The sequence below is a fragment of the Hyla sarda genome, chromosome 13 (genome assembly GCF_029499605.1).
Source record: "Hyla sarda isolate aHylSar1 chromosome 13, aHylSar1.hap1, whole genome shotgun sequence".
Classification (NCBI taxonomy): domain Eukaryota; kingdom Metazoa; phylum Chordata; class Amphibia; order Anura; family Hylidae; genus Hyla; species Hyla sarda.
Window position 1 is genome coordinate 33276665 of NC_079201.1, and position 144179 is coordinate 33420843.

Consider the following 144179-nt stretch of genomic DNA (forward strand, 5'->3'; position numbering starts at 1 on the left):
ATACAGAAGAAGGGTCTGAAAGGTCAGAAAATAATCAATAACCTGAAGACAGAAAATGCTATAAGAATGCTGGTTACTAGAAAAGTCTTTCACTGGCAAACACTGAAGGAACACTGCTAGTTTAAATACCCAGCTACACAGGTGTGATCCCAGCAAGGTCAGCTGACCAGCCCATACAGCTAGGCGTAGCCACAGCAACCAAACTAAACAAAAGCTCAAGGAAGTTTAACGAGTCATTACAGTATTATATTCAGATATCACAGTGTGGGGTAGTATTATATTTAGAGGGTACAGTGTATGGCAGTATTATATTTATGGGCACAGTGTGTGGCAATATTATATTCAGAGGGTAAAGTGTGTGAAAATATTATATTCATAGGCACAGTGTGTGGCAGGGTTATATTTCTTATAGTTTTCATATAAATGATCAGAATCTGCTGTCAAAGGGAGGAGACAATGCCATCTGGGCATCAGATTCAGTAGAGAGAAAAATTAGCTGGAACAAGTCATGGCGGTATGTATCATCAGAATTAGATAAGGAAAGATTATAGAGAATACATCACCTGTAGTCTTTGATATAATTGTCTATTCTCCTCCCTATGTCCCATCAGAGGTGTTTTTACTTGTAAGTTCTGCAGTATTGATGGGTGAAACAACAACTTACCACTGCTTGGATCAAACTGGGAGTTGTAGTTTTACATAATAAAAAAAATATTTAATGCTTTCTTCTTACTATTTAATTGGTATATTTAATTATTACAGTGAAAATGGTATTCTGCAATGCGCTAACACTACTGGCGTTCGTCCCAACAGGCTAAAAAAAATATTTGGGTGGGCAGGTATGGTGTGAAACCATATTCTACCGCACCGAGTGACACCAACCCTAGAAACGCCACTGCAGGGCCCTCCACCTACTGTGAGCCATTTATAAAATGGTGCCTGTTTATATAGCAAAACAAAAAAAGAAGAATCCCCTATGACACCATGTAAATTGTAGAGACATCATATCTGTTTGGTGTCTCCCATGATCCTACACAGAAAATGGTCACTCCCACACGATAAGTATAGCCAAGAAAGAAGAAAAACTGGAGTGTATATACCATGTAAAAATTTTTATTGAATGATAATTAAAACAATATTACAAAAAGGAAGAGATGTATAATAACAATACCTGGACTACCGCCAAGGTACAATAATGCTGGAATATTTAGCAGCCTAATGCACACTTGTCATAAGAGATGTAAAGGTAATAGCACTCAACTGACTCCTCTGCATAGGAGACAATAATATATCTATAACACAACACGGACTAACCACATAATATAAGCAGAGATCCTAAGGTGCAGCCTGCATACCTAACCACAATAACGGGTCCTGCCGCGATAGCCAGTTGTACGTGCAAAAAATCGGCAGTGTAAACTATATATATCAAAGTGACTAGTGCATAAATATATTAAGGCAAAGTTGCATAGTGCTTACCCATGTATCACAAGTTGTACCTCGGCACCCCAACGCTGTTTCGTACCACACTTTCTCAAGGGGCCGCCGTCTACTCTATACTGTTTGGATCCCGTTTTTATATCCGGATATCCGGAAATAATCATCACGTGATCGCGTCATTCTTGGCGCAGACTCAGAGTCCAGCTCCGCTCCACTCTGCCCCACATCCGAACAGCGCAGGCCCGGGGTGATAACCGAGCATGCACCATCCAGGCGGCTGGCGGCCGAGGCAGGACCGCTGGAAAGCCGGGCTACGAGCATGCGCACAAGACACGATCACGGACTTAGATTAAGACAATAAAGAATGAATAGAATAAAGTTAAGGCTCGCAGCAGAACCCCTATCCAAAAGATATTAATAGTCAGCACCTTATATCTGCAAGGTAAGTATAACAATAAATACCATATAAATCTAATCTATGTCCACATATCATATTAATCAGTTATTGCAATAAAAAACAATATTAACAATAGTGCCTCAATATACCATAGGTAATTATAAAACTATATATAATGTAATGCTACTTAAATTATGACCCTAGTGTGTAAGTGTTCCAATTGTAAATCGATAAAGTGGATGGTGATGAAAAGAAATAATAAAACCTGTGTTGATGCAAAAAGAAAATAATCTGTGTCTGTCTCTATTAGTGCCTAGTGAGCGTAAGTGCATATACCACAATATGTATAGAGATAAATAGTGAATATATTGGGGTTTGGATGCACGTAGTCAGGTGCCAACACGCTGACGGGAGACCCCGTCAGCAGGAGGACACCCCCCACACACATTCAAACCCTGTGATCAAGTATAAAAAATGAAAACACCCTCATTAATACAAATAAGTGAACACTCCAATAAGCAATACCAAATCCACACTAATAATACACACACAAAAAAATAAATAAATAAAAGGGGAAAAACAGGTCAATGGTTTTTCTTTCTTGTGTTGAAATAGATGCTTTTCATGGCTTGCTGCGAGTGTCTTCAATATGATGAATGTCCATATGTCATAGAATACGAAAAACTCGAGATCATCTCCTAATAGTAACTATTAAAATCAGTACATAAAAACAGAACAAAAAGAGTATTAAAATCAAGGATGAACATGCACTTATAAGAACGCACTAAATGACAGTTGTTCATTTAGACCCTTTGGAGCCATTGTACCCAGTTGGACAATCCAGCGACACTCCTTTTGAGCTAACACTTGTTTGTAATTGCCCCCTCTAGCTCCTAAACTTATTTTTTCGATACCCCTAACGTGCAGACTTGAAGGATTGCAATTATGGGCAGCCTTAAAGTGTCTGGGTAACGTTTTTAATATTGTAGTGTCGTCGGAGTCCCTAGCCGCCAGTATATCTCGAATGTGCTCTCTCACTCGAATTTTCATTTGTCTGGTAGTGAGGCGGATGTATATTTTTCCACAACCACAAGTGGCATAGTAGATCACATTTTGTGAGCTGCATGAGATATACTGGCGGATAGAATATTCCCTGGTCCCATCTGCTGATTTGAAGGTCTTGGTTCGAACTACATTTTTGCACGCCACGCAGTCACCACAGGGGTAACAGCCCACTCGGGGACCGACCCCCGTGATGAACTGTGGGGGCTGTACTGCATAATGACTTCTAACCAGTTTGTCTTTAAGGTTTGACCCCCTTCTAGCAGTGAATGACGCCTGATCTGGGACTATTGATGCCAGAATTGGGTAAGTTTTTAATACCACCCAATGTTTGTCAATTGCTTCTCTCATGGCATTCCATTGACAATTGTATGTGGATATAAATCTCATTATATTGTCCTTTTGTGTTCCCTTATTATTTTGTTGTTGTTTATTAAGCAGGTTGCTTCTAGGTTCATGCTTGGCTCTCAAATATCCCTTTTTGTTTGCTCTATTACTATAACCTCTCGCTTTGAATCTATTTTTGCCTGTTTATATAGCAGAGGGTCCTTTAGGACTCCTGGGGCATAAGGGTCTGGATGTGGCTGTTACCTCTGTACCTCCTGTAGCAATTGACATATATACATATATAACAACACACTATTCCTGTGTGGCTGGTGTCTTGTCTGTCAGTATTTGTGTACTGTATTATGTATTATAGTGCTTACTGTCACGATGCCGGCTGGCAGGAGGTGGATCCTCTGTGCCAGAGAGGGATTGGCGTGGACCGTGCTAGTGGACCGGTTCTAAGTCACTACTGGTGTTCACCAGAGCCCGCCGCAAAGCGGGATGGTCTTGCTGCGGCGGTAGTGACCAGGTCGTATCCACTAGCAACGGCTCAACCTCTCTGACTGCTGAAGATAGGCGCGGTACAAGGGAGTAGACAGAAGCAAGGTCGGACGTAGCAGAAGGTCGGGGCAGGCAGCAAGGATCGTAATCAGGGGCAACGGCAGGAGGTCTGGAACACAGGCTAGGAACACACAAGGAAACGCTTTCACTGGCACAATGGCAACAAGATCCGGCGAGGGAGTGCAGGGGAAGTGAGGTATACATAGGGAGTGCACAGGTGAACACACTAATTAGAACCACTGCGCCAATCAGCGGCGCAGTGGCCCTTTAAATCGCAGAGACCCGGCGCGCGCGCGCCCTAGGGAGCGGGGCCGCGCGCGCCGGGACAGGACCGACGGAGAGCGAGTCAGGTACGGGAGCCGGGGTGCGCATCGCGAGCGGGCGCCACCCGCATCGCGAATCGCATCCCGGCTGGAGGCAGGATCGCAGCGCACCGGGTCAGTGGATCTGACCGGAGCGCTGCAATAGCGAGAGTGTAGCGAGCGCTCCGGGGAGGAGCGGGGACCCGGAGCGCTCGGCGTAACAGTACCCCCCCCCTTGGGTCTCCCCCTCTTCTTGGAGCCTGAGAACCTGAGGACCAGACTTTTGTCTAGGATATTGTCCTCAGGTTCCCAGGATCTCTCTTCAGGACCACAGCCCTCCCAATCGACCAAAAAAAAGGTTTTCCCTCTGACCTTCTTGGAGGCCAGTATCTCCTTTACGGAGAAGATGTCCGAGGAGCCAGAAACAGGAGTGGGAGAAACAAGTTTGGGAGAGAAACGGTTGATGATGAGTGGTTTAAGAAGAGAAACGTGAAAGGCATTAGGAATACGAAGAGAAGGAGGAAGAAGAAGTTTGTAAGAGACAGGATTAATCTGGCACAAAATTTTGAAAGGACCAAGATAGCGTGGTCCCAATTTGTAGCTGGGAACACGGAAGCGGACATATTTAGCGGAGAGCCATACCTTGTCTCCGGGAGAAAAAATGGGGGGAGCTCTTCTTTTCTTATCAGCAAACTTCTTCATGCGTGATGAAGCCTGTAAGAGAGAATTTTGGGTCTCTTTCCATATGGTGGAAAGATCACGAGTTATTTCATCCACAGCGGGCAAACCAGAGGGCAAGGGAGTAGGGAGGGGGGGAAGAGGGTGACGGCCGTACACCACGAAAAATGGGGATTTGGAAGAAGACTCAGAGACTCTGAAGTTATACGAGAATTCGGCCCATGGTAGAAGATCTGCCCAGTCATCCTGGCGGGAGGAAACAAAATGCCGTAAATAATCACCCAGGACCTGGTTAACTCTTTCTACTTGCCCATTGGACTGAGGATGATAAGCAGAAGAAAAGTTTAATTTAATCTTGAGTTGTTTACAGAGAGCCCTCCAGAATTTTGACACGAATTGGACGCCTCTATCCGAGACGATCTGCGTGTGCAACCCGTGAAGACGAAAAATGTGTACAAAAAATTGTTTTGCCAACTGAGGCGCTGAAGGAAGACCAGGAAGAGGAATAAAATGTGCCATCTTGGAAAATCGATCAACGACCACCCAAACAACAGTGTTGCCACGGGATGGGGGTAAGTCCATACCAAAGTCCATACCAATCAGAGACCAAGGCTGTTCGGGGACAGGCAGAGGATGAAGAAGACCAGCGGGCTTCTGGCGAGGAGTCTTATCCCGGGCACAGAGAGTGCAGGCTCGCACAAAATCAACAACATCCGTCTCCAGAGTCGGCCACCAATAGAAACGAGAGATGAGTTGCACGGATTTCTTGATGCCCGCATGGCCTGCGAGATGGGAGGAGTGACCCCATTTGAGGATTCCGAGGCGTTGGCGTGGAGAGACGAAGGTCTTCCCTGGAGGAGTTTGCCTGATGGAGGCTGGAGAAGTGGAGATCAGGCAGTCAGGAGGAATGATGTGTTGCGGAGAGAGCTCTACTTCCGAGGCATCCGAGGAACGAGAGAGAGCATCGGCCCTAATGTTCTTATCGGCAGGGCGAAAGTGAATTTCAAAATTAAACCGGGCAAAGAACAGAGACCACCTGGCCTGGCGAGGATTCAGCCGTTGGGCAGACTGGAGATAGGAGAGATTCTTGTGATCGGTGTAAATAATAACTGGAAATTTTGATCCCTCCAGCAGATGCCTCCATTCCTCAAGTGCTAATTTAATGGCCAGTAGCTCTCGATCCCCGATGAAGTAGTTCCTCTCCGCCGGAGAAAAGGTCCTAGGAAAAAAACCACAAGTAACAGCATGCCCGGAAGAATTTTTTTGTAGAAGAACCGCTCCAGCTCCTACTGAGGAGGCATCAACCTCCAATAGGAAGGGTTTAGAAGGGTCAGGTCTGGAGAGCACGGGAGCAGAAGAAAAGGCAGCCTTGAGCCGTTTAAAGGCGTCTTCCGCTTGAGGAGGCCATGACTTAGGATTGGCATTCTTTTTGGTTAAAGCCACGATAGGAGCCACAATGGTGGGAAAATGAGGAATAAATTGTCTGTAATAATTGGCGAACCCCAAAAAACGTTGGATAGCACGGAGTCCGGAGGGGCGTGGCCAATCTAAGACGGCAGAGAGTTTGTCTGGATCCATTTGTAGTCCCCGGCCAGAGACCAAGTATCCTAGGAAAGGAAGAGATTGACATTCAAACAGACATTTCTCCATTTTGGCATAAAGTTGATTGTCACGAAGTCTCTGAAGAACCATGCGGACATGTTGGTGGTGTTCTTCTAGGTTAGCAGAAAAAATCAGAATATCGTCCAGATACACAACAACACAGGAATATAAGAGATCACGAAAAATTTCATTAACAAAGTCTTGGAAGACGGCAGGGGCGTTGCACAGGCCAAAGGGCATGACCAGATACTCAAAGTGTCCATCTCTAGTGTTAAATGCCGTTTTCCATTCATCCCCCTCCCTGATGCGGATGAGATTATAAGCACCTCTTAAGTCCAGTTTGGTAAAGATGTGGGCACCTTGGAGGCGATCAAAGAGTTCAGAGATAAGAGGTAGAGGATAGCGGTTCTTTACCGTGATTTTATTAAGACCGCGGTAGTCAATGCAAGGACGTAGGGAGCCATCTTTTTTGGACACAAAGAAAAATCCAGCTCCGGCAGGAGAGGAGGATTTGCGGATAAAGCCCTTTTTTAAATTTTCCTGGATGTACTCAGACATAGCAAGAGTCTCTGGGGCGGACAGAGGATAAATTCTGCCCCGGGGTGGAGTAGTGCCCGGGAGGAGGTCAATAGGACAGTCATAAGGCCTGTGAGGAGGTAGAGTCTCAGCTTGTTTTTTGCAAAATACATCAGCAAAGTCCATATAGGCCTTAGGGAGACCGGTTACCGGGGGAACCACAGGGTCACGGCAGGGAGTACTGGGAACCGGTTTAAGGCAGTCCTTGAAACAAGAGGTACCCCAACTCTTGATCTCCCCTGTGGACCAATCCAGGGTTGGGGAATGGTGTTGAAGCCAGGGTAGTCCCAGGAGAATTTCAGAAGTGCAATTGGGGAGGACCAAAAGCTCAATTTTTTCGTGATGAGGTCCGATGCACATTAGGAGGGGCTCCGTGCGGAAACGTATGGTACAGTCCAATTTTTCATTGTTATTACAATTGATGTAGAGGGGTCTGGCGAGACTGGTCACCGGGATGTTGAACCTGTTGATGAGAGAGGCCAAGATAAAATTTCCTGCAGATCCGGAATCCAAGAAGGCCATAGTAGAGAAGGAGAAGGTAGAGGCAGATATCCGCACAGGCACAGTAAGACGTGGAGAAGCAGAGTTGACATCAAGGACTGTCTCACCTTTGTGCGGAGTCAGCGTACGTCTTTCCAGGCGGGGAGGACGGATAGGACAATCCTTCAGGAAGTGTTCGGTACCGGCACAGTACAGGCAGAGATTCTCCATGCGGGTCGTGTCCTCTCTTGAGGTGTCAGGCGAGACCAGTCAACTTGCATAGCCTCCACGGCGGGAGGCACAGGAACGGATTGCAGGGGACCAGAGGAAAGAGGAGCCGGGGAGAAAAAACGCCTCGTGCGAACAAAGTCCATATCCTGGCGGAGCTCCTGACGCCTTTCGGAAAAACGCATGTCAATGCGAGTGGCTAGATGAATGAGTTCATGTAGGTTAGCAGGGATTTCTCGTGCGGCCAGAACATCTTTAATGTTGCTGGATAGGCCTTTTTTAAAGGTCGCGCAGAGGGCCTCATTATTCCAGGATAGTTCTGAAGCAAGAGTACGGAATTGTACGGTGTACTCGCCAACGGAAGAATTACCCTGGACCAGGTTCAACAGGGCAGTCTCAGCAGAAGAGGCTCGGGCAGGTTCCTCAAAAACACTTCGAATTTCCGAGAAGAAGGAGTGTACAGAGGCAGTGACGGGGTCATTGCGGTCCCAGAGCGGTGTGGCCCATGACAGAGCTTTTCCAGACAGAAGGCTGACTACGAAAGCCACCTTAGACCTTTCAGTAGGAAACTGGTCCGACATCATCTCCAAGTGCAGGGAACATTGCGAAAGAAAGCCACGGCAAAATTTAGAGTCCCCATCAAATTTATCCGGCAAGGATAGTCGTAGGCCTGAAGCGGCCACTCGCTGCGGAGGAGGTGCAGGAGCTGGCGGAGGAGATGATTGCTGAAGCTGAGGTAGTAGCTGCTGTAGCATCACGGTCAGTTGAGACAGCTGGTGGCCTTGTTGCGCTATCTGTTGTGACTGCTGGGCGACCACCGAGGTGAGGTCGGCGACAACTGGCAGAGGAACTTCAGCGGGATCCATGGCCGGATCTACTGTCACGATGCCGGCTGGCAGGAGGTGGATCCTCTGTGCCAGAGAGGGATTGGCGTGGACCGTGCTAGTGGACCGGTTCTAAGTCACTACTGGTGTTCACCAGAGCCCGCCGCAAAGCGGGATGGTCTTGCTGCGGCGGTAGTGACCAGGTCGTATCCACTAGCAACGGCTCAACCTCTCTGACTGCTGAAGATAGGCGCGGTACAAGGGAGTAGACAGAAGCAAGGTCGGACGTAGCAGAAGGTCGGGGCAGGCAGCAAGGATCGTAATCAGGGGCAACGGCAGGAGGTCTGGAACACAGGCTAGGAACACACAAGGAAACGCTTTCACTGGCACAATGGCAACAAGATCCGGCGAGGGAGTGCAGGGGAAGTGAGGTATACATAGGGAGTGCACAGGTGAACACACTAATTAGAACCACTGCGCCAATCAGCGGCGCAGTGGCCCTTTAAATCGCAGAGACCCGGCGCGCGCGCGCCCTAGGGAGCGGGGCCGCGCGCGCCGGGACAGGACCGACGGAGAGCGAGTCAGGTACGGGAGCCGGGGTGCGCATCGCGAGCGGGCGCCACCCGCATCGCGAATCACATCCCGGCTGGAGGCAGGATCGCAGCGCACCGGGTCAGTGGATCTGACTGGAGCGCTGCAATAGCGAGAGTGTAGCGAGCGCTCCGGGGAGGAGCGGGGACCCGGAGCGCTCGGCGTAACACTTACCAAATTGCAAACTGCTTATGAGTAAATGTGGTCATACGCTTACGATTTTATGTGTCTATAATGACAGTCTTCAATAATTTTTCCTGTCAATTAGTATTATTCTGGCAACAAAAAAGACTGACACCAAATGTAAAACTTGCCTCTTTAGGGGAACTATCAAGGCCCTGATAGGGGGAATGGCCCAATGGCTAAGTAGCCCCAATACTGCCTGACCTAGCCCCTGGCTCTGGGCCATGCTGTGGCTGCGGCTGTGGGGTGTGGTGGCCCAGAGCCAGGAGCTATGTCGAGCAGTATTAAAGCGGTACTCCGGCGCTTAGACATCTTATCCCCTATCCAAAGGATAGGGGATAAGATGCCTGATCGCCGGGGTCCCGCCGCTGGGGACCCCCGTATTCTTGCACACAGCACCCCAGTTAAAATCAGTACCCGGAGCATGTTCGCTCCGAGTCTGATTAACTGCGACCACAGGGCCGGCGGTATGTGACGTCCCCGTGTGACGTCACGCTCCGCCCCTCAATGCAAGCCTATGGGAGGGGGCGTGACAGCTGTTGTTCCCACTATGGACATTGGTGTTGCAGTGGTTGGATCGCCGCCCAGCGCTATTCAATTTTCATTTTGGAAACCGCTCTACCCAGGTTGCCGTGACATGACGAGCAGGCTTGCACATTTTAAACAAAGCATAAAATAACCTTCTATTAGTTTTATAATTATGTTAAAAAGCAAATGATCTTTGTACAAGACGTGGATGTGCGGCCTTGTCTGTTTTCCTAGATTTATGCCACATAGTAATAATCCTCCTGTCTCATTCTTTTTACCACAACCTCAGCAGGACTACAGTGATTGGGCAGCCAATCACCATAAGAATTGCACATTTTACAAAACCCTATTTAAAATACAAAGAAGTCTTGTCTGATTTATCAAGATGGTACATACCTAAGGCTTATCATTGCTAGTAATAATGATTGCCTGATGAAAGATTTGGGGAGCTGCCCGCCCATCAATTATAAGTGCCCAGACTCAACACTCACCATTGTTCTACATCATAATTGCCCTATCTGAACTGTATTGTCTTAATTTATACTAAAGGTTACATACCTAATGCTTATTTGGGTGTCTTGAAGTTCAGCATGACAGCAGATGTTGAGGGAAAGGAGGGTCTGGTATGTTGCATTCTAACATACAGTATATATTACTGCATGCAGTAATTTTTCTGCCACGATGTCCCATCACTGTATAACATCCGTAATGAATTACAAATGCAAATGGGCAGTTACAAAATCCCATAGGCTGCAATGCGATTTAGTCTCGGCCGTCAGGGGTTTTGTAACGGCAGGTTTTTGCCGAAAATCGTGACGGAACATGTGACGGAACTTCAATAACGGAGAAATCACTAGTGTGAAAGGAGCCTTACACCTCTGATAGGTACCGTTCTAAGAAATTTCTGGAAATTTTTTTTATAACATCCTCAGGTTACTAACAGATGTAGCATGAATACCAGGATGCTGAATGCCACCTCTATGTATAAAACCATGAGATAACCAGCAGATTAATATTGAAGTATGTTATTCTCTGCAGGAACATGGAAGAGGTGAGGTGACTTTGGGCCTTCCAGATGAGAAGGGATTAGTGAGTTAATATGTAGTTGGCTGTACAAGTGATTGAAATGAGGATAAGACCGGCCAGGAGGACACTGATCTTGTTACACAAATTACCTGCCTTATGAATAAAACATTCTTTTTTTTGTCTAAAGAACTTGGGGATGTGACCTGGTATTGCCTCAAATCATGTTACTGTGATATACTAGATATGTGTCTTGTTTCTGCCAGTAGCCATTATAAATAACTTCAGGTAAAAGATGATGATAAACAGGGCCAACAATCATCCCATATTAAATGAATGTTTTACATACATTTTCAACTCCAGCACATAAATACATCATAAAACAGGGCAGACAGGCTTGAAAAAAAAGAAGAAAAACGCAAACTCAGCTCACCACCCAATGTATATAGGATCCATAGAAGGACTGTTTATGATAATTATTCAGGAGCAAGAACAGAGTGTGTGTGTTAGGCTTGATTTTTTTTTTTAATCAACTGGTGCAAGAAAGTTAAACAGATTTGTAAATCAGCCAATAGAACGAGGTAGAAAAAAGTCGCACTCACCAACCTGGAGCAGTGTTCAGAGTCTGTTCTTTATTCCCACCGGCAGTGGAACAATTAAAAATGGTCACACACGCGGGGAGCGAGAGCAGCCGCTCTCACGATGCAGGGGCACACCACCAGAGGTGACTAGTTTTGCGTCACAGATTGACGCTTCTTCCGGCCAACAAGGTGTAAGCCTACCTATTCAGGTGGGTAAGTATTTATACAGGCTAAAATGGGAGGGAGGGGGCAGGGAAAAAGGGAGGGGAGGGAAGGGAAAAGGAGTGAAGCGTGGTGACCGTAACAAACAATAAAGTGCATTACAGAGAAACCACATACCATTTTAAAACCTAAAAGTATATAAACAATATTTATGGTAAAACCACCCTAAAAAGGTAGCTGATTCACAGAAAAGCTGACAGATCTTGTTTGTCATTCATGCCCGTCGGTCCCATAGCTTTTAGTCTGATGATCCAAAAAGCCTCTCGGCGTAAGAGGAAGGCATCTTTTTCTATGCCGACTGGGACATAGCCCCCAGAGATTATTGAGCAAGCCTACAATAAAGTCGAAAGGAGAGACAGGGAAGAACTATTGGCCCCCAAAAATCTAAGGAAAAACAACAACCATTTAAAGAACAATAAACGCATTGTTTTTTCTTTTGCAAACTCACCAATCAATCGGCTTATCAGGAAGAGCATCTTTGATAATTGGTTCCATTTTGAACACGATGTGGAATTGGATGAGGAAGCAAAAGAAAAACCTATGATTACATTTAGAAAATCTTCCACCATAAGAGACATAATCAAAAAACCCAAGAAAAAATCCAAGATGTAGGAGATCATTGGCTGAATAAAATGACGCCTAAGGGGAATTATCCTTGCAGGAATTGCAAATTTTGCAAATATAACCTGTCAAAAAGGAATTTCTCCATTGGAGGCGTAAATATATTCGCCAACCAACTGATCACCTGTCAATCCACTCACATAGTGTATTGCTTAATTTGCCCGTGCAAAAGATATTACATGGGCAAAACCAAGCGAAAACTAAATGCATGTGTGAGAGAACATCTCTACTCTCTCCGGTTGGGCAAAGGGTCCCCATGTTTCATCGCTCATATGAATGACTATCATGGCGATGTAAGCGAGGGGCTAAAATTTGCAGGACTCGAGAGAATAGAGCATGTCCCAGTCGACATAGAAAAAGATGCCTTCCTCTTACGCCGAGAGGCTTTTTGGATCATCAGACTAAAAGCTATGGGACCGACGGGCATGAATGACAAACAAGATCTGTCAGCTTTTCTGTGAATCAGCTACCTTTTTAGGGTGGTTTTACCATAAGTATTGTTTATATACTTTTAGGTTTTAAAATGGTATGTGGTTTCTCTGTAATGCTCTTTATTGTTTGTTACGGTCACCACGCTTCACTCCTTTTCCCTCCCCCTCCCCTCCCTTCTTCCCTGCCCCCTCCCTCCCATTTTAACCTGTATAAATACTTACCCACCTGAATAGGTAGGCTTACACCTTGTTGGCCGGAAGAAGCGTCAATCTGTGACGCGAAACTAGTCGCCTCTGGTGGTGTGCTCCCCCATCGTGAGAGCGGCTGCTCTCGCTCCCCGCGTGTGTGACCGTCTTTTATTGTTCCACTGCCGGTGTGAATAAAGAACAGACTCTGAACACTGCTCCAGGTTGGTGAGTGCGACTTTTTTCTACCTCGTTCTATTGGCTGATATTAGTTACCTCTATCTACCGGTCTGCATCTCCACGCAGCAAGATAGTTCATCACACGGTCACAGCAGCGTTATCTATCCCGAAAATCCTTACTGGCTGATTGGATACAGCAGTGCCGGGTGCCACACCTGTTTTTGCAAATATTTGTTCAGATTTGTAAATCACTTCTATAAAAAAAAAATCTTAATCCTTCCAGTACTTTTTAGGGGCTGTATACTAAAGAGAAATCCAAAAAAGAAATGCATTTCCTCTGATGTCATGACAACAGTGCTCTCTGCTGACCTCTGCTGTCCATTTCAGGAACTGTCCAGAGCAGGAGAAAATCCCCGTAGCAAACATATGCTGCTCTGGACAGTTCCAAAATGGACAGCAGAGGTAAGCAGAGAGCACTGTGGTCATCAGAAGAAATGAATTTCTTTTTGGGATTTCTCTTTAGTATACAGCCCCTAAAAAGTACTGGAAGGATTAAAAAAAATTTAATAGAAGTGATTTACAAATCTGTTTAACTTTCTGGCATCAGTTGATTTAAAAAAAAAAAAGTTTTCCACGGGAGTACCCCTTTAATGGGTGGTCTTGGTCTTTCTCACCAAGTGCATTTTCCATAATGTATGACAGAAGTTATACACGTAAAATGCCAGGCATTGGTCAGTACTTTTGTTGTCTGCATCAAATTATCTCAGATAATAAAGTATTCCATAATTTAGCACAATAGGCATTGATATTTAAGATGGCCTACTAAGAAAAGATCTCCAACCTGTTGTAATGTAACTGTTCTAAGATGCTAATGAACTTTTGTAGTTTCACAGAGCCTAATATATCCTTTGCAAATAACATTATTAAAATACATCATCCTTACAGTCAGCAATAGAAGTGGATGAAATATACTTATCATGCAACCGGGTTATTTAACCCCTTAAAGGACCCAGCTAATTTTCACCTTAAAGGGGTACTCCGGTGGAAAAAATTTTTTTTTTTCAAATGAACTGGTGCCAGAAAGTTAAACAGATTTGTAAATTACTTGTAAAATTATATGAACCACACCTCAAGGATCTCACCATCGCTGATGGTACACAATAATAATTGGAGACGTTTTCATAAAAAGTACAACATTTATTAGGCAATTATTAGACCATGAGTTTTAAATTTGCAGGGAAAAAGCAAATAAAATTAAAAGAATATGACACTAATCAGGTAAACATTTAACCATTGGGCCCTAATGGAAAAATGGAACATTGCTTGTAATTATAAAAGCACTTGGTGTTATTGCTGTCTGTTAATACAGAATTCCGGCAAATAAAGATGTTTCAACATATGTATGATGCACAATAAAATGTATGGTGCACAGTCACTGGAATGGTTGTTTGCACAATCTATGGAATGGTTGAGTTCACCACCTGTAATATTGTGTGATATTAGAATTATGTATCTCACCCCATCTCCGGCCGCTGGTCTCGTACTGCGACAGACCAAAAATGGGGTCCTGTGGCTGTTTGTGGTTAGACAAGTATTGGAGTCCTCCAGATAGCTGAAATTGCAGGCTCTGTGTGTGCTGTGTGGGGTTAGATGCTTGCAACATGACACTGGGATCAGACTCTCCGGCAAGAGACCCCAGGTGAGCGAGACTCGTGACGCCGCGATGTGATGCTTTTGATTCAGCATTCTTAGACACAGGCAGAAGATCTCTCTTGGATCAGACAAGCTGCGTACCCGACAAGCTGCGTACCCAACGTGTGGAGTGGAGAAACAGGTGAGGTAGGTGAATCTGTTTGGTGGAATGCGGCTTGAATAATGGTATTAGCGGTTAGCAGTGCATCTTTCTTAGTGCTTAATTCAGATTAAGAAGGCTCTAGACGCGTTTCAGTGTGCTTGATTTGACCCCTTCTTCAGTAGACAAGTTGTAGATTTGTAAATTACTTCTATTAAAAAATCTTAATCTTTTCAGTACTTTTTAGCAGCTGTATGCTACAGAGGAAAATCTTTATATTTTGAATTTCTTTTTTGTGTTGTCCACAGTGCTCTCTGCTGACATCTGATGCCCGTATCAGGAACTGTCCTGAGCAGGAGAAAATCCCCATAGCAAACCTATGCTGCTCTGGACAGTTCCTGACACGGACAGAGGTGTCAACAGAGAGCACTGTGGACAACACAATAAAGAAATTCAAAAAGTAAAGAATTTCTTCGGTAGCATACAGCTGCTAAAAAGTCCTAAAAGGATTAAGATTTTTTAAGAGAAGTAATTTACAAATCTGTTTAACTTTCTGGCACCAGTTCGTTTAACCCCTTAAGGACCCAGCCAATTTTCACTGTAGGACACGGCCATTTTTTGCACATCTGACCACTGTCACTTTAAACATTAATAACTCTAGGATGCTTTTACCTTTCATTCTGATTCCGAGACTGTTTTTTCGTGACATATTCTACTTAATGTCAGTGGTAAAATTGTGTCGATACTTGCATCATTTCTTGGTGAAAAATTCCAAAATTTGATGAAAAAATTGAAAAACTAGCATTTTTTTTTTTTTTAGAAGCTCTCTGCTTATAAGGAAAATGAATATTCCAAACAAATGATATATTGATTCACATATACAATATGTCTACTTTATGTTTCCATCATAAAGTTGACATGTTTTTACTTTTGGAAGACATCAGAGGGCTTCAAAGTATAGCAGCAATTTTCTAATTTTTCACAAAATTTTCAAAATCGACATTTTTCAGGGACCAGTTTCCGTTTTGAAGTGGATTTGAAGGGCCTTCTTATTAGAAATACCCCACAAATGACCCATTATAAAAAACTGCACCCCTCAAAGTATTTAAAATGACATTCAAAAGGTTTGTTAACCCTTTAGGTGTTTCACAGGAATAGCAGCAAATTGAGGGAGAAAATTCAAAATCTTCATCTTGTAGACCCAGTTATTGAATTTTTAAAAGGGGTAAAAGAAGAGAAATCTTCCTAAAATGTGTAACCCAATTTCTCTCGAGTAAGAAAATACCTCATATGTGTATGTCAAGTGTTCGGCGGGCGCAGTAGAGGGCTCAGAAGGGAAGGAGCGACAATGGGATTTTGGAGAATGAGTCTTTCTGAAATGGTTTTTGGGGGGTATGTCACATTTCGGAAGCCCCTATGGTGCCAGAACAGCAAAAAAAAACACATGGCATACTATTTTGGAAACTACACCCCTCAACGCATATAACATGGGGTCCAGTGAGCCTTAACACCCCACAGGTGTTTGACGACTTTTGGATGTGAAAATGATTTTTTTTCCCCAAAAATGCTAGTTTTCCCTCAAATTTAAAGTTTTTACAAGGGATAATAGGACAAAATGACCCCCAAAATTTGTAACCCCATCTCTTCTGAGTATGGAAATACCCCATGTTAGGACGTAAAATGCTTTGCGGGCAAACTACAATGCTCAGAAGAGAAGGAGTCACATTTGGCTTTTGAAAAGCAAAATTTGCTGAAATGGTTTTTGGGGGGCATGTCCCATTTAAGAAGCCACTATGGTTCCAGGACAGCAAAAAAAAAATAAACATGGAAACTATTTTGGAAACTACACCCCTCAAGGCACGTAACAAGGGGTCCAGTGAGCCTTAACACCCCACAGGTGTTTGACGACTTTTCGTGAAAGTTGCATGTGTAAATGATTTTTTTTTTTCACTAAAATGCTAGTTTTCCCTCAAATTAAAATTTTTTACAAGGGGTAATAGGACAAAATGCCCCCCAAAATTTGAAACCCCATCTCTTCTGAGTATGGAAATACCCCATGTGTGGACGTCAAGTGCTCTGCTGGCGCACTACAATGCTCAGAATAGAAGGAGCGCCATTGAGCTTTTGGGAAAAAATTTTTTGGAATGGAAGTCAGGGGCCATGTGCGTTTACAAAGCCCCCCGTGGTGCCAGAACAGTGGACCCCCCCACACATGTGACCCTATTTTGGAAACTACACCCCTCACAGAATTTAATAAGGGGTGCAGTGAATATTTACACCCCACTGGCGTTTGACAGATCTTTGGAACAGTGGGCTGTGCAAATGAAAAATTACATTTTTCATTTTCACGGACCACTGTTCCAAAAATCTGCCAGACACCTGTGGAGCGTAAATGCTCACTGTACCCCTTATTACATTACATGAGGGGTGTAGTTTCCAAAATGGGGTCACATGTGGGTATTTATTTTTTTGCGTTTATGTCAGAACCGCTGTAATATTGGCTACCCCTGTGCAAATCACCAATTTAGGCCTCAAATGTACATGGTGCGCTCTCACTTCTGAGCCTTGTTGTGCGCCCGCAGAGCATTTTATGCCCACATATGGGGTATTTCTGTACTCAGGAGAAATTGCGTTACAAATTTTGGGGGTCTTTATTTTCCTTTTAACACTTGTGAAAATAAAAAGTATGGAGCAACACCAGCATGTTAGTGTAACATTTTTTATGTTTTTTACACTAACAAGCTGGTGTAGACCCTAACTTTTCCTTTTCATAAGGGGTAAAAGGAGAAAAAGCCCACAAAATTTGTAGTGCAATTTCTCCCGAGTACGGAAATACCCCATATGTGGCCCTAAACTGTTTCCTTGAAATACAACAGGGCTCCGAAGTGAGAGAGCGCCATGCGCATTTGAGGACTAAATTAGGGATTGCATAGGGGTGGACATAGGGGTATTCTACGCCAGTGATTCCCAAACAGGGTGCCTCCAGCTGTTGCTAAATTCCCAGCATGTCTGGACAGTCAGTGGCTGTCCGGAAATGCTGTGAGTTGTTGTTTTGCAACAGCTGGAGGCTCCGTTTTGGAAACACTGCCATACAATACGTTTTAAATTTTTATTGGGGGGGGGGGGACAGTGTACAGGGGGTATATATGTTGTGTTTTACTCTTTATAATGTGTTAGTGTAGTGTTTTTAGGGTACATTCGCACTGGCGTGTTACGGTGAGTTTCCCGCCAGGAGTTTGCGCTGCGGTGAAAAATTTGCCGCAGCCCAAACTTGAAGCACGAAACTTATTGTAAACCTGCCTGTACCCTGTACGTTCACATGGGGGAGGAAACCTCCAGCTGTTTCAAAACTACAACTCCCAGCATGTACTGACAGACCGTGCATGCTGGGAGTTGTACTTTTGCAACAGCTGGAGACACACTGGTTGGAAAACCTTCAGTTAGGTTCTGTTACCTAACTCAGTATTTTCCAACCAGTGTGCCTCCAGCTGTTGCAAAACTACAACTCCCAGCATGTACTGATCGCCAAAGGGCATGCTGGGAGATGTAGTTATGCAATAGCTGGAGGCAACTACAACTCCCAGCATGCCGAGACAGCTGTTTGCTGTTTGGACATGCTGGGATTTTCAGTTTTGCAACATCTGGAGGGCTACAGTTTTAGAGAACACTGCAAAGAGATCTCCAAACTGTGGTCCTCCAGCTGTTGCAAAACTACAAATTCCAGCATGCCCTGACAGCAAACAGTTGTTTGGGCATGCTAGGAGTTGTAGTTTTGCAAGATCTGGAGGGATACAGTTTAGAGACCACTGTATAATGGTCTCAGACTTGCAGCCCTCCAGCTGTTGCAAAACTACATATTCCAGCATGCCCAAACAGCTGTCTGGGCATGCTGGGAGTTGTAGTTTTGCAACATCTGGAGGGCTACAGTTAGAGACCACTGCATAATGGTCTCAAACTGTACCCTCCAGATGTTGCTAGGCAACTCACTGGCTTCCGTCATTTCCCCGTTCTGCCCTGCCTATTGTGAGTGGGCAGGACGGGGAAAACGAAAGTTAACCCCCCTGCCCCCGATCTGCTATATGTGGTCGCGTCTAGACCACCAATAGCAGGGATAGGAGGGGTGGCACCTCTGCCACCTCACTCCTATCGCTTCAGGGGGATCCTGGGTGTCTTAGACAACCGCGATCCCCCTTATATTCCGGGTCACCGGGTCACTATAGACCCGTAATGACCCGGAATCGCGCAAATCGCAAGTGTGAGTTCACTTGCGATTTGCGGTGATCGCCGACATGGGGGGGGTCTAATGACCCCCCCTGGGCGATTGCACGGGATGCCTGCTGAACGATTTCAGCAAGCATCCCGGTCCGATCCCCGCCCGGTGCGCGGCAGGTGCCGGAATTCTCCAGGACGGAATTCTCCATCCCGCGGATGTCCGCCATTAACCCCTCAGATGCCGTGATCAATACCGATCACGGCATCTGCAGCATGCATCTTAACAGGATGATCAGATCACCCGCAGAGCTGCCGCGGTGATCCGATCATCCAGCACGGCAGCCGGAGGTCCCCTCACCTGGCTCCGCTGCCTTCCAGGAGTCTTCTGCTCTGATCTGCCTTCCCGCAGACCAGAGCAGAAGATGACCGATAATGCTGATCAGTGCTGTGTCCTATACATAGCACTGAACAGCATTAGCAATCGAATGGTTGCTATAAATAGTCCCCTATGGGGACTATAAGAGTGTAAAAATAAAAGTAAAAAAAGTAACAAAATAAAGTAAAAAAAAAGTTAAAAACCCCCTCCCCCAATAAAAACGTAAATTGTCCCATTTTCCCTATTTTACCCCCAAAAAGTGTAAAAAAAATTATTTTATATACATATTTGGTATCGCCGCGTGCTTAAATATCCGAACTATTAAAATAAAATGTAAATGATCCCGTACGGTGAACGGCGTGAACGTAAAGAAAAAAAGTTCAAAATAGCTGCTTTTTTATGACATTTTAGTCCAAAAAAATTTATAAAAAATGTAATGAAAGTTTTGTATAAGCAAATATGGTATTAATAAAAATACAGATCACGGCGCAAAAAATGAGCCCTCATACCACCGCTTATACGGAAAAATGAAAAAGTTATAGGTCTTCAAAATAGGGAGATTTTAAACGTACTAATTTGGTTAAAAAGTTTGCGATTTTTTTTAAGCGCAACAGTAATAGAAAAGTGTATAATCATGGGTATCATTTTAATCGTATTGACCCAGAGAATAAAAAACATATCATTTTTACCATAAATTGTACAGCGTGAAAACAAAACTTTCCAAAATTTGCAAAATTGCAGTTTTCTTTTTAATTTCCCCACACAAATAGTATTTTTTGGGTTGCGCCATACATTTTATGGTAAAGTGAGTGATGGCATTACAACGGACAACTGGTCGCGCAAAAAACAAGCTCTCATAGTAGTCTGTGCATGAAAATATAAAAGACTTAGGATTTTTTGAAGGGGAGGAGGAAAAAACGAAAACGTAAAAATAAAATTGTCTTAGTCCTTAAGGTCCAAATGGGCTGGGTCCTTAGGGTTATGATTAAATCGACATACGATGGCCTCTCAGAGGCCATCGCATGTCGATGTCAGCATCGACATACAATGTTTTTATATGTCGGGGCCACCGCATTAACTGTTATCCGACAGCGCAAAATGCTTAAGCTGCTGTCGGATACCAGTTTAAGCATCCCAGACAGGTTCACTTACCTATCCCCCCTGCTCCGGGTCCACTTCGGGATCCTCCGGCGTCTTCCGCATCTTCTCCAGGGTCTGGGCCTCGCTTTCCGGCGTCGTTATTACGTCGCTACGCACGCCGTGCCGGCGCAGCAGCGTAATAATGTCACCAGAAAGCGAGGCCCGGACCCTGCAGAAGATGTGGATGAAGCCGGAGGATCCCGAGGAAGACGCCGGAGCAGCAGGACAGCATGCCCCTGGGACAGCATCGGGAGCGGTGAGGACGCGGTCTGGAGCGGCTGGGACAGGTGAATATAACTTCCTATACTTTACATTGCACGAATCCCTCAACATACGATGGATTCGACAAACGATGGGTTGTTTGGAACAAATTACCATCGTATGTTGAGGGACCACTGTGTAGCAGCAATTTTCAAAATGTTTACGAAAAATTTCAAAATCTGATTTTTTCAGGGACCAGTTAAGTTTGAAGTGGATTTGAGGGGCCTTTCTGTGAGAAATACCCCATAAATGACCCCATTATAGAAACTACACCCCGCAAAGCATACAAAATGACATTCAGAAAGTTTGTTAACCCTTTAAGTGTTTCTCAGGAATAGCAGCAAAATGGAGGAGAAAAATAGAAATCTGCATTTTTTACAGTAACATGTTCTTGTAGCCCCATTTTTTTTTCATTTTTAAAAGTGGTATAAGGAGAAAAAGCCCCCCAAAATGTATAGCCCATGTTGACATAAAGTGCTCTGCAGGCTTACAACAGGGCTCAAGAGGGAAACAGCAACTGTGGGATTTTTGAAAACAAATTTTGCTGTCATGGTTTTTGGGGGCCATATGGCATTTAGGAAAAAACCTCACTGGTGTTTAACGATTTTGCGTTGAAGTTGGGGTAATAGATGCCCAATTTCTCCCAATTGAGAAAGCACCCCATATGTGGACGTTAAGTGCTCTGCTGGCACACTACAATGCTCAGAAGACAAGGAGCAAAATTTGGCTTTTTCAAAGAATTTTGCTGAAATGGTTTTTGGGGGCATGTTGCATTTAGGAAGCCCCCATGGTGCCAGAACAGCAAAAAAAAATAAAAATAAATAAAACACATGGCATACTATTTTGGAAACTACACCCCTCAAGGAACATAACAAGGGGTATAGTGAGCCTGAACCCCTCACAGGTGTTTGACGACTTTGCGTTGAAGTTGGACGTGAAAATGGAAAATTTTCACAAGGGGTAATAGGAGAAAATGGACCCCAAAATTTAAAGCCCAATTTCGCCCGATTAAGAAAACACCCCACATGTGGACGTTAAGTGCTCTGCTGGAGCACTACAATGCTCAGAGTACAAGCAGCAAAATTTGGCTTTTTGAAAGAGAATTTTGCTGAAATGGTTTTTGGGCCCCCCAACTTAACGTCCACACGTCCAAATGTTGCATTTAGGAAGCTCCCATGGTGCCAGAACAGCAAAAAAAAAAAAAACAACACATGGCATTCTATTTTTGGAAACTACACCCCTCAAGGAACATATCAAGGGGTATGGTGAGCCTTAACATTTCACAGGTGTTTGACGACTTTGCGTTGAAGTTGGATGTGAAAATGGAAAATTGTATTTTAACACTAAAATGATGGTGTTACCCCGAATTTTTCTTTTTCACATGGTGTGATAGGAGAAAATGGACCCCAAAATGTGAAGCCCAATTTCTCCCGATTAAGAAAACGCCCTATATGTGGATGTTAAGGACTCTGCTGGCGCACTACAGGTCTCAGAACAGAAGGAGTGCCATTGGACTTTTGGAGAGAGAATTTTGCTGGAATTGAAGTCAGGGCCATGTTCAATTACAAACCTCCCATGGAGCCAGAACAGCAGAAACCCCTCACATGTTACACCATTTTGGAAACTACACCGCTCCAGGAGCGTAACAAGGTTACAGTGAGTACTTACACCGCACAGGTTTTTTGAACAGTGGGCTGTAAAAGTGAAAAAATTGATTTTTCAGACTATATTGATGATGTTACCCCAAATGTTTCATTTTCATATGGGGTAATGGGGCAAAAGGCCCCCAAAATTTGTAGTGCAATTTTGCCTGAGGAAGAAAATACCCCATATGTGGATGTAAAGTGCTCTGTGGGCACACTGCAATGCTCATAATAGAAGGCGTGCCATTGGGCTTTTGAAGTGAAAAGTTTGTTGGAATTGAAGTCGGGGGCCATGTGCGTTTACAAAGCCCCCATTGTGCAAGAACAGCAGGAACCCCTCAAGGAACGTAACAAGGGTTATAGTGAGTACTTGCACCTCATATGTTTTTTTGAAAAGTGGGCCGTAAAATTGAAATAATTGATTTTTAACACTGAAATGCTGGTATTAACCCAAAAAATTTTTGTTTCACAAGTAGTAAGAGAAAAAAAGCCCCACAAAATTTGTTGCCCAATTTCTCTAGAATAAGGAAATACCCCATATAAGGTGGTAAAGCACTATTCGGGTGCAAAACAGGGCTTAGAAGTGAGACAGCACCGATGAGATTTGAGGTCCTGACATAAAATAAAAAAAATAAAAAACGGCAAGTGACCACAATTTTTACACTACACCCCTCAAGTAAGGTAACAAGCTGTACAGTGAGTACTTACACCTCACAGGTTTTTTGAAAAGTGTGTCATAAATTGTAAAATTTAATTTTTTTACACTAAAATGCTGGGGTTACCCAATTTTTTACATTTTCAGATGGGGTAATGGGAGAAATTGGGTTACATATTTTGGAGGGCTTTTTCCCCTGACTATGGAAATACATCAACATATGGGGTAACATGCTGGGTGGGCGCACAACAAGGCTCAGAAGTCTTAGAGGTCTTGTTTGCATTTGTGGCCTATGGCATATCAGTAGCTTATGGTAGGGAAGGTGTATAGGAGTGGAGATTTGTAACAGACGGGTGTTCCCTAAATTGATTTTATAGGAATGGATGAAATGTACTATGGGGGGGAATGAAAATAGCAATTTTACTACTGATATGCCAATTGTTTTCCCAGAATGATGACCCAGAGTATAGCCAAAAGTAAAAATTATGCCGGCCCCAAACCCTATGCTCTGAATCATTATTCTGGGAATGTGATTTGTGTGGCTGTCCCTTTTCTGTTACCTCAAATGCCCACCCCGCTCAGGTGGGGAGAGAACACTGCGCATTTGAGGCAACTGCAAACCCCCAATGCTGTTGACTCTGTATCCCATGACCCATTTTTTGGGGGTAAAAAAAATATCAGGGGTATTGGCAAAGAGTTTTTTTTAGGGGGGGGGGTTGTTTTGGTTTTAAATTTGGAAGACAAAGTACTCTGGACACTTTGGTACATTGGAGTCAAATTCTGGGGAAAGGATACAAAATTTAGAGCTCCATGGAAGTGTGATACTCCCTGAAGCAGTTTTTAATGCCGAGGCCCTGTGATCGGGGCAAGTGTTGCATTGAGTGATGGTGTCCTTCCGAATTCTCCTCTTGCAACACACTCTGAATTTTTTCTGGGATCGTCCCTTCTTTCCAGTGTGGGAGACCTCACCTGGAAAGTGTTGACCGGGGACCATCAGAGGGCCCGCAGTTCCAGAGGTGCTCTGACCCGCTCTTCGGCGGTCGCCAAAGATGAGGGCCTTTAGAACTTTCTCTTGAAACTGCAGGCATGTCCCTGTGTTGCCAGTGTACTGGGACAGTACACAAGAGTTATACATGGCAACCTGTACCATGTAGACCGCAACTTTTTTGTACTATGCCCGTGTTTTGCGCATGGCATTATATGGCTTGAGGACGTGATCAGAAAGATCAACTCTCCCCAGAATACAATCAGGCTTGAGGACCGGTCCCTCGGTACCTCGCACAGGGACCATGTGTTGTGGACAGCATAAGGACATCCCATGAATTGTGGACAGCATAAGGAGATCCCTCTTGTTCTTATACCTGACCAGCAACAGGTTTTCATGGGTAAGGGCACGGGACTCACCCCGGGGGGATAGGAATTTGGAGGGGATAGGAAGGAAGGCCCCTTTGATTCTTCCAGACAAGAAAGAGTGGATCTGGCAGCGAGGTATGGGAAGAGAGGGGTACTAGTATAAAAGTTATCCACGTAAAGGTGGTAACCTTTATCTAGCAATGGGTGCAAAAGACCCCAAATGATTTTCCCGCTAACACCCAGAGTGGGGGGACATTCTGGGGGTTCAACAAGGGAATCTCGTCCCTCATACACCATAAACTTGCAAGTGTACCCTGAGGTACTCTTGCAAAGTTTATACATCTTCACGCCATACCGTGCTTGCTTGGTTGGGATGTATTGCCAGAAGCTGAGTCTCCCCTTAAAGCTGATGAGAGACTCATCAATAGTCACCTCCCTTCCAGGGACATAGGCCTCCCAAAATTTGGCCCCGAAGTGATTGATGAGCGGCCTGATTTTATATAGGCGGTCATACTTGGGATCAGTTTGGGGGGGGGGACATGCGCATTATCAGCATGATGCAAACATTTCCAAATGGCCTCAAACCGGGGACATGGCATGGCCATATTGCAGAGTGGGGTCTGGTAAAGGACGTCCATACTCCAATATTGCCAACAAGGCCCATATGCAGCACGAGGCCCCATAATGTCCTCATTTCGGCTGCATCGACTGGTAACCAGCCATTGGGCCTAGCCAAAAGTGAGCCCGAGTTTGCGGCAAAGAACTGTTGGGTGTACAGGTTCGTCTGATCAACCATCAGATTGACAAAGTCATCACTGAAAAAAAAAAACTGTAATAGTCCATTTCAGTGAACCCGACGATGTCAATCTTGATTCCTGAGTCGCCAACAAACTCAGGAATCATGGGCTCGTTGTCCACTGGCTCAGTCCAGGCAAGTTCTCCGGTACAGGGCACCAGTGAACTTGGCTGGGGGGCTTAATTAGTGTGAGCGCCAGGGGGACTCACACTAGCATGGGGCACAGGGTCAGGAGCAGAGGAGGTTTGCGTGTTGCCCAGCGACAGCCCAAAACATCACTGCTCTAGAGGAGATCTGCATGGAGGAATGGGCAAAAATTCCAGCGTGTAAAAAACTTGTGAAGATTTACAGAAAATGTTTGACTTCTGTCATTGCCAACAAAGGGTATATAACAAAGTATTGAGATGAACTTTTGTTATTGATCAAATACTTATTTTCCACCATCATTTGCAAATAAATTCTTTATAAATCAGACAATGTGATTTTATGTTTTTTTTTTCTCATTATGTCTCTCATAGTTGAGGTATACCTATGATGAAAATTACAGGCCTCTCTCATCTTTTTTAAGTGGGAGAACCTGCACAATTGGTGGCTGACTAAATACTTTTTTGCCACACTGTATTCTTTATCCTGCTGTATGCCTGATACTAATACTCCCACTAGTCTGCCATTACCATTTGTGCTGCTGCAACCTCCAGCAAGGCATGGGCAACCTGGCCAAATCTAACAAAAAACACATTTTTCCACCTCCTGCTGTATGCTGGCTACTTTCGTGCTACTACTCCCCCATTACCCGTGCTGCTGCTACCTGCAGCCATGTCTGCACCACGTGGCCACATTTAACTAAAAGAAAATGTTTTTAAACCTGCCTACTACTAGTCCACCATTACCCTTGTAGCTGGTAGTTTCAACCAGACCTATGCAAACACAACCCATGATCCCCAAAAAAGGGATCATTCTATTGTCTGTTTTTGACATCCTTGACATCTTTTTCGCTTGGCAAACTAGAAAACTTCCAACTGTTACTTATTTATCTAACTAACTAATATCGATCTATCTATCTAGTAGAAAAATATTACTGCAGCACTCCGGTATAAATGGTGAAAAAGTTGAAATTTATTCCATCCAAACAGGTGCAATGTTTCGGTCGCCAACTGCGGCCATTTTCAAGCATACAAATACAAGCATGTGCAAAGTATAGATATAGGACAACAATTATACATGTAATTAACATAAAAAGAGAAAAACGGTACAAATGCATTAAATATTGTGGACATATTGTGCAAGTGAGCTTACAGTGCTGGATAATAAAGTTCATCATAAATAAGACCAGCATAATTATACAGTACGTATAGTAATAAAGTGCATATTATAGATAAGTGCACACAAGTGCAAGTAATAGTGCAAATCAAGTTAATCTCAGGCAGGGCGGGGAGATCGTACACTCACCAATCACAAGAAAATAACTTGCGCGGTACTGTGAGACCGGCGTCCCACATGGTGCCGGCGTGAGTAACTGTGGGAGGCAGTGTATGCGGAAAAATGGGCTACTAAAACGTCATAGCACTGGTAGGATCACATGACATGCTCCATCAGCGCAACCGTGCTAGAGCAGGTGTGTTGGCCATCTTGGGTAAGGGCAAAGCTGTCAGCAACATCAGGTAGATGAAAAATTAAGTGGAGTTGGCAAAATAATCCCACTTGTCAGATTCTAAATGCTTCATCCCGCTGTGGACAATTGCCGCACAGTTACCTGAGGAGAAATGGGGTTGCCATACCCCCCAGGGACTTCTCATCCACCTCTGGATCCGAAGTGCAGTCTGCATCCTTGCATCTCATATTAAGGAAGGCAGAGCTTCACTGTCACACAGGCTTTGGATAACAGGTCGCTTCATAATGTCAAGCAATGCTTGCAGCAAAATAAAAGGGTAACAAGAGTAGAATTGGGCCAGCAACATAAAACTCCCACAGGAATAAAAATAAAGTCAAATTTACATAAGTGTTGGTGGTGAAGATCAGTCCACTCTCAAATGAACCTGAAAAGAAAGTGGAAATAAAACATAATTAAAACGGCTTGTCAAATAATCGACACATAATCATAAAACATAGAACATCATGATGTACACAATTCATGAAATGTTAGGGGTAACATTAAATTCAACGTTTAATCCTTTGGGGCGCAATGTGTCGAGTTCAAAGTTCCACCGTAACTCGCAATGCCTTAATAAAGCAGTGCGATCATCCCCACTTTTAGGCATGGGGATGTGGTCAAGCAAAGTAAAGCGCAAAATGTCCTGCTTCGGCAAAATGTTTTGACACGGAGGTCGAGACGCTTTTTCCGAATCATGTATCTATGGTGATTGATACGTGTACAAAATTCTAGAGTGGTCTCGTCAACATATAAAAGCTGGCAGGGACAAGATAAAACATATATCACAAGTTTTGATGTGCATGTTAATTAGTATTTAATTTTATAGCTCTTAGATGTACATGGATGTATGAAATGTGTGCCCTTATGCATCATAGAGCAATTAACTGTCACGATGCCGGCTGGCAGGTAGTGGACCCTCTGTGCCAGAGAGGGATTGGCGTGGACCGTGCTAGTGGACCGGTTCTAAGCCACTACTGGTTTTCACCAGAGCCCGCCGCAAAGCGGGATGGTCTTGCTGCGGCGGTAGTGACCAGGTCGTATCCACTAGCAACGGCTCACCTCTCTGGCTGCTGAAGATAGGCGCGGTACAAGGGAGTAGGCAGAAGCAAGGTCGGACGTAGCAGAAGGTCGGGGCAGGCAGCAAGGATCGTAGTCAGGGGCAACGGCAGAAGGTCTGGAAACACAGGCAAGGAACACACAAGGAACGCTTTCACTGGCACTAAGGCAACAAGATCCGGCAAGGGAGTGCAAGGGAAGTGAGGTAATATAGGGAAGTGCACAGGTGAAAACCCTAATTGGAACCACTGCGCCAATCAGCGGCGCAGTGGCCCTTTAAATCGCAGAGACCCGGCGCGCGCGCGCCCTAGGGAGCGGGGCCGCGCGCGCCGGGACAGAACAGACGGGGAGCGAGTCAGGTAGGGGAGCCGGGGTGCGCATCGCGAGCGGGCGCTACCCGCATCGCGAATCGCATCCCGGCTGGCAGCGGGATCGCAGCGCCCCGGGTCAGAGGACGTGACCGGAGCGCTGCAGCGGAGGGAGTGAAGCGAGCGCTCCGGGGAGGAGCGGGGACCCGGAGCGCTCGGCGTAACAGTACCCCCCCCGTTGGGTCTCCCCCTCTTTTTGGAGCCTGAGAACCTGAGGAGCAGACTTTTGTCAAGGATGTTGTCCTCAGGTTCCCAGGATCTCTCTTCAGGACCACAACCCTCCCAGTCTACTAAAAAAAAATTTTTCCCTCTGACCTTTTTGGCAGCCAAAATTTCCTTGACCGAGAAGACGTCCGAGGAGCCGGAAACAGGAGTGGGAGGAACAGATTTGGGAGAAAAACGGTTGAGGATGAGTGGTTTGAGAAGAGAGACGTGAAAGGCATTAGGGATACGAAGAGAAGGAGGAAGAAGAAGTTTATAAGAGACAGGATTAATTTGACACAAAATTTTGAAAGGACCAAGATAGCGTGGTCCCAACTTGTAGCTAGGGACACGGAAGCGGACATATTTAGCGGAGAGCCATACCTTGTCTCCAGGGGAAAAAACGGGGGGAGCTCTTCTTTTCTTATCCGCGAACCTCTTCATGCGTGAAGAAGCCTGTAAGAGAGAATTTTGGGTCTCTCTCCATATAATGGAAAGGTCACGAGAAATTTCATCCACAGCGGGCAGACCAGAGGGCAAGGGGGTAGGGAGGGGGGGAAGAGGGTGACGGCCGTACACCACGAAAAATGGGGATTTGGAGGAAGATTCAGAGACCCTGAAGTTATACGAGAATTCGGCCCATGGAAGGAGATCTGCCCAGTCATCCTGGCGGGAGGAAACAAAATGTCGCAAATAATCACCCAGGATCTGGTTAATTCTTTCTACTTGTCCATTGGACTGGGGATGATATGCAGAGGAAAAATTTAATTTAATCTTGAGTTGTTTACAGAGAGCCCTCCAGAATTTAGACACGAATTGGACCCCTCTATCCGAGACAATCTGCGTAGGCAACCCGTGAAGACGAAAAATGTGTACAAAAAATTGTTTAGCCAACTGAGGCGCAGAAGGAAGACCAGGAAGAGGGATGAAATGTGCCATTTTGGAGAATCGATCAACGACCACCCAAATAACGGTGTTGCCACGGGAAGGGGGTAAATCAGTAATAAAATCCATACCAATCAGAGACCAAGGCTGTTCGGGGACAGGCAGAGGATGAAGAAAACCAGCGGGCTTCTGGCGAGGAGTCTTATCCCGGGCACAGATAGTGCAGGCTCGCACAAAGTCCCCAACATCCGTCTCCAGAGTCGGCCACCAATAGAAGCGGGAGATGAGTTGCACAGATTTCTTGATGCCCGCATGACCTGCGAGATGGGAGGAGTGACCCCATTTGAGGATTCCGAGGCGTTGGCGTGGAGAAACAAAGGTCTTTCCTGGAGGAGTCTGCCTGATGGAGGCAGGAGAAGTGGAGATCAGGCAGTCAGGTGGAATGATGTGTTGCGGAGGGAGATCAACTTCTGAGGCATCCGAGGAACGAGAGAGAGCATCGGCCCTAATGTTCTTATCGGCAGGACGAAAGTGAATCTCAAAATTAAATCGGGCAAAGAACAGAGACCACCGGGCCTGGCGAGGATTCAGCCGTTGGGCAGACTGGAGGTAGGAGAGGTTCTTGTGGTCGGTGTAGATAATAACAGGAAATCTTGATCCCTCCAGCAGATGCCTCCATTCCTCAAGTGCTAATTTAATGGCTAGAAGCTCTCGATCCCCGATGGAGTAGTTCCTCTCCGCTGGAGAGAAGGTCCTAGAGAAAAAACCACAAGTGACAGCATGCCCGGAAGAATTTTTTTGTAGAAGAACAGCTCCAGCTCCCACTGAGGAGGCATCAACCTCCAATAGGAAGGGTTTGGAAGGGTCAGGTCTGGAGAGCACGGGAGCCGAAGAAAAGGCAGACTTGAGTCGTTTAAAGGAGTCTTCTGCTTGAGGAGGCCAGGACTTGGGATCAGCATTTTTTTTGGTTAAAGCCACGATAGGAGCCACAATGGTAGAAAAATGTGGAATAAATTGCCTGTAATAATTGGCGAACCCCAAAAAGCGTTGGATAGCACGGAGTCCGGAGGGGCGTGGCCAATCTAAGACGGCAGAGAGTTTGTCTGGATCCATCTGTAGTCCCTGGCCAGAGACCAAATATCCTAGAAAAGGAAGAGATTGGCATTCAAACAGACATTTCTCAATTTTGGCATAGAGTTGGTTGTCACGAAGTCTCTGAAGAACCATACGGACATGCTGGCGGTGTTCTTCTAGATTGGCAGAAAAAATTAGGATATCGTCCAGATATACGACAACACAGGAGTATAACAGATCACGAAAAATTTCATTGACAAAGTCTTGGAAGACGGCAGGGGCATTGCACAGTCCAAAGGGCATGACCAGATACTCAAAGTGTCCATCTCTGGTGTTAAATGCCGTTTTCCACTCGTCCCCCTCTCTGATGCGGATGAGGTTATAGGCGCCTCTTAAGTCCAATTTAGTGAAGATGTGGGCACCTTGGAGGCGATCAAAGAGTTCAGAGATGAGGGGTAAGGGGTAGCGGTTCTTAACCGTGATTTTATTAAGACCGCGGTAGTCAATGCAAGGACGTAGGGAGCCATCTTTTTTGGACACAAAGAAAAATCCGGCTCCGGCAGGAGAGGAGGATTTACGGATAAAGCCCTTTTTTAGATTCTCCTGGACGTATTCGGACATGGCAAGAGTCTCTGGGGCAGAGAGAGGATAAATTCTGCCCCGGGGTGGAGTAGTACCCGGGAGGAGGTCGATAGGGCAATCATAAGGCCTGTGAGGAGGTAGAGTCTCAGCTTGTTTTTTGCAGAAAACATCCGCGAAGTCCATATAGGCCTTAGGGAGACCGGTTACTGGAGGAACCACAGAGTTACGGCAAGGGTTACTGGGAACCGGTTTTAGACAGTTCTTGGAACAAGAGGACCCCCAACTCTTGATCTCCCCAGTGGACCAATCCAGGGTTGGGGAATGAAGTTGAAGCCAGGGAAGTCCAAGGAGAATCTCCGAGGTGCAATTGGGGAGGACCAAAAGTTCAATCCTCTCATGATGAGATCCGATGCTCATAAGAAGGGGCTCCGTGCGGAAACGTATGGTACAGTCCAATCTTTCATTATTTACACAATTGATGTAGAGGGGTCTGGCGAGACTGGTCACCGGGATGTTGAACCTGTTGACGAGAGAGGCCAAAATAAAATTTCCTGCAGATCCAGAGTCCAAGAAGGCCACTGTAGAGAAGGAGAAGGCAGAGGCAGACATCCGCACTGGCACAGTAAGACGTGGAGAAGCAGAGTAGACATCAAGGACTGTCTCACCTTTGTGCGGAGTCAGCGTACGTCTTTCCAGGCGGGGAGGACGGATAGGACAATCCCTCAGGAAGTGTTCGGTACTAGCACAGTACAGGCAGAGGTTCTCCATACGGCGTCGTGTCCTCTCTTGAGGTGTCAGGCGAGACCGGTCGACCTGCATAGCCTCCACGGCGGGAGGCACAGGAACAGATTGCAGGGGACCAGAGGAGAGAGGAGCCGAGGAGACGAAACGCCTCGTGCGAACAGAGTCCATATCTTGGCGGAGTTCCTGACGCCTTTCAGAAAAACGCATGTCAATGCGAGTGGCTAGGTGAATAAGTTCATGTAGATTAGCAGGAATTTCTCGTGCGGCCAGAACATCTTTAATGTTGCTGGATAGGCCTTTTTTGAAGGTCGCGCAGAGGGCCTCATTATTCCAGGACAATTCTGAAGCAAGTGTACGGAATTGTACGGCATACTCGCCAACGGAAGAATTACCCTGGACCAGGTTCAACAGGGCAGTCTCAGCAGAAGAGGCTCGGGCAGGTTCCTCAAAGACACTTCGGATTTCCGAGAAGAAGGAGTGTACAGAGGCAGTGACGGGGTCATTGCGGTCCCAGAGCGGTGTGGCCCATGACAGGGCTTTTCCGGACAGAAGACTGACTACGAAAGCCACCTTAGACCTTTCAGTGGGAAACAGGTCCGACATCATCTCCAGATGCAGGGAACATTGGGAAAGAAAGCCACGGCAAAACTTAGAGTCCCCATCAAATTTATCCGGCAAGGATAAGCGTATCCCAGGAGCGGCCACTCGCTGCGGAGGAGGTGCAGGAGCTGGCGGAGGAGATGACTGCTGAAGCTGTGGTAGCAACTGTTGTAGCATAACGGTCAGTTGAGACAGCTGTTGGCCTTGTTGCGCTATCTGTTGTGACTGCTGGGCGACCACCGTGGTGAGGTCAGCGACAACTGGCAGAGGAACTTCAGCGGGATCCATGGCCGGATCTACTGTCACGATGCCGGCTGGCAGGTAGTGGACCCTCTGTGCCAGAGAGGGATTGGCGTGGACCGTGCTAGTGGACCGGTTCTAAGCCACTACTGGTTTTCACCAGAGCCCGCCGCAAAGCGGGATGGTCTTGCTGCGGCGGTAGTGACCAGGTCGTATCCACTAGCAACGGCTCACCTCTCTGGCTGCTGAAGATAGGCGCGGTACAAGGGAGTAGGCAGAAGCAAGGTCGGACGTAGCAGAAGGTCGGGGCAGGCAGCAAGGATCGTAGTCAGGGGCAACGGCAGAAGGTCTGGAAACACAGGCAAGGAACACACAAGGAACGCTTTCACTGGCACTAAGGCAACAAGATCCGGCAAGGGAGTGCAAGGGAAGTGAGGTAATATAGGGAAGTGCACAGGTGAAAACCCTAATTGGAACCACTGCGCCAATCAGCGGCGCAGTGGCCCTTTAAATCGCAGAGACCCGGCGCGCGCGCGCCCTAGGGAGCGGGGCCGCGCGCGCCGGGACAGAACAGACGGGGAGCGAGTCAGGTAGGGGAGCCGGGGTGCGCATCGCGAGCGGGCGCTACCCGCATCGCGAATCGCATCCCGGCTGGCAGCGGGATCGCAGCGCCCCGGGTCAGAGGACGTGACCGGAGCGCTGCAGCGGAGGGAGTGAAGCGAGCGCTCCGGGGAGGAGCGGGGACCCGGAGCGCTCGGCGTAACATTAACACACGAATGGCAAGGAAAAGATCCTGTGTTCTGTATAGTAAGATATTTTTGATCATCATGTGATTTAATGGAGACATCTGACTTAACAAGTCTGTCCCTCAGGTATGTGAGGGAAACTGCCAGTAAGAATGGATCAGTGTTTCCTGATCACCTTGGCTATTTTTTGAGACGTTATTATAGGTAGTCCCAAAGGCACGTGCTTGGTCAGTGGTCTGTCGTTTAGTAGACTGATGTATAAGGGAGTGTCTGTCCATAGTCATAACAGCGTTTTTAGTCTCCTGCAAAAGATTTAGGGGGTACCCTCTCTGTGAGAAATTATGTACCATGACATCCAGAGCTGGTTCTACCTCTGGACCAGGGCTAATGATACGTTAAGCACACAACATTTGACTGCGAGGTAATGACATAATAATTGGACGGGGGTGACAACTGCGGAAGTGCAGAACCGAATTGCTATGCGTGGGCTTAGTGTAGAGTTCAGTTACATATGACCGTTACCCTCGACAATCACCAGCGTGTCCAAAAACTTAACTGAAGTCTTTGAAAAAGTAAGAGTAAATTTTATGTTACTGTCCATTTCATTAAGGAAATCAGCAAAGGCCAACAGCTTCGTGGCACCCCCTGTCCAAAGGAGGAAGATGTCGTCTATGTAACGCCACCACCCCAGCATATGGCTGAAGTGGTGGGACACATAGACTAAATCCTCCTCCAGGGAGGCCACAAAGATGTTGGCATATGTGGGGGCAGCGTTTGTCCCCCATCGCTGTACCAGACGTTTGTAGAAAAAATTGATCATTAAACGAAAAATAATTGTTGGAGTGCAGCAATAATGAATTCAGACTTGGTAGGAGACATATCTTGGCTGATGACTTTTTTAACAGCATCAATGCCACAATCATGTGGAATTGACGTATAGAGACTGGTGACATCAAGTGATATATTTGTACATGTATTAGATACACATGTAAAAGTTAATGCTTACATTATAAAAGTTAATGCTTACATTATAAAAATATGTAACTAATGGTATCTGCTTTTATCTCTAAAAGAAGTTAAAAAACTGTATTATCCTATTGACAAGGATTGCATGTTAGCATGAGAAGTTTGATATTGTTAAAAGAACTAATTAGTGTGACTAAACTAACTTAGTAAAGGTTAAATAAAGTATTGTACTTACATATATTTGCATCTTGTAAGATGTTTAAAAGCAATTGGAATTATAAAAAAAAACATTTGATAGCTTTAAGCATGCCTCTGCTCCCCATGTGTCTGTCGCCATTTTAAATATTGAACGTGATGTATGTGGATAAGCTGTGCACGAGCTTGAGTTTAAGGTTGAGTGACAGGACCATATACAAGTACCGTATTTATCGGCGTATAACACGCACTTTTTAGGCTAAAATTTTTAGCCTAAAGTCTGTGTGCGTGTTATACGCCGATACCCCCCCCCCCCCCAGGAAAGGCAGGGGGAGAGAGGCCGTCGCTGCCCGCTTCTCTCCCCCTGCCTTTCCTGGGGTCTAGAGCGCTGCTGTCGGCCCTTCTCACCCCCTGGTTATCGGCGCCGCTGCCCGTTCTGTCCCCCTGACTATAGGTGCCGGCGCCGATAGCCAGGGGGAGAGAAGCGGCGCCGACATCCAGGGGGAGAGAAGGGGCAGCGGCACCCATTGCCGGCGCCGCTGCCCCGTTGCCTACCCCCATCCCCGGTGGCATAATTACCTGAGTTGGGTCCGCGCTGCTCCAGGCCTCCGTCGTGCGTCCCTAGCGTCGTTGCTATGCACTGCGCGGCGCTCTGACGTCATGCGCCGCGCCGTTCAGCACATAGCAACGACGGAGGCCTGGAGCAGCGGAGCAGCGCGGACCCGACTCAGGTAATTATGCCACTGGGGATGGGGGGAGGCAACGGGGCAGCGGCAATGGGTGCCGCTGCCCCTTCTCTCCCCCTGGCCGTCGGCGCCGCTTCTCTCCCCCTGGCTATCGGCGCCGGCACCGATAGTCAGGGGGACAGAACGGGCAGCGGCGCCAATAACCAGGGGGTGAAAAGGGCCGACAGCAGCGCTATAGACCCCAGGAAAGGCAGGGGGAGAGAAGCGGGCAGCGACGGCCTCTCTCCCCCTGCCTTTCCTGGGGGTATATCGGGGTATACACGCGCACACACGCACCCTCATTTTATCATGGATATTTGGGTAAAAAACTTTTTTTACCCAAATATCCTTGGTAAAATGAGGGTGCGTGTTATAGGCCGGTGCGTGGTATACCCCGATAAATACGGTATATATGTTATGTGCCCCGTGGTGTGTCCTTTAGAGAAAGACACTGCAGTTGTTTCTAAGTTTAAGAGTGAGTTAAATTATTGGCAAAAAAGACCATTTGGAAATACTTAAATTTAATGATACCATGTTCAAATTATCAAATGCAAGAAAATGTATATTCTGTGAGTGAATAATTGTGCTGAGTACGGGAAATGTATGTACTATAGTTGTATTTGAATTTTGTGACTGAAAGTATGTGAATGCAGTATGCTTATGGTTAAAATCAGAAAAGGTTTAATAATAATTGGTCTTATATGGAGTGAGAAATGAGTGCACAATATTTAATTCTATATAAAATTATAGGAAAATAATTACATATTGGCATATAAATACATATATTTCAATGCTTATATGAAAGAATTACTGGATTACATTATTTCAAATGTTATTTAGCATTATTGTAGATTCTAGGGGTATTTTGTTCTATTTTATTCTTCCCAACTAGTTGTTATGATTCACTTTTAATCTTTTATTTATTTTATTCCAGTTACTTTTAAGAAATGTCAGGTTACATAAGTTATACTTACGTATAATTACACACTTACATAATGTTGGCTCAATGGTTCACTGTATTACACATTAGTGTTGAGCGGCATAGGCCATATTCGAATTCACGAATATTCGCGAATATATGGACGAATATTCGTCATATATTCGCGAATATTCGCATATTCGTAATATTCGCGATTTATTTTCGCATATGCGTAAATTCGTATATGCGAAAATTGACATATACATTAACATAAGCTGAAATTCGCATATGCGAAAAGTTGCATATCCAAATTTTCGCATATGCGAAAATTCGCACACCGGTCTCACACAGTGGTATTAGAGCCTTCTTTACACCACACAAGCTGGAAGCAGAGAGGGGTGATCACTGTGATGTGAACTGTAAAAAAAAAAAAAAATTAAGTATAAAAAAAAATATATATATATACCAATATTCGTAATTACGAATGTATAGTGCTATATTCGTGAATATTCGCGAATATGCGATATTCGCAAATAAAATTTGCATTGCGAATATTCGCGAGCAACACTATTACATATTTAGGATATAAATATTCATATGTGCGTGTTGTGAATGTCTTGTGTGTATTGTATAATTTTAATTAGTTCACATTGGTAAAAATGTGGGGAATTATTTTATCAATTTTAATTGAGTTCATTATAATGTCTTTATTGGATTACATAATTCAACATGGTTCATAGCCAGAAAATGATCTGGACCCATTAACAGTAGTGTACAAAAATAACACCTCTCTGAACTAAGCAGAAAGGGGGGTTGTGGGTGAGAAGTCATGTTGAGAGATGAGCATGTTATAAAGGTCACGTAACTACAAAAGGTCAGTTCAGCTTGTTAAAAAAGTCTGGTATTGGGAATGTATTTACATTAAATCACTATGAAAACTTCTGATGGTGCTAACAGGTGACATGCACAAGCCAATATAAGGTTTATTTAAAAAAAAAAAAGACATTATACACACTTTATGATATCATTTGGGATAATAAAAAAACTGGGTAATAAAGATGATGTTAAAAGTTAATATTTTATAAGGTATACAGGTCACAACAAAATAAAGAGTTTATGGTTACACTTAATAGAGTAATTATTAATATGAAATAAAGATAAGATTGTTATGAAATATGCTTAGACAGGATTGGAATGACATATGTGTATGAAATTTATGGTAAGACTTGTTAAGACTTGTTTACTATTATACTTTTGTATTATTTATAAGATATTATGTTGGAAATTTGCAGTCAGATGTATGGTTAAAAATAAGATTGAGTAATGGTATAATATTATGAATAGTCATAGTATAATGTTACGTAGGGATCTAACGATTATCGGTTTGGCCGATATTATCGGCCAATATTCACGATCTTCTAAGTTATCAGTATCGGCAATTATTATGCGGGCGCTTTAAATCAATGAACTACAGCGGCTTTTGCGGGGCCAGAGATGGCCGCTGCCGCCCGCTTCTCTCCTCCTGCCTGTCCTGGGGTCCTGAGTCCAACCACCACTGCTGCCAGAGACCGCCGCCAGTGCCACATTGCCTCCCCCATCCCCGGTTTTATAATTACCTGTTCCCGGGGTCCACGCTACTTCTGGCTGCGTTGTTGCTGTGTACTGCACAATGACGAGTGACGTCCTCAATGCGACGTCACCATCAGTGGCCCTGCGCACAGTGACAGCTCAGGACACCGCAAGAACCAGAAGTAGCGTGGACCCCGGGAACAGGTAATTATAAAACCGGGGATGGGGGAGGCAATAGGGCACCGGCGGCGGTCTCTGGCAGGGGTGGTGGTTGGACTCAGGACCCCAGGACAGGCAGGGGGAGAGAAGCGTGTGGCGGCGGTGGTCTCTGGCAGCGTTGGTGGTTGGACTCAGGACCCCAGGACAGGCAGGGGGGGGGGAGAAGCGGGTGGGGTGGGCGGGGACTTAAAATGCACGGAATATCGGTATAAGTTATCGGCTATTGGCCTGAAAGTTCACAGGTTATCGGTATCGGCTCTAAAAAATCAATTTCGGTCTATCCCAAATGTTAAGCATATTTCTATGAATATAATAATGACAATAATATATCCAATAATAGTTTCATATTTATATAAAGGTATATATGATATGTAATGATGTGGTATATTGTGATTAATATATTACAGGAATATTCACCAATATTTTGGGTACAGATTAGGGAAAAGAATATTTTTGTTTTTTTGATTATTTTTGCTATTTCCAAGTCAAGCAAGAATGACAAGTAAAACAAGAGACTGATATTGATATGTGATGGTAACCAAGTAATTACATGAAGAAAAAGGATAAGTTTTTGGACTATCTGTTATTTTTATTGGATTGTTATGATGTCATTGCTGAGATCTGTAGTTCAACAGATGACATCAAAGACGTGAAGATAAAGGATCAGCTTTTGTATTATTTTTTGTTTATTTATTGACTTTCTAAAAAGCTTGAGGATATTGATGGACAGTGAAAACTGCTGAGGAGAATCACTGCTGAGGCTGTCTACAGATTGACTCCAATTGGTCGGAATGACTTCACTTGCTTTGTAGTTTACACTACTATGAGGATCAAGATACAAAAGGATGGTGATATTTATATGATGAACTGTGTTTCAGTAACAAAGACTTTACAAGTTATTTCTACAGATGAATAAGAGTCTGGGGTCCAACCAAAGGAAACCATTGCAAAGGTTTGCCTGTATTAAAGGAATGTAAAGTGGACCTGCTGAGATTTCTAGTTCGCCAGATGACTGATGGAAAGGCTGAGTCAAGTATGAGAAATGATTACCGCCTGCATGGAGTTTACCACCTGTGTCCAGTTACAGAGGGAGGTATCTGTCCACCAGCTGTTTTTCCAGCAAAGAAGTTGAAGAGTTAAAGTTAACCATTGCAGTGCTGTACAATAAAAGATACAGAGTCTGCATGGAAGTGACTCATCAAGGGATGCTAACTCTTTGCTGTCCAGAGGACAAGAATTGTTGTTGCTTACCAAAGACTAACCTCAGCAAAGAAAATGAAAAAGATGATGACAGAAAAACAAAAGTATTATAAGGACAATTACTTATTATTTTTCAAAGATTTTTCAAGTTTTACCATCCCAATGACTTTTATGGAATGTGTTATGATAAAAAGTTACACTGATCTTCTATATTTTATTTTTTTCCATGACCCAAGAGAAGAAGACAAGAAGATCTAGATTAGGCTTAGGTATTAGTTAATGTTTTTTTTTTTTTATAAAAAAAAAATTAATTACAGTATACCACAACATAACATGACATAATATAACACAACATGGTATAATTTAGTATGATAATATAATGTGACATAGTTTATCATAATATGGCCTAGTATAACATGATCTGGTACATATCATGATATATTATGACATAAAATTATTAGAATGGATAATATTACCCAAAAATGCCATGATTTGAATTACAGTTAATTACACTTGCTATTCTATAATGACATATGCTAATTTATTGGAGGATGTCGAATTTATTTATGAAGAAGAGTATTAGGCAAGGATTTGGTAATCAAAATGTACATGGTAATTGTTTATTTATTAAAATCTTTACTTTGAGTATCAAATATGTATTTAAACTCAAAACAGGGGGAAATATAAAATATTATGAGATGTATGTTTGGTATTTTTCAATATACAATATTATGTACTGAATACCGTATATACTCGAGTATAAGCCGAGTTTTTCAGCACGATTTTTCGTGCTGAAAACACCCCCCTCGGCTTATACTCGAGTGAACTCTCCACCCGCAGTGGTCTTCAACCTGCGGACCTCCAGAGGTTTCAAAACTACAACTCCCAGCAAGCCCGGGCAGCCATCGGCTGTCCGGGCTTGCTGGGAGTTGTAGTTTTGAAACCTCCGGAGGTCCGCAGGTTGAAGACCACTGCGGCCTTCGACATCATCCAGCCCCCTCTCACCCCCTTTAATTCTGTACAGTACTTGCCTCCGCTCGGCGCTGGTCCGGTGCTGCAGGGCTGTCTGGTGAGTAGGTCGTCTGGTGGGATAGTGGTTCCGGGCTGCTATCTTCACCGGGGAGGCCTCTTCTAAGCGCTTCGGGCCCGGCCCCAGAATAGTCACGTTGCCTTGACGAAGACGCAGAGGTACGTTCCTTCTGCGTCATCGTCAAGGCAACGCCTCTATTCTGGGCCCGAAGCGCAGAGAAGAGGCGCCCCCAGTGAAGATAGCAACCCGGAACCACTATCCCACCGGACGACCTGCTCACCGGACAGCCCTGCAGCACCGGACCAGCGCCGAGAGGAGGCGAGTACTGTACAGAACTAAAGGGGGTGAGAGGGGGCTGGATGATGTCGAAGGCCGCAGTGGTCTTCAACCTGCGGACCTCTGGAGGTTTCAAAACTGGGAGTTGTAGTTTTGAAACCACTGGAGGTCCGCAGGTTGAAGACCACTGAGGGCGGATGATGACAAGAGGATGATGAAGGGGGGTGTGGGATAATGACAAGAGGATGATGAAGGGGGGTGTGGGATGATGAAGGGGGGTGGGGATGATGACAAGGGGATGATGAAGGGGGGTGTGTGGGATGATTACAAGGGGATGATGAAGGGGGTGGGGATGATGACAAGGGGATGATGAAGGGGGGGTGTGGGATGATGACAAGGGGATGATGACAGGTGATGATGATGAGGGTCTGGATGATGACAGGCGGTGATGATGATGAGGATGTTAATGACGGGGGTCTGGATGATGACAGGGGGGGGGGGATGATGTATTTCCCACCCTAGGCTTATACTCGAGTCAATAACTTTTCCTGGGATTTTGGGTTGAAATTAGGGGCCTCGGCTTATACTCGGGTCGGCTTATACTCGAGTATATACGGTATATTTAAGTCAAGGTGACCTAAGACAAGCCATGTGTTTAAGTTCACCAGTTAGCATAGGACATCATGTCTAGAACATGTATATGTATAGAACATCACATGACACACTATATCCTATGCCAGTTAATTGCTATTTTAGAATGGTCACGTAGCTTCATCAAGACTTCAGAGAAGTACCATATTTGTAAAGTTAGTGTTGATCAATCAGAAAGAAAGAGTATGGCTATGACATAATGGATACACCAATGAGATAAATGAACATTATGCCAACCCACAAGGGAGGAGTATAGTGTATATATAAAGGACATTTATCAAGCTCCGTAGTAGATTTTTTTGCATAAAAAAGTTGCATGTACTTGCGCACGTGCAACTTTTCTATACATGCTGCGACTTTTTGATTTTTGCTTATCCTATCCCAACGCACATTTCTGAAATCTGCTCACGTAGTATTTATTTTTTATTTTTTTACTTTGCAGTGGTCATGTATTTATCAAATCCGATAGTCGCTATTTATGAAGAAAAAAAGTAGCATCTTCCTTTAAAAGTCGCATATGTATTCCAGGTCCAACCTGGCTTACAGAAAGTGCATACAACCGCAGAAAAGGAAATTAACACTCACTTTAATTAACACCCCTGCTGCGCTACCTATATATATTGCCCCCGCTGCGCTAGCTATATATTACCTCCCCACTGTGCTAGCTATATATATTGCCCACCGCAGTGCTTACATATGACTCCCCCCCCCCGCGCATACATATGTCCCTCGCAGCGCTATCTGTAAAGTATACTATCAGCAGCGCATCATGCTGCCTTCCCCGGCCAGCAGCATAATGCGCTGCTGATAGAATACTTTACAGATAGCGTTGCGAGGGACATATGTGTGTAGAAGCACTGCAGGGGACAGATATATATATATATATATATATATATATATATATATATACTGCTCAAAAAAATGAAGGGAACACTAAGATAACACATCCTAGATCTGAATAAATGAACTGTCACGATGCCGGCTGGCAGGAGGTGGATCCTCTGTGCCAGAGAGGGATGGCGAGGACCGTGCTAGTGGACCGGTTCTAAGTCACTACTGGTTTTCACCAGAGCCCGCCACCTCTCTGGCTGCTGAAGATAGGCGCGGTACAAGGGAGTAGACAGAAGCAAGGTCGGACGTAGCAGAAGGTCGGGGCAGGCAGCAGGGATCGTAGTCAGGGGCAACGGTAGGAGGTCTGGAACACAGGTTAGGAACACACAAGGAAACGCTTTCACTGGCACGATGGCAACAAGATCCGGCAAGGAAGTGCAGGGGAAGTGAGGTGATATAGGGAAGTGCACAGGTGATCAGACTAATTGGAACCACTGCGCCAATCAGCGGCGCAGTGGCCCTTTAAATCGCAAAGACCCGGCGCGCGCGCGCCCTAAGGAGCGGGGCCGCGCGCGCCGGGACAGGACCGACGGGGAGCGAGTCAGGTACGGGAGCCGGGGTGCGCATCGCGAGCGGGCGCTACCCGCATCGCGAATCGCATCCCGGCTGGAGGCGGTATCGCAGCGCCCCGGGTCAGTGGATCTGACCGGAGCGCTGCAGTGAGGAGAGTGTAGCGAGCGCTCCGGGGAGGAGCGGGGACCCGGAGCGCTCGGCGTAACAGTACCCCCCCCCTTGGGTCTCCCCCTCTTCTTAGAGCCTGAGAACCTGAGGAGCAGACTTTTGTCTAGGATATTGTCCTCAGGTTCCCAGGATCTCTCTTCTGGACCACAACCCTCCCAATCCACTAAAAAAAAGGTTTTCCCTCTGACCTTTTTGGATGCCAGAATTTCTTTGACGGAGAAGATGTCCGAGGAGCCGGAAACAGGAGTGGGAGGAACAGATTTGGGAGAGAAACGGTTGATGATAAGTGGTTTAAGAAGAGAAACGTGAAAGGCATTAGGAATACGAAGAGAAGGAGGAAGAAGAAGTTTGTAAGAGACAGGATTAATCTGGCACAAAATTTTGAAAGGACCAAGATAGCGTGGTCCCAACTTGTAGCTAGGGACACGGAAGCGGACATATTTAGCGGAGAGCCATACCTTGTCTCCAGGGGAAAAAATGGGAGGAGCTCTTCTTTTCTTATCCGCGAACTTCTTCATGCGTGATGAAGCCTGTAAGAGAGAATTTTGGGTCTCTCTCCATATGATGGAAAGGTCACGAGAAATTTCATCCACAGCGGGCAGACCAGAGGGCAACGGGGTAGGGAGGGGGGGAAGAGGGTGACGGCCGTACACCACGAAAAATGGGGATTTGGAGGAAGATTCAGAGACTCTGAAGTTATACGAGAATTCGGCCCATGGAAGAAGATCTGCCCAGTCATCCTGGCGGGAGGAAACAAAATGTCGTAAATAATCACCCAAGACCTGGTTAACTCTTTCTACTTGTCCATTGGATTGAGGATGATATGCAGAAGAAAAATTTAATTTAATCTTGAGTTGTTTACAGAGAGCCCTCCAGAATTTAGACACGAATTGGACGCCTCTATCCGAGACGATCTGCGTAGGCAACCCGTGAAGACGAAAAATGTGTACAAAAAATTGTTTAGCCAACTGAGGCGCTGAAGGAAGACCAGGAAGAGGGATGAAATGTGCCATTTTGGAGAATCGATCAACGACCACCCAAATAACAGTGTTGCCACGGGAAGGGGGTAAATCAGTAATAAAATCCATACCAATCAGAGACCAAGGCTGTTCGGGGACAGGCAGAGGATGAAGAAAACCAGCGGGCTTCTGGCGAGGAGTCTTATCCCGGGCACAGATAGTGCAGGCTCGCACAAAGTCCACAACATCCGTCTCCAGAGTCGGCCACCAATAGAAGCGAGAGATGAGTTGCACAGATTTCTTGATGCCTGCATGACCTGCGAGATGGGAGGAGTGACCCCATTTGAGGATTCCGAGGCGTTGGCGTGGAGAAACAAAGGTCTTTCCTGGAGGAGTTTGCCTGATGGAGGCTGGAGAAGTGGAAATCAGGCAGTCAGGAGGAATGATGTGTTGCGGAGAGAGTTCAACTTCAGAAGCATCCGAGGAACGAGAGAGAGCATCGGCCCTAATGTTCTTATCGGCAGGCCGAAAGTGAATTTCAAAATTAAATCGGGCAAAGAACAGAGACCACCTGGCCTGGCGAGGATTCAGCCGTTGGGCAGACTGGAGGTAGGAGAGGTTCTTGTGATCGGTGTAAATAATAACTGGAAATCTTGATCCCTCCAGCAGATGCCTCCATTCCTCAAGTGCTAATTTAATGGCTAGAAGCTCTCGATCCCCGATGGAGTAGTTCCTCTCCGCCGGAGAGAAGGTCCTAGAAAAAAAACCACAAGTAACAGCATGCCCGGAAGAATTTTTTTGTAGAAGGACAGCTCCAGCTCCCACTGAGGAGGCATCAACCTCCAATAGGAAGGGTTTGGAAGGGTCAGGTCTGGAGAGCACGGGAGCCGAAGAAAAGGCAGACTTGAGCCGTTTAAAGGCGTCTTCCGCTTGAGGAGGCCAAGACTTGGGATCGGCATTTTTTTTGGTTAAAGCCACGATAGGAGCCACAACGGTAGAAAAATGTCAAATAAATTGCCTGTAATAATTGGCGAACCCCAAAAAGCGTTGAATAGCACGGAGTCCGGAGGGGCGTGGCCAATCTAAGACGGCAGAGAGTTTGTCTGGATCCATTTGTAGTCCCTGGCCAGAGACCAAGTATCCTAGGAAAGGAAGAGATTGGCATTCAAACAGACATTTCTCTATTTTGGCATAGAGTTGATTGTCACGAAGTCTCTGAAGAACCATACGGACATGCTGGCGGTGTTCTTCTAGATTGGCAGAAAAAATCAGGATATCGTCCAGATATACAACAACACAGGAGTATAAAAGATCACGAAAAATTTCATTAACAAAGTCTTGGAAGACGGCAGGGGCGTTGCACAGGCCAAAGGGCATGACCAGATACTCAAAGTGTCCATCTCTGGTGTTAAATGCCGTTTTCCACTCATCCCCCTCTCTGATGCGGATGAGATTATAAGCACCTCTTAAGTCCAGTTTGGTAAAGATGTGGGCACCTTGGAGGCGATCAAAGAGTTCAGAGATGAGGGGTAGGGGGTAGCGGTTCTTAACCGTGATTTTATTAAGACCGCGGTAGTCAATGCAAGGACGTAGGGAGCCATCTTTTTTGGACACAAAGAAAAATCCGGCTCCGGCAGGAGAGGAGGATTTACGGATAAAGCCCTTTTTTAAATTTTCCTGGACGTATTCAGACATGGCAAGAGTCTCTGGGGCGGATAGAGGATAAATTCTGCCCCGGGGTGGAGTAGTGCCCGGGAGGAGGTCGATAGGACAATCATAAGGCCTGTGAGGAGGTAGAGTCTCAGCTTGTTTTTTGCAAAAAACATCCGCAAAGTCCATATAGGCCTTAGGGAGACCGGTCACAGGAGGAACCACAGAGTCACGGCAAGGGTTACTGGGAACCGGTTTTAGGCAGTCCTTGGAACAAGAGGGCCCCCAACTCTTGATCTCCCCAGTGGACCAATCCAGGGTTGGGGAATGAAGTTGAAGCCAGGGAAGTCCAAGGAGAATTTCAGAAGTGCAATTGGGGAGGACCAAAAGTTCAATCCTCTCGTGGTGAGATCCGATGCACATTAGAAGGGGCTCCGTGCGGAAACGTATGGTACAGTCCAATCTTTCATTGTTTACACAATTGATGTAGAGGGGTCTGGCGAGACTGGTCACTGGGATGTTGAACCTGTTGACGAGAGAGGCCAAAATAAAATTTCCTGCAGATCCGGAGTCCAAGAAGGCCATAGTAGAGAAGGAGAAGGCAGAGGCAGACATCCGCACAGGCACAGTAAGACGTGGAGAAGCAGAGTAGACATCAAGGACTGTCTCACCTTTGTGCGGAGTCAGCGTACGTCTTTCCAGGCGGGGAGGACGGATAGGACAATCCCTCAGGAAGTGTTCGGTACTAGCACAGTACAGGCAGAGGTTCTCCATGCGGCGTCGTGTCCTCTCTTGAGGTGTCAGGCGAGACCGGTCGACCTGCATAGCCTCCACGGCGGGAGGCACAGGAACGGATTGCAGGGGACCAGAGGAGAGAGGAGCCGAGGAGAAGAAACGCCTCGTGCGAACAGAGTCCATATCCTGGCGGAGCTCCTGACGCCTTTCGGAAAAACGCATGTCAATGCGAGTGGCTAGGTGAATGAGTTCATGTAGATTAGCAGGGATTTCTCGTGCGGCCAGAACATCTTAATGTTGCTGGATAGGCCTTTTTTAAAGGTCGCGCAGAGGGCCTCATTATTCCAGGATAATTCTGAAGCAAGAGTACGGAATTGTACGGCATACTCGCCAACGGAAGAATTACCCTGGACCAGGTTCAACAGGGCAGTCTCAGCAGAAGAGGCTCGGGCAGGTTCCTCAAAGACACTTCGGATTTCCGAGAAGAAGGAGTGTACAGAGGCAGTGACGGGGTCATTGCGGTCCCAGAGCGGTGTGGCCCAAGACAGGGCTTTTCCAGACAGAAGGCTGACTACGAAAGCCACCTTAGACCTTTCAGTGGGAAACTGGTCCGACATCATCTCCAAGTGCAGGGAGCATTGGGAAAGAAAGCCACGGCAAAACTTAGAGTCCCCATCAAATTTATCCGGCAAGGATAGGCGTAAACCAGAAGCGGCCACTCGCTGCGGAGGAGGTGCAGGAGCTGGCGGAGGAGATGATTGCTGAAGCTGTGGTAGTAACTGCTGTAGCATAACGGTCAGTTGAGACAGCTGTTGGCCTTGTTGCGCTATCTGTTGTGACTGCTGGGCGACCACCGTGGTGAGGTCAGCGACAACTGGCAGAGGAACTTCAGCGGGATCCATGGCCGGATCTACTGTCACGATGCCGGCTGGCAGGAGGTGGATCCTCTGTGCCAGAGAGGGATGGCGAGGACCGTGCTAGTGGACCGGTTCTAAGTCACTACTGGTTTTCACCAGAGCCCGCCGCAAAGCGGGATGGTCTTGCTGCGGCGGTAGTGACCAGGTCGTATCCACTAGCAACGGCTCACCTCTCTGGCTGCTGAAGATAGGCGCGGTACAAGGGAGTAGACAGAAGCAAGGTCGGACGTAGCAGAAGGTCGGGGCAGGCAGCAGGGATCGTAGTCAGGGGCAATGGCAGGAGGTCTGGAACACAGGCTAGGAACACACAAGGAAACGCTTTCACTGGCACGATGGCAACAAGATCCGGCAAGGAAGTGCAGGGGAAGTGAGGTGATATAGGGAAGTGCACAGGTGATCAGACTAATTGGAACCACTGCGCCAATCAGCGGCGCAGTGGCCCTTTAAATCGCAAAGACCCGGCGCGCGCGCGCCCTAAGGAGCGGGGCCGCGCGCGCCGGGACAGGACCGACGGGGAGCGAGTCAGGTACGGGAGCCGGGGTGCGCATCGCGAGCGGGCGCTACCCGCATCGCGAATCGCATCCCGGCTGGAGGCGGTATCGCAGCGCCCCGGGTCAGTGGATCTGACCGGAGCGCTGCAGTGAGGAGAGTGTAGCGAGCGCTCCGGGGAGGAGCGGGGACCCGGAGCGCTCGGCGTAACATGAACTAATCATGTGAAATACTTTTGTCTTTATATAGTTAAATATCACACAAAAATGATCAATGGAAATCAAATTTATCAACCCATGGAGGTCTGGATATGGAGTCACTCTCAAAATCAAAGTGGAAAACCACACTACAGGCTGATCCAACTTTGATGTAATGTCCTTAAAACAAGTCAAAATGAGGCTCAGTAGTGTGTGTGGCCTCCCCGTGCCTGTATGACCTCCCTACAACGCCTGGACATGCTCAGGATGAGGTGGCAGATGGTCTCTTGAGGGATGTCCTCCCAGACCTGGACTAAAGAATCTGCCAACTCCTGGACAGTCTGTGGTGCAATGTGGCATTGATGGATGGAGCTAGACATGATGTCCCAGATTCCCGGATTCAGGTCTGGGGAATGGGCGGGCCAGTCCAAAACATCAATGCCTTCCTCTTGCAGGAACTGCTGACACACTCCAGCCACATGAGGTATAGCACTGTCTTGCATTAGGAGGAACCCAGGGCCAAGCACACCAGAATATGGTCTCACAATTTGTCTGATGATCTCATCTCGGTACCTAATGGCAGTCAGGCTACCTCTGGCAAGCACATGGAGGGCTGTGCACTCTCCCTCACCAAAAGAAATGCCACCCCACACCATTACTGACCCACTGGCAAACCGGTCATGCTGGAGGATGTTGCAGGCAGCAGAACGTTCTCCACGGCGTCTCCAAACTCTATCACATGTGCTCAGTGTGAACCTGCTTTCATCTGTGAAGAGTACAGGGCGCCAGTGGCGAATTTGCCAATCTTGGTGTTCTCTGGCAAATGCCAAATGTCCTGCATGGTGTTGGGCTGTAAGCACAACCCCCCACCTGTGGATGTCGGGCCCTCATACCACCCTCATGGAGTCTGTTTCTGACCATTTGAGTGGACACATGCACATTTGTGGCCTGCTGGAGGTAATTTTGCAGGGCTCTGGCAGTGCTCCTCTTTTCACAAAGGTGGAGGTAGCGGTCCTGCTGCTGGGTTGTTGCCCTCCTCCATGTCTCCTGATGTACTGGCCTGTCTCCTGGTAGCGCCTCCATTCTCTGGACACTACGCTGACAGACACAGCAAATCTTCTTACCACAGCTCGCATTGATGTGCCATCCTGGAGAAACTGCACTTCCTGAGCTACTTGTGTGGGTTGTAGACTCTGTCTCATGTTACCACTAGAGTGACCAAATTCATTAGCTTTCAAAAGTGACCAAAACATCAGCCAGAAAGCATAGGTCTGTGGTCACCACCTGCAGAACCACTCCTTTATTGGGGTGTCTTGCTAATTGCCTATAATTTCCACCTGTTGTCTGTTCCATTTGCACAACAGCATGTGAAATTGATTGTCAATCAGTGTTGCTTCCTGAGTGGACAGTGTGATTTCACAGAAGTGGGATTGACTTGGAGTTACATTGTGTTGTTTAAGTGTTCCCCAGTGTAAATCTTTCCCTTGCAGCGCTTCTACACACATATGTCCTTCGCAGCACTATCTGTGAAGTAAGCTATCAGCAGCGCATTTGCCATCTGGGAAGTTGTGATGCATTGTGCTGCCTTCCCGGCCAGCAGCATGATGCGATGCTGATAGTATACTTTACAGATAGCGCTGCGAGGGACATAAGTATGCGCTCGTCGGGGGGGGACATATGTAATCGCTGCAGGGGGCAATATATACAGCTAGCACAGTGGGGGGCCATATATATAGCTAGCGCAGTGGGGGCAATATATATACCCATCGCAGCGGGGGTCAGACATATTGCTCTTTCTGACCCCCCCCCCCCACTGCACTAGCTATGTATATTGCCCCCCCCCCCCCGCTGGAGTGCTTATATACATACGGTCCTGCAGGGCATTAGGGCAGCTGGGGAACGCAGCGCAATGCTTCCCCGGCCGCCAGCGTATTTCAACATTACAATCCTAACTAATGACTTTAAAAATCCTGCAGAGGCAATGTCGAGCCACGTCGACGGCCACTTAGCACAGACAGTGAGTGGAGACTTCTGCGCAGTTGCCCTCAATGTAAGATATCAGCCATTGGCATGGCCAGTAGTTGTGATGAGAGCTTACCGGCAGCAGGTTGAAAACACCGGCTGTGCCGGTAACATACTGGCTGGGTGGCAACCCTACACACACACACACTCACACATTCAGACACACACAATCACATACTCACTCACACTCTACTGCATGATCTTACAAAAACTAAAATTAGCTAGCCCAGCAAACAGCTTACTGTTGGGGAACTGTGCGAGCCGTCATTGCTACTGATAATAAAGGGTTGATAAAGAACTTCAGCTATTAACATAAGGGAAAACTTTTCTGCTTTAAAAAATGCTTTTGTAAGCGGGTTTCCTGGTTTTAGCTTATGTGCGATTTATCAAGGTCGTGTGACTATTTGAGAAATAGATCACATATAAGCAAAAGTACAGTGGGGATCAAAAGTTTGGGCACCCCAGGTTAAAAATTGTATTAATGTGCATAAAGAAGCCAAGGAAAGATGGAAAAATCTCCAAAAGGCATCAAATTACAGATTAGACATCCTTATAATATGTCAACAAAAGTTAGATTTTATTTCCATCATTTACACTTTCAAAATAACAGAAAACAAAAAAATGGCGTCTGCCAAAGTTTGGGCACCCTGCAGAGTTAATATCTTGTACTGCCCCTTTGGCAAGTATCACAGCTTATAAATGCTTTCTGTAGCCAGCCAAGAGTCTTTCAATTCTTGTTTGAGGTATCTTTGCTCATTCTTCCTTACAAAAGTCTTCCAGTTCTTTGAGATTCCTGGGCTGTCTGTCACGCACTGCTCTTTTAAGGTCTATCCATAGACTTTCAATTATGTTGAGGTCAGGAGATTGTGAAGGCCATGGCAAAACCTTCAGTTTACGCCTCTTGATGTAATCCCCGTGGATTTCGAGGTGTGTATAGGATCATTATCCATTTGTAGAAGCCATCCTCTCTTTAACTTCAGCTTTTTCACAGATGGCATCAAGTTAGCATCCAAAATTTGCTGAAATGTTATTGAATCCATTTTTCCTTCTACTCGTGAGATGTTCCCTGTGCCACTGGCTGCAATACAACCCCAAAGCATGATTGATCCACCCCATGCTTAACAGTTGGAAAGAGGTTCTTTTCATTAAATTCTGTTCCCCTTCTTCTCCAAACGTACCTTTGCTAATTCTGGCCAAAAAGTTCAATTTTAACCTCATCGGTCCACAGAACTTGTTTCCAAAATACATCAAGCTTCTCTATATGTTCATTTGCAAATTTGAAATGCTGATTTTTGTGGTGAGGACATAGAAGAGGTTTTCTTCTGATGACTCTTCCATGAAGACCATATTTGTACAAGTATCTCTTTATAGTGGAATAGTGTACCACAACTCCAGTGTCTGCCAGATCTTTTTGGAGGGATTGTGCAGTCAAACATTGGTTTTGAATTGTTTTTCTCACAATCCTGCGAGCTGTTCTGTCTGATATTTTTCTTCGTTTTCCAGATCTTGCTTTAACTTCCACTGTTCCTTATGACTGTCATTTCTTAATTACATTCCGAACAGAGGATATTGACATCTGAAAATGTTTTGCTATCTTCTTATAGCCTTCTCCAGCTTTGTGAGCGTCAACTATTTTCAGTTTCAGATTTCTAGACAACTGCTTAGAAGAACCCATGGTGCTGATTGTTGGGGCAAGGTCAGATGAGTCTGGGCATTTAAAACCTTTGAGATTGACATCACCTGGTCTTCCCAGATGATGATTGAGAACAATCCATTACACTGGCAGGTCTCATCTTTGCAAAGGGGGCAGTGCATGCTATAAATTCTGCAGGGTGCCCAAATTTTTGCAGACACCATTTTTTTGTTTTCTGTTATTTTGAAAGTGTAAATAAAATCTAACTTTTGTTGACATATTATAAGAATGTCTAATCTGTCATTTGATGCCTTTTGGAGATTTGTTCATCTTTCCTTGGCTTCTTTATGCACATTAATACAAATTTTTACTTGGGGTGCCCAAACTTTTGATCCCCACTGTAAGTAAAAAAATAAATTGCCATATAAGAGCCATACGTTTCAAAAGAATGATACATCTCCTTCTTAGTGATTAGAACACATGCTAACTAATATAGAGATCACCCACAATTATAATAAACACACCCATAGTTATGGTATATAAGTTCAAGACTTCAAAGCTGAAAGAACTAAGGAAGGCCAAGCCAGACGAGACCAAGCCAGCCTGATGGAGGATGACAGCTAGAGTAAGCCAACAGAGGCGGCCATCTTAAAAGGACATTTTAAGATGGATCCAGCACACTGGATAAAGTACTAAGGAAGAATGCCTACATAACCCTCCTTCATTAGTTACTTATGCTAAGGACTGCCTTTATATGAAGATTTCTTGTTTTATATACTGTCTGCCATGATGTCAAGAATTATACAATAAATGTATTGCTTTCATACAAACAAGAGCTCACTCCCTCCATGGTCAGACCGGGTTATAATTTAGCATTCCGGTTATACTTAACAACATTGCCCACATCAGAGCACAGGTATTTCAAGCCTGCTGCCGGTAATTTCATATTACAAATACCGACCATGCAAATGGCAGGTATTTTCCATCCAGGAGCGCCCACCCCTGCCGGCCATCCCCCCGTGCAGGACAGAAGCCACTGCCGCCAACTAGGGAGCTGTGAGCCTGCAGCCGTGATGTCCTCTTGCGCTGAGGAGCCACGCAGGAGGACATCACATGTCACTGAAGGTGCCACCCTCCCCAAACAGCCTGCCGGTGCCAACAGACTGCAGTGTCCTGAGAGAGAAGCTGCCTGCAGTGGGGTGGTACAGGCAGCTCTCTGACTGTGGCGCCAGCGGGGGAAATGAAGGAGGGAGGGCCAGGTCAATGTCTAAGGGGGTCAATTGTATATGGTGGGGTAAAGCAGGGTGTTGACTGGATGGGGAGGATGGTGTTGTGGTGGGGTTTAATCAATAAAAATGGCACAGGGGGGTCAGGGGGGGTTAATTTAACCCCTCCTGATCCCCTTGTGCCATTTTAATTGCCCCCCCCCCTTAGCTGGGGACAAAACTTCACTTCCTGCAGACTGCCGTGGCCCCGTCCAGGAGATCCCAGGGGGGCCCCTTCTCTCAGACCCCCCGTAATCTATAAGTTGTCCCCTATCCTTTGGATAGGGTCTAAATTATTTTGCGCTGGAATACTCCTTTAATTTGCCGTCGCTGGGCCGGACATGGGCGGAGATTCCTGTGATGTCACACATATATAATTATTTATGCAAATTAGCATGGCGGGTATTTTTCCACAAGAAAGATGGCAACCCTATTCTCTATGTGAGAGCCGGAGATAGCTGAACACTGTATCACTGGCTCTCCTATAGAGTTACATGGAGGAGCGTGTCAGCCGCCACTTTGTGTGGGGGTCAACACAACCCATTCCCGGGCAGAAGATGGCGGAGGTGCCCAGCAGTCGGACCCCATCTTTAACTTATCCTATAATCTTTGCAGGATAGTTCTCCTTTCAAGAGATTTTGTTGCCCATAACAACCAGTGTTAAATTCCCCCCTCTTCAGTGTCCTATGGTGAAGGTGTCGTGAGATGAGCACCGTCATCTCCCAGCCTACACCTAGTATTCAGTTCAGTGTTTTCCAACCAGGGTGCCTCCAGCTGTTGCAAAACTATACCTCTCAGCATGCCCGGACAGCCTTTTGGAGTTACAGTTTTCCTACAGCTGGAGGCACCCCGCTGGAAAACACTGCTCCAGGTATTGTAAAACTACAAATCCCAGCCTGCCCGGGAAACCGAAAGCTGATCCTCCAGTCCTCCGATCTCCCAGCAGTCCCCGCTCCCGTATCCCAGCATGCTTTGCGCGCCCCGCCTCTCCTGCTCTCGCTGGTTTTCGGACTCCCTCACTGTAGGAAGATGGCGGCGGATCGGCATTCGGGAGCAGTGATGGAGGAGAATAAGGAGAACGAGCGGCCGGGAGTCGGAGAGAAGTCGGCGGCGCTGGGGGACACGCTGGGGCTGGAGAGTATCCTTGTGCCGGAGCGTGAGATGTGGGGCCGGGAGGGGGCGGCGGGGAGCTGGGGTGGTGAAGGCTGACGTGTCAGTACCAGCTGGAGGATGGATGAAGTGCCCCTCACCCGGGATCTCCCTGAAGTGCTACCAGTGACTGCCTCCCGGGGGCGCCATAGGGGTTGTGATCAGAGGAACTGTACAGGGCTCCAGGTGTCCTGCATATGTCAGGTCTGGGACCTTATGTCACCAATGAGTAATATCTCTCCATATGTCACCAGGGCAGGGAAAGTCCTAGTCCTATTCTCCTTGGTGGAGACCCCATTGATCCTTAAAGGGGTACTCCACTGGAAAACATATTTTTTTTTATGAACTGGTGCCAGAAAGTTAAACAGATGTTTACATTACTTCTATTAAAAAATTGTAAACCTTCCAGTACGTATCAATAGCTGTTATGATCCACTGGAAGTTCTTTTCTTTTTGAATTTCCTTTCTGCCTGATCACAGTGCTCTCTGCTGACACCTCTGTCCATTTTAAGAACTGTCCAGAGTAGGAGCAAATCCTCATAGAAAACCCTATCCTGCTCTGGACAGTTCCTAAAATGGACAGAGGTGTCAACAGAGAGCATTGTGGTCAGGCAGAAAGGAAATTCAAAAAGAAAAGAATTTCCTGTGGATCAGAACAGCAGCTGATAAGTACTGGAAGGATTAAGATTTTTTTCATAGAAGTAATTTACAAATCTGCCCTGCTTGTCCCCGGTGCACGGAGCCCTGCTTGTCCCCGGTGCACGGAGCCCTGCTTGTCCCCGGTGCACGGAGCCCTGCTTGTCCCCGGTGCACGGAGCCCTGCTTGTCCCCGGTGCACGGAGCCCTGCTTGTCCCCGGTGCACGGAGCCCTGCTTGTCCCCGGTGCACGGAGCCCTGCTTGTCCCCGGTGCACGGAGCCCTGCTTGTCCCCGGTGCACGGAGCCCTGCTTGTCCCCGGTGCACGGAGCCCTGCTTGTCCCCGGTGCACGGAGCCCTGCTTGTCCCCGGTGCACGGAGCCCTGCTTGTCCCCGGTGCACGGAGCCCTGCTTGTCCCCGGTGCACGGAGCCCTGCTTGTCCCCGGTGCACGGAGCCCTGCTTGTCCCCGGTGCACGGAGCCCTGCTTGTCCCCGGTGCACGGAGCCCTGCTTGTCCCCGGTGCACGGAGCCCTGCTTGTCCCCGGTGCACGGAGCCCTGCTTGTCCCCGGTGCACGGAGCCCTGCTTGTCCCCGGTGCACGGAGCCCTGCTTGTCCCCGGTGCACGGAGCCCTGCTTGTCCCCGGTGCACGGAGCCCTGCTTGTGCACGGTGCACGGAGCCCTGCTTGTGCACGGTGCACGGAGCCCTGCTTGTGCACGGTGCACGGAGCCCTGCTTGTGCACGGTGCACGGAGCCCTGCTTGTGCACGGAGCCCTGCTTGTCCCCGGTGCACGGAGCCCTGCTTGTCCCCGGTGCACGGAGCCCTGCTTGTCCCCGGTGCACGGAGCCCTGCTTGTCCCCGGTGCACGGAGCCCTGCTTGTCCCCGGTGCACGGAGCCCTGCTTGTCCCCGGAGCCCTGCTTGTCCCCGGTGCACGGAGCCCTGCTTGTCCCGCCCTCACTTCCTGTATTTGGACTCCTCATAGAGACACTCAGGCAATAGCTGTAGGGACAAAAATATACACATTTTTCAACCAATGTATATTACAAATATACATATAATTGTATTATCTACATTATATAAAATGTTTTTGTTGACGACAGGTACACTTTAAACTGATTCAGCGCTGTGGTCTCTTTACCGATTTTCACCGCTCAACAGCACCATCCGGTCACCTGGTGGTGCTGAGAGCTGCAGTGTGACCCCCTTTAAGTTGAATGTAGCTAAGTCAGCCATGTGAATTTCTCATTCTCAGCATCAGGAAGTTCCTAGAAGTGCCGGCATCCCTGGGTATAGACAATATACTGTGTAAATAACTGGCTTTAACTTTTGTAATGGTTCTTCTTTTGTTCAAGCAGTAACATAAAAGGTCAGACCGGTGTTTCCCAACCAGGGTGCCTCCAGCTGTGGCAAAGCTACAACTCCCAGCATGCCCGGACAGCCTTTGGCATTCTAAGTATCGCTCCTCGTCCTTTTGGCTAAGATCAAGTGTAATATCTGTTCCTATCAGCTTCATACTGGTGAAGTCCCATCGGTGTGGGGATGGGTGCTGCATGGAGGAGGCAGGTGTTCCGGGGCATTCCGGGGCTGGTTCTGAGGAATCAGCTCGACGGCCGCCCTGATGTGACCTGTTTCCTCCGGGTCTCGCCATGAGGTAGAGGGGTGTGGATCCGAGGTACTTCTGTGCCTTGGGGAGTGGTGACCCTGAGGTGCCAAAACTCACTGGGTGTTAACTCGCTGCACCATTACTCTTCACCTTTGGCACTCACCCTTGGTATCCTGGCCTTCTGGCTAGGATCAGGGACATTTTTATAGATCCGGCCGGATGACCGGCAGTATATCTGCACTCGTCCACTTATTTATTATTTTTATGTCTTGTCACTGTGCCACTTTTATGTGTCTGTTTTTGTACACAGGATTGTCAGGATGCGGTAGCCCTTCTGGGTGTCCCTCCTGGTGGTCTAGGGCAGGTGTGTGTGGCCATTAGGTTCCTCACCTCCCTGCAACCCCAGGGCATCTTGGCTTCAGTCGAGATGCCACCAGTATACGGCTCCTTGGCTGATACTTTGGCTAACGCCTAGGTTGAAGCCAGGAGCATTTTCGGCCCCTTAGTAGCTTCGGCGAAAAGGGGCATCGAACCTGGATCCTTGCAGGTGCCTTCTGGCCCAGAGGTGAAGGGTAGGTTTGTTGGGGGGCCTCTCTCCTGTTGGAGAAGGGCTTAGCGATAGACCGCATCCTTTGTGCACGTTTTTTTAGTGTTAATTACAATTTTAGGGACAAGTCCCCAAGGACTGCCCTAAACTAGAGACCACTTAACTAAATTATTAAAACTTAACTTTTATTACAACTACTTAATTATAAATTGTGCTTTTTGCTACCATAGTGAAAAATTTTTAAAAAGTCCGGTCATCCACTCTGTGACTACAAATAGATCAATACTTCCAATGTGCTTTGTGACCAGTGTCACTGTGGGAAAATCTAGTTCTTACAGACAGTGCTACCACCACTGACTAGAAAGAACTCCCACCCAATTACAGTATTACTCTTGTGTCACTAGGATGCCGTTTTATAAAAACATTATAGCCCCTCCTGCTAACGTTTCGCCAGCGTACCCTGGCTTTTTCAAAGAAGTGAGGACAAGCATTCCATGCATCTATCATCCTTTTATATGCTGGCTAATTAACTCCTGTGCCCATCATTTCCTGGAACAGAAAATGCTTGTCCTCACTTCTTTGAAAAAGCCAGGGTACGCTGGCGAAACGTTAGCAGGAGGGGCTATAATGTTTTTATAAAACGGCATCCTAGTGACACAAGAGTAATACTGTAATTGGGTGGGAGTTCTTTCTAGTCAGTGGTGGTAGCACTGTCTGTAAGAACTAGATTTTCCCACAGTGACACTGGTCACAAAGCACATTGGAAGTATTGATCTATTTGTAGTCACAGAGTGGATGACCGGACTTTTTAAAAAAAATTTCACTATGGTAGCAAAAAGCACAATTTATAATTAAGTAGTTGTAATAAAAGTTAAGTTTTAATAATTTAGTTAAGTGGTCTGTAGTTTAGGGCAGTCCTTGGGGACTTGTCCCAAAAATTTAAATTTTCATTGTTTGGCCCTGAGACACTTAGGAGTATTTGGTTCATTTTTTTAGTGTGACACATTTGCACTTATACTTTGGGTGATAGAGAGCACTTGCCTCGGCTCTTAAAAAAAAAGTGAGGGTGCTCTTACACAGTGCAGTTTTGTTGCTATGTGGATCTTAATAATTTGGATACAATGAAAAAAAAACACACAGATGCATATTTTACTTTCTCTTCCCTTGTTAATTCACATCTGGCGTTGAATGGATTCTGAAGGGTAAAATACACATCTGTTCTTTATTTAAAGGGGTACTCCGATGAAAAATCTTAATTCTCACAGTACTTATTAGCTGCTGAATACTTCAGAGGAAATTAGTTTATTTTTGGAACACAGAGCTGTCTGCTGAACTGTCCAGAGCAGCATATGTTAGGGCTGGGCGGTATGACCAAATATGTGTATCACAGTATTTTTTTAACTTACGGCGGTTCCACGGTATATAACGGTATTTACTCACCCCCCAAAATCATGTGACCCGCCAGTGCTGTTCTGTCCGGCTTCTTACATGACAGTGTGCTCAGCCTATCACTGGCCGGGGCGGGGCATCGCTCCGGCTGGTGATAGGCTGACGGCTGTCCACGTTCCAGTCCCCTGCGTGCGGCCGAGGTGGGTGAGTTTAAAAGTTTATTTTCTGTATCTTTTGCAGCCTGGGCATAGGTATACAGCGTACAGCAGTGGTCTCAAACCTGCGGACCTCCAGCTGTTGCAAAACTACAACTCCCAGCATGCCCGGACAGCCGTTGGCTGTCCGGGCATGCTGGGAGTTGTAGTTTTGCAACATCTGGAGGTCTGCAGGTTGGAGACCACTGGCGTACATTATAGAGTTCCAGCGCCCGGCGGCCTCCAACAAAGAGGAGGAGGGCAGTGCTTGACATCTGTGAGTAGTACCCCGCTGGGCTGATCCTTAATTGGGAGGAGCAGAACAGTGCTGGCGGGTAAACATAGGATTAGTTCCCCGATGTGGGGACAGCGCTGCACTGATAATACATTCCCGAGGGGGAGGGGCCCAACAGGTATTGCATATTGGGGGAAAATTCATATCGTTCAGCCCAAAAAATTTGGTATTCGATATGAACCGGTATACCGCCCAGCCCTATCGTATGTTTGCTATTGGGATTTTCTCCTACTCTGGACAGTTCTTAAAATGGACAGAGATGTCAGCAGAGAGCACCGTGCTCATGATGTCAGCAGAGAGCTCTGTGTTCCAAAAATAAAAGAATTTCCTCTGTATTATTCAGCAGCTAATAAGTACTGGAAGGATTAAGATTTTTTAATAGAAGTAATTTACAAATCTGTAACATTTTCTGGCACCAGTTGATAATAAAAAAAATAAAAAAAATTTCCGCCGGAATACTCCGCTCCCCAGCGTCCGCAAAATTCCACCTCACACCGGAACATTGAGTTCCTGGACGCTGTGTGAGGGCTTCCGTGTGAGGGCCCGCCCCCTCGTGACGTCACGGCCTGCTCCATCTATGAAAGTCTATGGGAAGAGGCCGTGGTGGCAGTCACGCCCCCTCCCATAGACTTACATTGAGGAGGCGGGATGTGACGTCGCATGACGTAACGAGAGGGCGGGCGTGAACACGGAAGCCCCCACGCAGCATCCAGGAACTCAATGTTCTGGACTCTGCGGACCGGAGTAACACGTTAGGGAGAGGAGTACCCCTTTAATGCAGCAAAACTGCAGTATGTAGCAGTACCCTTTAAGAAGTTGCACCTAGAACAAGCCCCCCTTTGTAGGTCTACTCCAGATAGTTAGCTGGTGGGGGTGGGAGGGGTCTTCCTGCTCTACTGCAAATAACAAGGGATGCTGCAGGGGTATCCTCATGCAGTAATACATAATTGATATTAGATGTCCATGTGATCTATGGTTAGAGGTTGGTCCTCTAGGGTAACTGTCCTGAGTGTACAAAGCTCTTCATGTGCCACACTTGCATAAGAAAGCAAAGCCATTTATGTGGTGCTGGCCCTTCTAGAAAGTCTTGCTAACTGCCTATAAAGGAGTATTCAAGAGACATTTTTTTTTTTTTTTTTGGAATGGACTTGGGGTGCTTTAAAGGGGTACTCCCGTGGAAAATATTTTTTTTAAATCAACTGGTGCCAGAAAGTTAAACAGATTTGTAAATTACCGTATTTATCAGGGTATACCATGCACCGGCCTATAACACGCACTCTTATTTTTCCAAGGATATTTGGGTAAAAAAGTTTTTACCCAAATATCCTTGGTAAAATGAGGGCGTGTGTGCATGTGTATACCCTGATAGACTGTTTCTAACCCCGCAGAAGCACGGCTTTTGCGGGGTCAGAGACTGCCCACTGCCCACTTCTCTCCCCCTGTCTTTCCTGGGGTCTAGAGTCCTGCTGCCGCCGCTTCTCTCCCCCTGGCTATCCATAGACTGCCGCCGCTGCCCCATTACCTCCCCCATCCTCGGTTTTATAATTACCTGTTCCAAGGGGTCCACGCTGCTTCTGGCTCCGGAGGCGTCCTTAGCTGTTACTGTGTGCCGGGCCACTGACGGTGATGTCGTCATTGCGCAACGCAGCAGATAGCAACAACGCAGGAGATGCCGGAGCCAGAAGCAGCGCGGACCCCGGAACAGGTAATTATAAAACCGGGCATGGGGGAGGCAATGGGGCAGTGGCGGCAGCAGACTCTGGACCCCAGGATAGGCAGGGGAAGAGAAGCCGGCAGCGACGGCAGGTCTCTGGACCTGCAAAAGCCGCTGCAGTTCATTGATTTAAAGCGCCCACTTTAAATCATTGAACTGCAGCGGCTTCTAAAAATGTGTGTTATACGCCAATAAATATGGTACTTCTATTAAATAAATAAATTAATCTTTATCCTTCCATTACTTTTTAGCAGCTGTATGCTACTGAGGAAATTCTTTTCATTTTGAATTTCTTTTTTTGTCTTGTCCACAGTTACATAGTTATATAGTTAGTACGGTCGAAAAAAGACATATGTCCATCAAGTTCAACCAGGGAATTGAAGGGTAGGGGTGTGGCGCGATATTGGGGAAGGGATGGGATTTTATATTTCTTCAAAAGCATTAATGTTATTTTGTTCCAGGAATGTATCTAACCCTGTTTTAAAGCTGTTAATTGTTCCTGCTGTGACCAGTTCCTGAGGTAGACTGTTCCATAAGTTCACAGTTCTCATGGTAAAGAAGGCGTGTCGCCCCTTGAGACTAAACTTTTTTTTTCTCCAGATGGAGGGAGTGCCCCCTCGTCCTTTGGGGGGGGTTTAACCTGGAACAGTTTTTCTCCATATTTTTTGTATGGGCCATTTATATACTTATATACGTTTATCAAGTAAGCGCTGCGGAATCTGTAGGCACTATATAAATAAACAAATCATATCCCCCTTAAATGTCTCTTCTCAAGACTAAACAATTGTAACTCCTTTAATCGCTCCTCATAGCTAAGATGTTCCATGCCCCATATTAGTTTAGTCGCGCGTCTCTGCACCCTTTCCAGCTCCGCAGTGTCCCTTTTATGAACAGGTGACCAAAACTGAACAGCATATTCCAGGTGAGGCCGTACCAATGCTTTATAAAGGGGGAGTATTATGTCCCTGTCCCTTGAGTCCATGCCTCTTTTGATACATGACAATATCCTGCCGGCTTTGGAAGCAGCAGCCTGACATTGCATGCTATTCTGTAGTCTGTGATCTACAAGTACACCCAGATCCTTCTCTACCAGTGACTCTGCCAGTTTAATCCCCCCTAAGACATACGATGCATGGAGGTTATTAGTACCCAGATGCATAACTTTACATTTATCCACATTGAACCTCATTTGCCAAGTGGATGCCCAGACACTTAGTCTATCCAAGTCATCTTGTAACTTATGCACATCCTCTATAGACTGTACCGTGCTACAAAGCTTGGTGTCATCTGCAAAGATAGAAACAGAGCTGTTAATGCTCTCTGCTGATAACTGATTCCCGTATCAGGAACTGTTCAGAGCAGGAGAAAATCCCCATTGCAAACTTATGCTGCTCTGGACAGTTCTTGATACGGACAGAGGTGTCAGCAGAGAGCACTGTGGACAAGACAAAAAAGAAATTCAATTCAAAAAGAAAAGAATTTCCTCTGTAGCATACAACTGCTAAAAAATACTGGAAGGGTAAAGATTTTTTTAATAGAAGTGATTTACAAATCTGTTTAACTTTCTGGCACCAGTTCATAAAAAAAAAAAAATAATAATAATTCCATCAGAGTACCACTTTTAAATATATAAAAAAAACTAAACAAAAAAAACAGCATACTCCCCTGTCCTGATCCCCTGCTGCTTTCTTTCATGTGTTGTTCCTGCAGCAGAGACTCTCTCAGCCAATCGCTGGCCCCATCTTGTGACCCGCCATGGCCAGTGACTGGCTGAGCAGGTGTTTCCTGCCAAGGTGACACATCAGAGGAAGCAGCAGAGACCAGGAGACATGAGAATGACAGCAGCAGGTGAGTATGCTTTCTTTTATTATGTTTGTAGGACCCAAACACCACAAACATTTTTTTAAATAAATTATATATATACAGTATATATTAGTCCCTATATAAACAGCACATCAAGTAGAGAAGTCAACCAGCAATGGGGTGCACGTATATCTGGAGCTACAGTCCCCTGGTTTCCAATCCAAATGCAGCACACTGCAAAGATGCTATCAATGCAATATATATATATTTATATTTACTTATTCTGTTCCTGGAATCCTGCTTTATAGGCTTGTATTTTCTCTCCTCTTTAGCGGTCCACTAGGTTTTCCCACTAGATACAAGTAGGCCGACTGAACAGCTGTTGAATTAACAACCATTTGCAGACACAATACACATTTTAGTCTGTATTACCTGATCAGAATGGCAATACATGATCAATGACATTGGCTGAAGGGCAATGAACACTACATAGTGGGCACCACCAATACCTAAATCTGGGGTGCTACAATCTCAAGTTAAAGAGTTAGTTATTTAAATGAACTTCTGATGTTACACAGAGGAGATCTTTCGTCTGTCACCTGAACATTTCATGCATAGTCATAGTTCAGCTAAAAACAATTTACATTTTACCTGATGAATGATTGTGTTGGTTGCCATAGGCCATTTTTATTTACTTTGATCCAATGTGTATGGGCACCTTAACATTGAGAAAGCAGAACGTTTGCGTGATAGATTAATCTTATCTTTTTCTGAATAGCAGCTAAATGGTAAGAGGATTCTAGAGAAGACTGCTTAGCAAGCTGCTTCACTTTGTATACAGAAATGAAATCTATATGTATGAAAGTCAATGTGTGTGTGTGTATATATATATATATATATTAGGGCTGCACGATATATCGCAAAAGCAATCGAATCGCGCTTTTTGCGATATAGCGATACGGCCCCCCGGGAAAACCTGTGATTATCTGCTGGCTCTCGTGGCGGGGGCCAGCCAGAGCAGGTAAAAACAAATTTAAATACTAAAAGTCAGTGTTTCCCAACCAGGGGGCCTCCAGCAAAACTACAACTTTTAGCATGCCTGGACCGGCAAAGGCTGTCCTGGCATGCTGGGAGTAGTAGTTTCACAACAGCTGGAGGCACCCTGCTAGAAAAACACTGAGCTAAGGGCGCAGGGAGAAAAATTAAAAAACCTTCTGCTCACCTAGTTCCGGTCCCTGCAGATTCGTCTCCTTGCGCTTCGGAGTTTCCTCTCTTCTTAGTACAGGCAGTAGGAACTTTCCCTTTTCAGCCAATCACTGGCCACAGTGGTGTCACGTGTCAAGCCATTGATTGGCTGATGGGGAAAGGTCTTGTACTGCAGCAATACACTAGGTTTCCTGGGTCCCGTGGAAGATTTGAAATCCGCCCGGGAAACCCAGTGTATTGCTGCAGTACAAGAATGTGACAGGGGGGAGATGTGAAATAGGCGGTGGGCATAAAATGGGCAAGTAGATGTGAAATGGAGGCGATTGGACATGAAATGGAGGGGATTTCACAATTTTTTTATTATATGGTATCGCATATCCAAATTGCAATATTTAGGCCCAAAATCGCAATCGCACATTTTCCCTATATTGTGCTGCCCTAATATATATATATATATATATATATATATATATATATATATATATACATATATATATATATATATATATATATATATATATATATATATATATATATGATAGATAGAAGAGTTAAGGATTGGAACAGCACTTCAAAGTCCAATGTATAATAACTGTCAGCGGCCTGAGCCCAGGTCCAAGGGCTATAGACAATCCAAAGAAAGAGAAGAATGGCCGCAGCAAAAATCCAGTGCAAAAAAATAGCTTCATTCCATCAAAATGGTGTGCAACGTTTCAGCTGCCCATGCAGCCTTTTTCAAGCAACAATGCAAGTGACCAAATACAGAGTATATATCATGTGAAAATCTCAAACAAATTAATTGTAAATTATAAATAATTAGAACAAAATCAACAATAATACAGTGTACAAAAATATACAATATTAACAATAAGAGAGCGTACATAAAGTGCATATGTATAAAATATCATACAACCAGTATAGGGTACAGTATCAATACATATAGTGTAAAAAAGATAAAATACGCTCATTAAAGTGCAGGTGTTATTAAAAACATTAATTAGACTTGGCGGTGAAACAATGGCGGCTGCACTTACGGTCATAAACATTAGGACCCACGTGGGGTATACAGAGTATTACTATCTTCATTCGGTATACAGGCATGCGCTACCATAGCGCTTCCTGTATACCTCATCAATGTGCGCTGGGGGATGGAGTCGCAACCAATCACTGTGTGAGACGTAATGATCATATATATGTATGAGTATCATATATATATATATATATATATATATATATATATATATATATATATGAGTAGAAGCCTTGACAGAGGAATGGCTGTGGATATAGTGTTTCTGGATTTTGCTAAAGCGTTTGATACTGTCCCTCATAGACGTCTGACAGGTAAGTTAAGGTCTTTGGGCTTGGAAACTTTAGTTTGTAACTGGATTGAACACTGGCTCATGGATCGTACCCAGAGAGTGGTGGTCAATGATTCGTACTCTGATTGGTCCCCGGTAATTAGTGGTGTACCCCAAGGTTCTGTACTGGGACCGCTGTTGTTTAATTTATTTATCAATGATATAGAGGATGGTATTAACAGCTCTGTTTCTATCTTTGCAGATGACACCAAGCTTTGTAGCACGGTACAGTCTATAGAAGATGTGTATAGGTTACAAGATGTCTTGGATAGACTAAGTGTCTGGGCATCCACTTGGCAAACGAGGTTCAATGTGGATAAATGTAAAGTTATGCATCTGGGTACTAATAACCTGCATGCATCGTATGTCTTAGGGGGGATTAAACTGGCAGAGTCACTGGTAGAGAAGGATCTGGGTGTACTTGTAGATCACAGACTACAGAATAGCATGCAATGTCAAGCTGCTGCTTCCAAGGCCGGCAGGATATTGTGATGTATAAAAAGAGGCATGGACTCAAGGGACAGGGACATAATACTCCCCCTTTATAAAGCATTGGTACGGCCTCACCTGGAATATGCTGTTCAGTTTTGGGCACCAGTCCATAAAAGGGACACTGTGGAGCTGGAAAGGGTGCAGAGACGTGCGACTAAACTAATATGGGGCATGGAACATCTTAGCTATGAGGAGCGATTAAAGGAGTTACAATTGTTTAGTCTTGAGAAGAGACGTTTAAGGGGGGATATGATAAACGTATATAAGTATATTAATGGCCCATACAAAAAATATGGAGAAAAACTGTTCCAGGTTAAACCCCCCCCAAAGGACGAGGGGGCACTCCCTCCATCTGGAGAAGAAAAGGTTTAGTCTTAAGGGGCGACACGCCTTCTTTACCGTGAGGACTGTGAATTTATGGAACAGTCTACCTCAGGAACTGGTCACAGCAGGAAAATTTAACAGCTTTAAAACAGGGTTAGATACATTCCTGGAACAAAATAACATTAATGCTTATGAAGAAATATATAATCCCATCCCTTCCCCAATATCGCGCCACACCCCTACCCTTCAATTCCCTGGTTGAACTTGATGGACGTATGTCTTTTTTCAGCCGTACTATGTAAATATATATATATATATATATATATATATATACCGTATTTATCGGGGTATACCACGCACCGGCCTATAACACGCACCCTCATTTTACCAAGGGTATTTGGGTAAAAAAAGTTTTTTACCCAAATATCCATGGTAAAATGAGGGTGCGTGTGTGCGCGTGTATACCCCGATATACCCCCAGGAAAGGCAGGGGGAGAGAGGCCGTCGCTGCCCGCTTCTCTCCCCCTGCCTTTCCTGGGGTCTAGAGCGCTGCTGTCGGCCCCTCTCACCCCCTGGCTATCGGCGCCGCTGCCCGTTCTGTCCCCCTGACTATCGGTGCCGGCGCCCCATAGCCAGGGGGAGAGAAGCGGCGCCGACAGCCAGGGGGAGAGAAGGTGCAGCGGCACCCATTGCCGCTGCCCTGTTGCCTCCCCCCATCCCCGGTGGCATAATTACCTGAGTCGGGTCCGCGCTGCTGAAGGCCTCCGGCGTGCGTCCCCTGCGTCGTTGCTATGCACGGCGCGGCGCACTGACTGCGCCGCGCCGTTCAGCGCATAGCAACGACGCCGGGGACGCACGCCGGAGGCCTGCAGCAGCGCGGACCCGACTCGGGTAATTATGCCACCGGGGATGGGGGGAGGCAGCGGCGCCGGCAATGGGTGCCGCTGCCCCTTCTCTCCCCCTGGCTGTCGGCGCCCTGGCTGCAGATTTCCTTTAAATTACAATTCAGTAGGTCTGTGACTGATTGATTGATTATTTGATTACTTGGCCAATTATTGTTGCAATAATTTTACTAATAGGATAAAAATAACCATAGTGGAGAAGAAGATAATTTGTGAGTTAGATAAGAGATTGGGGGAGGGGATCGGACTGAAGGTCTTCTGTGTGTTTTAGGTAAGGGATGCATTGTGTTAGGAGAGAGTTTTGTGGGATCGGCTAGATGCTGAGCTTTGCGGAGGAGGAGTAGCTTTTTCTTTATATTTAAATCCGTAATAATAATTCTTTTAAATATAATTTCTTGGTCCGTTTCTTACCTGTGGCCAGATAGGAGGGGCAGCAAATTCCCTGGTTGATAATATACTCTTATAGAAAGATAGTAAGGGAGCACTCACCTATGATTCAACAAGATAGGTTACAGTGTTTATTTGTCCATGGGGTACAGACAGAAACGGGGGGTGATTCAAACAACGGGCGGCGGACCAAATACATTTATTTTTATTATGTTTACATGTTTTTTTGTATGGAAAATGGGGAAAAGGAAGGGGTGGGTGATGTGAACTTTTAATATGGAAGGGGTTAATGTGTGTTTTTTGAACTTTTATTAAACTTTTTTTTAACACTTTATTAGTCCCTTAGGGAACTTTTAGAAGAAATGATTAGATTCCTCATACAGATCAGTTCACCCCCACTGGACCACCAGGGATTGTTAAAAGGTCCCCTTATACGCCGCTGTCAACTTTGATATTGGTGATCTAAAGGGTTAATAGCCGGCCACATTGATCGCCGCATGTAAGGTTATTAGCAGCGGCACCCAGCTACTGAAATCAGCTGGAGGCCGCTCGGTATGGAGCGGGCAGGAGTCAGGAGCCCATATACTCCGGGTTGTCTGGCCGACTCTACTAGCCCGGAGCAGGGCTAAATGTCAGCAAAATTTACCTGCCCAGTGCCCGAAACTGCATGTCCTGGGCGTCGTAGGAATTCCACATCCCTGATTCCTTCCCTTAACGTCTCCTACAGTCCTGCAGATTATTAAGGAATCACAGCAACAGCATGGGATGCGTCATGGAGACTTCCAGAGATACAGGTAAGAACACCTTCATTTAGTATTAAAGGGTTACTCCGCTGCTCAGCGTTTAGAACAAACTGTTCCCTGCCCCCTCATGACGTCAAGCCCCAGCCCCTCAATGCAAGTCTATGGGAGGGGGCGTGACAGCTGTCATGCCCCCTCCCATAGACTCGCATTGAGGGGGCGGGATGTGACGTCATGAGGGGGCGGGGCTATGATGTCATGTTTGTTAAATGTTTGTTGCTAAAGGTTTCATTAAAAAAAAAAAACTTATGGGAATGATGTAATTTCTCCCCTCCATTATTTTTAGGGGCTACTGTTCCCGTCGTTTGCGACGTCTGAGAAAAACCCTTAATTTTAAGATGGGAAACAGACATAAATTTACTGGAAAGAAAGTGACTGTGGACATGATGTCTGATAACAGGTTGGTCATCAGCCGGGTCCTTAACTCTGTTTCTGATATTATGAACGAATATGTGTAAATGTTACTCTGTTGTAATGTATGCACAGATACAATGATGGGACATCCTGTGCTTGTGTCCATTGGAAAAAATACAGAAATATCCCAGGGATCTGTTTTTTTTTTTTTTTCCTTACTTTAAGGCAATGTTTAAACGACTGAATGTGTGGAATGTCCACTTGAAATACATAGGCGGACATTCCGCACTTTTACATAATCTTGCTGGCGCTATGACTGCTGGGAAATGCACGGTCTCATTAACGACAATGCATTTCCGAGCGAAATCCGCAGAAAGACTAGACCTGTCTATTCTTTCTGCTGACACTGGAATGGGGATGTTTCCACAGTGTGCACAGTGCAGCAGTATCCCATCATCACTGGTATTTTGATGCAGCGGGATGTCTGTGCAGTATATTCTGGTGTGTGTGTGTGTGACCATACCATAAGGCTATGAATTCGGGTAGAAAACAGACATGGTGCACATCTACAATCTTGTATAATGATCTGATTGCTTCTCAGCATAATATCAAAAACTAACAGGTTGTTAGTATACATTTTTGATCAAAAAGTACAAGCCCACTCGCCACGTCAAGGCCACCTATTTAGAGTGGGTCCCTAACGTCCCTAGCATAAAATGGCGTAGCACTGGGCGGCGACCACCACCGCCGCGACACCAGTGCCCACGGGGGGGGGGGGGGGACGACGACCCACTTGCAGAGCGGCCCCCATGCCACTCAAACCAGTCTATGGGTCGCACCTCCCCGCAGACACAGCGCCACGGCAGCAACGGACGCCGCACAGCACCACACCAGTGTGAACAAGGTGTAATAGCACACTTGCCAAGCTCTCCCAGTCAGACTGGGAGGCTGCTAGGAAAGAAATGGCCCTTGTGTAGCTAACTACTACTTATATAGGGTTGGGCTGAGGGGGTGGGGAAGAGTGCAGACACATGTTCAAACCAAAAAAAAGGAGGGGATAGAAAACACAGTGTGAATTCGGGTAGAAAAACAGACTGGTGCACATCTACAATCTTGTATAATGATCTGATTGCTTCTCAGCATAATATCAAAAACGAACAGGTTGTTAGTATACATTTTTGATCAAAAGGTACAAGCCCACTCGCCACGTCAAGGCCACCTATTTAGAGTGGGTCCCTAGCATAAAATGGCGTAGCACTGGGCGGCGACCACCACCGCCGCGACACCAGTGCCCACGGGGGGAACGACCCACTGGCATAAGGTTATGTTCACCGCAGAATCTCTGCATGGAAGTGCTGCATGAATTTATAGCTAATACAATTAAATGGGATTCTGCTGTCTGTCACACAGCAGAATTTCTGCTGCAGGAATTTTGTTGAAATGAATGGGAAATAAATTTCTGATGCAGAATTAACTGCAGAATTTTCATGCAGTATTCCATGCAAAAATTCTGCCGTATGAACATAGCCTGAGAGTGTATTAAAGGGGTTCTCCGGTGGAAAACTTTTTTTTTTTTAATTGACTGGTACCAGAAAGTTTAAATAGATTTGTAAATTACTTCTATTTAAAAAAAAATCTTTACCCTTCCGGCACTTTTTAGCAGCTGTATGCTACAGAGGAAATTCTGTTCTTTTTTAATTTCTTTTTTGTCTTGTCCACAGTGCTCTCTGCTGACACCTGATGTCCGTATCAAGAACTGTCCAGAGCAGCAGAAAATCCCCATAGCAAACCTATGCTGCTCTGGACAGTTCCTGACATGGACAGAGGTGTCAGCAGAGAGCACTGTGGACAAGACAAAAAAGAAATTCAAAAAGAAAAGAATTTCCTCTCTAGCATACAGCTGCTAAAAGGTACTGGAAGGCGAAATATTTTTTAATAGAAGTAATTTACAAATCTGTTTGAACTTTGTGGCATCAGTTCATTTAACCCCTTAAGAACCCAGGGTGTATGGGTACACCCTGGCTCCTTGGTACTTAAAGGGGAACTCCAGTGGAAACAAGTAAAAAAAAAAAAAAAAAATGTTTTCAAATCAACTTGTGCCTGAAAGTTAAATAGATTTGTAAATTACTTCTATAAAAAAAAAAACATAATCCTTCCAGTAATTATTAGCTGCTGTATAAAACAGAGAATTTTGTGAATGTCTTTTCTGTCTTACAACAGTGCTCCCTGCTGACACCTCTGTCCATGTCAGGAACTGTCCAGATTAGAATCATATCCCCATAAAAAACCTCTCCTGCTCTGGACAGTTCCTGACACGGACAGAGTTGTCAGCAGAGAGCACTGTTGTCAGGCTGGAAAGAACTTCACACATTTCTCTGTAGTATATCTGTAGCATACAGCAGCTAAGTACTAGAAGGGTTAAGATTTTTAAATAGAAGTGATTTACAAATCTATGTAACTTTCTTGCACCGGTTGATTTGAAAAAAAATTCCACTGGATTTCCCCTTTAACACCTGTCACTTAAGGCAAATGGATGTTCATGAACATCCAATACATTTTCTATCACCATTGTCCATTGGCATGGTGATAAAAACGTAATCGCAGCTGTTCTGGATAGCTGACCGATGACACTATGCAGCTGGGGACCAATCAGAATGGTCCCCTGCTTCTGATCGTTGTCATTAGTCAGTCAGTCAGTTAGTGACTGACTAATGACAATGACTTGCGGGGTTCCAGGCTAATCGGGTCTCTGGTGACCCGATAGCCCGGAAAATAGGGATCATCGGAGCTGTCAGAGACTGTTCCGATCATCCTGAGGGATAGGAGCATAGGTCGCTCCTATCCCCTGCCATTAGTCAGATATGACAACTGGCCAACTGGCGGGGGGAGTTACTGTGTAAATCCCCTGCTCTGCCCGCCCCTGGATGTCGGGCAGAGCAGGGGAAGAAGATGTACCTGGGGACTGTCGGTGGGATCATCGGAGGATCAGCGGTAAGGAAGCGACGGCGGCTGTGAAGGTAGCAGTAAAGATCGCCGTAAAGCGATCTTTACTGCTGCCTTCTAGGGGTTGCCAAACTACAACTCCCAGCATGCCCAGACAGCCAAAGGCTGTCTGGTCATGCTGGGAGTTGTAGATTTGCAACATCTGTAGGGCTACAGTTTGGAGACTACTATACAGTGGTGCCCAAGCTGTAGCCCTCCAGATGTTGCAAAACTACAACTCTCAGCATGCCCAGACAGTCAAGACATGCTGGGAGTTGTAGTTCTGTAACGTCTGTCCCTTCAGATGTTGCAGAACTACAACTCCCAGCATGCCTGGACAGTCTGGGCATGTTGGGAGTTGAAGTTTTGCAACATCTGGAGGGCTACAGTTTGGAGACCACTGCACAGTGGTCTCCAAACTGTGACCCTCCAGATGTTGCTAAACTACAACTTCCAACATGTCCTTCGGCTGTCTGGGAATGCTGGGAGTTGTATTTTGCAACAGCTGGAGGCACACTGGTTGGGAAACACTGAGTTAAGTAACAAACTCTGTGTTTTTCAATAGAGATGAGCGAACTTAAAGTAAATTCGATTCGTCACGAACTTCTCGGCTCGGCTGTTGCTGACTTTAGCCTGCATAAATGAGTTCAGCTTTCAGGTGCTCCCATAGGCGGGAAAAGGTGGATACAGTCCTAGGAGACTCTTTCCTAGGACTGTATGCACCTTTTCCAGCCCACCGGAGCACCTGAAAGCTGAACTCATTTTTCGCAACCGGTGTGCCTCCAGCTGTGCAAACTACAACTCCAAGCATGCACTGATAGACCGTACATGCTGGGAGTTGTAGTTTTGCAACAGCTGGAGGCACACTGGTTGGAAAATAGGTTCTGTACCTAACTCAGTATTTTCCAAAAAAAGTACAACTCCCAGCATTCGCCGTCTGTCAGTACATGCCGGGAGTTGTAGTTTTGCAACAGCTGTGAATGTACAGGCTACATTCACATGGGCAGGTTTAGTGAGTTTCCTGCTTCAAGTTTGAGCTGCGTCAAATTTTCCGCCGTGGCGCAAACTCCTAGCAGGAAACTCACTGTAAACCTCTGCCTGTGTGAATGTACCCTAAAAGCAATACGCTACACTAACACATAATAAAGAGTAAAACACTACATATACACCCCCTTACACTGTTCCCCCCCCCCCCCCCCCAGAAAAATGAAAAATGTATTGTACGGCAGTGTTTCCAAAACGGAGCTTCCAGCTATTGCAAAACAACAACTCCCAGCATTTCCGGACAGCCACTGACTGTCCAGGCATGCTGGGAGTTTAGCAACAGCTGGAGGCACCCCCTTTGGGAATCACTGGCATAGAATACCCCTATGTCCACCCATATGCAATCCATAATATAGTCCTCAAATGCGCATGGCGCTCTCTCACTTCGGAGCCCTGTCGTATTTCAAGGAAACAGTTTCGGGCCACACATGGGGTATTTCCGTACTCGGGAGAAATTGCCCTACAAATTTTTGGGGGCTTTTTCTCCTTTTACCCCTTTATGAAAAGGAAAAGTTGGGGGCTACACCAGCCTGTTAGTGTAAAAAAAAAATAATAATAATTTACACGAACATGCTGGTGTTGCCCCATGCTTTTTATTTTCACAAGTTGTCACCATAGACCCATAATGACCCGGAATCGTCGCAAGTCGCACGTGTGAATTCACTTGCGATTTGCGCCGATTGCCGACATGGGGGGCGTCTAATGACCCCCCTGGCATATGCACGGGGTGCCTGCTGATAGATATCAGCAGTCACCCCGGTCCGGTCCCTTCATACCAGGACGCAAGGGCGTATGCATACGCCCTTCGTCCCCAACAGGTTGAATCCACAGGGTATTCTTGCGTGTGTGAATGCACACTAAGTATCATAATGTAAAGAATATAGCAGAAGCTTGCACTCACCGTCCCTGGTGTTCTTCCTTTCAGACGACATGGGGCATTTCAGGATATTGCAGGGGCGCCCCTGCAATATCCTGAAATGACCCTTGTCGTCTGAAGAAAAGAACACCAGCGATGGTGAGTGCGAGCTTCAGCTATATTCTTTACATTATGATGTTCATATATGTCGTCTTTATGCAGCTCAGCACCTCCAGCAGTGTCTGAACATAGCACCGGCCACTGATGCTTACTAGAGCCTATTAGGATTGCAAGCACGGACTGTTGGATTCGCATAGTGCTCTTTGCTATCTTACTTTTATTCAGTTATTTCTGTAATAATGTTGTGTTTTTTTTTAGGTATCTCCTTCTCATCTTGATGGATGCAGAGAGAGCTTGGAGCTATGCCATGCAGCTTAAAATGGAGGCTAATACAGAACCTCGTAAACGGTTTCACTTGGTCTCCCGGCTGCGAAAGGCAGTAAAGCATGGTGAGGAGCTGGAGCGACTGTGTGAAAGTGATCGTGTCGATGCAAAGACAAAGCTGGAAGCTCAGGTACTACCAAAATGTTGGGCAGGATGAGTAGCCAAACTCCTATTCACAGCAAAATCCACATGCATAAATTTCTAATGTAAAAGGACTAACGTCCACAGAGACAGAGTGCAACAAAAATTAATTTTAAAGGGGTACTCCGTTCCCTTGCTTTCGGAGCTCCGCTCCCCAGCATCCGGAAGTTATTGTTCCAAACGATGTGTGTGCGTGCTTCCGTGTACAGGGCCGCCCCTCGTGACGTCACGCCCGCCCCCTCAACGAAAGTCTATGGGAAGGGGGCATGGGCCCGGACGCTGGGGAGCGGAGCTCTGAAAGCAAGGGAACGGAGTACCCCTTTAAAAATCCTCACCTTAGGTTACTTTCAGGCTGATGTCTGGCAGTAACCCTTTAGATGACGTGATCAAAATTGATGGCGGCATCTAAAAGTGCCAAAATATAGTGTCGTTAGCTCAGGGTAGAAGATCTGGACACCAGCGGTGAAATCGTGGCGTATTGATCAGCTGCTTACCTGCCGTCCAGTCGGCGCTCCTATGCTTCAGCAGCCATGGCAGACTGTAGCAATGAAGCGCCAATAACACTAATCAACGCTGCTCTGTGGAACAGAAATGTTTAGTAATTTCAGTCAGAAGATTGCAGGTAAAATAGTGAACACTGAAACTTCGTTCCCCCCCACCCGAGGAAAAAAATAGTGACTAAAGTGTAAAAAAAATAAAAAATAAATTATATATATATATATATATATATATATATATATATATATATAAAAAGAAGTTAATAAATATGAATAATGTTCGATATTACAGTATTAATTTATGTTGTATTCTTATCCCTCTCACAAATCGGGTTGCTTTTGTTCCTACATAAATAGTCATTTGTACTTGAAGCACAATCTCTCGTATTCATTTATTTTATAATTCTCACAATTATACTACTACACACATTAGAGTGCATTATGCGCTGGTTCATTTTATGAACTAGTGATATCCTAGATGACTTGAAGTACATTCTTTTAGGGTCTATTCACACGTCCAGTATTCTGCGCAGATTTGATGCTGTGCTCAGTCATTTAGTTTACATTGAAATCTGCAGCAGAAAATCCTGCACATCAAATCTGTGCAGGATACTGTATGTGTGAATAGACCATTAAGGTATAAAACAGCATGAAATCAACATTTGACATCTCAGAAAATAACTTAATTTGAACCAGTGCTGTGGAGTCGGACAAAATTTTGGGTACCTGGGGTCGGCAAACAATGCACCGACTCCTACTAAAAAAAAAGCAAGTTTAAATGTCCCAATTCACAAAAAGTTACTGTAAGAATAAAGACCAATGCATGCAGTGCCTCACATAACCGCAAAACGAACATGTTAAGTGACCGTGAAGAAGCATGCTTTTCATGTGCTTCACTATATGGCACACAACGCACAATTAGGAGCGGCAATATTTATACTTTCCATAGTGTTGTGTTCTGCTGTTACAGGGAACCCATGGGTAACCTAGCCTCTCACTGATAAGGGATTAAGTAAATGTGTTTTTTACAGCACTAGAGACACTTGTATAAGTGAAGGGAATGGAGGGTCAATAGTTCAAGACTGAAGCTGTAAACCATTGGAAAAACTGCTGTCATTCAGCTAAGGCAGTAAAAACTTGTAAACTCCAATTCTTAGCTTAAACTTTAATACATTTGAATATTAATACAGAGGAGTCGGGAAGTCGGAAGTACAAAAAATTGCGGAGTTGGAACATTTATCTACCGACTCCACAGCCCTGATTTGAACAATGTCTCTAGCCTTAGATATCTGACATTTTGTTTCTTCCCCCTACAGGCCTATAGTGCTTATCTCAATGGCATGCTCCAGTTTGAGCAGCAGCAGTGGCAAGATGCCATGAAAGCATTCAACAAGTGCAAGTGAGTGCCATGGCGATCTATCCAGCTTGGCGTATAGCAGGCAGAACTAATGATTCTCAGCTAGTAATCTCTATTTAATCTACTCTTTACAGAACCATCTATGAGAAGTTGGCGAGTGCTTTCACAGAGGAGCAGGCTGTGCTGTACAACCAAAGAGTAGATGAGATATCACCAAACATTCGTTACTGTGCCTACAACATTGGTAAGAAAAGTGTAAGAAATGGTCAGCTTTTTGTGTTAAACGGAAGGAATAGATTGTAGTTTTACAACCTGATATTCCGGTAGGATATCTTTGTTCTTTTTACATTATATTCCTTCTCTTTGCTGATAAGCCATATTAAATAGTAAGTGCCACATACATGACATCTGTAAATGTTCCAGGGGATAAGACTGCTATAAACGAGTTAATGCAGATGAGGCTCCGTGGTGGAGGTGCGGAAGGACTGCTAGCAGAGAAGCTGGAGGTATGCCTGTTTGTTTTATTATATTGCGAGAATGTCAAAACTGGTAAAATTGCAGTTAGACAGGTCACAATGTACACTGTTAGGACCTCATGAGAGACAAACTCCCTTAACTCCTTGCCGCAGAACACCGGGTTTTTACGGCGCTGCAGCCCAGGCGGGTTATGAAGCGAGCTCAGGAGCGGAGCTCACATCATACCCGCACGATCCCGGCTGCTATCAGCAGCCAGGACCCGTGGCTAATGCCGGACATCGCCGTGTTGGCAGATGTCCAGCATTATCTCTTTAGACGCGGTGATCAAAGTTGATCGCCGCGTCTAAAAGTGAAAGTAAAACCATCCCGGCAGTCAGTCGGGCTAATCGGGACATCGCGATAAAATCGCGATGTCCCGATCAGCTGGGACATAGCAGGAGGGTGCCTTACCTGCCTCCTGCGCGTCCGAACGGCGACTGAAATCCAGGCTTGAGCAATCAACCGCCTTTAACACTGATCAATGCAAAGTTATGTCTTTGCAGTGATCTGTGGAAAAGATCAGTGTGTGCAGTGTTATAACCCCCTATGGGAGCTATAACATTGCAAAAAAAAAGTTCAATTAATAAAAGTTTTAATCACCCCCATAAAAAAAAACTGTGTAAATAAAAATAAACATGTGGTATCGCCGCGTGCGTGAATGTCCAAACTATAAAAATATATAATTAAAGGGGTATTCCGGGAAAAAACATTTTAGCCCCTATCCAAAGGAAAAAAACGCAAAAAACAAGCCCTCATACTAGTCTGTGGATGAAAATATAAAAGAGTTATGATTTTTAGAAGGCGAGGAGGAAAAAATGAAAACGTAAAAATTAAATTGTCTGAGTCCTTAAGGCCAAAATGGGCTGAGTCCTTTTGGACTCAGCCCATTTTGGCCTTAAGGACTCAGACAATTTAATTTTTACGTTTTCATTTTTTCCTCCTCGCCTTCTAAAAATCATAACTCTTTTATATTTTCATCCACAGACTAGTATGAGGGCTTGTTTTTTGCGTGACCAGTTGTCCTTTGTAATGACATCACTCATTATATCATAAAATGTATGGCGCAACCAAAAAACACTTTGTGGGGAAATTAAAACGAAAAACGCAATTTTGCTAATTTTGGAAGGTTTTGTTTTCACGCCGTACAATTTATGGTAAAAATGACGTGTGTTCTTTATTCTTAGGGTCAATACGATTAAAATGATACCCATTATTACTTACTTTTATATTATTGTTGCGCTTAAAAAAAATCACAAACTTTTTAACCAAATTAGTATGTTTATAATCTCTTTATTTTGATGACCTCTAACTTTTTTATTTTTCCGTATAAGTGGCGGTATGGGGGCTCATTTTTTGCGCCATGATCTGTACTTTTTTTTGATACCACATTTGCATATAAAAAACTTTTAATACACTTTTTATAATTTTTTTTTAAATAAAATGTATTAAAAAAGTAGGAATTTTGGACTTTTTTTATTTTTTTTCGTTCACGCAGTTCACCGTACGGGATCATTAACATTTTATTTTAATAGTTCGGACATTTACGCACGCGGCAATACCAAATATGTCTATAAAAAATGTTTTTTACGCTTTTTGGGGGTAAAATAGGAAAAAACGGACGTTTTACTTTTTTATTGGGGATGGGGATTTTTCACTTTTTTTTTTCCTTTACTTTTACATTTTTTTACATTTTTTTTTTTACACTTGAATAGTCCCCATAGGGGACTATTCATAGCAATACCATGATTGCTAATACTGATCTGTTCTATGTATAGGACATAGAACAGATCAGTATTATCGGTCATCTCCTGCTCTGGTCTGCTCGATCACAGACCAGAGCAGGAGACGCCGGGAGCCGCACGGAGGAAGGTGAGGGGACCTCCGTGCGGCGTTATGAATGATCGGATCCCCGCAGCAGCGCTGCGGGCGATCCGATCGTTCATTTAAATCGCGAACTCCCGCAGATGCCGGGATCTGTATTGATCCCGGCACCTGAGGGGTTAATGGCGGACGCCCGCGAGATCGCAGGCGTCGGCCATTGCCGGCGGGTCCCTGGCTGCGATCAGCAGCCGGGATCAGCCGCGCATGACACGGGCATCGCTCCGATGCCCGCGGTTATGCTTAGGACGTAAATGTACGTCCTGGTGCGTTAAGTACCACCTCACCAGGACGTACATTTACGTCCTGCGTCCTTAAGGGGTTAATTAAACTGCACGGTCAATGGCGTACACGCAAAAAAAATTCCAAAAGTCCAAAATAGCGTATTTTGGTCACTTTTTATAACATAAAAATATTAATAAAAAGCGATCAAACAGTCTGATCGAAACAAGAATGGTACCGATAAAAAGTTCAGATCACAGCGCAAAAAAGAGTCGTCATACCGCCCCGTACATGGAACAATAAAAAAGTTATAGGGTTCAGAAAATGACAATTTTAAACGTATACATTTTCCTGCATGTAGTTATGATTTTTTTTCCGAAGTAATAAAAAATCAAACCTATATAAGTAGGGTATCATTTTAATCGTATGGACCTACAGAATAAAGATAAGGAGATTTTTTAGACTTAACGCAAAATCTCTTTCTCGAAGGATCCATTGGGGGACACAGACTCTGGGTATATGCTGCTGTCTCTAGGAGGTTGACACTATGGTAACCAAAAAGTCGGCTCCTCCCAGCAGGATAAACCCACCTCCAGGCCACTGAGCAATTCAGTTTAGTCTCAGAGCTATAGGAGGAGACCGACAGGTTAAAGGAAAAAAACATGAACTGTCAGAGAACCCAAAGAAACAATTACTGAGCACTCCCTCGGACAGATAACCGAAAAAGGAACCCCAGAAAAGGGGCGGGAGCTGTGTCCCCCCAATGGATCCTTCGAGAAAGAGATTTTACGCTATGTCTAAAAAATCTCCTTTTCTCTATCGGATCCATTGGGGGACACAGACTATGGGACGTACCAAAGCCGTCCCTTGGAAGGGCAGAGAAGAAAAAGGTCAGGCAGTCGGCTGTACCGCCGCCGCCTGCAACACCTTACGGCCCAGACTAGCGTCAGCCGATGCGAAGGTATGAACCTGAAAGAATTTCGAAAAAGTGCAAAGACGACCAAGTGGCCGCTTTACAGATCTGCAAGGCAGAGGCCTTGTTTCGGAGAGCCCAGGATGCTCCCACAGAGCGGGTGGAATGAGCCAAAACCCTGAAAGGTGGGGTCCTCCCCTTGCAGCGGTAATCTTCCGAAATAGCACATCGGATCCACCGAAAAATGGTGGGCTTAGAAGCAGGCTGTCCCTTCCGACGGCCTTCCGTAAGGATGAAAAAAGAATCGCACTGACGAAAGGAAGAGGTGACGGAAAGATAAGTCCGAACTGCTCAAACCACAGCCAATTTGTGAAGCAGGTGCTCCCTGGGATGAGAAGGAGCGGGACAAAATGACGGAAGGATGATGTCCTCGTTGAGATGAAAAGCCGAAACGACTTAGGCAAGAAAGACGGATCTGGTCGGAGAACAACCTTGTCCTGATGAATTATCAGGAAAGGAGAACAGCAGGAGAGAGCTGCCAGTTCAGAAACTCTCCTAATGGAGGTAATAGCTATAAGAAAAAGAATAGAAAGGGCCGAAACCTGACCCTTAAGGGAACTGAGAGCCAGCCCTAGTTCCAACCCTGACTGTAAAAAAGGAAAGGAGACGGTGCACGGAAAAGGTAACTGGAGAAAAAGGAAGACCGGCAGGTACGGTGGTAAATTTTCGCAGAGGAGGGCTTGCGAACCCTAAGCATGGTGCGAATTACCTGAGAAGAGAAGCCGCGGGCCCTTAGAACCGCAGTCTCAACCGCCACGCCGTCAAATGCATTGACTGTAAATTGGGGTGGCAAAGGGGACCCTGTGACAGTAGGTCTGGAAGAAGAAGGCGGGACGGAACGTCGTCCAGAAGCCAGACCACGTCGGCGTATCATGCCCTTTGAGGCCAGTCTGGAGAAACCAGAATGGCGGGGACTCCTTCCGCCTTGAGCTTCCTCAGGACCCTGTGAGGGAGGGGAGGGAACATGTAGTGCAGGACAAAGCCCGACCACGGATTACTAAGGCATCCGCGGCTAGAGCCAGGGGGTCCCTGGACTTTAAAACAAACTTCAGTACTTTCTGGTTGTGTCAAGACGCTAAGAGATCCACGTCTGGGGTCCCCCAGAGGTCGCAGATCTGCTCAAACACCTCCGGAAGAATAGAGAACTCTCTGGGGTCATCTGAGGACCGACTGAGGAAATCCGCTTCCCAATTGAGAACTCCCGGAATGTGAATCGCCGAAATGGCTGGAACCACTTGTTCCGCCCAGAGGAGGATCTTTGACACCTCGGACATGGCCGCTGAGCTGCGAGTGCCGCCCTGCCGATTGATGTATGCCACAGCTGTGGCATTGTCCGACTGGACACAGACAGGGTGACCCAGAAGCAGGGACTCCCAATGCTTCAGACAAAGATGAATCGCTCAGAGCCTCAGCTCCAGAATGTTTATGGAAAGAAGGGCTTCTTGGGGAGGCCAGAGGCCTTGAACCGTCTGATCCCTGACAGGCTGGCGTCTGTCGTGACCACCTGCCAGTGGAGGCGGTGGAACGAACGCCCCTGAAGAAGAGTGGAGCGGAGCCACCAGCGCAGAGACCGCCGAGTCCGGAGCGGGAGAACAATCATGCGATCGAGAGAGAGAGAGAGAGAGAGGGGACCTGTCCCGTCATGCAAGAATCACCAGCTGAAGAGGACGGTAATGAAACTGGGCAAAGGGTACGGCCTCCATGGCTGCCACCATCCGACCCAAGACTTCCATGCAAGTACTGATGGAGACCGGGGATGGTGTCCGAAGGGAGCGGACTCCTGACAAGAGGGCCAGACGTTTGTCCGGCGGAAGGCGAATCCGAGCCGAGGCAGAGTCGAACTGAAGCCCCAAGAAGACCAGAGACTGGGTGGGGGAGAGAACTGACTTGTCTCGGTTGACCATCCACCCGAAACGACATAAGGTCTGAAGAGAGAGGCTCACATTCTCCAGAGCCTGGGCTCTGGTGGGGGCTTTGATGAGAAGGTCGTCCAAGTAGGGTATCACTAAGACCCCTCTTGACCGTAACAGAGCTACCACAGGTGCCAGAATCTTGGTAAAGACTCGTGGCGCTGTGGCCAGACCGGAGAGGAGAGCCACAAATTGATAATGACCTCCCGGAACCGCAAAGCGGAGGTACCGCTGGTGTCCGGGAAAAATTGGAACGTGGAGGTAGGCATCCTTGATGTCCACAGAGGAAAGAAACTCCCCTTGATACATAGATGCCACCACCGAATGGAGAGAATCCATTCGGAAATGGCGGATAAGATGGTGGTTGAGACGTTAGAGATCCAGGATTGGCCGCACAGAACTGTTTTTCTTGGGAACCACGAAAAGATTGGAATAAAAACCCCGAAAGCGTTCCCTTGAAGGAACTGGGACGATGACTCCCTGGACAAGAAGGGACTGAAGAGCCTCCCGAAATCCCCTCGCAAGCGAGGGAGATCGGGGAGCATGGGACTGGAAAAAAATGATCCCTCGGAAGGGAGGCAAATTCTATCTGGTATCCGTTGGACACCACGTCCCTGACCCAGGAGTCCTGAATGTGCTTGGTCCAAACGTCTCGAAAAAACAAGAGACGACCTCCCACCCGGAAAAAAGCTGCGGGCGGGGGCGTCCCTTCATGCAGAAGTGGGTTTGCGTTTGCCCGCTTTGGCGGCAAAACGGTCGAGACGGTTGGTGTCCGACTTCCACGAGGGACTGGCCTTGAAAAAGGGAACCTTCTTGTCCCGTGGAGGCGCCTGGTTGGACCCTTTAGAGGGGCCTGACGTCCGAAAGGAAGAAGACTTCCTACGGAAAGAAGTGCTTGGTTTGTTTTGAGGTAATAAAGAGCTCTTTCCCCCTGTCGCCTCAGAGATAATCTCATCCAGGCGCTTGCCAAAAAGACTGGAACCAGTAAAAGGAATCTCGGTGATGGACTTCTTGGATGCAGCGTCCGCGTTCCAAGTTTTAAGCCAAATGGAATGACGGAGGGCCACTAGATTACCGGTGGCATAAGCAGCGCAGCGAGCTGAGTGCAAGAAAACAGAACACAGGAAATCTCCAGCTTTGGAACATTGGAGGGCCAGAGCAGACAGTTCTTCCGGAGGAGAACCTGAAAGAATGCCCTGACGGAGTCGGGAATGCCAAATCGAGAGGGCCTTAGACACCCAGGTGAGGCGAAGGCAGGGAGCACGGAAGAACCCGCTGCTTCAAAGGCATACTTCGCTAACAACTCAACCTTTTTGTCCGCAGGATCCTTGAAGTAGCTTTAGAGAGGCGGGAAACGGGAGGATCCACCGACTGAGAGGAAGTCACTTTGGAAACAAGGTCCTTCGCGAAAGGATATCTCGCTTGGACTTTCTTCAGTCCCTGAAACTTCTTCTCAGGGTGCTTCCAGGCAGATTCTAGAATGGCCTCAAATTCAGCATGAGAGCTGAACACTTTGGGTGCCGACCGGACACGATGAAAGAATACCTCTGGAGCTACGTCCGAAGTTCCTGGGTCCTCTAGGTTAAAGGTGTCTCTTATGGCCATAGCCAATGAGTTCACCGTGTCCACGGAGTCCGAACGGTCCTCCGAATCGAAACCCTCGGCCGCCAGCTCTCCAGGAGAGTGCGAACGAGTGGAGGCGGCCCTGGAAGAGGGAGACTCTGACCTGGTACGTGGTTCAGGAAAGCCAGAGCGGCGACCGCGGGAACGTCCTCTAGAAGAGTGATGCGTGTGGCCTGAAGAAGTGGTCTGGCGAGACCTGTGAGAGGAACGCCCATGCGTACCAGTATACTCCTGGGAAGAGTCAGAGGAGACATCCCTATTATGCTTATGCAAAGCGTAGGGAGAAGGGGAACGGGACCTTCTAGAGGGCCGGTGAAGGGTAGACCTCTCCAAGGCAGTCACAACAGAACGGGAGACCTGTGCCAAGTCGAATATAGACTTGGAGAGGGAGGAAACCCAGGCTGGAGGGGCGGCCGAACCCACCAGGTCTGAAGGGGCACCTGGGTTAGAAATAGCAGGGGGGTCTGGGGGAGCAGTGGAGCAGGCAGAACAAAAGGGTTCAGCAGAACCTGCCATTTTTGCAGAGCAGCTTTTACAAGCGTAATGGGTAACTAATATTCCCGGAATCTGCTTAGAGGGAGCAAAAGTTTTGGGCATGGACATAGTCAAAAAATGAATAGTCTCACCCAGAGTCTGTGTCCCAAGGAAGCTGCTGTGAGGAGAACTCTGCACCGTGCTGAGGGAGAGAGAAAAGACGCCGGCCAATAGGAGGAAGAGGCCGGGTCAGGGCAAGGAGCTCTGTGATTGGCCCCTGCACGGCCCCACGTGCGCACAGCGCTGATTGGTGGCTCTTTTCGCGCTGCTGAGGCGCTTATGCGGCCAAGTGGGCGGAGCTATACAGCGGGACTCCTCTGTAATGGTGCCCGCTCCGAACCCCAAGCTCACACGCCGCCTGTAGTGAGTCTTGTGCGACCGGGAACGGAGCGGGTGAAGTGCCGTCGGCAGCCGCGGCTGCCGAAAGTGAAAGTAAAAAAGACGCAAGCCGCCCGCAGGAAGAAGCCTGCGGCGTGTACAGTGAAACACACACTTCTTAATAAAAGTGCCCGTACAAACACTGCCCCATAGCTCCACTGCCCCCCATATATTAAAAAATACTCCCCCTGCAGGGGATAAATATCCCCTGGCCAGTCCCAGCTTCTGTAGGATAGGGCCAAGAACAAAGGGTCTCCAGCTGTTGCAAGACCTAGGGAGAGAAAGGTACTCCCCTCATGCTGAAGAACTTGCCTAAAGAAGTCTTCAGACTGTAGTCTTCAGTCAGCATTTTCACCTGCGGCAAGCCAAGCTCATAGCGAGGCGAACAGGGAGGTAGGGGGACCCGGACCCATGAGGTGGAACCCCAAGCGCTGACCGTTGGCGAGAGGGGGTTAACAGTACATCCAAGATGCCTGCCACCTCTCGCAATGGGGAAACAGTGAACATTGCGTTCCTGAGTCCCCACCTGAAAACAGAAATAAAAAGGAATAAAGAACTAACACATTCCCTAAACCTAATAAAATAAAAAATGAGACTTGGTCTGGAGAAAACCAGACCATGTCCACCTCCTTAAGACCCTAAGCAAAAACTGAATTGCTCAGTGGCCTGGAGGCGGGTATATCCTGCTGGGAGGAGCCGACTTTTTGGTTACCATAGTGTCAACCTCCCAGAGACAGCAGCATATACCAAGAGTCTGTGTCCCCCAATGGAGCCGATAAAGTGTCATTTTTAATGAGAAATGTACTGCGTAGAAACAGAAGCCCCCAAAATTTACAAAATGGCGTTTTTTTCTTCCATTTTGTCTCACAATGATTTTTTTCCCGTTTCGCCGTAGATTTTTGGGAAAAATGACTGATGTCATTACAAAGTAGAATTGGTGGCGCAAATAAGCCATCATATGGATTTTTAAGTGCAAAATTGAAAGGGTTATGATTTTTAAAAGTAAGGAGGAAAAAACGAAAGTCCTCGGTGCGCCGAGACCCGCTTGTCCTCGGTGCGCCGAGACCCGCTTGTCCCACCCGAACTTCCTGTATTTTGTGTCTCTACAGATACATACTGGCAATTGCTGCAGGGACAAGACAGGATTTTCCCCCAAAAAAATATACACATTTTTTAACCAATGTTTATAACAAATATACATATAATGTTATCTACATTATATAAAGAGTTTTAGCAAAGGACAGGTTCACTTTAATACTGTTCCAATGTTCTGCAGTTCTGTATATGTGTCAGAGGCTAGCTAAAAATCTGCCTAATGTACAAAGCTAAATCTAGCCTAGAAGGTGCATGGGATTTAACACTGTAGATTAGGAAGATAGAAGCAGGCGGGAGAGACATTGCTTGTACATCATAAAAAAATCCACTCTTTGCTCCTTGATGATTGATGATTTTGTTTTCTAACAATTACAACAAAACTGCTGCACAGCATTTTATAAGGTAAACTGCATTTCAATCAACATCACCCGCAGCAAGGTGGGGAAAGCTGTTGTCAGATTTTCTTAAAGGAAAACTGCCGAGTTCTCCCCCGATAAAGTTCTGCTTGTCCTCTCTGTAGTAGCGCTTTGAAAGTGGGCCCCAGCGTCCATATTTCTTTGGGTCCCGGTGGAAGGAGCCTAAGCCCACCCCGCTTGAAGATTTTACGCATCTCTCACGTCCTGATGACGTGAGAGCTGTGCATCCCCAGATAGCGCTCTACGCAGTGTTACTCGCTACAGAAGTCGGGAGTAACGAGGGCCCGGCCCATGAGCAGTTACTGTGCAGAGCCCTCTTTGGGGACGCACAGCTCTCACGTCATCAGGACTTTGAGAGCTGTGTAAAATCTTCAAGCGCATGTGCTCTGCAGACAGAGCGCTGTGCTCAGGGGGCATGTTAAGAAAATTAATATGCAAACCACAGGGGCCGGCTTAGGCCCTTTCCTCTAGGACCCAAAGATATATGGACCCCAGGGGCCTGCCTTCAAAGCGCTACTACAGAGAGGACAAACAGAACTTTATCGGGGGAGAACTCAGCGGCCAGGGCACAGACTAACTCCAGTTTACCCACACTATCACCCAGTATATTGGGTTTAGTGTTGGTGAACTGGCTGACAGTTTTTCTTTAAGAGTTGGCATTTTTTGGCTATACAGGTGTAGTAGAGTACAAACTGGCCTGAAGACCTAACTCCCATTTTTGTATAGCGTGATGGGTTTAAAGGGGTATTTCCATCTCAAGTGATGTTATATTCAGAGGATATACCATCACTGTGATCAGGGGGGTTAGATTCTCTGGGACTCCTACTAATCATGAGACTAAAGGTGAAGAAGCCTTTGAGGTTTTTTTCCTGTGAAGGAAGGGAACTGCAGCAGGTCTTACATAGTATGGTCAAAAAAGAAGACATACGTCCATCAAGTTCAACCAAATACTGCAGAGCTGCACCAAGGGCTGCTGTACAGAGCGCCGTCCTCTCCATTCACATGATCAGTGGGGACGCAAAGGTCGGATTCCTGCCTTTTATAACCTTTTAGCATGACCTTGTGATGTAAGATAAGAATAACCCTTGTAAGGAAGAATTACAAGATGATGCCTAAATGAGTGATCCTTTATTTATTTTCTGTTATACAGACTCTAATCTCACAGACAAGGGCAAAACAAGCGGCTACCATGAGTGAAGTGGAATGGCGAGGACGCACCATTCCTGTCAAAATTGATAAGGTGCGGATTTTCCTCCTTGGGTTGTCGGACACAGAAGCTGCAATTTCACAGGTGAGGTCAACACTAGGTAAATTAAAAAAAATGTATAAATAGAATAAAAAAGTTTGTTTTTTGTATTGGCTTCTTAGCAGCTGATGGTGAATTATTGTTCTTTCGGCATTTTATATCAATAACTAAGTGATGGCTGTACCATGATTTCTATTAGATGCTAAGGGGCCCTGTACAGAGCGCGATTATCATCCAAGCAGGCTGACATCGCCTTGTGTAGCAATAGTAGCGATCAGCTGATGAATGCTGATCTGTTCGACCAACTAAAAATTGGCCATCGGTTACACATCTCCCCAGGTAATAAGGGGATGTATTGCAGACTGCTGATTTCCTTAACCCCGTAAGGACGTTTTACTTTTTTTTTATTTGACATGTATCTCTTTAAATGGTAATAACTTTAGAACGCTTTTTCTGAGCAGAATCATTCTGAGATTGTTTTTTTCGTGACATATTGTACTTTATAATTGGTGCATTTTTGTTGACACATGCAGCAATTTTGGTGAAAAACTACAAAATATTGTGGAAAACTGGAAAATTTCAGATAAAAAAATATATATATTTTTATGGTGTGCACTGTGTGGTAAAAGTGATGTGGCGATACACCTTTTATTTGGCTTTCTATGTTCTTTCCTTTTCTGAGCAAAATTATTTTTCTGCCATAAATTTTCCAACAGCCGTAACTCTTTTATTTTTCGTCCGACGCCATTAAAGGGCTTATTTTTTGCGGGATGAGCTGTACTTTTTATTGGTATAATTTTATGCTATACGTGCTACCTTTTTGATCTTTTTTTTATTCTGCTATTTGTACCAAATTTGGGGAATTTTGTGTTTTATTTTATTTTTTTACAGCGTTCACCATGCGGGATAATTTCCATTATAGTTTTATAGTACACGTCATTATGGATGTGGCAATACCCAATATGTATATGATTTGTGTTTTTGATCTTTTTTGGTGATAATACACAGCTTTTATTGGGAAAGGGGCATTTTTTTTTTTTTTTTTTTGAAGAACTTTTTATTTTTATTTTTTACAGGTTATACTATGCTGCAATACATTTGTACTGCAGCACAGTATGACCCGATCAGCTGCACACAATGAAGCCTGTGGCTAGATCTCACAGGCTTCCGTAGCAGGCAGACAGATGGTATCGAGCACGCTCCCCCCTGTCAACACCATAGATACGTGATCAGAATTGATCACGGCATCTATGGGGTTAATGCTGCCGGGACTGGCGTGATCGTGGCTCCAGCAGCTGCGGCAGGACTCCGCTGTGATTGACAGCCGGGTCTTGCCGCCGATCTCCTGCGCTGCCCGCGGCAGTGCCAGAGATCGCTAGGACGTATGCATACCCCCTAGCACGCGAACGTGTCGGGTGCTGGGATGTATGCATACGTCCTATAGTGGGAAGGGGTTTAAGGGCCACACAGATGATCCAACGATCCTTCATGCAGGCCCTTCCCACACAATGTTTGAGCCAAGTGATGGCTTTGTAAACTACTACAAATCTATGAGATAGCTACTTCTTCTTAGGATGCTTTTGGCTGTCTAATAAGTCCCTAAGTCAGAGGTAACAACTATTTTGGCTGCCGCACAGTATCATGCTGCTTCATCTTCTGATTTCTTAATCTGTCTGAATTAAACTTTTGAGTGTAAATAGTCTTCAATCTGCTAGTTTATACTTATTAAAATATCAATGCCTTGACAACCCCTTTGTAAATGCTGCTAGGGATAAAGGGAACATAACCAACATGTACACTTAACCCCTTAAAAGGGTACTCTACTGGCCAGCGTTCTGAACTAAATGTTCCGAACGCTGTGTTCGTGCTGCGGGGGCTGGCCACTTCCCTGGTGACATCACAGGCTCTCCCCTTCAATGCAAGTCTATGGGCGGGGGCGTCACGCCCCCTCCCATAGACTTGCATTGAGTGAGCGTGGCCATGATGTCACAAGGGGGCGTAGCAGACCCCCACAGCATGAAAACAGCTTTCGGAAAATTTAGTTCCAAAAACCTATTGTTTTTGCATGCTTTACAACATATCAAAAGTTTTTACATATAGTTAGTATGGTTGAAAAAAGACATACGTCCATCAAGTCCACTGTATGTGACAGTGCCCATTTAAATTACAGTATGCTTTTTTTTTTTGGTACAACTTGCTATCAAAGCACTCTGTCCCTGTAAACCATCTCCTCACAGGCTAGTTGAGCTTTGCAGGGTTATAGGTGTGTAGGACAACTATAATGCTGTAAAGTATAGATAAACCTCCACTGTAAAAGAAATATTAATTTGTTATTTACACTGCACTATAAATGTTGTAAAGCAGGACCTAGAAAACAATGGTGAGATTTACTTCCCCTTGCCAAATAAAGTGAAAAAAAAAAAGTGAAATACAGTATATGTTGTTGCGTACATATTCTGCACTTAACTTTTATAAACTTTATTTGGTGAAGGGAAATTTGAGTATATTGTGTTGGATGCTTATTTTTATTAAATTTTTTTGTCCTTTTGGAGACTTTCTTTAATTTGGGATTTTTTGTTTTAATATTTACTGTGCAATTAGCAGCTACTCTGTGTTGGCACCTTTTGTATTTTACATTTTGCATTTTATTTCAAGACTGTTCAAATTTTTAAATCGGAATAAATCCCCAATATGGTATACGTAGTTCCAAAGTGGTGCCATTAAAAAAAATATTGTCTTTTAAAAAAAGAACAAGCCTTTCTACATCAGTGTTTCTCAACCAGGGGGCCTCCAGCTGTTGTAAAACTACAACTCCTCCCAGCATTCCCAGACAGCCGAAGGCAATTAACATTTCTCTATCGGTTCCATTGGGGGACACGGACCTTGGGGACACTGACCTTGGGTATATGCTGTTGTTGCTAGGAGACTTGACACTGAAAACCAAAAAAAAAAAAGTCTGCTCCTCCCAGCAGGATATCCCCGCCTACAGAGCCTGAGGTAATCAGTTTAAACTTAGTGTCTGCAGCAGACAGACGCTGGTCTGGGGTTTCCCAGACCTGGTCAAACATTTTTTTATTTTCCAGATTAGGGACGTTTAGTTTCTTATTTCCCTTTTCTTTTCCTGTTTTTAGGTGGGGACTCAGGAACATAGCATTCACTGTTTCCTCATTTGGGATTGAGGGGGCACAGGCATCGTGGATGTACTGTCAACCCCTTCTCGCCACCGGTCAGCTTTCCGTAAACGTCCCTCTTCCAGAGGACGCTCCCCTGGTCGCCACTCTGGCTCTCCAGAACCACGTACCAGGTCCGTGTCTCCCTCTTCCAGGGCTGCCTCCACTCGTTCCCACTCTCCCAAAGAACTTGTAGAGGAGGCTTCTGACTCTGCCTCTGATTCCGAGGACCGACCAGATTTAGCCGACACTGTGGACACATTGGTTTCGGCCATAAGGGACGCCTTCCATTTAAAGGACCCAGGATCTTCGGACGTAGCTCCAGAAGTTTCCTTTCACCGTGCCCGACCGGCACCCAAGGTTTTCAGCTCTCATGCTGAATTTGAAGCCTTGCTGGAGTCTTCTTGGGGGCATCTGGACAAGAAGTTTCAAGAGGCAAAGAAAGTTCAAGCACAGTATCCCTTCACCAAGGATCTCATTGCTTGGTGGACCTCCCCTCCGATTGTAGATCCACTGGTCTCCTGCCGATCTAAGGCGACTACCTTGCCATTGGCTGACGCAGCTTCCTTTAAGGATCCGGCGGACAAAAGAGTGGAGACTGGCAACATTTTCCTTTTGAAGCAGTAGGTTCTTCACTCCTTCCTTTGTTTGCTTCTGCCTGGGTGTCAAAAGCCCTTTCAGGCTGGGCCTCCTAACTCCGCCAGGGAATTCTTTCTGGATCCCCCCTCGGAGGAATTGGCTGACTTAGCTCTTCAACTGTCCAAGGCTGGAGACTTTCTCTGCTCTGCTTCCATGCAGAAGTATTGGAGTACCCAAGGAACACTCTACCCCCACCTGGGTACCCACCTATACCGGATAAAGACCTACACCGCACCCGGCACTACCTCCACTTTTTTTCCCCTCCATTTTACTGCTTCCATGCAGTCGGCCCGCTGTGCTGCCTTTGCCACAGGCAACCTAGTGGCCCTCCGTCGATCCATGTGGCTTAAAGCCTGGAATGCAAACGCCGCTTCAAAGAAGTCTCTGTCTGAACTTCCCTTTACTGGGTCTCGGCTCTTTGGTAAGCGCCTTGATGAAATTATTTTGGAGGCGACTGGGGGTAAGAGTTCCTTACTACCTATAATAAGGCTCGCAGTACGGCTTCCCGTCGCAAGTTATCCACCTTTCGGTCCTTTCGGACTTTTGGTGCCACTAAAGGGGCCAGGCAGGCGCCTTGGCGAGACAAGAAGGGTCCATCCTGGAAGTCGGACAACCTTTCCGGCTGTTTTGCGGCCAAAGCGGGCACCCGCAAACCTACTTCTGCCTAAAGATTTTTCTCAGGTGGGAGGTCCTCTGTTACTCTTCCGGGACGTCTGGACCGTGCACATGCAGGACTCCTGGGTCAGGGACGTGGTATCCAATGGCTACTGGATCGAGTTTGCCTCCCTTCAGAGGGATCGCTTTTTTCTTTCCCGAGCCCCCTCTCTGGCAAAGGCTTTTCAGGGCGCACTACAGTCCCTCCTCATCCAGGGAGTCATTGTCCCGGTTCCTACCAGGGAATGTTTTTGAGGTTTTTGATTCCAACCTCTTCGTGCTCCCCAAGAAAGGGGGTTCTGTACGCCCAATCCTGGATCTTAAGCGCCTCAACCAGCATCTTCTCCTTCGTCATTTCCACATGGAGTCTCTCCGTTCGTTGTGGCGACCATGGATCAAGGGGAGTTTCTTTCTTTAGTGGACATCAGGGATGCCTACCTCCACGTTTCGATTTTCCCAGGACACCAGCGGTACCTCCGCTTCACTGTCCCAGAAGGCCATGTTTCAGTTTGTGGCTCTCCCCTTCGGCCTGGCCACTGCTCCGAGGGTCTTCACCCCAAGGTCCTGGCACCGATGATCGGCCTTCGACTGACCAGAGGTGTCTCAATGATTCCTTGCTTGGATGACCTCCTGATCAAGGCTCCGACCAGAGCCCAGAATCTAAAGAGTCTCATCCTCACCATTCAGGCCTGGTCTCGTTTCAGCTGGATGGTCAATCAGGACAAGTCCAACCTCTCTCCCACCCAGTCCCTGATATTTCTGGGACTCCAGTTTGACACGTTGTTTGCCCCAATTCGGCTCCCGCCGGACAAGCGGCTGACTCTCCTGTCGGGGGTTCATAGCCCAACATTTTATAGATTTTTGACACAGGTTTGGAAACTGAGGGTCCTCTCATTAAAGTGTACCTGTCATCAACAGAAAAAATGTATGTAATGTAGATGATACCATTATATGTATATTTGTAATATACATTGGTTAAAAAAACATGTATATTTTTGTCCCTGCAGCTATTACCTGTGTGTCTCTATGAGGAGTCCAAATACAGGAAGTGAGGGTGGACAAGCGGGGCTCTGTATACTGTGGACAAGCGGGGCTCTGTATATTGAGGACAAGCGGGGCTCTGTATATTGAGGACAAGCGGGGCTCTGTATATTGAGGACAAGCGGGGCTCTGTATACTGAGGACAAGCGGGGCTCTGTATACTGAGGACAAGCGGGGCTCTGTGTACTGAGGACAAGCGGGGCTCTGTACACTGAGGCTCTGTGACTTGCTACTGGCTCACACATGAGGATGCACAGAGCTTTGCTTCTCCTGTCCTCACTTCCTGTATTTGGACTCCTCATAGACAAACACAGACAATTGCTGCAGTGCAGGGACAGCATTTTTTCACCCAAAAATATACACATTTTTTTTAATCAATGTATATTACAAATATACATATAATTGTATTATCTACATTATATAAAAAGTTTTTGTTGACAGGTACACTTTTTAAATCAACAAGGGGATGTGAGTGTATGCTCCTAAAGTTTCCGATTTATGATTTGCATTATTTGTAAAAACCACAGTTACTGATTATCTACCAACCAAAACCTGTGAGATATCTCCTAAAACGAGATTATTTGACCTGAGATAAAATAATTGATTTAAATATTTAAGCCCCCTTTTAATCCAAAACTGTGGACAATCTTAATAACGCACAATTATATAAGCAGCGGAAAGAACGGACGCTCAGTTAAGGTATTCTGGCGCCAAGTTAAATCAAAAATAAAATTATTATTTATAAAAATGACTATAGTGCACAGTGCTGCATTTTAGTCATTTTACAGAAGTTCCAACACCTGTGGAAATACTAGAGCATGTAATACCAGTGGGTTGGAGGCTGCACGATTTGGGGAAAATGTGCAATTGTGATTATGGAGGTAAATATTGAGATTGAGATTAAGGAGGTAAATATTGAGACTGAGATACACCTCCATTTAGTTTTCAACCCCCCCCATTTGATGTCCACACACCCCATTTCACACACCCTCATTTCGTGTCCACACCTCCATTATGTCTATCTCTCCCATTTTACCCCCCCCCCCCCCCCCCATTTCACATCCATCCCCCCCATTTCATGTCCATCTAATATTGTGGGGCAAACATTAGAAAAAAACATGATGCTTACCTAGTCCCGTTCCTCTGTAGGTCTGCCATAGATCTTGTTTTTGTCCGTTCGGTACTGATGTCTTCTGTGCTTCATTCAAAAACAAGCAGCTGATTTCAGGAACTTCCTGCTACACCAATCACTGGCCGAAGCAGGACACCGCTGCAGTGACTGGCTGAGCAGGAAGGTTCTGTAACTTCAACCAGCTGCTTGTCTGTGAAGATGGAAGCACGAAAGACAGAGTGACCGCATAGAGGAGATCGGGATCTGTGTCAGACCTACGGGGGACTGGGGCTAGGCAAGTAATCTTTTATTTTTTATATATATATATTTTCCCAGCGCCCGACACAATATTGCATGCATGCAGGGTCTGAGCAGCCGCCGAAATTCTAATACAATGAAAATTGCAGGCACGAAATGGAAATGATCACAAGCGGCTTATATTGTGTTTCAATTACTTTTGCAATATATCGTGCAGGGCTGTAAGAGGAAACAATCCAATATAGATGATTTCTGCCTATATATGACCCCCCTTCCCCCAAAAGACTATTGTACAGAGCAAAAGTCTTCTATTATCCTTGTGTAGTCTTGTCAGTACAATGTAGTCTTCAGAATATTGTGATATAGTTAAAGACTCTGTACTTACTACAATACCTAAAATGTCCTGCATAAATCTAGCCAGTGCTACATAGAAGTGCTCACTGCATAACGTTTCAGCCACTTAGCCAGGTATCCGCTTTGGGTTAATTGCAGCAATCATTGAAGAGTGCTCTCTGCTTTGTTTACTGACCGCTTACGTGATCGCATAGTGAAATAAAAAGAGAAAACAGATTTATATAGAAATCCATTAATTATGAAATGTAGCACTCTCTGACACGGATTAAACCTTTGTCTGCCCTGAACATATCATTGCGCAGAAGTGAACACATTAGGGAAAAGTACAGAACCACTTAAATCATTGTCATTCCATCCTTTAGAACTAAAAGCTTAGATGTGTTCTGTCTATCCGGCATTGCTCATAAAGAGTCTCCTCCTGTAACACTCTACTTTAACAATCCAAGTAATACTTTTGCAAATAGAAGACAAAATAATTGACAACCAATTACAGAATCCATGTATTGTAGAATTACAGAATCCTTATATTGTAGAATGCTTTTGTTGTTTAACACCTGATCTATATCAGACCTTTACTCTTAAAGGGGTACTCCACCCCTAGATAAGATGTCTGATCGCGGGGTCCTGCTGCTGGGGACCCTGTCTATCTCGGCTGCAGCACCACAGACATCTGGTGCACATAGAAAACTTTGCTTCATGCTGGATGACTGGCGATGCGGGGCGGAGGCTTGTGATGTCAAGGCCATGCCCCCTCAATGCAGTTCGAACAGGGCGCAACCATGACATCACGAGCCTCCGGCGCTGAACCCGACACTCAAAACAAACGCCTGATGCGCGGAACCCCCGCGATCAGACATCTTATCCCCTATCTTCTGGATAGGGGATAAGATGTCTGGGGGCGAAATACCCCTTTAAATTGCTGTTACCACATCTAAGGGTGCATTCACACCACATTTTTGCAGTACAGTTCCCGTATCGCGTTTTTGATGAAAAAACTGTTTCCTCAAACCCAGACTAAACTGTATCAAAACGTGTGTACAAATTTTAACCAGTATACGGTCTGAAAAATGTCCGGTTGCATCAGTTTAATAAAAAAACGTATATGTTTTTAACTTTTCACTCCATTATGAATAAAGTTTAACTTGTTTGAAATTATAAGAAAAAAAAATGTGCAAAGTCAAAAACCGGATGGTGCAAACCAGGTGGAACTGTATGCACATACGGTTCTGTATGGTTTCCATTGACTCCCATGTGTAAAAAAAAAAAACACGATCGTTGTGCCGCGCACTATTAACCCTTTAGACGCGGCGATCAAAGTTGATCGTCGTGTCTAAAACAAAAGTAAAAGCTTCCCGGCAGCTCAGTCGGGCTGGTCGGGACTATCGCGATAAAATTGCGATGTCCCGATCAGCTAGGACGCGAGCGGAGGTCCCCTTACCTTGCTCCGTTGCATCCGATCGTCGTTTGATTGCTCCAAGCCTGAGCTACAGGCTTGAGCAATCAACCCCCTATAACGCTGATCCATGCAAAGCTATGGCTTTGCAGGGATCAGTGTAAGAGATCAGTGTGTGCAGTGTTATAGATCCCTATGGGGGTTATAACACTGCAAAATAAAGTGAAAAAAAAAGTTAATAAAGGTCATTTAACCCTTTCCCTAATAAAAGTTTGAATCACCCCCCTTTTCCCATTAAAAAAACTAAACTGTGTAAATAAAATAAACATATGTTGTATCGCTGCGTGCGGAAATGTCCGAACTATAAAAATATATCGTTAATTAAACTGCACGGTCAATGGTGTACACGCAAAAAAATTCCAGAGTCCAAAATTGTGTATTTTTGGTCAATTTTTATATCGTGAAAGAATGAATAAAAAGCGATCAAAAAGTCCGATCAATACAAAAATGGTAACGATAAAAACTTCAGGACATGGCTCAAAAAATGAGTCCTCATACCGTCCCGTACACGGAAAAATAAGAGTTATAGGGGTCAGAAGATGAGAATTTTTAACGTATAAATTTTCCTGCATGTAGTTATGATTTTTTTCAGAAGTACGACAAAATCAAACCTACATCAGTAGGGTATAATTTTAATCGTATGGACCTACAGAATAAAGATAAGGTTTCATTTTTACTGAAAAATGCACTGCGTAGAAACGGAAGCCTCTAAAGTTTACAAAATGAAATTTTTTTTTCTTCAATTTTGTCGCTCAATAAATTTTTTTTTCACGTTTTGACGTGGATTTTTTTGGTTAAATGACTAATTGGTGGCGCAAAAAATAAGCCATCATATGGAATTTTATGTGCAAAATTGAAAGCGTTATGATTTTTAGAAGGTGATGAGAAAAAAATGAAAATGGAAAATACTGAAAAACGCTGCGTCCTTAAGGGGTTAATACGGTTTTTCACCTGGCCCAAAAACTGTGGTAGGCTACAGTTTTAGGTACGGGAAAACAAAACTGACAAAACCGTATGAGACACTAAACGGATGCAACATGAAGCATCATTTTTCAATACGGTCCAGTACGGTTTTCACATTTAATTGTATTGCAAAAACGTGGTGTGAATGCACCCGAATACTGATTCTGTCCTAGCAGAGCAATATAACTACACAGTAGCAGCACTTAAAAGCAACAATCTTAAGAACCTGCCCATGTAGCCTTGAAACTCATAAGAACCAATAAAGGATTCAAGTTATGGAGGTTCTGTCTAAAAAGTATAAGTTATCAAGCGGTGATGAATCAAACATCCTCTGGTATGGAAGCAGCTGATGTATTCTGTTGTCGTACACCAGTATTGTACCTGCTTAATACTTTGTCTGCAGTTTAGTAGATTAAAGACTGAATGTTATATGATAGATGCTAAGATTGGGTGAGTAAATAGGTCCACACACAATAGCTAAGTAAATAGATATAGTTTGCTTAAAGGGGTACTCTGGTGAAAACCTTTTTTCTTTTAAATCAACTGGTGGCAGAAAGTTAAACATATTTGTAAATTACTTCTATTAAAAAAATCTTAATCCTTCCTGTACTTATTAGCTGCTGAATACTACAGAGGAAATTCTTTTCTTTTTGGAATGCTCTCTGATGACATCACGACCACAGTTCTCTCTGCTGACGTTATTATAATAATAATAACGCTTTATTTATTCTTGTCCTTAGTGGGATTTGAACCCAAGTACCCAGCACTGCAAGGCAGCAGTGCTAACCACTGAGCTACCATGCTGCACTTAGCATACATCTGCTATGCATGGTTGCTAAAATTTACAGAGATGTCAGCAGAGAGCACTGTGCTCGTGATGTCATCAATGTTCCAAAAAGAAAGGAATTTCTTCTGTAGCATTCAGCAGCTAATAAGTACTGGAAGGATTAAGATTTTTTAATAGAAGTAATTTACAAATATGTTTAACTTTCTGCCACCAGTTGATTTAAAAGAAAAAAGGTTTTCACCGGAGTACCCCTTTAAGTGATAAGCTTAATACAAAGTAACAAATGAAAGCCAAATACAGAGAGAGACAAAAATCTAAAGTGCAACAAGCTTCAAGGATCCAACAAGAAATGAAATATATATCTATGTAGTCTTAAATGGATAGTCCTGTTTAGGAAAATGTATCCTTATCCAAAGGATAGGGGATAAGTGTCTAATTGCAGGCGGTCCAACAGTGAGCACGCTCCACAATCTCCTGTACGGCGCTCCAGCTCTATTTGTGCACAGAACAGGGGTCAACATGCCCCCTCCATGCATCTCTATGGGAGATCCAGAGATACACAAGATACACCCTTTATTTTATCATATAATGTATTTTTGCTTTAGCAAATGTGGTGCCAATATTTTAAAAGGGGTCAAAAAGGGATCCATGGAACTATACACCTGTAAGTTTAACATATGGGATCGACCGATTATCTGTTTGGCCGATATTATCGGCCGATAATCGCGATTTTGGACATTATCGGTATCTGCAATTACCTTGCCGATAATGCCCTGCCCCCCGGCCAGAGACTACTATCGCTGCTGCTGCCCCATTGCGTCCCCCCATCCCCGGTGTAATAATTACCTGTTCCCGGGGGTCCACGATCCTTCTGGCTCCTGTGCTATTGCTGTGCGCTGCGTAATGACGAGTGACGTCCCCAACGCGACATCACCGTCAGTGCGCACAGTGACAGCGCAGGACGCCGATGGAGCCAGAAGGATCGCTGACCGGGAACAGGTAATTATAACACCGGGGATGGGGGGAGGCGATGGGGCGGTGGCGGTATGTGGGCAGAGGATGGGGGGGGAGGCGATGGGGCAGCGGCATGTGGCCAGAGGATGGGGGGAGGAAATGGGGCAGCGGCATGTGGCCAGAGGATGGGGGGAGGAAATGGGGCAGCGGCATGTGGCCAGAGGATGGGGGGGGGAGGCGATGGGGCAACTGTGGTGGTTAGACTCAGGACAGGCAGGGGTAGAGAAGCGGGCAGCGGTGGCGGTCTCTGGCACCGCAAAAGCCGCTGCAGTTCATAAATCATTGATCTGCAACGGCTTCTGCCCCACCGGGGGGGATGGGGTTGAAATAGGCGATAACTTATACCGGAATATCGGTATAAGTTATCGGCTATCGGCCTGAAAGGTGACAGATTATCGGTATTGGTATCGGCCCTAAAAAATCGATATCGGTTGATCCCTATTTAACATCTCTTGTGGGATTTTTTAGGGTTTTCTAGTGATGCTATTCTGGAATATCCTAATGAAAATAACCTTCTGACACAGCTCCAACATGGGTTTATGTGGGATCGGTCTGTCAGACTAATCTGATCAGCTTCTATGAGGAGGTCAGTTATAGATTGGACTGTGGGGAAGCTGTGGATGTTATATATCTGGATTTTTCTAAGGCATTTCATACTGTGCCACACAAAAGGTTAGTACATAAAATAAGGAAACTGGGGCAAGGGGAGAATATATGTAAATGGGTTAGAAACTGGCTCAGTGATAGGAAGCAGATGGTGGCAATAAATGGAACTTGCTCTGGTTGGGTGACAGTTACTAGTGGGGACCACAGGGGTCAGTACTGGATTCACTTCTTTTCAATATGTTTATTAATGACCTTGTAGAGGGATTACGGAGTAGAATTTCTATATTTGCAGATGACACTAAACTGGGTAAGGTGATCACCACAGAGGAGGATAATATAATATTACAGAGGGATCTGGGGGAGCTGAAGGCGTGGGCACAGAAATGGCAAATTAAGTTTATTGTGGATAAATGTAAGGTTATGCACTTGGGCTGTAAAAACAAAATATACAATTATGTGCTAAATAAGACGATATTAGGTAAAACTTCTACCGAAAAAGACTTGGGGGTACTGGTGGCCAGTAAACTCAACTTTAGTGATCAGTGCCAGGCAGCTGCTGCCAAGGCTAACAAAGTCATGGGAGGGATTGAGAGAAGCATAGAGGCTTGTGATAAGGGCATAGTTTTGCCTCTGTATAAAACATTAGTCAGTCCACATGTGGAGTATTTTGTCCAATTTTGGGCACCTTTTTTTAAGAAGTACATGGCTGAACTGGAGATGGTGCAGAGGAGGGCGACAAAGATAATTAATGGTATGGGAGGATTACAGGACCAAGACAGGTTATCAAGCTTGGGGTTATTTAGTTTGGAGAAAAGACGTCTTAGGGGCGATCTGATCACAATGTACAAATATATGAATGGACGGTACAGAGATCTTTCTAGTGATCTTTTATAACTAGGCCGGTAACTATGAAAAGGGGACATCCTCTAAATCTAGAGGATCTAGAGGAAAGAAGGGTTCATCATCATCATCACAGAGATTCTTTACTGTAAGAGCAGTGAGACTATGGAACTCTGTCACATGATGTTGTGATGTCTGACTCAATAATCAAGTTCTGGGGAGTCTGAATGTTTTTTTATTTTTATTTTTTTCAAAATCAACTGGTGCCAGAAAGTTAAACAGATTTGTAAATTACTTCTATTAAAAAATCTTAATCATGCCAGTACTTATCAGCTGCTGTATGCTCCAGAGGAAGTTGAGTTGTTCTTTTTCTGTCTGACCATAGTGCTCTCTGCTGACACCTCTGTCCATGTCCGGAACTGTCCCGTGCAGGAGAGGTTTGCTATTGGGATTTGCTTCTACTCTTGACAGTTCCTGATATGGACAGAGGTGTCAGCAGAGAGCACTGGGGTCAGACTGAAAAGAACAACTCCACTTCCTCTGGAGCATACAGCAGCTGATAAGTACTGGAAGGATTAAGATTTTTAATAGAAGTAATTTACAAAACTGTTTAACTTTCTCATTTGGAAATATTTTTTTTTTTACCCTTCTAAGCTTTATGCATGCTGCAAAAAAATTAAATTTCACACTAGAAGGGATAACAAAATATCGAATACCTTTGTTAACCTGTGCCCATAGTGTTCAACTTACAAGCTATGCCCTATCTTTCCTAACCACTAGAGATTAGCTAACTTACAGTAAATTCGATTCGTCACGAACTTCTCGGCTCGGCAGTTGATGACTTTTCCTGCATAAATTAGTTCAGCTTTCAGGTGCTCCGGTGGGCTGGAAAAGGTGGATACAGTCCTAGGAGACTCTTTCCTAGGAATGTATCCACCTTTTCCAGCCCACCGGAGCACCTGAAGGCTGAACTAATTTACGCAGGATAAGTCATCAACTGCCGAGCCGAGAAGTTTGTGACGAATCGAATTTACTCTTAAGTTCGCTCATCTCTACTAACCACGAGTAAGTTTTCTAAAGGGTAGGGGGGAGGCTGACTAATATGGTACCCAGTCAGTTGATAAATATGCTCCATAGTGTTGTTTTTTATATTTATTTATATTCATAAACTCCATCTGTAAATATGAAAATATGCAGCACATACTTTTGGTTTCAGCGCAGCTTAACTAGATATCTATAAAGACCATTATCCAGAGCATTACTGAGGAAGCCTCTTTCCTATTCTAAATGATGACCACCCCCTGCACTTAGTGTGCCTACCTAAAAGGGTTTAAATTATTCTGGCTAGTGGCATCCTCTCGGATGAGATGTATTTTGATTTGCCGTCATTATTTATAAGAGTGTTTGTTTATTCCTATAAGGAGCATTTTATCTGAGTCAGAGGAAGATATATTAATGTATTAAAAACAAAATGTACTCTTCATAGGAAGAATAAAGTGACTTTTAATAGGCCCTGCAGACTAAATACAAAGTATTTAATCAGTCTCTTCCCCAGGTTAAAGTTCGGAGTAAGGCTCTTCAAAGTTTAAAAACAAATACCAAATAAAACTTTATTTTTATTCCCTTTAGGCTGAAGATGAGGAGGCTAAAGAACGCTTGTTCGAGTCTGTGCTGAGCGAATGTAGAGACGCTATCCAGAGTGTGCGAGAGGAGCTAAAAACTGAACAGGTATCATCTATTACGGCCCAGTCTGCTTTCATAATGTCACAATGGAAATGTTTTAATGTCTTGTATCTCCTCACATATTGCCCAAAATGTACTTTCAGAGGCAAAGAGATGCTGTCATGGATGGAGAAATGGGCAAAGTTTCCACCCTGCAATACTTGCACAGGTAGGTGTGTGTGAGGGGGATGGCGTTGGTGGTTGCAGTTTTATAGGAGCATTTTTTGTATTTGAGGGGGGCCTTAGTGGACATATACCCATCCCCCACTGCTCAACATCACAATAAATAGAGAGGTTTTTTTTTGTTTACCACTATCAGTCTAAATCCTATCCCTTTGCAGCTACCTGTCCTACATTAAGCTTTCAACAGCCATTCAGCGTAATGAAAGTATGGCCAGTGCTCTGCAGAAGGCGCTGCTTCACCAGCCTCAGGCCGAAGAGGATGGCAAAAGGACCGCACGGCCACAAGACCTCATTAGGCTTTACGATATTATTTTGCAGGTAATAAATGCCAATGACAATAATACTTTTATATACCAGTAAGTGTTGACAAATACCATTGTATGTCTACAATGTCTGCACAGACCTCTAAATGCACAGACCTCTAAATCAGCATGGTTACAGACTACAAACCCCATATCTAGTCTGATTCAGCAGCCATGTGTTATTCGCTTCAATCACTCCCCCTCTTTGTTGTTAGCATACAACTTAGAAAACTATCATGAAGAAATCGCATAGATTGAAGGGAGCAACACATGACTTCGGGATCCAACCACACAGTAATATAGTGGGGTTAAAAAAACAATGTTTAGTAATAAGAGTTGATGCTTTAGAAACATGAGCCAAAATGAATGTCATAGTCTATACTTTACTGTAATGTATTTGTAAGCAGGGCATTAATGCTACTACTGATACAGATAATCTCCTTAGCCTTCCTCTTGCTGTTTGTATTGCAGAATCTGGCAGAGCTGACACAGCTACCTGGGTTGGAGGAAGACCAAAGCTTCCAAAAGGAGATTGTGCTTAAGACGCTTGTGTACAAAGCATATAGGTATGAGCACGGTGGTCATGATTTTTTTTTTAAACTAATATTTATTAGGGTTTTCATACAAAGAACACAGTAGAGCCAAACATGGCAAATTAATCACCAAATCCAGCAATAACAAAATAACCATCATAATGAATGACAAAAAGAGGCGGGAACATCATAAGAAAGGTATACAAAGCAAGAACAATAAGTCCAAGAACAATAAGTCCAAGTAGACATCAGGGAGGGAAGACCATCATAAAATAATAGTCAGTAAGGAACTTCAAAATATAAGGGGGGGGAGGAACACAGACAAATGAGGACGAAAAGGAAAAGACACAAAAGAAACAGGGTCATGGAGGCTGTCTATCAGTGAATCGGTCCCACAGGTCACAGAAACAAGGGAATAGTGTTATACAAGGAGGCAATGAGAGATTCGAGGGAGCAAATCTCACGAATGCGGACAATAAGATCACCTTCCGATGTAGGCAAGGTCTGTTTCCAATGTTTGGTGATCAGGGTCTTGGCCATGAGAACTATGTGCATAAAAAGCTTAAATGGCTTTTTCGATAGGACCCTGTTAGGCAGGTGCAGGATGAAGACCATGGGGTCTAAAGGAACTAAAACACCTAAGACTTAGTGAACTAGCTTCTGCACCTGCACCCAAAAGTTAACAATAAGCAGGCACGACCAGAAAATGTGGAAAATAGTACCAAGCCCCACACCACAATGCCAGCATAGGGTTCAATTCATTCAAAAGTACCGGGGTATGGTACCAGCTCATTAACATCTTAAATTGCGTCTCTTTATAAGCCATGCATATCGAAGCCTTGGAGGCCCGCTCCCAGATTATACGCCATTGCGGGATCGAGAGAGTAGTATTTAAAGCCTCCTCCCAACGACTCATATAGCGATGGGAAAGAGGAGGGCCATCCTGAGGGGAGAGCAAGAAACAATAAATGCTAGAGAGGAGTCCCTTCTCCTGAGGACCGCCTCTACACAGTCATTCGAAACCTGTGGGTAAGGACACAGTCGGCAAGCCCTGTCTAGAGGACAGATAATGGCGAAGCTGAACATAGTGGGCTTCCTCAGAAGAAGGGAGATCCCGACAAGCAACTAGCTGGTCGAAACGAAGGAGAGAACAAGTGAGGGGATCAACAACATCAGCCCAGCAAAGCAGACCTCTGGAGCCCCATTCTCTAACCATACCAGAAATTAGCCCCGGAGAAAAATTAGGGTGATAGAGAAAATATTGTAGATGAGAGAAAGAGGAAAGAAGCCAAAATCGTCTGGCACAGTAGCTCCATACATAATGGGAAAACTACATGGGGCCAAAGAGAGAACATGCAGGGGGAGGGAAAGCCCATAAGAAGGAGAGAGGGTGGATCGGAGCAAGCCACAATTTCTCCACTTCCATACATTTACTGTAAGCATGAGAGGTAGTCCACGCGGCCAGGTGGCGTAAATGGGCAGCACAGTAATATTTAGTAACATCAGGTACCCCCAACTCTCCCATAAATTTACTGGCCATCATGACCGACATAGGGAGATGGTGGCGCTTGGTATCCCAAATAAATCTGAAAATAGCTAACTGAAAAGAGCGTAATGTAGCTAAAGGATCCCGGATCGGTAACCTCTTATAAAGTATAGCAATTTAGGGAGAATGGTCATCTTCACCACCGCAATATGCCTGAAAAAGGAAATATAATGGGACCCCCAATTTTCCATTAGAGCTTGGAGCTCACGAAAAAGAGCAGGTAAGTTTGAGTACAAAGAGTAGCGAGGGGAAAGCGATACACCCAAATATTTAATGACAGAAGGAGACCCCGAAAGGAAAAATCAGCCCATAAGAGAGATCAAGGAGGAAGGGACATTTAGAGGCAGAGCTTCAGATTTAGAGAGGTTGGCCTTACACCCGAAACACGACCATAGGAATGGAGGAGTTTATACAGTGCAGGTAAAGACAGCAATGGATTAATGAGTTAGCAAGACATCATCAGCAAATAGGCAGATTAAATTCCCTACCATGAAGGGTAATGCCAGAAATGTCCGAGTCCCCCCGGATCATCAGCTAGAGGTTCTATGCACAAAGCAAAAATCAGGGGGGAGAGCGGGCATCCTTGCCTAGTGAAAAGGTCGGAGAGGAAGCATGAGGTAATTTAATAGAGGCAGTGGGAGAAGAGTAAAAGCCTTGCCGTGCAGTGTGGAAATTGCCTGAAATACCAAACTTCTAGAAGGTGGTGAACAGAAAATACCAACCTAGCCTACCAAAGGCCTTTTCTGTGTCAAAACTAAGAACCAAAGCCTGGTCCGACCTCCAAATAACCAGATCTTTAAGATCCACTACCCGTCTTAATCATTACTTTTTAATAGGGACTATTACTAAAGCCTTTTAAAAGTTACATAGTAATGTTTGTAAATTATAACATTTGGGTATTCTATATGTCACACTAATTCACAAATCTTATTGCAGGTGCTTCTTCATTGCTCAGTCCTATGTACTGGTGAAAAAGTGGAGCGAGGCACTGGTGCTGTATGACAGAGTGCTGAAATATGCAAAGGAAGTTCAAGCACAGACTGGAACTAAAAAAAGCAATTTTAAGGTGATCTGTCAGACCCTTTGCTGCTTGAAATAAAAACCAATTCAATACAATATTAATACATCGTTTCAAACAAGTCCCCCCCTTTTTTTTTTTTTTTTTTTTTGATAGGTCAGAGGTGTCAAAGTTTTTTCTGCAGGAGGTCACATTCTCAAAAATGTGTGCGTGGGCCTCACTGAAAAAAATATGGTATTTTATTTGTGTAATGCATATAGACAGGGTTAATTTGGCTATAACACAAAAACTAGAGATGAGCGAAGTTACAATGATTCGATTCGTCATGAACCTCACGGCTCGGCAGTTGCTGACTTTAGCCTGCATAAATTAGTTCAGCTTTCAGGTTCTCCGGTGGGCTGGAGACTCTCTCCTAGGACTGTATGCACCTTTTTCAGCCCGCCAGAGCACCTGAAAGCTGAAATAATTTATGCAGGCTAAAGTCAGCAACTGCCGAGTCGAGAAGTTTGTGACGAATAGAATCAGTGTAACTTTGCTCATCTCTAACAAAAACAACAAATTGTTTTTTGCAATCTAAAAAATGTTTTACATTTTTTGCCTTCTTGCCAAATAACACTGTATTGTGCATTACACATTTCTCAATACTGCCTTTTTATTGTATTAGGCTGCATACTGCCTCATTAAAAAAAAAATTGTAAATGTAGAGTTCATATAGAAAGACAACCGCAGCTGGAGGCTTTGTCCTGTCGCCAGCGCAGCATACGGTCGACTAAGTGTGCGTCTGAAAAATGTACACACAGTTGAAAGCTGTGCTCATCAGGCAGGCCCCCTACGAGCCCAATCATGGTTGCACACCCTGTGATCTCTACACCCCTGGGTGTGGTTATTGCTGGAGATCTGTGGCAGGTTACACCTCCATGCTCTAAGCACTGCATGTTGGATGCTTTGGGCCTAGATGATTTCTAACATTTTTGTAAAAAATAACTCCTTATTCTAGAAAAATAAAAAATAAACGAAGACTTGACCATTATTTGGGGGAATTATCAAACCTTATGTAAAGGAACAGTGAAATAGTTGCCCTTAGCAACCAATCAGATTCCAGCTTGCCTTTTTAAAAATTATCTGTAATAGGATTGATTGCTATTGGCAACTGCTCCACTGTTCCTCTGCACAAGGTTTTATAAATCTTCCTCTAGATGTCTCACTTCCCTGCAAACTGCAATCCACTCCCTGTTGTCAGGGAACTTCTGTCTCTAGCAGCAAAGAGACAAATATGGAACACAATAAGGTTGGCAGGGCTTAGCATGTGCTCTTTACAGTGGAGAGCCTGTACATAAAGCTCTGGAGAGTTGTGTAGCTAGTCATTGTCATCAGCAGCAGTTCACTACTTAGACTAGTGCTGTTTGTGATAACTCCTTCCTTGCTGTAATGTTGTTTTGCTTAATGCTCACATAGAAAACACAATGCATTGTTAATGCCCTTTTCCTCCACATGCCGTAGTTGTTTACAACGGTTATTCTCCAGCACAGTGCCAGCCTGTTAAATCAGAGCAGTGCACTTTTTCATGACTGTCATGGCTTACAAGTATTTGTTTTCCTGTTATTGGCCACTCCCTGGCACTTGCTCTAACTCTGCCATAGACAACCTTCTACACTGCAGCACTAAATGAAATTGAATCAGAATTAGCTCATCAGCCTAAGTCCAACTTCTGAATCCCTCTTGCAGACATTCTCAGGGAAGGTTCAGCTGAATTCACATTCATTCATAGGATAGGGAATAAGTATCTGATCTCCAGAACTAGGCCAGAATGTCCCAATGCACGGAGAGCGGGGGTTGACACACATCTTCCATCTAAATGGGTGTGCCTACAGGTGTGTTTTTTATACCACTTGTTGGATGGCTTGCTATATTTGAATGTTTTAAAGGGGTATTCCACTGGCCAGCATTCAGAAGTAAATGTTTTGAACGCTGTTTTCGTGCTGTGGGGGTCGGCCATGCCCCTCGGGACATCACAGCCACGCCCACTCAATGCAAGTCTATGGGAGGGGGCGTGACGGCCGTGTTGTCACAAGAAGCATGGTCGACCCCGCAGCGCAAAAACAGCATTTGAAACACTTACTTCCGAACGCTGGCCAGTGGAGTACCCCTTTAAATACATATTTATTATGCAAGGTAAGTTTGCCAGTTTTTATCGCAATTTGAGCCACATTTGTGCCGTATTTGAAATGGTAAATTTGCTTGTAGTGTGTGGGAATGGCAGTACATGAGGGTGATAAATTTTTTGATTGCAGGACCTTCCAGATGTACAGGAGTTGATAAAGCAGGTGAATGCAGAGAAGTACTCCTTACAAGCTGCTGCCATTCTTGGTAAGTGGGTGGGGGTGGGGGCTTTGTTACATAGTACATAGACTTATAGTTAAATACCATATTACGCTGCCTATTTTGCTGCTGCTTATTTTCCTACCCATTGAAGGGAATGGGTAGTAAAATCGACCGTACCCTTTAAGGATAAGATTTTGCTACACATTGGCCGAGATTTACTATTGTAAACCCATCCTGTTTTGTTGGGTGTGCCAAAAGGTGGCGCAGTGCGCTACAAATTATGTATGCACCAGATTTTGCAACAGAAAAAATGCAATAAACCTGACCAAACCTGACCCTTTAACGAAAGGTGTGTGGCCGCAGAAAGGGGATGTGTCCTGACATTTTCAAAAAAAATGTAAAGAAACATTAGTAAATGCAGTGGGGAAAATACCTGTTGGGGAACAAAACCCACAAAGAAAACTACACTCCACTCTTAGTAAATCAGGGCCATTGACTTGAATGACACACTCAAGGTGTAATGCTTACACTTAACTGAATAAAATAAGTAAGTGTATACAGTGGTCCCTCAAGTTACAATATTAATTGGTTCCAGGATGACCATTGTATGTTGAGACCATAACTCTATGGAAACTTGGTAATTGGTTCTGAAGCACCAAGATGTCATCCTAACATAGAAAAAGTGAGGATTAAAGAAAAATAAGTAGATAACTTATATAGATAAAGCAAGTACTTACATATAAAAGTAAGAAATCTGCTGGGAGCTGTAATCACTGTCTGTGGAGAACAGGAGCTTCAGTGGGGGGACCACTGTAACAACTTTTAAAAGGGTTTAGCATTTTTAGCACTTTTTTATTTACCATGAAGTGTAGAAATGACAGGTTATCTTCTGTCGGTCCGTACAATTAATTTAAAATCCCATTATTCTGATAACAATTTTTATCAGGAGAGAAGATGGTGATCAGTCGGCATGCAGTAGATTGTCCTTTTTTGGCTATGCTAACCTCCATCCAGCAAAATCTGCTGTTTGTGGTGGTTGTTGGCATAAACCCCCATAAAAGATACGTAAATTGAGAATCTCTTAAGTGTTTAAACTTGGATTATTCATTGTACTTCCTGAAAGCCATCTGACTTTTTCATTGCTGCATTTTTTTCTAGATTCAACAGACAATACAGAAGAGGTTTCCCCCTTTCAGACTAAAGAAAACAAGGTAAGCTGTCTTATTTTAGCTAAAAAAAAAGCACAAAAAAACAAAAGAAAATTATTTTTTCGAAAAAAAAGTGAAGCTAAGATATACAATTTTTAATCTGCTGCACACTCCAAAGCTTTTGTGTAGCTATCAAGCTCTTCTTGGTCACTGCTGAAGCCTGTGCTTGGTCATCACTGGTGTGATGTTGTCCTGAACTGTCTGGGTGACTAATAAATAAAGCCTCTTTGGGGTGGCCAGCTGATGGCTCCAGTGTAGGCTTTTGCTGTGCCTAGGAAAGAACTGTAAAGGGTTACTGGATTTCTTGCACTGCTTGCCATGCTGTACTTTCATATACCAACTGGATGAGGCTGGTCTCCTGATTCTCATCTTGTCCTCTCTTTCAGCCTCTCTTGGAACGTCTAGACAACTTCTGCCTTGACCCATCTCTTGTGACCAAACATGCCCGCCTAGTGCCCTTCCCCCCAGACTTCCATCCCATACCTTGCAAGCCACTCTTCTTTGATCTGGCCTTAAATCATGTTGCACTGCCATCTCTGGAAGACAAGCTGGAGCAGAAATCAAAGAGCGGATTGACGGGTTATATCAAAGGCATCTTTGGCTTTCGAAGTTAATGAGGTGGTTAATACTGCTCAGCGGCATATTCTGTCCTTGATGAATCACATTCACAAAGTTATCATCTGAGCTGCTGTGACCATAACTCAGTGTTCTATAGAGATCAATAAATTCTTTTAATTTATTGTGACGGTGGTCCCCTGTATATTGTTGAATATTTTGAGATCTTTTTTTTTCCCACCAGCTCCGTTTTTGGAGCAGGCATGATATCATTTACAGTGAATAAGGGGTGGACCAGTTCCCAAAACAAAAAAATAAATTTTTATTTTAGTTAATCTTGATGTAAGAGGAGTCTTTTATAGTGGGGCAAAAAAGTATTTAGTCAGCCACCAATTGTGCAAGTTCTCCCACCTAAAAAAAGAGGCCTGTAATTTTCATCATAGGTATACCTCAACTATGAGAGACATAATGGGGAAAAAAATTCATAAAATCATGGTCTGATTTTTAAAAAATGTATTTGCAAATTTTGGTGGAAAATAAGTATTCAATAACAAAAGTTCATCTCAATACTTTGTTATATAACCCTTTGTTGGCAATGAAAGAGGTCAAAAGTTTTCTGTAAGTCTTCACAAGGTTTTCACACACTGTTGCTGGTATTTTGGCCCATTTCTCCATGCAGATCTCCTCTAGAGCAATGATGTTTTGGGGCTGTCGCTAGGCAACAGAGTTTCAACTCCCTCCAAAGGTTTTCTATGGGGTTGAGATCTGGAGACTGGCTAGGCCACTCCAGGACCTTGAAATGCTTCTTACGAAGCCACTCCTTCGTTGCCCGGGTGGTGTGTTTGGGATCATTGTCATGCTGAAAGACCCAGCCATGTTTCATCTTCAATGCCCTTGCTGATGGAAGGAGGTTATCACTCAAAATCTCATGATACATGGCCCCATTTATTCTTTCCTTTACACGGATCAGTCGTCCTGGTCCCTTAGCAGAAAAACAGCCCATGCCTCACAGTAGGTATGGTGTTCTTTGGATGCAACTCAGCATTCTTTTCCCTTCAAACACGACGAGTTGCGTTTTTACCAAAAAGTTCTACTTTGGTTTCCTCTGATAATGACATTCTCCCATTACTGTTCTGGATCATCCAAATGCTCTCTAGTAAACATCAGATGGGTCCGGACATGTACTGGCTTAAGCAGGTGGACACGTCGGGCACTGCATGATTCCCTGGCACAAGTCCCTGGCGGCGTAGTGTGTTACGGATGGTAGCCTTTGTTACTTTGGTCCCAGCTCTCTGCAGGTCATTCACTGTGGTTCTGGGATTTTTGTTCACCGTCCTTGTGATCATTTTGACACCACGGGGCGAGCTCTTGCGTGGAGCCCCAGATCGAGGGAGATATTATCAGTGGTCTTTTATGTCTTCCATTTTCTAATAATTGCTCCCATAGTTGAGTTCTTCACACCAAGTTTCTTGCCTATTGAAGATTCAGCCTTACGAGCCTGGTGGAGGTCTACAATTTTGTTTCTGGTGTCCTTTGACAGCTCTTTGGTGTTTGCCATAGTGGAGTATGGAGTGTGACTGTTTAAGGTTGTGGACAGGTGTCTTTTATACTGATAACATGTTCGAACAGGTGCCATTATTACAGGTAACGAGTGGAGGACAGAGGAGACCCTTAAAGAAGTTGTTACAGGTCTGTGAGAGCCAGAAATCTCGCTTGTTTGTAGGTGACCAAATAATTATTTTCCACCATAAATTGCAAATAAATTTTATGAATTTTTTTTTTTCTCATTCTGTCTCTCATAGTTGAGGTATACCTATGATGAAGATTACAGGCCTCTCATCTTTTTAAGTGGGAGAACTTGCACAATTGGTGGCTGACTTAATACTTTTTTGCCCCACTGTACCTTTTTATTCTCCCTATTCTAAAATTATACATTTTATGTTTAGAGGTACAGAAAACTCTGTAAAGTCTTTATTTTATCTGCTTCCAACCAGGATAAATCTGCAGTGTTGATTTTCTTTCCAAAAGCAAATAAAAGACAGTTGTTCTGGGATTATTAGTCTATGCTTTTTGGTAGTGTTGTAGTGTATGGATTGTACTTGTGCAGCTTGTTTAGTGGGGACCCTTAAAGGGGTACTCCGCTGCTCAGCTTTTGGAGCTTGTGACGTCATAGACCCACCCCCTCATGATGTCACGCTCCGCCCCCTCAATGCAAGTCTATGGGAGGGGACGTGACAGCCGTCACGCCCCCTCCCATACACTTGCATGGAGGGGCGGTGCATGACATCATGATTGGGCGGGCTATGATGTCACAAGCTCCCGACTCCAGCATTCGGAACAGTTTGAGCAGCGGAGTACCCTTTTAAAGATACAAAGTGGGGTCACCAAGTGCTGAGGCAGTGCGCGGACTCATAACTGCAAACCTCATCTGGTATTAAAGGAGTACTCCGCCCCTAGACATCATATCCCCTATGTTCAGAACGCTGGGTTTGGGCAGCTGGGGTCATGACGTCACGCCATACCCCCTCCATTCATGTCTATGGGAGGGGGCATGATGGCAGTCAGTACAAAACTGAGCACTGGGAGCTTCATGGCATGGTTTTTCATGGCTGAGCAGCTGCATACAAGCATAACGTCACCAAGCATCAGATAGTGGTGTAAGGCTACTGGACTCTAGAGCAGTGCAACCATGTTCTGTGGAGTTTGGAATAGTGCTTTCCTATGTGGCAATCTCAGGTTGGTTAATGCCGGGAGAACACTACTGCCTGACCGCATAGCTGCAAAGTTTGGTGGCGGAGGGATAATGCTATGGGGTTATTTTCAGAGGTTGCCTTGGGCATTTAGTTCTAATGAAGGGAAATCTTAATGCTTCAGCATGCCAATACATTTTGAACAATTGTAGGATTTTAACTTTGTGGGAACTTTTTTGGGTTTGGCCCTTTTATGTCTCAGCGTGACTGGGCCCCAGGGCACACAGAAAGATCTATTAAGACATGGTTGGGTGAGTTTGGTGTGGAAAAGCCTCAAACACATTTGGGATGAACTGTGAGCCAAGCCCTTTCATCCAACATTAGTGCCTAACCCAGAAATTCTCACAGACTCCTAGAGTGGAAGCTGTTATACCTGCACAGGAGGTCCACCTCCATATTAAGCTCTGGTAGGTGTTGCAATATGTATATTTTATCTATTTAGGCCCAGATTTATCAAACTGTGTAAGAGAAAAAGTGGATAGATTTTTCCACAGCAGCCAATCGCATCTCAGCTAACGAGCTCTGGTAAAGTGAAAACTGAGCTGTGATTGGTTGCTGTGGGAAAATCACTTAATTTTTTCTCTCACAAAGTTTGATAAATCTGGGCCATCGTGTCCAACCTATAAGTAAAGTATGCACTTGTGTAAGTGGCATTTGTATGATTTAGCTGTAAGTCTCTGCTTAAAGGGGTACTCCGGCCCTGAGACATCTTATCCCCTATCCAAAGGATAGGGGATAAGATGTCTCACTGCTGGGGACCCCCGCAATCATGTATTCGCCACCCACCTGTTTGAGCTGCAAGCCGCGGTGCCAGCTCACAAACAGCCTGGTGGTGACCATGGGGCTGGAGTATCGTGACGTCACGACTCCGCCCCTGTGTGACGTCACCCCCCGCTATGCAAGTCTATGGGAGGGGGCGTGACGGTCGTCACGCCCCCTCCCATAGACTTGCATAACGGGGACGTAGTCGTGATGTCATGATACTCCGGCCCCATGGTCGCCACACGGCTGTTTGTGAGCTGGTACCGTGGCTTGCAGCTCAAACGGGGGTGTGAATACAAGGGACCCCCGAGGTGAGACATCTTATCTCCTATCCTTTGGATAGGGGATAAGATGTCTCAGGGCCGGAGTACCCCTTTCAAGGTTAACTTTGTTAATGGAAAAAGTTGTTGGGTGGGGAGGTTTCTGTCTTTGACTTCAGGGTTTCTGAAGCTTTTTTATTTTTATACATATATACATTCACTTCATAATCACCAGCAAACAAATCCTATCAGGCAGCAGACATATTACTCCCAGCAGTGCCAAATAAATACCTCCATACAGTGCAAAACACTTCCCCAGCTGGGTTTAGTTCTCAAACCTATGGCTTGGGCCATTCAGTGACTGCAGTTTGCCCAACTTTAAAGGATCCTGTGAATTGTTTCATGCTACCCAAGCCACAAGCATGAGCTCCTTCCCTACAGTACACTATAAATTACTATGTAACACTGCTGTTTTAGAAAAACCATAATTGTAAAGATGAGTTGTCAAAGAGGCCAGGACTCTAGCCCCCTGTGCTTGACTGACAGGTATCTTCCTATACATTCAATAGAAGAGACCTGTCAATCAAACTTGGTGTGACAGGGTGAGTTTGATTGTTAGGTATAGCACTCCCTGACAGTCAAAAGAAAGGTTGTAGATATGGTCTGCCCCATCTCTAAAACTATGATTCTATTAGTTTAATGAGGGAGCTTTTGCCTGGTTCATTTTGGCCAGGGTTCAGCAGGAATAAAATGAGATTCTCTTTAAATAGGGAACTCCACCCCTAGATATCTTATCCCCTATCCAAAGAATTGTGCCCAAGTTATGAGGAAATTCCGGAATGAAAGAAATATGAAGGGAGCTGAGTTGGGCTTGTTTTGGTGATAGCAAAGCGCCAGGGATGAAGTGAGAGAGGAAAGGATGATGAGGTAGACTACAAAAGCATTTTCATATTAAAGGAAATCTGACATCGGTGTCACCTGCACTAACCTGTCATTACATACAGGTAGTGCAGGGGACACTGATGACAACCATACTTCCCTGGACCCGTTCTGTGCTCCGGTTCTCCCACAATCTTCCACCTTATCTCCATTGCGGGGGTCGACGTGGAGCATGGGCAGAGCTTTGTGACGTCACCGCTGCTATTTTTCTGCTTGGTCCCGCTGCTAGCAAACAGCAGTGGCAACGTACCTAAGCTCCGCCCATGCTACAAGTTGGCCACAGAACGGAAAATACAGTGGAAGGACCAGAGCACACAACGGGACCAGGCAAGTATTGTTGTCATCAATGTCACCTGCACTACATGTCTGTACCGACAGATTAGTGCAAGTGAAATTGATGACAGATTTCCCTTTAAAGCCTCAAACATCACTGCCTCTGACACGACCCTTAAAGGGGTACTCCGCTGCTCAATTTGTTCCAATCGCTGAGCAGCGGGGTACCCCTTTAGGATGCTAGGTTGAGACAAGCAGAGAAGCACGTTCATCTGTGACACGGTCTCGATCCCTCAAACATCAGGGTCTTATGAAGCAGGATAACCAATTACTTTGTAATGTTTTTTGTTCTGAGAAAACTGTAGTCTTGCCTGCAGTTTTATGGGAAAATCATAGCTTATGAGGGCAAGCTAAATTTAGCTCTGCTATATTTGTACCAATACTGGTAAATAGGTTACTATAGGAAGAGCATCACAGCTGAATGAGTCACTGTTTCAGCTGGGTTGTGCTCTACGTTTCATGCTAATACCATAATGAGAACTACAATATCTGCATTTAGCCAAATGCCACACCTGGGGAGCACCCAGTGGGCAGGAGTTTACATTTATATATTAGTTACACCTTAATATAGAGGGAAATTATTCTGTGGTTGTATTTAGGGACCTAGAAGATGACTGAACTATATAATCGGGCTACGTGGAAAGGGTTTTAGGAGCACAATGTAACCACTATTGAGTACACATAATACTGTCTTACTAGTGGTAGGAAAATGCTGTACTGACAAAGGGGTCTTTTTAGCTCAGAATCACATTGGTTTGTTAAAGCATAAAGTGACAAGCCCCTTTCAACAAGTGCAATCACTGTATGTAAGGGGTTGGCTGAGATCAGAAAAATGTGGCTTCTTTTTTTTAATTTTATTTTTATTTATTTTTTTCAAGAAATTACGACACTCTATAGGCAGTGTCTGGTATTGCAGGTCTGTTCTAAATCTCATACACTATACTGTGTGTTTATATATAGCTGTAGATACACACAGACACACAGTCATGGCCGTAAATGTTGGCACCCCTGCCATTTTTCAAGAAAATAAAGTATTTCTCACTTCAAAGGATTGCAGTAACACATGTTTATTCCCTTTGTGTGTATTGGAACAAAAAAAAAGAGGAAAAAAAAGCTAATTGGACATAATTTCACACCAAACTCCAAAAATGGGCTGGACAAAAATTATTGGCACCCTTTCAAAATTGTGGAAAAATAAGATTGTTTCAAGCATGTGATACTCCTTAAACTCACCTGGGGCAAGTAACATGTGTGGGCAATATAAAAATCACACATAAAAAGGAGAGAAGTTCACTTAGTCTTTGCATTGTGTAGGCCACACTAAGCATGGGCAAGATAATGAGGAGAAGAGAACTGTCTGAGGACTTGAGGACAAAAATTGTGGAATAATATCAACAATTTCAAAGTCCATCTCCAGAGATCTAGGTTTGCCTTTGTCCACAGTGCGCAACATTATCAAAGAAGTTTGCAAGCCATGGCACTGTAGCTAATCTCCCTGAGCGTGGACGGAAGAGAAAAATTTATGAAAGGTGTCAACGTAGGATTGTCTGGATGGTGGATAAGCAGCCCCAAACAAGTTCCAAAGATATTCAAGCTGTCCTGCAGGCTCAGGGATCATCAGTGTCAGCGCAAACTATCCGTCGACATTTAAATCTAATGAAACGCTATGGCAGGAGACCCAGAAGGACTCCACTTCTGACACAGACATAAAAAAAGCAAGGCTACATTTTGCCAAAATGAACTTGAGTAAGCCAAAATCCTTCTGAGAAAACGTCTTGTGGACAGATGAGACCAAGATAGAGCTTTTTGGTAAAGCACATCATTCTACTATTTACCAAAAACAGAATGAGGCTACAAAGAAAAGAACACAGTACCTACAGTGAAATATGGTGGAGGTTCAATGATGTTTTGGGGTTGTTTTGCTGCCTCTGGCACTGGGTGCCTTGAGTGTAATCTGAGGATTATCAATGGATTTTGGGTCGCACTGTACAGCCCAGTGTCAGAAAGCTAATAGAAAAGTGCACAGCACCGACTCAAATAGATTTTAACATATAAAATATGTAAAGACACAATAAAATAGCATAGACACCAGTACACATACTGGACAGTATGAATGGCACTAGGAAAACAAACTATGTACCCCAGGGCACAATAGTAATGTGAAGTAGGGATACACAGGCAGTAACCTAAAGTACTTGGAAAGCAGATAATCCTTTACTGCTATAGGACAATAGTTATCATAAAGGTAACAAGCACTGGTACAAGAAATAGTAAAGACCCAAGGGGTAAGAAACCTAATGCCATGGGAGGAGCCAGATGTATAATTACCAACCCCAACACACATTTTGCTGTTGGAAGCTTCATCAGGGGGTGTGGATATATAAAGGGTTATTTTAGATAAGAAAAGTGTGGCTGCCTTTTTTTACCAGAAATTCTGCCACTATAGGCTGTGTCTGGTATTGCAGGTCATAACTGAAACTTCTTTGAATTTGTGATATCTTACACTATACTATGTGTGTATATGTATATATAAAATTACACACACACAGTGTTTTGTAGCCATTGGAGCGGCAGTTTTTTTAAATATGCCCCTTGAAAACTGTACTATATGGCTAGAGCCCTTTCTGAGTTGCCCTAAACACATTCCTAGTTATTTTCTATGGTAGGGTTTTCCAAATGGTGTGCCTCCAGCTCAAAATCAATAACTTAATGAGACAAGAAAACAATGGCATTTTTGTAGGCTACAATAGGTGAGGCATCATGATATCTGTAATACTGGTTATTTCTGTAATGCTAGGAATGTGTTGTAGTAAGCAGCATTTTTTATCAATACATAGGACCCTATCAGTGACACAGGAGAGCACGGTATGTGGTTGTGGAATGTCCCCGGGTAACAGGCTGAGAACTGTATTCAGCTACACAGAGACTACAGGAATCCACAAGAATCTCAGGGACATGGTACACAAAGGAACTGTTCAGACTCACATTCTGTTTGTGCCTAAGTAAACAAAAGCCACTCCAAAAAGTTAAGTGTTTTTACAATTATCTTTATTATTTTCGGAGACAACACCCTCACATTGCATAACTCGTATCAATGAGGGAAAGCAAGGAAGCAGTTACAATGGTTTATGAAGTGGGATGTTCCGTGTAATGTCTTAGAGGTAGATAGGGCTGGTATAGAGCATGCATGCAATAAACTAGCAAACATGGGAGTATTTGTGGCACGCAGTACCCCTTCCTGTAACGTGTAAACCTGTTCGTGAGATGTTTAACTAACACTGTTATGGGGGGTGAAAAAGCAGTGATTGCATTAGTCTGTCAAATGAATATACATTTGATCATTGATACCAGATGTTCGGTGGGCTTCTAGGGATCCTAAAGATAGGCCATCATTGTTAAAGAAAAGCCCTTTAAAGGGGTACTCCAGCCATAAACATGTATCCCCTATCCACAGTATTGGAGATCATGTCGGTGATCTGACCTCTGGGATCCATGTGATCGTGAGAACAGGGTCCTGAGACTCCCCGCTGAATTTGTTCTATATGGTGCCATGGAGATAGCTGAATTCTGTATACATCTCCAATGGCATCATAGAGAATGAATGGAGCATGTGCCGACCCACTATCGTACCCCCTGCAATCCAAAATGTATTGCCTTTCTTGTGCATATGTTTTTATCGCTTAAATAACTCTTTAAAGAGGTCCTGTGCTAAACAATTTATACCCTAGGATAGCAACTGAATGTCTAATCGCGGGGATCCAACAGCTGGGACCCCCTGCGATCTCCCGTACAGGACCCCAGCTGAGCTGTTGTCCATGACGTATTGCACACAGCAGGTCAGCTGGTACAAACATGCCCCCTCTTCCTCTCTATGGGAGAGGCAGGCACAGGAAGGCTGTGTCTCTGTCTCTCCCATAGAGATGAATGGAGGGTGTGTGTTCGTACCAACTGACCTGCTGGATGCAAAACGCGATATAGCAGCGCAGATGTCACAAGTAGCGCTGCAGCCAGACGGGGCTCCGGCTTCTGACGCCGTTTGCATAGCGGGATGTGCCGCATACAAACACCAGGCTCTTGGCCCACCACTGTTCCCTGCTGCCGACGCGTGCACCCCCGTCTCCTAGGGCACGCACCGGCTTCCTCAGATTTAAAGGGCCATTGCACCATTGATTGGTGCTTGTCTGGTCCTATGTCTATTTAACTCCACACTTTCTTCCTGTCCTTGCCGAATCTTTGTGCTCACTAGCCCTAGAGAAAGCATTTCAGTTGTGTGTTGTCTAACAGTGTTCCAGACCTCTTGCTCTGTGACCAGGCCTTGCTCCTGTGCTGCCCTGACCTCTTGCCTGTCCAGATCACGAGTTTGCCTCATCTTACCTGTGCCATGTAACACCTCAGCAGCCTGTGTGGACGAGTCGTATCAGGGGTAGCAACCTGGGTGCCGCCTGCTGCAGCAAGTCTATCCTGCTTTGCGGTGGGCTTTGGTGAAAACCAGCGGCACCTTAGACTCCGCTTCCTGGTACGGCCCACGCCATCATCCACACGGGTTCAGCGGATTCACTGCTCCACTGCGGTTTGAGTAAGATCCGGCCATGGATCCCACTGGGGTGCCTCTGCCTGATGTTACGGATCTTTCCACATTCGTGGCTCAACAGTCGCAACAGTTAGCTCATCAGGCGCAACAGCTGAATCAGCTGTCTGCTATAATGCAACAGCTTCTTTCTGTTCATCAGCAACAACAGCAACAGCCGCAACCTGTTCAAGAGGCTCCTTCAATCCCTGCAGTTTATTCCGGATCTAAGCTTCATTTATCCTTGCCTATGACGTATGAAGGAGATCCCAAGTTGTGTAGAGGTTTTGTGACCCAGTGCTCTATGCATTTTCTAGTAGAATCAAGGACACTCTCGCTGCACGAGATCCTCAGTCTACCCTAAGTGAACTAATCCTTTTGGCCACTTGGATTGATGTGTGTTTTGCCGAGAGGCAGGAAGAACTTCATTTGAAGAGGGAACCTTTACGAACACGGCGATTTCCCCATCTGGTGCCCGTGTTCCAATGTCCTCCTTTATCGTCTCCATTGCCTTCTGCTAAAGAGGCAGGTGGATCGAACTCTGCTAACACAGCAGGAAAGAATCAGTCGATACAGTGAGAATTTATGCCTCTATTGTGCCAGTCCGGAGCACTTTCTCAAAGACTGTTCTTACGTCCACATCATTCGGGAAACACTCGCACCTAGGGCACGTAATTTTACATGCCGCTATCAACTTTGATTGCTGCGTCGAAGGGGTTAATGCCAGGCATCACCCTGATCTGTGATGTCGTGCATTAGACACAGGTCCCGACACGGTTCCTTAAGGGGTTAAAGTACATTAAAGGGGTACTCCGGTGGAAAACAATTTTTTCAAATCAACAGACTTGAAAATTACATAGGAGGTAGTGCGGCACTGCGTGAGTGTGCTGGATTTGGAATGGCAGGTGGGAATTGGTGTAGCTGTAATGCCTCAGGTGGTGCTCAGATAATGCAAGCAAAGTTCATAGTATTCTTGAAGAGAAATGAAGATATCAGCACATAACATTAAGTTCTGAATGCTGTGTGCTTATTGCTGGGGTCAGCCACACCCCCCCCCCCTCGTGCTGTCAGGCCACGCCCCTCAATGAAAGTCTATGGGAGGGGCGTGGCTGCCGTCACACGCCCTCTGATAGCCTTGCATTGAGGGAGCATGGTGTGACGTCACGAGGAGGTATGGCTGACCCCCACAGCGCACACACAGTGTTCGGAACTAAATGTTACGAACGCTGGCCAGTGGAGTACCCCTTTAATCCTTTCAGTACTTATCAGCTGCTATATGCTCCACAGGAAGTTGTGAAGTTCTTTTCAGTCTGACCACATTTCTCTCTGCTGACACCTCTATCCATGTCAGGAAGCAGGAGAGGTTTGCTATGGGGATTTGCTCCTACTCAGGGCAGTTCCTGACACAGACAGAGGTGTCAGCAGAGAGCAATGTGGTTAGACAAAAACACTACTCAAAAAACTACTCAACTTTCTTTGTAGCATACAGCAGCTGATAAGTACTGGAAGGATTAAGGTTTGTTAATAGAAGTAGTTTACAAATCTGTTTAACCGGAGTACCCCTTTAACAGCTCTGCAAGGAAGTTTAGGAATTTTCACATACCTACATAATATTTTTACATTGCTTCTGTGGGTATAGGCAGCCAACATATCCCACCCACAAGATTGTGAAACAATAGGAATAATTGAACGTAGAAATATTCTAGCCATTAACCCCCAAGCAGAAGTGAAGGTGGGAGGACAGTTGTATGCTTCCTTTTGTTATTAAAACCTATTCAAGCATACAGATGTTTTGTTAGTCTGTATTTTAAACCAAACTCTCAGTAAGAAGTAGGACATAATGTGAGTTTTGCTATGGACCCCCAAATTAAGCTTGTAATTCTAAGTACTCTTAGGCCTTATGTACACGGCAGGGCTGTACAAACTTGATCCTAGAATCAATGCCTCCAGGGAAAAACACTGCTCTACAAATGAATTGTGCACGTGGCTTGTGCTAGTTAAAGGGGATAGGGGATAAGATGTCTGATCGTGGGGGTCCCGCCGCTGGGGACCCCCGCAATATATATACGACCGTCACACCCCCTCCCCTAGACTTGCATTGAGGGGGAGGAGGCGTGACATCACAAACTTCCGTTCCCGTGGTCGGGACCCAGACACTCCAGTGCTTCCGGACCAGAAACAGGTGGGTGCCGCATGTTATATTGTGGGGGTCCCCCCTTTGGATAGGCGATAAGGTGTCTAGGGTTGGAGCACCCCTTTAAATTTTCACCTACCTCTTTTTATCAATTAATTTCTTGGCCTTAAATGGTACCTGTCACCATCAATGAAATGTAATATGTTATAGATTAGCCTATTTGATTACTTTTCTAATATACTTTGTGTAACTTTGTTAAATGAACCCCTAGAAGTTTGGCCACCCGGGGTGGTCCTTCTGGTCTTGCCTGCAGTCCTGCTTGCAGATTGTCCCCCGCAGCATCCTGACAGAGACAAAAGTCAGGAAATGCAGGTGGGACCTCAGCTCAACAGAGTGTATAGAGATGAATATTTCAGATCCCTTTCTCTTTGAGCTGAACTAGACTGTAGAGCAGGGTTTCGTAAACAGGGTGCCTCCAGCTGTTGCCAAACTCCAAAGGCTGTCCAGGCATGGTGGGAGTTATAGTTTTGCAAAAATTGTAGGCACCCTGGTTGGGAAACACTGCTGTAGAATCATGATGCCTACAGTGCATAGTGCTAACAATTGTGCTGGATATTTCAGTTACCTTATGCTGCAACTGGGCAGATCTGATACATAGTAAAGTTCGGTGCACATAGCTAGGGAAGGGGGGGGGGTCTTGGCCAATCACAGCTCATCACACACTGAACTTCTCTAGGCTATATGTTTAGAGAAGCACCGCAGAGTTAGGGAGGAAGTTCTCCCCAGCAGGGCTTCAGATGATGTCATACCTGCTGGGTAACACCCCTTCCCAGTCTGTGGAGCGAACTGAGACTGAGCAGAATATACACAACATTATCTAGGTAGAAAACAAAAAAAAAATTAAATAACCGTAGGGAGTGGTTTATCATAGTGAACTGGGAGGATTAACCAGTTAAGGACGCAGGGCGTACAGGTACGCCCTCATTCCCAGGTCCTTAAGGAGTCCTGTATGCCCTGTGGTTTTCCCGTCCCCGCCGCTCGCCGGGCGGAGACTGGAACGGGATGCCTGCTGAAATCCTTCACAATTGGAGGCACACTGGTGGGGAAGCACTGCACTTGTCTGTTACCTAACTCAGTGTTTCCTCACCTGTGTGCTTCCAGCTGTGGCAAAACTACAACTCCCAGCATGCACGGTCTGTCAATCAGTGCTGAGAGTTGTAGTTTTGCAATAGCTGGAGAGGTTTGTGCACCCCTTAATGTGAATGTACAGGGTACATTAACACCTGCGGGGGTTTACAGCACGTTTGAGCTGCAGCAAATTTTCCACCGCAGCTCAAACTCCCAGTGGGAAACTCGCTGTGAACCCCTGCCTGTGTGAATGTACCCTGAGAACACTAGAAAACATGTAAAAAAATAAAATGGCAGCAGCACACAGCTCAACAAAATGGAGGCTCTTAGCGCACTTTTTAATCAAAATGTCTTCCCCCCCTCCATCCTCTACGCGTAGGTGGCCTCATATCGGATGGGACCCTAACACAAATACTGAGTCTAACACTCACCTCTGCTGGGCATATAGCCTCTGACTGGCTGACATGTTGGATCCACTATCAATCCAAATAACCTGTGAAATAGGGGAGGGGATGCACGGCTACAGAGGGAGCCACTCCCCCCAAATTGCACAGCAAACTCAAAAAGAAACAAAAATGTAGCCAGCACCTATACCCAGTACACGGGTGCACGCTGCTGTGGCAAGTACAAAACATGTAAAAAAGGAAAATGGCAGCAGCACACTTGGTCAACAAAATGGAGGCTCATATCGGATGGGACCCTAACACAAACACTGAGCAGCGTGCAGTCGTGTATTGGGTATAGGTGCTGGCTACATTTTTGTTTCTTTTTGTTTTTGCTGTGCAATTTGGGGGGGGGGGGGTGGCTCCCTCTGTAGCCGTGCATCCCCTCCCCTATTTCACAGTAGGTGGTTTGGATTGATAGTGGATACAACATGTCACCCAGTCAGAGGCTATATGCCCAGCAGAGGTGAGTGTTAGGCTCAGTATTTGTGTTAGGGTCCCAACCGATATGAGGCCACCTCCGCGTGGTGGATGGGGGGGACACGTTTTGATCAAAAAGTGCGCTAAGAACCTCCATTTTGTTGACCAAGTGTGCTGCTGCCATTTTCTTTTTTTACATGTTTTGTACTTGCCACAGCAGCGTGCACCCGTGTATTGGGTATAGGTGCTGGCTACATTTTTGTTTCTGTAAACACTACACTAAACTAACACAAAATAAAGAGTAAAGCACTACAAATACACACACCCTTATACTGTTACCCCCCATAAAAATTAAAAAGTTCTCGAACGGAGCCTCCAGCTGTGGCAAAGCAACAACTCTGACAGCCACTGACTGTCCAGACATGCTGTCAGTTTTGCAACAGCTGCAGGAACCCTGTTTGGGAAACACTGCTGTAGGGTATTTGTGGTAGCGGATGCAAGTGTAATGCTTGCATTCAGGTCCACCCCTATGCAAATCCATAATCCTCAAATGTGCATGGCGCTCTCTCACTCTGGAGCCCTTCCGTACTGTCGTCGGGAGAAATTGCTTAACAAATTTTGGGGGGCTTTTTCTCCTTTTACCCCTTATGAAATGCAAAAGTTGGAGTCTACACCATCATGTTAGTGTAAAAAGAAATTAATTTTTTACACTAACATGCTGGTGTCATCCCATATATTTTCATAAGGGGTAAAAGGAAAAAAAGACCCCCAAAATTTGTATTGCAATTTCTCCTGAGTACGGAAATACCCTATATGTGGACGCAAAGTGCTCTGCAGGCATACAACAGGGCTCAGGAGTGAGAGCGCACCATGTATATTTGAGGCCTAAATTGGTGATTTGCACAGGGGTGGCTGATAGTTACAGCTGTTCTGTCATTAACACAAAAAACTACATTTTGGAAACTACACCCCTCAAGGAACGTAACAAGGGGTACAGTGAGCATTTACACCCCACATGTGTTTGACATATTTTCATTAAGGTTGGACATGAAAATTAAAAATGTAGATTTTTTTACACTAAAATCCTGGTGTTACTCCAAATTTTTCATTTTCACAAGGGGTAATAGGAAAAAGGCCCCCCAAATTTGTAACCCCATTTCTTCTGAGGAAATACCCCATATGTAGATGTAAAGTGCTCTGCGGGTGCACTACAGGGCTGAGAGCAGAAGGAGCGCCATTGGGCTTTTCGAGCGAGAATTTGGCTTAGATTGAAGGCCATGTGCGTTTACAAAGCCCCCATGCTGCCAGCACAGTGGACCACCCCACATGTCAATGTAATTTGGAAACTTCAACCATCAAGGAATGTAATAAGGGTGCAGTGAACACTTACACCCCACAGGTGTCTGACAGGTTTTTTAAAGAGTGGTCTGTGAAAATGAAAAATTGGATTTTTCATTTGCATAGCCCACTGTTCCAAAGATCTGTCAAACACCAGTGGGGTGTAAATGCAGTACCCCTTGTTACATTCTGTGAGGGGTGTAGTTTACAAAATTTGGTCACATAGGGGGGAGGGGGTCGACTGTTCTGGCAGCACGGGGGCTTTGCAAACACACATGGCCCCCAACTTCCATTCAAACCAAATTCTCACGCCAAAAGCTCAATGGCACTCCTTCTCTTCTGAGCCCTGTAGTGCACCAGCAGAGCACTTTACATCCACATATCAGGTATTTCCATACTCAGAAGGAATGGGGTTACACATTTTTGGGGGATATTTCTCCAATTACCCCTTGTGAAAATGAAAAATTTGGGGTAACAACAGCATTTTAGTAAAAAAAAAAAAAAAATTATTTTCAAGTCCAAATTTAGCGAAAATTCATCATCGCCTGTGGGGTATAAAGGCTCACTGTACCCCTTGTTACGTTCCTTGAGGGGTGTAGTTTCCCAAATAGTGTGCCATGTGGGAATATTTTTGCTGTTCTGGCACCATGGGGGCTTCCTAAATGCAACATGCCCCCCAAAAAAACATTTCAACAAAATTCGTTCTCCAAAAGCCCAATGTCGCGTCTTCCATTCTGAGCCCTCTAGTGCACCCACAGAGCACTTTACATCCACATATGAGGTATTTCCTTACTCAAGAGAAATGGGGTTACAAATTTTGGGGGACATTTTTTCCTGTTACCCCTTGTGAAAATGAAAAATTTGGAATAACGTCAGCATTTGAGTGGAAAAAAACAAACAAATTTTTCATTTTCATGTCCCACTTTAACAAAAGTTTGTCAACCACCTGTAGGGTGTTAAGGCTCTTGGTACATTCCGTGATTGGTGTCGTTTCCCAAATAGTGTGCCATGTGGGTTATTTTTTGCTTATCTGGCACCATGGGGGATTCCTAAATGCGACATGCCCCCAAAACCATTTCCGCAAAATTCTCTCTCCATAAGCCCAATGGTGCGCCTTCTGTTCTGAGCCCTGTAGTGCGCCAGCAGAGCGTTTTACAACTACATATGGGGTATTTCCTTACTCGAGAGAAATTGGGATTCAAATTTTGGGGGCCTTTTTCCCATATTACCCCTTGTGAAAATGAAAAATTTGGGGTAACACCAGAATTTTAGTGTTAAAAAAAATCACATTTTCCATTTTCATGTCCAAATTTAACGAAAAGTCTCCAAACACCTGTGTTAAAGTCTTCATAAAGTAGACATATTGTATATGTGAATCAATATATAATTTATTTGGCAAATCCATTTTCCTTACAAGCAGAGAGTTTCAAAGTTATAAAAATGAAAAATGTTCAAAATTTTCACAAAGAAATGATGCAAGTATCGATGAAAATTTACCACTGTGAAAGTGGAATGTCATGAAAAAACACTCTCGGATTCCAATTAATAAGTACTGTACTGTATTGAGGTGTGTGTTAGAGCCCTGCATAGGACTGTTTTCTTAAAGGGGTACTCAGCTGAAAACATCTTATCCCCTATCCAAAGGATAGGGAATAAGATGTTAGATCACTGGGGTCTTGCCGCTGGGGACCCCTGTGATCGCCGCTGCTGCACCCCTGTCATTCGGAACACGGAGCAAACTCCACTCTGTGCCCGATGAGTGCTGATGCCAGCAGCCACGCCCCCTCCATTCACATCTATGGGAGGAAGCCTGACGGCTATATACTAGCCATCACGCCCCTTCCCATAGACAAGAACTGAGGGGGCTTGGCATTACAAACATGGAAGCTGCAAGCTTGGAGATCGCTGGCAGGGCCCCCGCAATCTAACATCTTATCCCCTATCCATTGGATAGGGGATAAGATGTTTTCAACAGAGTACCCTTTTAATCCATCGTGCTGAATTTCTGAATTACTGCACGCTTTCTTAATGCGTGTTTCACTCCCACAACTTGTGTGTCCAATCCCGCCTGCTACTGCAAACATTCTGTTGCAGCTTTTAGAGATAGCAAAGAATTTATGCAAAATTAAGGCCTCTGTCCAAAGTTCAAAATAACATAAAACATTGTGCAGGTCATGACAATGACCTGACAAAGAGGGGTTTAACACCTCGAAACATGTTGTCTGTAGTTATTTAAAAAAGGTGGCATTCTGCATCAAGATCCTATGTCCGCATCAGACCCTGATCTGCAGATGGTTACAAGGCTGCCAGCGGGACCTACCTTAGACCATCGAGACATGCGGTCAATGTCTAGAAGGGCAACACTACCAGGTGAGTGCAATACACACTGCCCCTGCTATCTACCCTAGATAAGCAGCACTAAGGCTGGAATTCCACTTGTTTTTTTTTTTGTTTTTTTTTGTGAAAACCGCAAGAAAAACGCCAATTCTGCCGCATGGTGTTTTTTCGGCCAAAAAACGCTGCGGCCAGATGTTAGTTGTAAATCAATGAGAAATCGCTAAATTCTTATTCCACTTGGCGTTTTTCACTTTGGCGTTTTTTTAATCCTTTTGGCGTTTTTTCACTCTTTTCTTGAGTTTTTTTAATCATTGGTAATCACAGCATGTTGAGCCACTGGCGTTTTATTTTTTTTCAAAATCGTGGCGTTTTTCTCCCATAGAAGTCTATGGGAGTGAAAAAACACAAAGAAAAACGATGTGTGGGTTTTAACTTTGGCGTTTTTGCAGGCGGTTTTTATATTTTTTTGTACTTTAGCGATCTAAAAAAGTGATGGAGATACCTTTTTTAATAAAATTTCGTAGGGTACCATTAAAAATAAAAAAGATACAGTAGTGAAGGAAAAAATTGTATCTAACGAAATGTATCTTTTTTATTACAAAATTTTTCTACATTTTTAAACAGGGATCAATTTATGTGTGCGGTAATAAAAAGGGGGGTAATTAATAAAAATGTTGTGTGTGTGTGTGTTTTTCACTTTATTTTCTTTTTCTACATTTTTTTAGGTAGTACTACAACTCCCAGCATGGAACACACTGTTCCATGATGGGAGTAGTAGTACCTGTACTAATTGACAGATCGCCCATTGCGATCCTCTTGTATAATGTATAGATGTGGCCAGCCGCTCTTCTATGGTCCCCTGCACTGCCGTATATATACACGTATTCATATTTCCCACAGAGAGCTGGGATTGGCCAGATGGTTCCAGCCAATCACAGCTCTCTGTGGGAAATCGGAATATGTGTATATATACGGCAGTGCAGGGGACCATAGGAGAGCGGCCACTGCATCTATACATTATACAGGAGGATCACAGCGGGTGTCAGGAGTGACATCCGCTGTGATCTTTCCTTAACTGCAGGTACTACTCCCAACATGGAGCACGCTCTGCTCAATGCTGGGAGCTGTAGTACCTGCATTAATAGACAGATCGCAGCAAGTGTCAGAAGTTACACTCTCTGCGATCTGTCTATTAATGCAGGTACTACAGCTCCCAGCATGGAGAAGAGTGTGCTCCATGTTGGGAGTACTAGTACCTGCAGTTAAGGACACATCACAGTGGATGTCACTACTGACACCCGCTGTGATCGTCCTGTCTATAGCAGAGATGGAGCGACTGTATACAGCGCTCGCATCTCTGCACTATACTCCGGGCCGGCCACTCACGCATTGATATTTTCCTCAGAGCTTTTATTGGCTGCAACCATCCGGCCAATCACAGCTCTGGGTGGGAAATATGAATGAGTGATGTTCTATTCACATCATTGGCCGGAGTACAGAGCAGAGATGCGAGTGCTGTATAGAGCCGCATCTCTGCTATATAATAGACGATCGCATCGGGTGTCAGACTGACACCCGGGCGATATGTCTATTAGTACAGGTACTACTACTCCCATCATGTAACAGTCTGTTCCATGCTGGGAGTAGTAGTACTACCTAAAAAAAAGTCAAAAATAGAGAGAAAAAAAGTGAAACACATGCTTTATTAAAAAAATAATACAAATGTTGTTATAAAATATATACATTTCATTTAATAAAATGCTTTCCATCACTGCTGCATCCTTTTTTTTGGTACCTTTTTTGGGTACCAAAAAAAAAAACGCCAAAGGTGCCAAAAATACAATTTCCACACAAATGAAAAAACACCAGAAAAAAATGCCAGACTTTTTTTTAGGTAGTACTACTACTCCCAGCATGGAACAGACTGTTACATGATGGGAGTAGTAGTACCTGTACTAATAGACATATCGCCCGGGTGTCAGTCTGACACCCGATGCGATCGTCTATTATATAGCAGAGATGCGGCTCTATACAGCACTTGCGTTTTTCAGGCGTTTTTTTTTTTTTTATCCCAAAAAACGCAGCACAAAAAAACAAGTGGAATCCTAGCCTTAGAGCGCCATACTGTTTCTCTTTTTCCTCTTTGCATATAATATGGCACATTTTAGACAACTGTCTTTTTCAACTTTGAGAGAATAATTTGGTTATAGCCATTTTTGTCCCAGAATAACTGAGCCCATGTACACAAAGTGAAGTCAATGGGGGCATGGTTTGATATGAAGAAACTAACATACACAAGTGTCATACCAAAAATCTTTAGGATGAATTGTCACTCCAGTTATGATCCAGTTCTTCTGATGCATTATCTGTGTCTGACCTCTCAAATGCTTTGTTGGTTGAATGAGCACAAATTTCCACAGACAAACTCTTGTTTAACACCTTACTAAACAAGAGACTGTTAAAAAGTGTGACAACCTCCATATTATGTGTTACCATTTATCACTGGTTAGTAATGCCACTACTATGCATGACCTGTGTCTGATATTGATGTAGGGACTAAAGAAACTGAAGCACAGGTCATGGATAAGTGTCATGCTGATTATGGAACAAAGGCAATTGTCTCTCAAGATGATGGTTTGATGGCCATAATATGTACAAAGACGGGTTGTAGTTAGAATCCTGCTATAATGAATCCGATCCTCTATGTACTTCACTGGCTCCATGATGATTTTAATTTCAATTACAATAGATATGAAATTAATCATAATGGTATAGGTAACTTTGAAGGAAAAAAATGTGTAACTGAAGGAGTTAAGAAAACAGATGCAGACAGTGCATCTATCCTCTATTGCCTCGTCCTCTTTCTCTGCTGCTGTGCCCTTATTGATGTTATAAAGAAACGCTCATTCTGGATTCTGCTGCTTTGGGAACAGAACATAACGTTACCAATGTAGAAAAAGTGAATTAGTTTTTATGTTAATTGACCATTAAGGAGGTTGTCAGTGAGATTCTCGGTCGTATGGAGATTAGGCCAAATAAGTGATAGGTATGTGGTGTTCACCCACCCAAATGGGCGTTTAGAGGTCTGAACACACATTCCAGGGATGAATCACTAAGACATAACTTGTGAGTCAAACAGATTCTTCAGCTGTTTGTCACTCTGTGGACTTGCTATAGTAATGCACTAACCCTCCAGAACAAGAACACAGACCTGACAAACGGGTATTGTAACTAGACCACTGTCAGCATTTAAAATCGTGAATATTGCAACATTTGTCCCATATGAAGCATAGAGTATCCCAATGGGGTGCTCAGAAGGAGAATAGGATTGGTACCCAGGCTAGCTGGGAGTACTAGTTCCTTGAAGCAATATATGGTAATGTCATGTGTAAAGGTGGTCCAGCTAACTCAATGGTCCCTGGGAGCTCAACAAACCTTTTGTCAAATGGGTTATGTGCAGAAATTTGAAATCCTGACACTTGTGTCACTTGCAAAGAACGTGGAATTTTACTTAAAGGGGTAATCCAGCCCTAAGACATCTTATCCCCTATCCAAAGGATAGGCGACAAGATGTCTCATTGCTGGGGACCCCCTGCAATCTTTCATTCTGGACCCACCATTGTGAGCTCTCCACAGCGTGAAGCGTTATGACCACTGGGCCGGAGTATCGTGATGTCACGGCTCTGCCCCTTGTGACGTCACGCCCCACCTCCTAATGCATGACAATGCTAGACCTCATGTGGCTGGAGTGTGTCAGCAGGGTTAAAATGCACATGGAGGAATCGGAAGACACAGTGGCTTTTTCCAGGCATTCCAGAGCATTTCCAGAGCTTTTTAGTCTGCCAAGTAAAGAATATTGAACAGATTTTTCAAGCCGTTCAAAATATGTATCCCTTTTTGGGAGTAACAAGACCTTTTTAGTCTCTCAAGAGAAAAAGATGGTACGTATTTCTCCAGGTGTTTAAAAAGTTGTCCCCTTTTTTGGAAGTAGCTACAGAATTGGCGAACTGTCATTAGCCAGTGTACAGCAGGAGTTCGGTGGACTCGTGTTACTGGCATCAGCCAGCAGACAGCAAGAGGTGGCGCACTGGTGTTACTGGCATTAGCCAGCGGACAGCAGGAGGTGGTGGACTGATGTTATTATAAGTATCTAGCATACAGCAGGGGTGATGGAAGTTCTGTGTAATCAGTGTCATTTGGCACAGATTTGTTTTCTCCGAATTATGCCAGCCAGGTGACCCAGGCCTTGCTTGAAGTAAAAGGTTCAAAAAGATTTTCACATCACTGAGACCCATGCAAGTATTCCAGGAATGTTTGATAGCAAGATATAGCAAATATGTGTACCAAACAGGGGAAAAAAGTATTATTTTTTATTTTTCCCCAGCCTGGCAGCCCAGGCCTAGCTGGAAATAACAGGTTCAAAAATGATTTTCTGTCAATTTTGCCAGCCAGGTGTACCAGGTCTGGCAGGAAGTAACAGATGTTCACTTCACACTGAGCCAGGTGGACCAGGCCTGGCTGGCTGGAGGTTGCACCATTAAGGGTGAGGGTGGTTGCATAGTGGTGGACAACAGGGTGACTGGGACAATACTGTTGTCTGGAGGACATGGATTCCACAATGGATAACTGACCGGATCAGGTGGGAGGAGGACACGACACTGATGAGGCAAATCCAGAAAATGTGCTGCCTGTGGACGAAGCCTGACTGTTGGGAGAGATATGTAGGATCATCAGTAGCAGCATCAGCAACGTTTTCCTCACACGCTTTCCTCTCGACTGTCCCACGTGGCCTTGTGGTGACGCTTCATATATCTACGTAGAGACGTAGTTCCTACACTTGGACCCTGGCCTTGGCTTACTTTCTGTTTGCACAGGCAACACTGTGCCATGTTCTTTGCATCAGGTAAGGTGGAGAAGAAGTTCCACACATCAGAATATCAGATAGAGACACCACCACCTGACTATGCCCCTCCCCTGGAAGTTTTTTTTCACAGAACCTGAACATGCAGCATCCTCGCCGTCACTTGAGCTGATCAGATCAGCAGCCCTACGTCTGTTAATTTTCACAGGTTTTCTTCCCCTACCTCGGCTATGCTCTTCTTTGCTGACACTACCACGTCCCTCCTGCTCTGAACAGATTAGCTCCTCCTCAACTGGTTCCCATGTACTGTCCAACATGACATCATCTTCAGTATCAAACTCTTCATTTTCCTCCATGCCACTCCTCTCCGGGGGAACTTCTTGGGCTCCTTGCTTCCCCCCAGTATAGCCACCATACATTATCACCAGCAGGCCTACCACCACCAGTCCCGCTTGTGCTATGCTTGGCCTCTGATTCCACCTCGCCAACACATGCCAAAGCTTGACTCTCCTCACACAACTCCTCCCTGTGGCTAGTGCTATCCTTCTATGGTGACTACGGTGTGGATACAAGGCTGTGGTGCCACTTATGGTGAGGGTGTAAAATAAAGTTTGTGATGACAGGACACCGTTAACCTCCACAGTGCAAGGATGAGATAGATTCTCCTGAGCCGGGCACAGGTTAATGAATACACCGATGTAAGGTAACTATCTTTACTGTACCGAATATTTGACAATACAAGCTTTTGTGCAGAGGGATGTGCAGAGTGTGACCCAGAGAGCCTGTCTCTTTGCTTGGAGTTGTTGTTGTTGTTGCAGCTTTCAGATAATTAGCAGCCCACGTGGACTTGAGAGACTGACTGAAGATGCAATTTCCCCAATAGCTTTGCATACCTCCAGGCTTTGACATTCACATGTGCACCGGGGTCTTCTAGAGAATGGCATGGCTATTATTTTGATATTTTCTTCTCCCTAGGCTTCTCCTCACGGTATCTGCACTCACACTTAGACTGAACTGTAGCTCCTCACTGACTCCTCCTCCTCACTAAACTGAACTCTTTCCCCCCCCCCCCCATTACATAAGGGCTAGGTTTGGGGGTTTCCCTTTGGGGCATCAGGGTAGCCTGGTCACTCTGCCACAATCCCTTAAAGGTATAGTGTATAAATTAATGCATAACATAACACAAAAATATATCACAGTATAACAGATGATACTACTGCATAGCAGTATAGGTGAGAGGCAAAGAGGGAGATGAGGAAACACAACGTATCAGACGGACAGTTTCACCTCGCCTTGTGATTGTAGACACGGAGGAATCCACTGACAGGTTGCTCACCGTCATATTGTCCGACTCCTCTGCCCCCTCCTTAATACTCAAGTAGTCCATAAAAGCCTGATCATCTGCTGAAACCAAATAGCCTTTGGCAGGCAGTGAGAACTTGGGACGGTTGACACGGCTGCTACTTCTAACACTGGGCACCTGGCTGCTGTTACCACTACACACAAGCTGGGGATGTGCGTTTCTTTGCTGTGGATCCTTGTAGAGCCGCTATAGGATTTGCGTACTGCTGATGTTATAGATCAGGAATGGATTCTAGCTCCTAGATGAGAATTGTGGCTCCTGTTTTCACACTCACACACACACTAACATTTTTTCTTTGTTCCCTATCTCTGTCCTATTTCTATCCCTAAATCTCTCTCTCTCTCAGTCTCTGTCTGCCTGTCTGTCCCTCTCTTTTACCTCAGACTGAGTGCAGGGAACAGCATGTGAACCCTAACTTTGGGTTATCATGTGATATGCTGGTCACCCAAGGTGCCCTGTAGCAAAGTCAAGGCCCGCCATCTTGTTGACAGTAAACTTTAAAAATGTATTTTTATTTTACTGCATTAAGTTTGTTTCTATACCATTCTATCAGGTTCTGATAGATACTCCCTGTTGCTGTGTCTTCTTAGGTAAAAGTATGTTGACAACTGAACATGACATTCATATTTGTTTACTGAACACACCTTTCTGAAACCACAGCCTTCACTCACCGAGAAACCTTTCACAAGTATTATGCTTGCAGGGACTGGCATCAATTCATTCAGAGCAATTGCTGTCGCCCAGTATGGGAGGTGTTACCCCGTGCTCCTGCTGTCCTGTCAGGCGGCCTCCTTCAGTGTCCCCAAGGCCCCCTGCACTTGTTTCCCCATTGTAAATATGATTTATCATGTACAGTGTTACAAAATGTAATGTTGCTTTAAGAGTTATACCATGTGATAATCATGTGATTGTTACCCAGGAGGTACCAGTGACCAGGTGATCCCAAGAGTGACCTATGGGCTCCCTGCTAGTCTCCCCCATATAAGCCCTGGGTGAAGCTAGCTTTGCTCTCTTTGAGCTCTGCTCTTCTGCTAAGCTGAGTGTTGGGGGCCTCAAAGTCAAGTCCTGCAGCCACCATCAATTCAAGTAAGCTAAAGTCACAGCTTTATGAGTCAAGTCAGTCCCTGTCCTGTCAGCATGGTCTGCTTTCAATTGTCTAGTCCTACTACAATTCCCAGCAAGTTCTTAAGGTCTCTGCATCACTGGTCACCTCCTTGGGCCCTGGCTGAACTGTATAGACTTTGCCAACTGTCTACCCTCAGTAAAGCTGCCATTGTCCAAAACTTGCCGTCGGAGTCTTTATTGCCCCCCGTGCCTAGCCCAGGATCCAGCGGTATACCTTCGAGTGGTATTGAGGATAAACCATGTCCTGGCTTCAGGAACACAAGAGGTTAATGCCATCTGCCCCTAGGGTAATTCCATATGCCCTGCATCTCACACCCTCTACCACACTAGTGAGAACCAAAGCGCTGCGGAATCTGTAGGCGCTATATAAATAAATAAATAAACCAAGCGTTATATTTATCCTTCTTATTGGAACTTCTGGTTTTGGCTCAGAAAACTACATCAAAAACTCCATTTGTGTTTTATTTCTTTATGCCACTTTTAAACAAGCGTAATATGGGCACAAGTCCCGGGCTGACCATAGGTCTAATGACCCAAATTTAAAGCATTTTAGAGATCTATGACAATATTAGTTTGGGTTTTTAGACCTCGGACCTGTGACCATAATGCATCAGTTTTAGGGTATGTTCACACGGCAGAATGTCCGTGTAGAATTCCACATGAATATTCTGTACGGACATTCCGTAGCAGCAGAGTTCCATTGATTTCAAAGGGATTCTGCTGCGCTGTTAAAAAGGCAGAATTTCCATCAGATTCCGGTGTCCAGCTTATGTGGTGTAAGAAGGCTCTAATACTACTGTGTGAGACTGGCGTGCGAATTTTCGCATATGCGAAAATTAGCATATGCTAATTTTCGCCTATGCTAATTATTGTATATGTAACTTTTTGCACATATTAATTTTCGCACATGCGAAAATAAAACGAGAATATTACGAATATGCGAATATTCGTCCATATATTCGCGAATATTCGCGAATTCGAATATGGCCTATGCCGCTTAAAGGGGTAGTCCAGTGGTGAAAAACTTATCCCCTATCCTAAGGATAGGGGATAAGTTTGAGATAGCGGGGGGTCCGACCGCTGGGGCCCCCTGCGATCTCTCTGTACGGGGCCCCGGCTCTCCGCCGAGATAGCGGGTGTCGACCCCCGCACGAGGCGGCGGCCGACACGCCCCCTCAATACATCTCTATGGCAGAGCCGGAGATTGCCGAAGGCAGCGCTTCGGCTCTGCCATAGAGTTGTATTGAGGGGGCGTGTCGGCCGCCGCCTCGTGCGGAGGTCGACACGCCCCCTTCCAGCGGGCTGTCGGGGCTCCGTACAGGAGATCGCAGGGGGCCCCAGCGGTCGGACCCTCCGCGATCTGCAACTTATCCCCTATCCTTATGATAGGGGATAAGTTGCTCACCACTGAATCACCACTGGACTACTCCTTTAACACTAGTCATGTCTATTCTGTTTGCGGAGTCTGCAGGGAAATGTATCAATGTCTATGAGACAGCGCATTTCCGAGCAGTCCTAGCGACGGCATCTTCTGCCGGTGCTCTGCTGTCTGTGGAAATTTTCCGTGCGGACATAGCCATACACTCATCTGAATGGGTTCACACATATCTAAAAATTCCACATCTTTCTATAGCTGTAGTTCAACATTTACTTATGGCTAGAAATACCGACCAGAATGCTATATGTGAACCCAGGCTCACAGTAGACTGATAATTCTTTTTAGTGATATCATTTTATAGCTATGACACTTTTCCTGGTGTCTGGATAAATGCTGTGTCTCTGTGCCCTGTATTACTGTGTCATACATTGTAACCCACTGAGGGTCCTGCAGTCATTTGCCCTTTGGAGCACTATAAGCAGCACTTCCTCCCACATGCACGCTCGTAGTGCTACTAGGTGTTCCTGTCACCTATTTTTATCCGGCCTGCTGTGCTGTGAACTTCACCTGAGACACCACACCCTTGTCCTGCCCCTTTCCATTCTCTGTACTCTGAAGAAATACCAAGCATTTTTTCCAAATTCTGACTAACCTGTGTGTTTTCCTTTCTGGGCCTGGAGAAAGAAGGTGGAGAGACAGAGGATTCCTGCAGGGCAGTAACTCCGCTCCACGCCTAGAATCAGGTATAAACGGGGAGCAGGTCTGACCAAAGACACTAGTGTTAGTAAAGCTGCTGTTTGTAACTACAGGGCTGAGATTTCATATGTCAGCCCATGTTCATAGTGTAAACCAGGGTCAACTGGGAAGGTGCAATCCTGGGCTACAAATTGTATATGGTACTACTGACAGTGTAATTCCCAACGTCTGCTCACACTTTATAATATAGCCTGAATATAAGATTTGGCCCTATAGGGCAGGTCCCGGGTACGGCAGTTACAGAAATTTGCATAGCTGTATATATAAAGTGTATCCCCGAATAAGGATTGTATATTCAGAACCCTATGTACACATGGGGGGGGGGGGGATATTTGTCATTAAGGTAAAAGATTTAAACTGTTTATATCTAGGAAAAGCAAGAAGCAGGAGATATGCCAAATTTATCAAAGTGGTCTACACTCTATAATAGATTTGGGGCAGCTTTCAAGATTGTTAGACACTTTTCTCTTTCTAATGCCACCTTATTTTGCACCAGTATTTGCACCAATATACATCTTTAATAACACTGGTATATTTTAAGACTCTCCTTAGCTACACCACCTTTTCTACACACATTTCTGTCTAGTGATGCACACAAAGTGTTTAAAATGCATAATAACTCTATCGCAAGTCACATACACCATTTTATGAGCTATAATTCTGTTTGTGCAACTGGTTGTCCATGTAAATGGTGCTTAAAGGGGTATTTCTATCAGAGACATTTATGGCATATCCGTAAAAGTCTTCTAGATGCAGGGTCCACTTTCAGGTAAAGACACCTATCTTGAGGTCTTCCGAAGGTGGTCAGGAAGGCAAAAGCCTTTTTTCGCAATTTGCGTGACTCCCATTGACTTGGATATGATTTGTGTTAACAGAGTTGCACATTGAACTATGCTGTATTTGTACCTCCAGTAGTTCGATAAACAGTGTAGCTCACAGTGCTGTGCTGCTTATGCAACCAATATTCAAGTCAATGGGAGTAATAACTGCCGGATCAGCTGATTTCGGCTTCCTGACCACCTCCAGTGTCCACAGGCAGGTCAGAGGGGAATACCTCTAAATAATTTTATGTATCATGTATCAACTTTTTTTTTTTTTACACTTTGGAATATACAGAAGCTGTTACAATGTATTAGTGTAAAATGAGCAGTGAATTGAGTTGATATTGTTTTTAGCTTTCTAACGCTTATACTGGTTCATGATTGGTTTTCGCCAATTTTACATCAGCATAATAACGGTGCATTTCTGTGGCCATGTTATAGCCATGAATCCCGGTCTGACCATGGGTCTGATCAACTGAACTAACAACGTCATAGACCCATATGGTGCTGTTAGTTTGGGTGAACACACCAGAAATACGGACAGGAGTTGCATTTGTAATATGGGTGCAGAAATGTGCCTATATTATGGTTGGGTGCAAATAAGCAATGAATGCTTCAGTTTACTTTCAGCAAGATATGAATGAGAAAAACAGAATAGTAGAAACTTTCAATAGTTATTAAGCCTTCATGCACATTACCATTGAGCTTACCATGGAGGAAAAAATACTACATGTCTAATATTTTTCCGCCGCTCAACTCTCCTAAAATGACACCTGACGGGCCACATTCATATCAATGGAATCAGTCGGTACCCGGCAGTGTCCATTGTGCAAAGGGCCCGTTTGGCTCTTTTGTTTGAACCCTGAACAGGTCGGAGCACAACAGTAATGTGAACGTAGCCTTAGTGAGTTTTTTCTGCATAGCAAGTGACATTACCTATTTCAAAATCCTTCACAGGTGTCCACTAAGTCTTGGGCAGCTATAGTATAGCAGTTGTCACCTATAGCATGCTTGTAGATGGAATATCATATTAAGGCTTGTTTCACACTAGCAAATTACTCCGTTTAGCAAGTTCCGTCACTAGTTCCGTCCTAAAATCAGCTGTCACCGGCAGTAACCAAATCCTATACGTCCGTTAGAAAATCCCATTATAGTCTATGGGATTTTTCTAATATCAGTTTTAATCCATTATAGTCCGTTATTGATAACGGACGTTATTTTGTGATGGAAGATAGTACGGAAGAAAATAGTTCATGAACCTCGATTAGGAGGAAAGTATAATAACTGCTCCTTTATGGGTTTGTGCGACACATCCTTGTCTGATTCAAGCACACTTTTTACTGCAGCAATGAGCTTGGGAACCCTGTCTTTATGGAGCAAGCACAGGTACTCAGATTCCTCCTCTAATTCATCTCAAGTGTCTGTCAACGGTACCGGAACCACTGAAAGAGCTGGACTGCTCTGGGGAATTACAGTGGGGCCAAAAAAAATATATATATATACTAAAGTATTAAGTCAGCCACCAATTGTACAAGTTCTCCCACTTAAAAAGATGAGAGAGGCCTGTAATTGTCATCATAGGTATACCTCAACTATGAGAGACATAATGAGAAAAAAATCCATAAAATCACATTGTCTGATTTTTTAAGAATTTATTTGAAATTTATGGTGGAAAATAAATATTTGGTCAATAACAAAAGTTCATGTCAATACTTTGTTATACACCCTTTGTTGGCAATGATAGAGTTTGAATGTTTTCTGTAAGTCTTCACAAGGTTTTCACACACTGTTGTTGGTATTTTGGTCCATTCCTTCATGCAGATCTCCTCTAGAGCAGTGATGTTTTGGGGCTGTCGCTGGGCAACATGGACTTTCAACTCCCTCCAAAGATTTTCTATGGGGTTGAGATCTGGAGACTGGCTAAGGCTACTTCAGGACCTTGAAATGCTTCTTACAAAGCCACTCCTTCGTTGCCTTGGCGGTGTGTTTGGGATCATTGTCATGCTGAAAGACCCAGCCATGTTTCATCTTCAATGCCGTTGCTGATGGAAGGAGGTTTTCACTCAAAATCTCACGATACATGGCCCCATTCATTCTTTCATTTACACGGATCAGTTGTCCTGTTCCCTTTGCAGAAAAACAGCCCCAAAGCATGATGTTTCCACCCCCATGCTTCACAGTATGTATGGTGTTCTTTGGATGCAACTCAGCATTATTTCTTCTCGAGTTGAATTTTTACCAAAAAGTTCCATCTTGGTTTCATCTGACCATATGACATTCTCCCAATCCTCTTCTGGTTCATCCAAATGCTCTCTCTAAAACTTCAGACGGGCCTGGACATGTACTGGCTTAAGCAGGGGGACACATCTGGCACTGAATGATTTGAGTCCCTGGCGGCGTAGTGTGTTACTGATGGTAGCCTTTTTTACTTTGTTTCAGGCTCTCTGCAGGTGATTCACTTGGTCCCCCCATGTGGTTCTGGGATTTTTGCTCCCCGTTCTTGTGATCATTTTGACACCACAGGGTGAGATCGTGCGTGGAGCCCCAGATCGAGGGAGATTATCAGTGTTCTTGTATGTTTTCCATTTTCTAATAATTGCTCCCACAGTAGATTTCTTCACACCAAGCTGCTTGCCCATTGCAGATTCAGCCTTCCCAGCCTGGTGCAGGTGTACAATTTTGTTTCTGGTGTCCTTCGACAGCTCTTTGGTCTTGGCCATAGTGGAGTTTGGAGTGTGACTGTTTGAGGTTGTGGACAGGTGTCTTTTATACTGATAACAAGTTCAAACAGGTTCCATTAATACAGGCAACGAGTGGAGGACAGAGGAGACTCAAAGAAGAAGTTACAGGTCTGTGAGAGCCAGAAATCTTGCTTGTTTGTAGGTGACTAAATACTTATTTTCCACCATAATTTGCAAATAAATTCTCTAAGAATCAGACAATGTGATTTTATGGATTTTTCTTTCTAATTATGTCTCTCATAGTTGAGTTATACCTATGATGAAAATTACAGGCCTCTCTCATCTTTTTAAGATGGAGAACTTGCAAAATTGATGGCTGACTAAATACTTTTTTGCCCCACTGTATGTCTGGGAGATGGCTTGCTTTTCTTCTTGGCTGAGAAGGTAGTCACCACTTCCTTAGGTGTTATACAACTGGTCCTTAAACCAGTTAAGAAAAAACACTGAATCCATATGACTGCCCTGGACAGATGCTAGACATGCTGCCCACTTATTCTGCTTGCAGGCCTCAGGTAATAGCTGATTACAGTTAGAGGAAGCATAATGCTGCACAAGGGGATTATACTGCACAAGGGGACGGTCATTTTCTCTAGAAACCCTAAGTTTATGGTCAATATCATTTCCAGGCCCAAGGGACCAAGCGAACGCCCAGTATAGAGGCCACTTGTCTCTATAATTGTTACACTATGCGCTCCGGCCTCACACGCTGGCAATGAGTGCATGGTCCCCTTACCTTCTGCTGGTGACGGGGCTGGGTCTCGCATCGCGGGACACGTCCGCATGCAAGCCCCAGTCCGTCACTCTCCGGGTGTTTCTCCTGCCCCTGCCTCCACCTCTCTGCTCCCCATCCCTTATGGCGTGCGCGCATCGGTGTTTAAGATTTAAAGGGCCAGTACGCTCATTAGTGTAACCACCTGTGGCTTGTTTATAAATTCCTCCACCCTCCTCAGTCCTCTGTTGGATCTTTGTTGCCTTGTGCCCTAGAGAAAGCTTTCCTTTGTATTGCCTTGCCATGTACCAGATCTCCTGCTCTTGTGACTTGACCTTGCTCCTCTGCCGCCTGCCTACTGAACTCCTGCTACTTCCTGACTACGCTACTGTGCCGCCTGCCCTGACCTCAGCCACCTGTATGGTCGAGCCGTGCCAGGGGTAGAGACCTGGGTGTCGCCTGCAGCTTCAAGCCCATCCTGCTTTGCGGCGGGCTCTGGTGAAGACCAGCGGCACCTTAGACTCCGCTCCCTGGTACGGTCCGAGTCATCTGCCACACAGGTCCAGCGGATCCACATACACCGGAGTCCTGTCTTCAGAAACATGAGTGTTACAATAATCTTATTTCCGATAAGGAAAAATAATACTAATATCTAAGGTTCTTTCTGGTCTTATAACATTTGATCAGGGGTGTATACTACAAAGGAAGTTGAGTTGTTCTTTTCTATATGACCACAGTGCTCTCTGCTGACACCTCTGTCCATGTCAGGAACTGTCCAGAGCAGCAACAAGCCCAGTGTGTAGTTTTTTGCTCACTCAGCAGGATTTTCAAAGTCTGTTTATGGGGACTATGGGGGTCTGATTTTGAAACAAATCAGCTGGGATGCCCTGTGGAGACATGGTGAGCTTATATTTATAACTTATTTACATTTTTTTTTTCATTTTTTTGTTTACAAATTTCGTCTCAATATCACCTTTAAAACCAGCTCTGGCAAGTAGGCTACCACCCTCCCCCCCCCCCCCCCCATAATAATGTATAAAAAAAAATGTAATAAGCAAAATAATTACAGAAAATACATACAGAGTAGAAAAAAGAACATGTTTCAGTATCTGGCTCTAATCAGGAAAAAATCTAGGTTCTGTAATGAATAGATCTGGTTCCAGCAGAAAGATTAAATTCCCTGTAGTTTGGCAGATGCTTCTGCGTTGCTCTGGCAATGCCCGGGCCAATCAGGGGATATAGAATTCTAATCTCATCTCGCCTCAGCATCCAGCTTTTGCATTACTCCTTGCTTTCTCTATCCTTTGTATTTGACCCTTGCCTAAGTTAATCAACTATTCAACTTCTGTCTTCCGTATTGGTACTGTGACCTTTCTTGGTTTGGATTTTGCCTGTCTGATTACTCTTTTACTGTTTGTCTGTTTATCCTCTGTGTTTTGTATCTTTTCCTGTGCCTTTAAACCCACTGTGTCCTGATCTACTTTCCTGACTAGTGTATAGTGTTATTTATAGTCTTGGACTTTTCTATGCCCCTGCGCTTACTCAGAACAGGGACCGCTGTCCAGTTAGGGTTCATCGCTTAGGGTGGATACTCAAGTAGGCAGGAAAAGTGGCTGTGGGTGAGCTTAGGGCTGCACAGGTTCATTACATTTACTTATTACACTGGAGATAAATCTATTGCTCCTGTCATGTCATTGGTATTAATATTTCAACACAGAGGAGGAAATAAATTCCCTGAATGAATCAGACCAATAAGAGTGCCGTAAAATGGTGTGAAGTTTTCATTTGCTTTCGTTACATGAACCTCTCCACCCAAATAGTATCACATTCCTGTTCTTAGTTTACAGCATATTTCACTAGTTTGAGCAGAAGTTAGTGCTTCAAAGCTTCTCTTCCTACTGTAACTGCGGTTTTACAAAGGCAAGTAGATTGGTCACAAAATAACATTCAATTCTAATGTGTATCACATGAAAATATACATGGCTGTATCATAATTTTTTTTGTACCAGTCCATAATATACATGCCCCCGATTGTTTCATGGTGCCTAGTCTGACCTATATCCTGAGAACTAGAAATTTTTATTTCTACCACATTTGTGTCTTTAGAATATTGAAAAAAGACCCTAAGTCTATTGTCAGTAGTCAATAAAAAGCAAGTTTATGTTTTAAAGGGGTACTCGAGTGGAAAACAATTGTTTTCAAATCAACTGGTGCCAGAAAATGTAATGTATTTGTAAATTAATATAGATACAATGGAGAGGCTCCTGTCTGTCTGACCGTCACTGAAGACCCGAGCAACCCAACAAACACCTATACCTAAGGTGTAAAAAATAGGGAAAATGGGGCTCAAAGGTCAAAGATATTTGGTTTAAAATAATAATTAATATTTATTAATATAGAATAATAATAGATTAAATAGGGAATGTACAGGGCCCTTGTACTCCCCTAAATAATTTTAATTAATACAACCAGAATGCGACATTTAACCAGAATGAAGTAGAACAGTTCTACAGGCCTTTATCAAAGTCTGTGTGCCATTTGATAAATTTGGCGCACGTCCACCACTTTCTCCATGACATTTGTGCTCTAACCAAGTTCAAAACTCACACCAGTGTTCATAAAGGTCCCTCACTATTATTACCAAGTAGAAGCAGTCTGAACAGTAAAAGAATATCTCCAAAGTCCTCGGCATCCCAGCTTCTGTAAAGGTTTTCAACTCATGGAATAGTCAAGAACATTCCAGGACATGATGGAAAGAGGAAAGTTAAAGGGGTAATACGGCTTTATACATCTTATCTCCTATCTAAAGGATAGGGGATAAGATGTTTGATCGCAGGGGTCCCTCCGCTGGGGACCTCTGCGAACTTGGTGCAGCCCCCCGGCATTCTGTGCGGGGCGCTACCTCCGAGACGGGGATGTGACATAACAGCCACGCCCCTAGTGACGTCACACCATGCCCCCTCCGCTCATGTCTATGGGAGGGGATGTGATGGCCTGTTTCGGAGGCCGGGGGTCAACAGCGGTGGGACCTCTGCAATCATACATCTTAACCCTTATCCTATGGATAGGGAAAAAAATATATAAAGCTGGAATACTTTAATGATAGAACCCTACAAAATTCTATCCAAAGAACTTCAGAGGGAGCTGGAAGTGTCGAGACCAGTGTTTCCCAACCTTTTTTGGCTTGAAGAACCCCTCGAAAAACTGCAATGCAATGCACAACATCAATTTATCTGTTGGATATGTAGATTACAGTGCTGCTTTATACAGCAACTCACAAGTGACGTCTTCTAAAATCAGCGTCGTTCCCTTCTCTTCTCTGGGTCCGGGTCTTCATAACGATTTCTTCCAACCACAATTCTTCACCGTTAAACCTGCAAAACAAACATATTATGTTCTGCACTTTTCCTGCATCAGCCTCCAGATTCCCCTTTTACAAGTGAAGAGGAATACAGGGGCATATAGGTGTGTGTAAAGGGGTAACAGAGAGGTGTAGAATAGTGTACATGGGTGATAGGGGGTGACAGAGGGGTGTACATGAGTAACGGGTGTTGGGCATGTAGAGGAGTGTACATGGGTGTTGAGGGGTGTACATGGGTGACAGGTGGGTGTAGAAGAGTGTACATGGGTGACAGGGGGGTATAGGGGGTGAAAGGGGGTGGACAGGAGTGGCAAAGTGGTAACAGAGGGGTGGACAGGAGTGACAAGGAGGTAACAGAGGGGTGGACATGAGTGACAAAGGGACAGAGGGGTGAATAGTGGGGGGTTGGACATTGGTGATGCGGGGGTAGACTGGGGGGTGGTCAGAGGGGTGGTGAACATGGGTGACAGGGGCAGACAAGGTGGACATGGATGACAGGAAACTGGACAAGGGTTGGGAATCACTGGTCTAGACCTTTACCATACGCAGCACAGCAGGATGAAGACCAAAGCATACATTCAAGTGTACACAAAAATGGTTAAAGGAGTATTCTGGTGTGTAAAACTTGACTCTTATTTAAAGTATACAGTACTAAATAAAAAAAAATGTTCAATATAAGGAAAATAAATATTTTCCGTAGTTTCGCACATAATCATAAACACTGCTCCGAAATGTGATGTTTAAAGCTTAATCCCTAGTGTTACGACCTGTACTTCTAGTCGAGCATGCCCAGTTGCAGCACTAGGAGTTAAAGTAGAATGAGCTGAGATGAAGGGAATTAGAAACTAATGTGAGGGAGCACAATATGAACTGCACAAGAGGAAGGACACTTACTCTATAGCGACAGGGCAATGCAGGGGAAAAGAACAGCCTGGAATAGATATCAGCAATGCCTGATGGGAACTATTGTCTGCCAACCACATGGCCTGCTGTTGAAGCTAAGCCCACTCATGTTTTGCTCAAAAGGAACACATAGAAAGCACCAGAAGAGAAGAGGTAATCATAGTTATTCAAGATGTGGGATTGTTGTAACAATGTTAATTTATGTATAATTTCCTTAAAGCCTTTTTTTTTTAAACTCCCCCCCTTCCTGGGGACTGCTGGAGCACCGTGCAGGAGATTGCCAGTGTACCCAGTGGTCGGACCATCCGCAATCTAAAACTTATCCCCTATCCTTTGGATAGGAAATAAGTTTTATTGCGCCGGAGTACTCCTTTAAAATGTACCTGTAATGGCTGTGGTAAGGTGGATCCACTGATCTGTGGGGATGATGGCGTGGGCCGTACCAGGGAGCAGAATCTAAGGTGCCGCTGGTTTTCACCAGAGCCCGCCACAAAGCAGGATGGACTTGCTGCGGCAGGCGGCACCCAGGTCGCAACCCCTGGTATGACTCGTATAATAATGAGGCACAGATGTAGTCAGGACTGGCAGGAGGTTAGGGCAGGCGGTAAAGA

General features: G+C 45.0%; 2 protein-coding genes across 3 annotated transcripts in view; both read left to right on the forward strand.

The window, feature by feature from the left end:
• The first annotated feature begins 53553 nt into the window (after nt 1-53553).
• Nucleotides 53554-110192, forward strand: SRP68 (signal recognition particle 68). The gene is made up of 16 exons (XM_056549437.1): nt 53554-53725; nt 67322-67388; nt 67681-67794; nt 73009-73204; nt 75029-75111; nt 75204-75313; nt 75493-75575; nt 85765-85905; nt 100380-100478; nt 100577-100641; nt 100814-100973; nt 101429-101523; nt 103973-104102; nt 106346-106421; nt 107535-107587; nt 107971-110192. The coding sequence occupies exons 1-16, from the start codon at nt 53617-53619 to the stop codon at nt 108196-108198; spliced, it is 1809 nt and encodes a 602-aa protein (XP_056405412.1). The 5' UTR covers nt 53554-53616; the 3' UTR covers nt 108199-110192.
• Nucleotides 110193-134812: 24620 nt separating this feature from the next.
• Nucleotides 134813-144179, forward strand: part of EVPL (envoplakin) — a 62095-nt gene continuing 52728 nt past the window's right edge. The window contains exon 1 of one of the 2 annotated variants that reach the window (XM_056549433.1): nt 134813-135020. The gene's annotated coding sequence lies outside the window, so the exon portion shown is untranslated. The remainder of the gene's footprint in view (nt 135021-144179) is intronic. The other variant, XM_056549435.1, reaches the window with a different exon arrangement.

Coding starts and splice junctions, on each gene's coding strand:
- SRP68 (XM_056549437.1), top strand. CDS start 53,617: ATGGCGGCGGATCGGCATTCGGGAGCAGTGATGGAGGAGAATAAGGAG. Junction 67,389..67,680: donor GGAGACTTCCAGAGATACAG/GTAAGAACACCT, acceptor CATTATTTTTAG/GGGCTACTGTTCCCGTCGTT. Junction 100,974..101,428: donor TTTACGATATTATTTTGCAG/GTAATAAATGCC, acceptor TTTGTATTGCAG/AATCTGGCAGAGCTGACACA.